Source organism: Ostrea edulis, chromosome 4, assembly GCF_947568905.1.
Source record: "Ostrea edulis chromosome 4, xbOstEdul1.1, whole genome shotgun sequence".
In the NCBI taxonomy this organism is placed as follows: Eukaryota; Metazoa; Mollusca; class Bivalvia; order Ostreida; family Ostreidae; genus Ostrea; species Ostrea edulis.
The window spans coordinates 35,432,100-35,553,995 of NC_079167.1; the positions used below are offsets into that span (position 1 = coordinate 35,432,100).

The following is a 121,896-nucleotide window of genomic DNA, read 5'->3' on the forward strand; positions in this document are numbered from 1 at the left end:
TGTCTCCATGACTTAATGAATGATGACTCCTACTATATCTATAATAAAGTGCACAGCTAGAGCACATAATGCATCCGTCTGGAACTACATGTACAAGATGCTCATCTATATTTGATACAGCCATAAAATTTCAAAATGAGGCCAAATTGACCTACTTTTGGGTTACACCTAACCCCCCCCCCCCCCCACCCCCCCATGCACTAACTGACCAATTTTGATGGTCCTAGACCTCACAATGCTGAAGATATGATTCAGAAATGACTTGTATATGTACCTATAAAATTCTTAAATGAATCCACACTGAACTACTTTTGGGTCATGACACATTTCCCCCTCCCCCAAAAGATGTATCAAAGTATGTACAGCCATAAAATTCATGAATGAGACCAAAGTCATCTACTTTGGGTAACAACACACCTTTCCCCCAAGATGCATCAGCTGACCAAGTTTGATAGTCCTATGCCTCACAGTGTGAAAGATAAGACTTGGACACAAATAGCTAACATACGGATGGAAAAACCAATATCACACAGCCCATCAAAAGAAGGACATGCAATAATAGTAAGGAATATTTTCTACACGATATCTCTATTACTATTTGAGCTTAAGCAATTACACTTCACATGAAACGTCTCTAACACAAACAAAAGTACCTCACACAGTACAGAATACGGCCGTTAGACCTGTAAGCACATCATGTACTCTAGATTGATACCATACACATTCCGAATGTAGAACCCTTAAAGTAGGTCATGGTGTACCTGTCTATCTGACATGTGAACTGATTATGTTTCTCTGAGAGGGAGGTTGTGACAAATGGTCAGTACAATATCTGTATCCATGATGAGAAAGCCCGGGAAAATATTTGACCTATTGTTAACTTGTATTCCTCCAAAAGGAAGCTTGTGACTAAATTTCAGGGCAATATTTGTATCCGTATTAAAAACAATGTTTTTCTACTAAATGTTATTACGACCTCGACCTTGAGAAACAATAGACCTCATCCACTTGGCTTGTGTACCAAGTTCGATGGTCCTCGCCCCAACGGTTCAGTCTGTGTCGTGCCTACAATGTTTTCCTACTAAGTGATACAACTTTGACCTTGAAGTACAAAAGATGTCCTCTACTTGGCATGAGAAATACAATGTATGTGTACCAAGTTTGACAGTCCTAGTCCCAATAGTTTGGTCTGTAGTCTGCCAACGTTTTCCCATTAACTGATACTACGACCTTGACCTTGAAAAACAAGACATCTCAGTTGTAAGATCCTGGAGCTTACGGTTCATTTTGCATTTTGCCTACAAAGTCTGAACAGACGGATGAATGCCATACCATAATACGTCCCATCTTTGACAGGCGTATAAAAATGGCATATATCATTTGGTACTCACTAATTTAAACTCACTTTCACAAAATGTACTAAATATGAATTCTTTGAAATACCATACCCAATATCTTTCAGATTGTCCTCTTGAATTGATTTCAGTATAGCTTTATGGCTCATAGGAGTTTGTTTATACTTCTCTAACACCTGAAAATACATAGTTTGCATACTTGTAATACCTACAAATAAGTCTCACAAACTTATTTTACATACAAATCAAAAACTTCTTTCCAATCTTCAATGTAAAAACCCACATGTATTTTTCAAGTTTACTCCAGATAAATTCATCTTAGTGATCCGCCCCGATTCACAGTTTAAGATTTTTTAAATTTATTTAAAGAAATACCCAGTGAATATAATAAGCATTGGTAGTCAAGAGGTATATTCAACCAGAGATCAGCTTGTAGTTTGTTAGAGTGGGTGTAAATTCTGTTGGAGATTTTTACACTTCTTTTTATCTTTTACTAAGCAAAATTTTAGTTTTCTAAGTTTTTCTTCTAGAAAACCAGCATGGAAACCCATTAGTTTGGTTGTATCATTTTATCATTACTTGAGTGACAAGCCAGGAATGAGTTTCTTGCCAAAAAACCAACCAAACCTTGATTGAGTTTAATTTGTATCAGGCCTCCTTAATCAGCGATACACACGACTGAAAAATCTAAAAATTTTAAAAACATGGTATAAAAATATTTTAGATGAAGTCCTTGTATAATGAGACCCAACAACATATTCAGAGACTGTGGTTAGGAACACTTTAGAAGTACTTCAATATAACTGCAGTGAAAACAACTCATTAACTGCTAACTATAATTACTTCAGTATAATCCAATAAAAGGGATTTCAATATACCTGGTAAGTGGAATAAGCTGTATTTTATTTTCCTATTTCCCCAGATATATAGACAAAATTAGATGCTATTTCTATCATTATATGAAAAACAAGATGTGTTTTTGAAACACAAATGTCCCCGATAATGGCCAATTCCAAAGATGACCAAGGTCACAAGGATAAATATCTTGGTACCAGTAAAAAGATCTTGTCACAAGAAATGCTCATGTGCGATATGAAAGCTGCAATATTTACCATTTAGAAGTTATGAACCAATGTCAAATTTTTTAAAAGTACGTCAAATATCAAGGTCAAAAGGTTTAGTACCAACAGGAAGGTCTTGTTACATGTATGATACAACTCTTTATGAAAATAATATCCCTCTCATTATTATATATACTGATTTCTCTACAAAACTACCATGTTCAATAGCAATTCCAATCAAATTTTGAAAGGAAGTTTCATTTAATGCATTTATTGGATTGTTTCTACTTTTTATCATCATTGGACATCTCTCAAAATATTTACTTTTAGGTACTAACGTTAGAAACCACTCTCCATAATGTAGTAAATGACCATCAGATAAACTACTGACAGACATGAATCTAATATCAACAAACAGTTATCGTTTGCTTTACTGCTCAATAGACTTTCCTTAATTCCTGCCAATTACGTCCTTAAAAGTGAAAAATCGCACTAATAAAAAAATAATATAAATACTTGCATGTATTTTGTAATTTTTTAAGATTGTTTGTTTTATTTTGTTGTTTACAGGTATACATTTGAACATGTAGTTTTTATCAGGGATGAAATAGTCTTAGTCTGGACTACAATTTTTTAATTTCAATACATAAACATGTAGCATATATTCTAAATATCACACAGTAAATTTGGATCTGATAACTATACTGTATTTATAAAAACAAATTTGCTACTCCGTCATCGTGAGATGTACAGTTTGCCTAGTTTCAATGTAGTTCAACATCAAATCTGGGTCACTGTCTCTGCAAAAAATATGTGGGGGAAATCTGAACCGTAACACTACTTACTATCAACTGTTTCAAGGCAGATATCTAATATCCGCGATTTCAGTTGGATTGTAGGAATGCGATAAATTGAGTACTGCTGACTAATCAGACTTCAATCAGACTCACTCACTACAGAAAAATTATTGCGTGATTAATAGATTTGATATATATCTTCATTGATATGTTCCTTTTGCAATCAATGAGCTTGAATTTGAAATCAATGTAGTGATTTCTTTTTCATATAATCAGCGACAGTCCCGTGATGACATCTACTCAGAAGTCCTACTTTTACCATCTTTTCATGGAACACGATCCCAATGAATATAAAAATGTAAAATATAAACATTAATTTAACATCTGTCCATCAAATGCTACGAAATTCTAACTTTATCTGTAGTTTGCCACTCTGAAACTACACAGCTGAAAGTTTCAAATGAATCCTTGCAAGTATATCAGAAACAAATATGGAGACAGACATAGGGATGGACGGACAGAGATGAAAGCAATAGTCTCTGTTGGTTTTACTAACCAGTAGGCGACTGATAAATGGGATAAGCAACTATCCGCTTAAAATATGTGATGCCTCTGAATTCTTATTCATTGGTTTGATAAATTGATGTTGATTTTATTTAATTCACTCCTATCATAAATTGGAATCAAACATAACAAGTTTTAAAATAAGTTGATGATTAACAAATATACTATTAACTATAAAGTATGCAAATTGTAACCATTTCATGAAATCTCATCGTTTTTCAGTCATGTATTGCCTTTTGAAACTTCACTTTCATTTTACTTTGAAGTGAAACATCTGAAAATATTGCATCTTGAATGTTTCAGTGATACAATTTATTAGGTTTGAACTTGATATCTTTCATTCTCAAGATGGTATACATAATTTAAATTGCATTTTTACCAAAAATAGGAGACCTTGAAGTAATACTTGAGGAAGTTGCTAATCTCTGTTATATATGTGTCTGGAACAATGATTATTTTCAATTCTTTAATATCAATATCTAAAATTTATAAACACAATGCATTATCATACATCCTGTGCAACCTTTGACATTTTTTATACTGCACTGGCACTAAAACCTAATGTATACCATAGTACATGCGTGATAAATAAACCCTTTTTTATCATGCATATACACTTAGGTTTACATTAACGAACTCAGAAAAGTAAATCCTTTCTTCGCCTGGTGTTGCACTGCTGTGCTCACTCTATGAATAGCACCATCAACACATTGTGCATTGCATGCATTACATCTATAGGCTACATGAATTTTGTAATAAAACACCCCATCTTAAAAGATTCAACAGCATTATACTGAGCATTGCTGCACTAGGTAATTGATACAGTTTATCAAACTTAACACCTCAAGTGACATGTTAAGTCATCAAGTCAGATATCTAAATTAATAATCGATATATCAGAACTTTACATAGAATTCCTTTCAAAATCATCGCATCAATACAACAACATGATATATCAAAAACTTTGGGCCTGGCATACGCCTCGTCTATTAATGGGATTTTCATCTTACAAGTTTAGCTGCTTCAGCCCATGATCTCGCTTTCTTCTTTTTCACTTGCTTATCTGTCTGCATTATTTGAGGGATTTCATTTTAACAATTCTGTACTCAAGCTTTCAATACAAAAGACTTTTTTTATCAACATCAAGCGCCATTTTGGAAATTAATCTACCGAATCCACATACAAGTGTATTCGGATAAAAACGGAATTATTGAATTATTAAAACCCAGTCTTTTGTATTAATCATGAGAACGATAATTTCAATACTTTCCAAATTTTCGGTAATTAAAGTTAAATGTAAATATATAATAATATGTCAAATCGTTTATTGGATAATTTACGATTTCAGCACTATTTTCCTACATTCAGCAATTCACTTATTTTTCTCTTTGGAATTGTACTGAAATTTTGTTAGTAATCCAATGAAATTCTACGACACAAAGACTGCTTGGAAACTGAAACATGGAGGACGAAATGACATAAACAATCAAATTTTTTAACGAAAAAATGGAAGTACGTGGTATAAAAGAATTATTTTTAAAAGGTTAATTGTAATATAGATCTAAGTTTTAAGTATCTAGTGAATGCTAACTTGCAAGAGCATTACTAGGGGTTATTTAAATATTCATACGACATACATGTACAAGTGGCTAAGAGGTGAAGCTATTAACAGGTTGGGAACACATCCCCTATTCGCTAAATCGTGATTATCCCCCTCTAGCGAGAGTAAATTTATTTACAACCGAGAAAAACACCCGTGGAATATATATCTTCGTGAAAAGAGGAAAAAGTGCTGAAATGTCTGGTACTAAATCAAAACAAAAACACTCACGATGTGCACTGGATTTCAGCCTCCTTCACTATTACGCAGCAACGTTGATATGAAATTTCTTGATTGTGTTCTCAATTTTATAGAGACGATTCGCTCCATGTTGAGTGTGTGTCTTACTTATTCAGCATTGCATGGAATTTGCCATAAAACCACCAAAACCCCTGTTATGGTAATGTTTACTCTCTCGCTAAAGAGGGATAATTGCGTTTTAGTGAGATGATCTTGCTATAGGGGAAGTGTTCCCAACCTGAATAAGGTTCACACTGGATTTAGGTGTGATAAGATGCAGTTCCTTATTGAGGAATGTGTAGTATCTAAATAAAAGAGTGTGACTGTATAGGGCTGAAACGATATGCCCCTTCACGATACATATTGCAATACTTATGCCACGATTCAATATTTTTTATACAATTCAGTTTACAGAAGAAACCAATAATATGTCTTACGGTGTGACCGTGTTTGAGGGCGAAGCAAAAAGTATTGGCAAATTAGTATCTATATCCAAAAACAGGACCAAAAACAACCCGATGTTAGCACAAGAACAGAGCTTTATCAAAGCATTCTTTGGACATATGATCCGCCTATATATATTGAATGTGGGAAATACAACGCAATTGATGTAAATAGCCATTGTGACGTCATATTCAGCGTCGCTATTTAGTAAATTTACAAACATAGGAGACAACTCAGACATGACACAATCGTGTTAATCGACGAGTGATTATATATGATTAAGAAAATTAAATTTACATGCTTTTACAGATTTTATGTAACATCTCAGAATGACATGAACTAGGGTAGATGAGATTCAAAATGGAGAAATACATGTCCACACGCTAATATTCGAATCATTGGAACCAAAATTTTCAAGTTCCATAGGTATGGTTTAATTTTTCATTAGTTTTCTATAGTTTCCTTTTAAACATGTATATACGTGTTACCTAGAGGGAGAGCTCCACTCTCACTGCCCTTTGGGCTGTGAGAGGGCTTCGTCCTCTATAAATAACTTTAAAGAAAATTTTAATTACGAAGGTTTTCAGTCACAATTTTACAAGCAAAATATTTCCAAACTGCTGAATGGTAAGATGCTTGTTGGCTCTGCAGTTTAAACTGATTTTAAAGTTCATTATTGTTTATGTCAGACTTGAGGGTAACAACAGGCTGATTGTTATCGGACACCATTTTGTCCTTCCAGCATGCAATAATAATAAGTACTGTTAAAAACCCGATGTGTTTTACCAAACCCAATTTTGAAATTACGTATCGAACCGAGGATCTAGGCAATGAATTGCACATTGAATTGAGCGTTTACATCGATCGAACAGTATTGATATTTCTGTGAATCGTTTCAGCTCTACGACCGTAGGAGTAGCATTTGACTTTTCACATCTTTCAAAAAATAAAGGGCCCATAGTTAATTTTGGGAGACTGAAAACGATTGAAGGAAACAGAATTAAAATGTTTGGGAGACATCAGCATATTCATTAATAGTAATTCCACCCCTCTAGAATTATAGGTTCAATCTTATATTTGATTGTTGATTCTTCAAATGATATATCTTAGTAATAAATAAAAATGATAAAATAAGTATTTTGCAGTATTAATAAAAAAAAAATTATCAATTAACACACCTGTAATAAACATCAGAAAATTGCAATTTTCCTTAAACAGCATTATCAAAATTTCACAAAAACTGGTTATAAGGATATAATAGTATTCATAACAATTTCATGAAATTGTTTCTCTAAATAGTATACAATTGTTTGTAAAAAATAAAGGAAATATATCTGATAATGGACTTGATAAATAATTTAATGAAAACTGAGTCATTGCAGCTTGGATTCAATATTTTGAGACATATAATTGATTATTCATATATAACTTAGACTTTTGAAATATTTTATAAGTAACAAGATTTTTTACAACAATAACTATTGAAAAAGATTTCAACAAAAGTTATGTTCCTGTCATGCATAAATCTTAATCATTGACTTTGCAAAATCTTATGATGTCACAAGAGGGTGGAACTAACTTAATGAATGAAGTTCTTGTCTATTATACAGAAATTACCCCAAGTTCCTATTGTTATATCGACTACCATTCTAATACAAATAAATCAGATAAATTTGTATTTTGAAAATGTAGGATTTTATGTCAAGTTGAAAGTGATAGAACCCAGGAGATTTTTAGTTATTACAAATGTGTAGAACCCTGGAGATTTTTAGTTATTACAAGTGATAGAACCCTGGAGATTTTTAGTTATTACAAGTGTGTAGAGCCCTGGATATTTTTAGTTATTACAAGTGTGTAGAATACTGTAGTGATAGAACCCTGGAGATTTTTAGTTATTACAAGTGTGTAGAATACTGTAGTGATAGAACCCTGGAGATTTTTAGTTATTACAAGTGTGTAGAATACTGTAGATTCCTTATTTTACGTGAGTAATTATTATCGCGAAGTCACTCATTGACATCAAATCGCGAGAAAATAAATTCATGAGTGCTCTTTTGATCAAGAGTTTTTGCATGTAATTTGGCAATATGAAATTAAAAGGGAGTAATTTATTTCGCGAGTGATGTTTCTTGCGAATTATGCGATAATAAATTCCTCGTGTATATTTAGGAATTTACAGTATTTGACTACTTTAAATAAATTATTGATGATCATAATCAAACTATAAAATTTCCATTCATCTATAGCCCATTTTATTCATTTTATTAAAGATATACACTTTTGATTCACTATGCTCTTTAATATATCTGTAATCTTCTGTATTCATAGCTGCTATAGGTAACACATATACATGTTTTAAAGGAAAATTTAGAAAACTGATGAGAAATAAAACCATACCTATTGAACTTGAAAATTTTTGTCAAAATGGTATAGATTCAAATACAAATGCGAGGACATGTATTTCTCCATTTTGAATCTCGTTCACCCAAGTAAACTTGCTTTGTTCTGAGATTACATAAAACCTGTAAAAGCATGTAAACCATATTTTCTTAATCACTCCTCGATTCACGTGATTGTACCATGGATGCCGGATGTCTCCTATATTTGTAAATTTGCTAAACACTAATGCTGAATATGACATCACAGTGCAAGTTGTTTGCATTGCATTCAATATATAGGTAGATCAAATGTCTAAAGTCGTGTAACAAGATGTTTGAATGTTTTGATAGCGCTCTGTCCTCACACGTTAGATCTAGGTACTAATTTCGGGATACTTTTTGTCCTGATATATACATGTATATAGATACTAATGCCAATACTTTTTGCTTTGCCCTCATGATCTCTTGAACATTGCAATTTGTTAAGAAGCTAAATTTTCATATGTCCAAAATAAACAAATTTGTACACTAATTCAGGTAAATATTAATTATTACAGAACTTTGAGTTCTCTATATTAATATTATATTGAAATCGAGATAACAGAAATTAATGACCGGGGAAGGGAGAGCATTTTCCTCCAATGAAATGAATTTAGATTTGTATTTTGGGATATCTATCATGCTATTACAGCAGACAAATTGAACAATGTGCAGTAGCTTGGAAATCAGTGTTAGAAAAAAATCTTTTATTTATACTCTTGAAGAAGTGAAGAAACAAGTCAAAAGTACCCAGTTGGCTTTGTGATATTTTTATTACACTACTGCTTGTGTAGATTTTCTATACTTACCTCTGGATTATACACACACACACATGATTTTTTCTATGGAAGTATACTGTATTTATGTGTATCCTTGTAATTTCGTATTTCCTTAAAGAGCTAAATATAAGAATTTTTTCATCATGCAATACTCTTATCTTTATTGACTCAACTTGTGTAAAATCCTAATCAATCCACAATGTGCACATTCTAATTAAAATCTTACTCGAAACTCTGTGTACTGGTGTCTGCTTTGAACCAGATACAAAAGTTGATTTTGATTGTTTGATATAGTGTTAAAGTTAAAAATATACATATGTAAGTGATATAATCATGTGATTGAATTAAACCTTAATTAATTGAACAATCGGAAGTATTTGAGTGGCACCACCATGTGACTGAGTAGCCCCAATCGACTTTTACATTTTTAAATTAGGGTTTTTTCTTAATATACATTTGTCACTTTCTGCCCTCTGTCTTTGTATTACAGAAGGTAGTATACATATGTAAGTGATATAATCATGTGATTGAATCAAACCTTAATTACTGTATCCTTAACAAAGGAAGCAAATTTTTAATTGCCCGCATAATTGCTTTGACTGCATGTTTTGAAATATGTGATATCATTATTTTAAAATTGTAAGCTAATTCAATACTTATGGCTTATTATATTACTAATCAGATTATCTCTAGAGTTTAGTCTATTATTAACAACATTTTTCTGAGGAAGTTCTCATGGGATGATTTTTCCCTAATCTAGTCATATTAATCAATTAGTTTTAAAAAATGATTCCAATCTTTTTATTTCTTCAGGTGCCTTGTTTGATAGAAGATAAAATACTTTGGACTGTGTAATGACAGTGCACTTCCTGTCGATATGTCGACTGTGAAAGTAGTAAAGGTTGAGGATATTGATGCGGAGAATTTCCCTAAAAGTAGTCTGCAAGAGCATATCTCACAAAGTAAGTCAAACAAACCATTTTCAAACGTTTTGTAATAATCATAAAAAAGAACATTTTAATACAGTGTATGTAATCCAAATGTTGTGCAATATATGAAATGTTGTGTACCAGTTAACCGTATACAAAGGACATTAATTGTGTACATATAGTTTGGCATCTGTATTCCAGATGTTGTTTAATATTAAGAATTTTTCTGGTGTTAAGCATTATTGCATTCAGTTTTTAAAAGTAGACAAAACAATTATTTCTTTTTAAGATGCAGAATACATAAGCACAACTGAACTGGATGAGGCTCTAGCAGATGAGGAAGTGGAAGAAAGTCACGGTATTTATAATTTATGAATGAATTTGTCAATTATAATATTAGATGATGACTTACTTTAAAAGTGAGGGTTTAGACAAAAGCTCTGCAAAGTAGAGCATCCCCTCACAATGTAGGCATGCAATTGGTAAATGCAAGTCCTGTAGTGACCTTGACTTTTAACCCCAAAATCAATAATGTTCTTGATAGCAAAACTACAAGTGAGGTATCAAATTGATTGAGCCAAAAATGTGGCCTTTAAAGTGTCTACAAGGTCATTGATACATACTCACCCACACATACATACTCACCCACACACACTCACCCACACATACATACTCACCCACACATACATACACACTCACACATACATACACACTCACACATACATACACACTCACACATACCTACTCACCCACACATACATACTCACACATACCTACTCACCCCCACACACATACATACATACTCACCCACACATACATACACACTCACACATACATACTCACACACACATACATACTCACCACACATACATACTCACACATACCTAGTCACCCCCACACACATACATACATACTCACCCACACATACATACACACTCACACACATACTCACCCCCACACACATACATACATACACACTCACACATACATACTCACCCACACATACATACTCACCCACACATACATACTCACCCACACACACATACTCACCCACACATACATACTCACCCACACACACATACACACATACATACTCACCCACACATACATACTCACCCACACATACATACATACTCACCCACACACACTCACCCACACATACATACTCACCCACACATACATACACACTCACACATACCTACTCACCCACACATACATACTCACCCACACATACATACACACTCACACATACATACTCACCCACACATACATACTCACCCACACATACATACTCACCCACACACACATACACACTCACCCACACACACTCACCCACACATACATACTCACCCACACATACATACACACTCACACATACATACTCACCCACACATACATACACACTCACACATACATACTCACCCACACATACATACACACACACACATACATACTCACACATACATACTCACTCACACATACATACTCACCCACACATACATACACACTCACACATACCTACTCACCCACACATACATACTCACCACACATACATACACACTCACACATACATACTCACCCACACATACATACACACTCACACATACATACTCACCCACACATACATACACACACACACATACATACATACTCACACATACATACTCACCCACACATACATACTCACCCACACATACATACACACACATACATACTCACTCACACATACATACTCACTCACACATACATACTCACCCACACATACATACACACTCACACATACCTACTCACCCACACATACATACTCACACATACCTACTCACCCCCACACACATACATACACACACACACATACATACTCACACATACATACACACACACACACATACATACACACACACACATACATACTCACACATACATACTCACCCACACATACATACACACTCACACATACCTACTCACCCACACATACATACTCACCCACACATACATACTCACCCACACATCCATACTCACCCACACACTCACACATACACACTCACCCACACATATACATACTCACCCACACATACATACTCACCCACACACATACATACTCACCCACACATACATACTCACCCACACACATACATACTCACCCACACATACATACACACTCACACATACATACTCACCCACACACATACATACTCACCCACACATACATACACACTCACACATACATACTCACCCACACATACATACACACTCACACATACATACTCACCCCCACACACATACATACATACTCACCCACACACATACATACACACTCACACATACATACTCACCCACACACATACATACTCACCCACACATACATACACACTCACACATACATACTCACCCACACACATACATACTCACCCACACATACATACACACTCACTCATACATACTCATCCACACATACATACACACCCACACATACATACTCACCCACACATACATACTCACCCACACACATACATACTCACCCACACATACATACTCACCCACACACATACATACTCATCCACACATACATACTCACCCACACATACATACTCACCCACTAATACATACACACTCACATACATACATACCCACACACACACGAATGGTCCCATTACTCTATCCCCTCTCACAATGAACTGTGAGGGGACAATTAAGACACTACTTTGTTTCACCTTTGTAATTGGTATTAAATTTTGATCTACAGGTAGGTAGGAAAATTATTCATTTTTAGGCAAAAAGTAAGTAAGTAAATTTTATTCAAAGTTGGTACTATATAATTTAACAAGTCAAAAAATACCTGGGGGAAAATTGTTTTTTCATTGATTGATGATATCACTTATGATAGAGTGTACAATTAGATTCTAGTTGAGTAAAAATTATATAAAAAGCTTTGTACCTTGAAAAAAAAATCTTTAAGAACAATAGCAATAAAAAGAATTTTAGATTTGTTTTTTTGGATCAGTCAAAAAGGCGAGAGAAAAAAATCCAATACTATTTTAATTTAGGTTTAATACATATACACATTATGAAGATTTTAAAGGTGCATAATCTATCAAAACCAATCATTATTACCAGTGATTTTCTATCTAATCAAATCTATGGAGTAGTAGACATGATTTTTGATCATTCGTATTCAGATAAGGTGTACCCACTGCCAGAAAACTGGCCCAAAATTCCACAGATTTTCCGGAGGAAAAGTTGTGAATTAACAAAAAACACATCACCATGTGTAAATAAGGCAGTCTCTCATCTGGAGCTGATACAGGGCATCATCGAGGAGTGGTTCAAAGAAAAAGAGGAGGAAAGCAAAGAGCAAACAATACCTTTAAGGCCAGGTACTGTATGTGGACTTATTGTAGAGTATTTAAGATTTGGCGCGGAGATTATGCACTATTTGACATAATCATGATTTAGTGTCTCCTTTGCGTTTGATAATGGAAAGATGTTTTCATGATTTAGTGCAGCTATGAATTAGTGCTCTTATTTCACTGCCAAAGGCACTAAACTATGAATACATGTATAATGAAACTTAGCAAAGAGATCTAACTGTTTGAATTAGTTCTTTTCACTTACTTAAAAGTATCCTGTACATGTATTCAAAATATGGAGGAGAATAAGATGAGGAACTTTTAGATAGATTTAAAGTGCCCACGTCTTAGAATTTATTTAATAAAAATGTTGAGTACTTGATATTGTAAATAAAATGTATTTGTTTTTTATGTCCCCACCACAAAGTGGTCGGGGCATATAGTTTTGCCCTTATCCATCCCTCTGTACTTCTGTGACATCCAGTTTTCCAGACTTTTTATTTAAACACCTTGAGATATTGAATCGATTTATTGTTTGCAGGTGTATATTAATGAGTTACAAATCGAATTTGAATTTTGTTTTGGTTTGTTGATTTTTGATGGAGTTGTGCCCCTTTTATAAAGTATATATTTATTTTATGGCTGTTAAAACATATATAAAGGGTTGTTGTTGAGTTCTTCATTGTACTAATTGTGTGCAACTTACAATATGAATACCACACTCAATGCTATACTTTAATGGATTTCCTACATTTGACTTTCCTGCAGGTGGGGGCATTTGTGTCATGCTGACACATCTAGTTTATTTATATATTTCTTCAGCACACAGGTTTATGAGATGCAAATGCTTTTTTTAAGCCTTGGCAGTTATGATGAAGAAATACCATATTTACTTTTAGTTGCCAGTAAAAAACAGCTGAGATTTTCCAAGTCCACAGATGATGGAGAGAGGAAGGGAAGTGGAGAAAAACGAGACTCCAGTGCATTATCTCGGAAATCCGGATCATCTGGATCCAGTCATCCTTCTACTCCTCTGTCCATTCAGGGAGTGGGTACTGTCAAAGGTAAGGCAATCCAATTGAAATAAGATTGTTGGTCTGCTCCTGATGTTTTTGTGATCCCGGTGCTGGAGTGGATCTTGGATTTTATTGGAGTAAGGATAATATAAGCATTAATAATGAATTATGCCTGTATTCATACTCTGCATGTTGATGAGGGCTTAATCAATTACAAACAGGGAGATCCGTGTGAAACATACAAGTATATCTTTTATGTGTTGTATATCTTACATCATAAGGGGCGAGATCAAAAGATTGGTGGTGGATAAAAATCTAAATTCAAATAGTTAGGGGGAGGGGGAATAAAATCTCCTGTAAGTTTCTGTCATCTGACATCGATTAAACTTTAGTGGGAAAAGAAAAAAGACAAACGACTTAAAAACACATAATATTACATGTTACTGAACATTCAATAGTTTTAATGTGTACTTTCATTTATGAATAAACAATAGGAAAGGTTACATACAGATCGAGTGCTATCTATAATTGTATGTCTTTAGTTTTAACATTCATCATATCTAGTTTTAAATTGGGGGGGGGGGGGGGGGGTGTCTTGGTGAAAACTATGTGAATTTAGTTTTTTGTCGGACATTGAACTTTGATCTCACCCCTATTAGTTGCAAAACTAAATAGAGTAAATTATGTTTCTTGTATGGGAGTCTATTTTAGTGATTTTGTCTGCTTTGATTTATCAGCGAGACATAATTTACACAAATGTTAAACTTGTTCATTACTGTTTATTTACATTTTCTTTACTGATTGTAATGATAGCCGAATGTGCTGCAGTCATGAGCAATGTGCATTTGAATCTTGATGAATATAGTAGTTTATATTGTATCGGGTATATATTTCAGAAATGATTTTCATTCTGAGGTCATGAACTATAACGCTTCATTCCAGCTTCCTTTATACAGCATTCTAGCACTGAAAATATAACACACGTCATGAAAAGTATTCCGACAGGAAGTGTTGCAGTTCATGACCTCATATATATTTCTGAAATATATACCCGATACACGAAATGAAACAGGGCTTTATTTATTTGTCAAAACAACTTTGTAACAAATAAAATATTCACAGGAAACAACATTTATGGACATTAAAAGACTGAGTGTCTCCAAATGATGTTTTGTATGCTATATATGCATGTTAAATAGAATTGATATTGTTAATAGCTTGTTTTTCATTATCTTTGGCTCTATATCAACATAGTGATCTCAATAAAGGAATGATAAAAAAGTGATATACAGTGGTATATGTAATTAGCTAAATGTGCATTTTGAATTATGCCTAGTGCAGCTTTCAACAGCCATGAGCATTAGTTACGCATAGACACACACACACACATATAATATATATAAACTCTTAACACTTTCTTGAAATATTTTGACCGTGTTACCGGTCTTCTTCAGTCGTGCTTATCTCAGTATGATATGATCAAGAGATAAAGACGACTGAAGAAGACCGATAACGTGGTCGAAATATTTCAAGATAGTGCTTAGAGGTTGTTTTTTGGGTTTTTTTTTAGAGTTTTACTCCGAAAAAAAGAGACTTATATATTTATATATATATATATAAGCAATGAATTTTTATTGTTGAGTGAGCTATTAAATGTTTTTGTTAGTGACAGACAAAGAGCCTGCAGGAGGACTTGATATTCCATACCTTGGTGCTGAAGATGTGATTGAGGAAGTTATAACACTGCTTGCTCGACTTGAAAACGACAGAATAGAAACAGAAAAGACACTGAAAAATGAGCAGGAACGAGTTGTGCGCCTCAACAACAAAATTGACAACCTCTGTCTGCGTAGAATGACTGAGCTTCCTTCCATTGTTCAAAGGGGTAACTTAAACAAATATATTTGAATTTCAATTCAACTGCAATTTCATTTCTTCAAAGATACTTATTTCATTGAATAAGTAAAGGTTCCCAAATATGTATGTAATGAATTAAATGGTTGTATTCAATCAACATAGCCTAAAAAATAAATACAGTATTTCAACTCATTGGATAGAGGAAATATAAAATGACAGTATATGGATATCCTTTATATATAGTGTCCGGATTAATGGCGTCCGTATTACAGAGGTTCCTCTGTATATGGATACCCTTTATATTATGAGTTCTTGTCTCCTAGTAATGTATTTTTTCATTGACAGTTAATCTCTAGTGGAAGTAAATCAGATTTTGATCAAACATTTACTATAGAATTTTAAACGTGTTTTTCAGAGCATGAAGCTTGTATTATGGATTTGAATGAGCTTTCCTGGCATTGTAACTATGGAGGTAGAAATGAGCAGAGGGTTAAAAACAAAACAAATGCTGCAGAAGTACTTAACAAGCGTCTGAAAGATGACATTGCATTTGTGAAAAAGCATATGTAAGTGAATACTTTTATCACTCAACACTGTAAAACATTTCAGAAAACTAAAGCTGTTTTTTTACCCCTTCTTTTTTAATTTCTTCAGACCACTGGTGGAAGAAAAATTAGAATTGGAAAAACTTGCCATGGAGAAAATAAAAAATGCACAAACATCAGTAAGTATTGTTTCGCATGCAAAAGTAGATTTGTCACAAGATTTAACACTGATTATCAGTTACTGTGTAAAAATTAATGCGTTAGATGGGTCCATTTTAGATCAAGAAAACAAGAGGCAAAAGAATACCAAGAAATTTGTAGATAGACACCATAATAATGTTCCCTTTCCTTGTAAAAAATGTACTCAAAATCATCATCATCTTTTAACAGACCACAACAGAGCTTGACAATACCAAGGAGAGACAGGAGAAAACAAAGGCCAAATCATCAGAGGCGGAAAAGAAGGCCCAGACAGAGCGAGGTCATATCAGGAAGGAGCTAGACACAGTCAGGGACGCTCTTACTGCTATCAGGTATTACATACACACACAAATATTCGAAAGTCCACAGAGTTGCTTTTTCTTTTCAGTCCATAGGTATATAAAACTGTAGCGGTCAGCCGGGTTTGATCGCCGGTGGCCAGATAGCTCAGTTGGTAGAGCACCTGACTAGAGATTCAGGGGGCCCGGGTTTGAATCCCAATTTAGTCCGTTGCATTTTCTCCCTTCCTGTTACAAAACTATGAAGATACATGTATGTTTACAAATGTGTCATATTTATTTAGATTATCATCAGTTTACCAGAGTAAAATTTTGCAGATTTATTATGAGTGCAGAGTGGGAATGAGTTATCAATCAGAAAAACATCCAATATTGCTACACCAAAATAGAATCTAAACCGTACAAAGGAAATATGATTTCACCAAACTCTGTCTTCCTCTTAATTTTGTATGGTGTTCTTTGTAAGAACTCACACACTGAAGAGATATCTGTTTCTAGTGAGGAGTACTCCCAGGCCAAGATGACCTTCAATGCCTACATTCATCAGGTGAATGACATGCAACAACAGCTGAGAGATAATGACGAGGAACTTAAGGTTCTAGATGTCAAGAATGAAAATGCGAAAGTGGCTGAGGAGATGCAAGCTGCAAAAGTAAGTGTTTTATTTCTTATGCATTGTATTTCTTTGTTTACAATAACCTATTTAAAATCACACTTGAGGGTATATAGTGAGACTTTCATGTTTCTGTAAAGTCCTCTTCAGTAATATGATAATGTTCTTACTGTCCCCTCTGTTATTTATAATCAATGAAGAAGTATTAAGTATCCATACACCTAATTATTTTATAGGTAAGAGATATCCAGTCAAAAATTGCAGAGGCTGAATTTGAACATGACAGACTAGAAAATGAAAATATTCAGTTGCAACAGGAGCTTGTGTCAAAGGTAAAAATCATTGGATGTCAGTACACATATGTAGAGATTGCCTTAGTTGGTTCTCTTTTTCATATTTCAGTGTGTTGCTTTATATTTTGTATGCTCACAAACTTCTATATCTTTATCGTGAACAGAAACAGAAGAATGATAGTCGAATCCGTGATCTTGAAAACAAAGTGAAAGCAAAAGACGGGAAACTGAGATCAGTCTTGCTGAAGAACCAAGAGGCCGAGATGGAAGTTCAAGACTTCTATGACAAAATCTCTGATTGGTAAAAATGTTTATGAGCTTGCAAATAAGTTTTGGATGCGATACGAATCCATATGATGCTCTTATATTGTTTTAAAAAATTGCTGATGATGTAAGGGAGAGTAAATCAATGTTAGTGATGAGAATAAAAGCAGGCATCATTATATTTCACCCATGCAATATTGTTGTTGATAAATTTCGACCTCTAATTCTTTCAGTCAAAGACAGAAGGTTGCTGATGAAAAGAATATCACTCGTATCAAGAAGGAAATGGTAAAGCTAGGGCAACAGATGGCAGTGACTATGGAGGAATATAACAAGGTGCTGGCTATCAACCAGACCATCCGGGAACAGCTACAGGGCGAGCAAGAGAAGGCATTCAAAATGGAGGAGAGTCTCAAGGTAGTGTAGTGAAAAATATCTCTTTTAAAAAAAAAAAGTTAGACCTCTCTCTCGTAAAAACTCCTATACAATGTTCAGGAAGTATGTATCTATTTGCACCGTGCTTTTGACCTCCGATTCCAGGGTACAGCCGACACACTGAGGAGGCAGGTGAAGGATGAGGTGCACACCAGAACAGTGCTGGTTGCTAGGATTTCTAATGACACGACTGATCTATCTAAGTACAAGGCGGACACCCAAGTCAAAAATCAGAAGGTATGTGCTGTATCAGCGAAACAGTTTGTTGAACCGGAGCCTCTCTTAGTGTGAACACATACAGTTATAGTAAATCCATCATAACAACCAAGCAATGGCTCGTCTCCTATAGTTAGGATTGAAATGGAATTCTTTTTAAAGAGGATGTAATTAGATCAATCTTAATGGTTTCATGGAGTTTGAACTGTTTTTGTTCAACAATAAGATATACTGCTCATCCGACATTCCAAATAATGATCATAATACTATAGATTAATGGCTATTTTTCTGAACTTCCATAGGCAAAGAAAGTTGCTGATGATGTGGTCAATGTGGTAAATGAAGTCAAGTCTAAAGTGGACAAGTTAAGATCTGCCAAGCGTGAAAGATACAAGGTGCGTGATTTCGTTGGTCTATTTACCCATTAGTGTGAGAACTGGATATAAGTACATCTAATATGATAAGAAATATGTGAGTGATAAAAAAATAGATCAGTCCATCTTTGTTAACAGAAAAAATCAACGCTACAAGAACAGTTAAAGGAAACGGAGAAACAGGAGGAGGAGTCAAAACAGAGATTCAAGGAGAAATTGGACGGCATAGAACCTCATCACAAGCACCTCAAGGTCTGCCATTAATCTTTTTACATTTGACATTGTTCTGTACTATGGGTACTATACATTGTTCATTATTTTTATTTGACTGGGTATTCTGTTGTGCTCTCACTTTGGTAAATGGATACTATATATACATAAATGGTAAGGCCAAAAATACCCTGCCTCTATCTATTAAAGATGCTGTTTCTAAAGGGTGAGATCAAAAGTTCAATGTCAGACAAAAAACTAAATTCACATAGTTTTCACCAAGACCACCCCCCCCCCACCCCCCCTCCTTAAAACTAAATACATGTATGTTGAAAGTAATCATCAAGTAAAAACATACGATTATGAATAACACTCTGTATACTTTATCTACACTGTCGGATGACAGAAACTTATAGGAGATTTTATCGTCCCTCCCCCTGTTTAAATTTAGATTTTTATCCGACATTGATCTTTTGATCTCGTCCCTAATGCATGTGTTTTATCAGAATTTCATCGATAATTCTTTGTGTTATGTCTCTGTTCAGGACAATGTCCTGGCCCTCGACAAGCGCCTGGATCACATGACATGGAAGACTTCTCAGATGGAGAAACAGATGGATGACTGGGACCGTGAAAAGGGAACTATGGACAGACTGACCAATAACACCCAGAGAGCCATTAATGAACTAACGTTAGTGTCACTGGTGTTTTAGGGGTCACCCGAGTCTGTTGCTATGTGTGACCATCTGTTGTCATGAAACAGACACCCTTTGTTGATTTTTTAAAAACATTTTCAACATCTTCCCAATGCTACTTTACTATTTATCACCAAAAATAATGTATAGCATCTTTAAGGATTGGGTAACAAAAACTGTAAATTTCATGGGAGCCCTGTAAATGGGAGTCAAAACTGATGTAATCTTTAAAAGTCATTTTCTTTTCTACCGATAGCAGACAAATTGAATGAATAATTATTGAGAACATGAAGGTCTGTACCAAATTCATTATCCCAGGGTTAAATGGTCAGACCCAAAGGCAGAAGTTACTAAGGAAAATATTAAACATGTACATCATATCTTTCAAAGTCTTTGTCTTTACTTTGTAGTAGAAAAACTGAGTGCATAGTTATAATGAGTATGCAAAATTAGAAATATATTTCCCAGAATGTAACTATAAAATGGAGAAACATTTGAAGCTCATATTTGATATTGCTTACAAGAGAGAGTGAGTCATTTGACCAAGATGATCAATGCTAAGAAAAATTGTCCCAACAATACACTGATAACTTAGATTACATAGATTTAATTATACATTGTTGCATCATCAACTATCAATATTTTGTCGTGTGATACTCAGGTGACTGTTATGACCCATGGGCCTCTTGTTTAGATATACATAACCAGAGGAAAGATAAAAATGGAATATAGTGTTCTGTTAAAATTCAGTGTCTTTCAATTTGTTCTTTGTATATATAAATAACTTTGTAGAAGTCATTTTATCATCACATGCTCTAATTTTGATTTACATTCTGGAATTCAGAGAAGTGCTGGAGGAGCTGACACTTCAGTTAGAGGCTGCGCGGAAGATTGAGGAGGGGCTGAAGAGCACGTACAATCAGTCGATAGGTAGGGGCCTATATACTAGTACTTTGTTCTGGTTACGTATACAATCAGTCGCTAGGTAGGGGCCTGTATACTACATGTAGTACTATACAATCAGTTGCTAGGTAGGGGCCTATATACTACGTGTAGTACTATACAATCAGTCGCTAAGTAGGGGCCTGTATACGAGTACTATACAATCAGTCGCTAGGTAGGGCCCTATGTACTAGTACTATACAATCAGTTGCTAGGTAGGGGCCTATATACTACATGTAGTACTATACAATCAGTCGCTAAGTAGGGGCCTGTATACTAGTACTATACAATCAGTCGATAGGTAGGGGCCTATATACTAGTACTTTGTTTTGGTTACATACCCATCAGTTTTGCAATTTAATTTTCTCCCAGTATCAACTTTGTTTCATCACTACAAACTAACATGTTATGAAACACCTGGGATGGTTGTTATTAATTTTTCATTCTTTGAACTTTTCCCTTTTATATTTCATTTCCACAGATCATCCAAAGCACTTTTGTCTATTGCATGTAAATGTATATTTCAATAGAGTTGACATCAGCTAAAGGAAAAAATACACTTTATAAATGTATCATGGGAGAGAAAGGTCTCATAAAATGTGCTTGTTAGTAATGGTTTTCTCAAACTCATTGCAAACTCGCAGTTTTATCTGATACAAGTTTAAAAAGTGTATTTATTTCCATGTATTAGAGTTACAACTAACAAATTATCAAATAAAATATATAGGTCTTCACACTTTTTAAGATGCGAGACATACATAAACAGAATCATATATCACGTCAGAAAATTGCAATTTTCCTTCAACAGCGTTATCAAAATCTCATACAAACTGGTTATGACGATATAATATAATAATTCCTAACAATTTCATGAAACTGCTCTTTCACAAAAATATACAAAATGTCTGTAAAGATAAAGAAAATCTATCGCATAATAGACATGATAAAGATATCAATGAGAACAGAGTTACTGCCCTTGGATTGTATATTTTGAAACATATCTTAGATTATTCATCTATAACTTAGGCTTTTTGAATAGTTTATTTTTAACAAGATTTTTTACAATAACTATTGGAATAGACTCCAACAAAATTTATGTTCCTATCATGTTAGGCATGAAGAAATCATTGATTTTGCAAACTCTGATGACATCATAGGAGGGTGGAATTACTTTGAATTTTTTTTTTTTTTAAATACGAAAACTCGAGTTTAAGGAAAAACTTGTTACTAACTTCCACTGGTTATGGAACCTATACTTAACAGTCTTCTAACATGAAATTCACATACCATGATATGTTTAACAGCAGTATAATCTTATAATTACGGACATTATATTCTTACAATTACAGACAGATACAAAATCAATGATCAAAATCACAGAAAATTCAAGGATGACAGGACCAAATTTCTTAGAACAACAGAGGTAAGCTTTCTGAATAAAAAGTATATCGTAAAACAATTTTTGTAAACCAAATATTTCTTTAAAAATATAGAATATAGCAATGCCAATTCATTATTATGCCAAATAAGTACACATGCATGCAGGTTTTCTTTTGGTGTATATGTACTTGTGTTTTATATGTGAATTTTTCTGCATGTAAGCTGTGATGTAAACATTTCTCTCCATAGGCTGAAATGGAAAACAAATTAGCTGCTAATAAAGAATTAGCCTCCAGATACAGACAGGCTCAAAATGACTATCTTCACCTCAAGGACAAGCTTCTCAATAACTTTGATGATCGGGTCAAGTTGGAAGCTGCTATTAAGGACTGCAGACAAGTAATTTTTACTGTCTTAATCATGTGCTTCGAAAATTCATAAAAATTCAAGACAGTTTTGTTTGAAAGAATTCCAGATTTAATAAGTGATGAAGGTACAAACTATATTGTATAGATATCTACTATAATACCTGTCTTATAACAATTTGTAACCCTATTCTTCCAGTTACAATCCTTGCAAAAGAGAATGCATGCCGCCATGATGGAATATTTTAAATATCGAGGGCTGTATAACCAATCAGAGCTTGGACGAATGGAAACCGAATCCATGTCAAACACAGACAAAGTGGTAGGCTTGCAGGATGAAATGAACGTGGCATTAAAGAAAATTACCGAGTTTCTGGAGAACCAGATGGATGGGAATACTGCTCGTAAAATTGCCTGGGACACCATTAAGAAACAACATCAAAAACAACAGCAGCAGAGACAGACGGGGACACTTCCTGTCATCCCCCCCATCAGACAGGAATCAATGGTCCAGGCATAGAGAACAGGGTGCCAAATTTAAAGAGTATTTTCCCCTTGCTATGTAATGCGCTATGACTGTGATGTGACAATTAGAGTTATCTTATTCTTGGTTTCTCATTCAGTGTCATGTCTTTAATTTATGTTTGTTTGTACAACTGTGTGTTTTAGTATCTAAGAAGTAAAAATATTCATATTTTCTTATCTTTCTTATTTTAATAAAAGTAGGTATGTATGAATCTATATTAAAAAATTTTTATGTGAAGCTTCATCTATGGTCAAGACATGTCAGAAAATGAGAGTAAATACACATGTGTATCACATTTATCAGTATCAAGGACACATTTTTACATCAATGCATGAGAAAAGATACAAAGATTATAAGCCTATACAAATACTGTCTCATTTAAACCTTTAAAGGGATTGAAACTAAAAAGTCTTTGAATTGTCTCAATTTTTGTGAAATATGATTGGCACACCTGATCAGCAGTAAATCTCGTAGAAAGAAGATGGGTGAACTTGGCAAACAATAAGCCTATTCATGATTGGGCTCCGGGCGCGAACGGGAGTTTAAAATCCGCATTTTACAATAGATACAATACCGTACTAAAACGCTGTCCAAAATATTTAGAATTAAAAACAAATGTATAGACCATACTTCAAAGAAGGATATTTAATCAAAATCGTCATCAGAATTAGTTTCACAGGCATCATCATGTATATCAGACATCAAACGGTTTTTAACACACATATAATTACACTAATGCCTGGAGTACCTAAGGTACCAAATGACACTGCATATATGCTTGCAACATCCAACAGTACGTGCTCCGCATTTCCATTGACATATTAACTGATGTGAATGAGAAACCTCACGTTTTGTGGTGTAAATCAAATGTGGAATAGCATTTTCTGTATGGTGCAGTATTAATGCTTTTATTTGGATTCATTTTTTTCCCAACAAATTTTACAACCTACCGGTACTGGTACTAATATACCCAATATAATAAAGGCATCAGTTCTCGCCTCTTTTGGTACAATTCTGAGACCGGTTTTACAGTTACAGAACGCACATTTGCTGTTAGATTTCCCAGTAAATACAAATGGGACAGAAACAGAGACTTGATTTGCTTTTGTTTTTGTACTGAACTGTAGTTCACTGTACCTTTTAGACAGTCTGCACCAGTTGGTTGCATATTTGGCTTTTGTCATGATCTCTTCAAGTAACATCTTTTGCATTGTTTCCTTAAAGTTGTCTTTTACATAAACAACATCCATACTTCACAGGAGGCCCCATACTTGTTTACATTTATTCACTAGCTGCATTTGGAATCAATTACTTGTGATCGTCAATAAGACTGCATAAACTTAGCATAAAATGCCAGTCTCGGAGACCAATAATTATGGGAAGTCTAATAATTCATATAAAGAAAAAAATAGGTAGGAAATACATGTATTGGTACTCGAACCACAGATTAAGGCCCAGATTTGTAATCTGGGCCTTTCCAAAACTTCAGTGAGACTGCCGCTATACCACCTCGGCTATCCATCCCATGAAGAATATCCGAATTTCAAGCTATCTAAAGTCACCTGACATGGACATAGAAATTTTCTTGATAATACGACAAAAGTTATACACAAGAAGTAAGTTTTTTTCATAGAGTGGGTTAAGTCTCCATACTTTTATTTATAAAACATATTACACCTGAACATGTACTAACATATTTCACTCAGTTCACAATGGAAACTTTGCCCACACCATATGAAAATCTGCTTGGGAAAAGTCGAATTTACTGTTATTTTGTGCACTTTTCACGTGTACGTGATTTTAAATAGGATTTTTTCAATGTTCCTTTGAAATGCACACTTCGAAAAAACATTTAACTGGAATTCAAATTTTTCTTTTTCTGGAGAGTTTCAATTTTAACTTTGATATTTGTCCTACTGTGGGTTCTCAGCTCAATAAAGTCACCCATCTTCTTTGAAACATCTGAAATGAGGCTCATCTCTTGTTTACTTTCTAAACAATATACATTTAGTCTTCATTTAGAATGAAATAATGTTTGAGATTAAACTAATATTTACAGGACTATGCCTTCACCTTCACCTCTCCCGTAGTCTGGGTGGCCGTGGGGGCGCCACCGAAGACTTCCTAACTAAATCTCTCCACTCCCGTCTGTTGTCTGCTATTCAGAGGGTGTTGCTCAGTTTTAGGCCTGTCCACTCTGGGATGTTGTCCTCTCATCTCTTCCTTCCTCGCCTTTTTCCTCTCTGTATCGTGCCTTGCAGCATCGTCTTGGCAAGTCCTGATGATCGTTAGACGTGCCCGTACCACTTTAGTTTGCATTTTTCTTTACTGTGGTCAAGAGGTCTTCAAAGGGTCCACAGAGAAGTCTGTGAAAGCATCTCATCTCAAAGGCCTGTATCCTTCTTTCAGTTTCCATTGTTAGGGTATATGATTCACGGCGTACAAGAATATGGATATGACCAAGGAGTGCATCAATCTGATCTTTGAGCTGAGCCTAATGTTCCTGTCCTTCCAGATAGTCTTGAGTTTAGTGAGTGCTGTGGTGGTTTGGGGTATTCTGTCAAGTATCTCAGACTGTAGATGTTTTATCCAAGATTTCTACAAGGTTTGCAAATTCTCCTCCCACAAGGCCGTCTATGTCATCGGCAAAACGCAAGTTGGTGATTGTTCTGCCACCAATGCTGACTGTTCTACTGTGATTTTCTAGTGTGTCAGCCATGATCCTCTCCAAAAAGATGTTGAATAAGGTAGGGGAAAACAGGCATCCTAGCCTCACCCCTACAGTGGTACTGAACCATGCCCCAATGCTGTTGTTGAAGTAGACTGCGCTGGTTGTCATGTCATAGAGGTGTTCGATGACTGGTCAGGTTAGCATTGATGTTGTACAGTCTCATGGTAGCCCATAATGCTGCATGCCATACTCTATCGAATGCCTTCTTAAAGTCAACAAAGACGTGGTAGGGGTCTTGTTGGTGTTGGAGGTACCTTTTGCACAGTACCCTGAGATTGAAGATTTGCTGTGTTGTGCTGCGCCCTGTTCTAACGCCTGCTTGTTCTTCAACAATGATCTTCTCTGCTTGTGGCTTCAATCTATTTAGAGATATCTTCAGCATGACCTTGCTTGGGTGGCTAATAGGGCTGATGGTGCAGTAATTCTGGAACTGTTGTAGGTTGCCTTTTCTGGGAGTGTAATCAGGGATTGTGTCCATGGTGTAGGTCGCTCTCCTGTCTGCCAGATCTTGTTCCAGATGATCAGTAAGGCACTGTTCGTTGCTTCTCCTCCTGCCTGGACTAGTTCTGGTGGTATATTGTCCACTCCTGCTGATTTCCCTTCTTCAGCGATCTCACTTCTGCTTCCACTTCTTTTCAAAGGATGGAGTGGTTGTCGTTGGTTGCAGGAGGTACCTGTAATACAGTTGGGTCTCCTGTGGCTCTGTTACTGTTCAGTTTGGAGCGATATTCAGTCCAAAGCTGTAAAATGTCCTGATCTTCTGTCAGACACCTTCCAGCTTTATATTGGATGGTGGTACTCCATCCCTGTTTTGGACTGGTCAGATCTTTCACCAGTAGGTATGCTTTCTTGTTGTTCTTTTTCGGGTTTCCTTCTATATCCTGGCATTGTTCTTCACCCTTTTCATGCTTTTCTTAACTTGTTGGTTAACAGCCTAGTACTGCTTTGCTTCTTCTAGATCACTCTTCTTCCTCATTCCTCTCTGTTTATCGCAAAGATCAAGGATGTCAGCTGTAACCCATGACTTCCTTATTGCGCAATGTTTGCAAAGAATCTCACTGGAGTTGTCAGTTACTGCTGCATTGAAGGTGTTATAATCAATGAGTCCATATCTGTGTCTCCGGAATTGAGGATGGTCAGTGGCGCAAACTTCTCTCTGACCATGGCTTGAAAGGTTTGTAGAACTTTTGGTCCTTCTGCTTCAGTTTCTCGAGCTCAATCTTGAGTCTGGTCTGTCTGATGTCTATCTGATTGTGGATATCTCTATTTGGGCTAGTCCAGGTCCATCTTCTGGGTAGTTTGTGTGGGCCGAATGTATTGAGGTTACAGCTGGCGAATTCGTTTGTCTCGGTGTTGCATAACTACCCACATGTGCCTTTGTAGTTCATGCATGCATGCATTTTCTCCTATCTTCGCATTTCAGTCACCCTGCACTACTAGGATGTCCTTGTTTGGGGTCTGGTCTATGACTGCAGCTGTTTGTAGAAGTCTTCTACATCGTTGTCATCATAGCCTGTTGTTGGGGCATACACCTGTATGATGGTAATATTGAAGGGACTAGCTCGCTAGCGGATGGTAATGAGTCTGTTGTTGACTGGCCGACAGTCCATAACGGTGTTCTTGGGAACAAGAAAGCCGACACCGTGCTGATGTTTGTCCTCTCTCCCACTGAAGTGCATTTTATGGCCTTCCTTGGTAGATGTTTCTCCGATGGTCTACAGGACTATGCACCGATATCAAATAAAATTGATAAACACATCCAATGATCTAAACCATATTTCTCTTTAATGTGATCATAAACATATACATGTTGTATGGATAAATAGATTTTTTATTTCCAAACAGGGTCTTTTCAGGTACCACAAATAAGATGTGATTGGTTTATTTACAAAGGGCAGGCAGAGCCCCATTGTAACCGAATACAAAGAAAAAAATTGTAGAACAACAGCAAAAGTATAAGATTTGCCATTATACATACAAACAAGTACATAAACATAAACAAACCACTATACATACATTCAAGTACATAAACATAAACAAACCATTTCTCTTTTTATCTTTTCCTTAAGTCATTCGACCTTGTTTCAGACAAGAAATCAAGTGGTTTCACATATAGTCAGAATGATACACGATATATAGTCAGAATGATACACGATATATAGTCAGAATGATACACGATATATAGTCAGAATGATACATGATATAATATATAGTCAGAATGATACACGACATATAGTCAGAATGATACACGATATATAGTCAGAATGATACACGATATATAGTCAGAATGATACATGATATAATATATAGTCAGAATGATACACGATATATAGTCAGAATGATACACGATATATAGTCAGAATGATACATGATATATAGTCAGAATGATACACGATATATAGTCAGAATGATACACGATATATAGTCAGAATGATACACGATATAAAGTCAGAATGATACATGATATAATATATAGTCAGAATGGTACACGATATATAGTCAGAATGATACATGATATATAGTCAGAATGATACACGATATATAGTCAGAATGATACATGATATAATATATAGTCAGAATGGTACACGATATATAGTCAGAATGATACATGATATAATATATAGTCAGAATGATACACGATATATAGTCAGAATGATACATGATATATAGTCAGAATGATACATGATATTTCGTCAGAATGATACACGATCTGTTCTTTACCAGTGTGTATAGTGCCCAAAACAAAACTGAACTAAATTGGTGATGTAGCAAACAGGCCGCAGTCAACACCGTTGGTTTAATTGTTCCTGGATGACTGGTACACGAACGGTCAGTGTCTGAAATACCCTCCATACCAACTTGTTCATCAGACCAACTTGTTCATCATACCAACTTGTTCATCATATCAACTTCTTCATCATACCAACTTCTTCATTTGATTTGGAGTGATAGTGAAAATGATCCATGAATCAATTTGTCAGACACATAAATTTGCCTGTCGTCTTCGGCAGATGCAACCCAGTGGTACTTTTCATTGCGGTGTATTTTACGAAGGATTAGATATTATTCATTTTTTTCTAATATAAATATGTTGTGTGCACAACTGTCATAAAAAGTTTATTGTCTATACCTACATGCATTTCCAAATAATGAAGAAAAACCTCTGATTCTGCGAAACAGCACGTCAAATCAGCGCATACAAAACACTTTGAAAGTAAAACCTAGTAATTAATTTCTGTATACACAGTCTGCTAAAACCCATGCAAATTATTGGTTTTAATTTCTGCAGTCTTTCATGCAAAGACATTCCTTGAAATATGCCCACAGGCACCTGAAGTGTGGATAGCTTGCCATGGAGCGCCGAATTAACATAAACTCAAATAATTGAAGATATCTTCAATTATTTGAAGATATCATCAATTCAATTATTGCTCTCATCAAATAATTCAATGCGCGCTTCATATTAATTACTGCTCTCATCAATTGAATTAATGAGAGCAATAATTGATTTGATGCGCGCATTGATTCAATTATTGCTCTCTTCAATTCAATTGATGCGCGCATCAATTGAACGAATGAGAGCAATAATAGATCATCAATTTCGTAGAAATATTGCTCGCAATAATTAATTTAGAGCTCGGTATAGATAATTTGATGATCTCTTTAATTCAATTGAAGATATCTTTAATTATTTATAATGCTTTTGTACAAGGAAACAAACGGTTCTCTCCAGTATAACTTGGAGTTATCTCTCTTTGCCCATTTATTTGTATTTCATCGAAATATGTCGGGATCGGCCTACGGGTTGTTTTACGAAAAATATGTTTACATCGAACACGTGTGACTGGAAAAGGTAATTTCTAGATGAAATAATTCATTTAATTTGCCCAGAAAGCTAGATGCACAAGTATAAAACGTAGGATATAGCCCACATGGACTTGTCACACACATTTTATATTATAAATATATAAAATAAGACAAGTCACTGTTAAGATTTTAAGATTAAATAGTTTATACAGTATACATCTATCATATGTTGAGCAATACGCAAAAGCATGTATGAACGTTATAAGATATGATTATTGTTGTAATATAAAAAAAAAATACCATTATATTAATGAACCTCTTACTTAAAATATTTTTTTTTAACAATGTAGATACCTTTACAAAGTAAAAACACTCGGCTGACTCCGCAGCAACTTTACAGCAGATGAAAATGAAAAAGATGAAAAGAACAGCAGAACTTGATTCAATTTCTGATCAAAACTCGCACATCAGTAACTCTAATGATGTTGATATGAAATCATTGAAGCCCAAAAAGAGGAAGAAGAGCAAAGACACAAAATCACAAGTTCCGACAGGAGATTCTGTAGAAAGTGGGAGTGAACAGTTAGTTTCAAGTGGTGATACAGCCCAGAAATCAAAGAGTAGAAAAATAAAAGATAAGGCATCTGTTGTAAATCAAAACATGAATTGTGAAAGTGAAAATCAGACGTTATCTGGTGAAACAAAAGGAAAACCGTCCAAAAAGAAAAGGAAAGGAGAAGTCAGAAAGGATGGGCCAGACACAGAGACTGTAGAAGGTTTGGAAAGTATATCATCTGACGTGTCACAAAAACTAGACCGAGATGTTTCCAGTACAGAGACCAGGAGTAAAGAGAAGAAACGAAGATCGGTGGTTACTGATGAGAGACAGAGTGGAGATGAAGCAACAGAAATGGAGTCCAGAGAAATTGTTATGGAGGAAAAGATGGACATTACTGAAACAAATAATCTGAAGACAAAGAAAAGCAAAAAGAAAAGAAAATCAATGGATGCTGCAGAGGATGAAGCACAGGATGTTACTGGGGGAGCTAAGGAACCCAGCTCATGTGAGGAAAAAAGAAAGAAAAAGAAAAAACACAGACTTCAACATGTGGAGGAAGGGACAGATGGTGAAAATAATGAAACTCTGTCAAGTGAAAAAGCGGAGAGCAATGAGATGGAGGAGGAGAAGAAGAGTCACAAAAAGAAGAAGGAAAAGAAGAAGAAAAGTAACAGTGTTCAGGATACCCCAGAACCGGAGCTCGTTAAGGCGGACAAGCAGGCATCAGAATACCTACATCAGTGGGCATCCAACAAGGAAAGCTGGAAATTCCAAAAGGTCAGACAAGTCTGGCTGCTGAAGAATATGTACAGTGAAGATAAGGTAAGACTTGCTACTAGGATTTACAGTGAAGATAAGGTAAGACTTGCTAGGATTATTTACAGTGAAGATAAGGTAAGACTTGCTAGGATTATTTACAGTGAAGATAAGGTAAGACTTGCTAGGATTATTTACAGTGAAGATAAGGTAAGATTTGCTAGGATTATTTACAGTGAAGATAAGGTAAGACTTGCTAGGTTTATTTACAATTTTTGATGGATCTAAAGGAAAAGAAGCAATTCAGCAATTTTGTACTCTGCCATCCTTGTTACAAAACAGTGTTTCACATTATCAACCCGACAACCATCATTCTGAAATCTTGTCTCTACGTACATGCTAATCAGAAAGTAAACAAATAACTTGTGTAACAAATTCCATGGACATTAAATTTTGAGCCTTCAGTTTCATTGATATGTTATTTCATGGAAAGCTGCTAAATTTTCCTCAGTTAATGAACAAAAGTTTTATATTCTGTAGTTCTTGATTTTGTGGTCAGGTTTATCTGTGAAAATAACAAAAATTGATGTTCAATGAAAAATGTTGAAACCACAACTTACTTCATCATGTCCACTGAGTAAACTGTGTAATGGTAAATGTAATTCATCCACAGGTGACCAATGATGACTTTACCATACTGTTGCGGTACCTAGATGGGATGAAAGGAAGGTCAAGAGAGGTCACAGCGGAACAAGCAGAAAAAATCATAGAAGAAGATGAAGATAAAGAAGGTGATGGTTGTATGTTTATTTATTGTTTATGAGGTCACTATTGTTTATGAGGTCACTATTGTTTGTGAAAACCCTGGTCCATGAGGTGACATGACAGTAGTCAGGTTACTTCATATGACATGAAGAGGCCTCATTTTTTTTATTAAGGGAATCGCATGCCCATCTTTAGACAGGACGTATTATGGTAAAGTGATGTCTGAAACTCCGTCTGTCCATACATTTGGGGTTTTCTGTTTTTATTTTCATTTCTCTGTCACAAATCCAACTGAAACATGTAATTTGTGGGTCACTCTAGATCATGTTGCAATTCTGATTCATTTCAACCTCTCTTGCAGGAGTTATGCCCCTTTATTTAAAAGTTAATGTTATGTAGGATACTTGATATATCCATCTAATGCCTCCCACAATTTTCAAGTGAGGACCATCTTGTTTTACAGAGTGTTTGTATGGGTATTGAAGATGTGCATGTGGCAAGAATTTCGTTTTCTTCAAGTTTTGAGAAAATTACAGGATGTTGGAACTTAGTCCGTTTTGAGGAAATGTTACAAAGGGAGTACATGATTTGCTCATCTAACTCCTCCCACAGTATTCAAGTTAGGACCCTCTTATTTTACAGAGTGTTTGTTGCATCCTCTGCACATTTATTTTCTCTGGGAGCAGTCACCAGATAAAATTTGTTTTGCTATTCTTACCTTTGTACGTTTCTTTCTGTTTGGTCATTTTATGTTCATGGTGATGAAATGAAATATGCACCAACATTGGTGAAATATTGTGGAATTCAATAAGCTGTCATTTCCTGTTATGTGGCGGTCGGACAGGTTCCATTGCTGGTGGTCAGATTGCTCAGTTGGTAAAACACCTGACTAGAGATTCAGGGGGCCCAGGTTCGAATCCCGGTCTGGTCCGTTGCACTTTCTTCCTTCCTGTTACATTTGGTGCTGTAGACCAGCCCCTGGAACTGACAGGTAAAAATGCCTGCCAGGATCCTGGGTTGATGTCTTCAAGGTGTGGAGACATTAAAGGAGGACAGAATGTGGCGGTCAGATGGGTTTGATTGATGGTGGTCAGATAGCTCATTAGGTAGAGAACACCTGATTAGAAATTCTGGGGGCACAGGTTTGAATCCTGGTCTGGTCTGTTGCATTTTCTTTCTCTTACATTTGTGTACTTCACAGATGACAACTTCGAACAAGTTATGATGATATATATAGTTAGACACTTATAATATCTTCTTATCAGCATTTCTAAGGTTTGTAAGATACTGAACTTGTGCCCCTTGCTTATGCACTTCCAACTTTCAATGAAAGAGTGTATTGATAAGGTAACTATTGCCAATCACCCGAGCACATACTAGTATCTATTTCAATACTTCAAAGACAATAATGAGATCATGAATAACACTTGTTAATCTTCATAGAAATCCACTCATTGAAGAGTTGCTGTGACATGGTATGTGTTTTGTTAGACAAATGGATGGAACAAAGTAAACCCATGTGCCACCATGCATTACAGCAGCCATTAAAATGTTCCATACAGCCATGCATTACAGCAGCCATTAAAATGTTCCATACAGCCATGCATTACAGCAGCCATTAAAATGTTCCATACAGCCATGTTTAACCTTATTGCGGTTCACCATTGATCACCATTATTTACTATTTTATGATATTGGTTTTGTTAATGTTTGCAGGTTAATATGATAATAGTTCTATTTAATACTCTTATTTCTTTATTTCGTTATAGAGGCGGACCAGATGAAGATTAATAGAGCAAGACAGATCGTACAATTGTTAACTTAAAGTATCATTAAATGTTGTAAATATCTGCTGCAATAATTTTTAGGACAGTTTTGATGCTTTTTTTGTTGAAACTTTATTTGATAGTAATTGTATACTCGAGATTTCTGAGTGAGACATATTCATTTGACATCTTTTATGGAGATATTGACTGTAGCATTTTGTTTTATATTATAGTCAAAATGATAATGAGACCTATCTATATTTTGAAGAAAAAATTGTTCTTCTCAAAAGCATGATGACTGCAAATTTTGATTTCATAAAACACCTGAAAGAGAAAATTGCAACATATCCATAAAATTGTTAGCCTTCAGTCTGATGTGGTGGTACCTGAGAAAGTAAAATCTATTGATATTTTTTTGCCTTGCAAGGATGCTATTTTTAGCTCTTCTGAGCCAAAGGCTCAAAGAGCTAATGCTATGGCCATTTGTGCGGTGTGCGGTGTGCGTAAACTTTTTAGAAAAAGGGCTATAACTCAAGAACCCCTTGGCCAATTTTTTTCAAATTTGTTACAGGGTATCATTGGCCCAAGGGCTTTCATACATACTAAATATAGGGATGTGACCCTTTAACAAGGGGAGTTAATCAGGAAAATACAAAAAAAAATAGTGGTTGCTAAAAAATCTTCTTCTCAAGAACCACAGGGCAGATTATCACCAAACTTACACATAAGGATGAGGATATGTTGTAGATTAAAAATTGTTCAAGGCATTACCCTGGGGCAAAGGGCGTGGTCTCAAGGTCACTTCAAAGTTGACCTAAATTTAAATTTTTTGTAAATTCCTTAAATCTTAGATATTTTAGTCATTATAAGGACTAGGATCATCAAATTTTGACAGTTGATGCATCTTAGGACCTTGTGTCAAGTTGTCTCAAAAGTAGGTCACGGTGACCTACTTTTTGAATTTTGCAGGTATTTATTTTAAAATTAATTTTGATGCATATCTTGGACACTTTGAAGCCTATGATCATCAAAACTTGTCAGTTGGTGGATCATGGGACCTTGAAATGCGTCAACTGAAAAATAGGTCACCGTGACCTACTTTCTGAATTTTATGGCTTATCATTTATAGATATATTTTAAGTTGTTATTTCAAATACCGAGAGGTTTAGAATCATCAAATCTTGTAAGTTGATGCATCTTGAGGCCTTGAAACATATTTATGAAAAAGTAGGTCACAGTGACCTACTTTTTGAATTTTGCAGATATTCAAATTTCACATTTTCAATTTTAGATGCATATTTTGGGCACTGTAAAACCTAGGATCATCAAACTTTGTCAGTTGATGCGTCTTCAGTCTTCGGTTTGTGTCGACCAAAAAGTAGGTCACCGTGACCTACTTTTGGTATTTGACGGCTAAATTACTATATTTCAGACACTATTTGACCTACAATCATCAAACGTTGTCAGTTGATGCATCTTGAGTCTTCGGAGTGTATTGACCAAAAAGTAGGTCACTGTGACCTACTTTTGGCATTTGACAGTTATATTTATATATTTCAGTCACTAATTGACCTACAATCATCAAACTTTGACAGTTGATGCATCTTGAGTCAACGGAGTGTGTCGACCAAAAAGTAGGTCACCTTGACTTACTTTTGGAATTTGACGGCTATATTTATATATTTCAAATACGATTTGACCTACAGTCATCAAACTTTGTCAGTTGATGGGTCTTGCATGTTCGAAGGGTTTCGACCAAAAAGTAGGTCAACTTGACCTACTTTTGGAATTGGACAGCTATATATATATAATCAGATACTATTTGACCTACAGTCATCAAACTTTGTCAGTTGTTGGGTCTTGCATGTTTGAAGGGTGTTGACGAAAAAATAGGTCACCTTGACCTACTTTTGGAATTTGACGGCTATATTTATATATTTCAGATACTATTTGACCTACAGTCATCAAACTTTGTCAGTTGATGGGTCTTGCATGTTCGGAGTTCGCTGACCAAAAATTAGGTCACCATGACCTACGATTGGAATCTGACAGCTATATTTCAATATTCAGATACTAATTGGCTTAAAATCATCAAACTTTGTCAGTTGATATTTCTTGGGTTCTCAAAATGTGTAGACCAAAAAGTAGGTCACATTGACCTACTTTTTTTGAATTCTTAGGATTTAACTAAAGATTTAGAATACTAAGAGGCTAAGAATAGAAATGGTGGGGTTGTACAATTTATCAGAAGAGCGATTCTAGGCCCTTGGGCCTCTTGTTTAAGATATCTTGGTTCATGGTATTCAAGTTTAAATATAACAAGAGATGTTTGTAAAACACATATGCCCCCCATGGTGCAAAATTGAAAAGGGTTATACACACACATCATTTAATTGAGAGTAGTATCATCAATTCAAAATATTGAGCAGACAATATCTTCCTATGTCAAGAGTGAATTGACCATGTGACCTAAAAATCAATAGGGGTCATCAACTCCTGAAGATGTACCAGTGTACCAAGTTTGATGTCTGTCAAGCAATGGGTTCTCAAGATATTGAGCGGACTGTATATTCCTATGTCCAGTTTGACCCTTGATCACATGACCTCAAAATCAATAGGCGTCATCTTCTCCTGATGATGTACCAATGTACCAAGTTTAATGTCTGTCAAGCAAAGGGTTCTCAAGATATTGAGCAGACAGTATATTCCTATGTCCAGAGTAGATTGACCCTTGACCTTTAACCTGAAAAACAATAGAGGTCCTCTTCTTTTCATAACCAACACACATATGAAATATCATTATGATCAAGTGAATGGTTCTCAAGATATTGAGCGGACAACATATGGTCTACCGACTGACCGGTGCAAATCAATATGCCCCTCTTTGAAGGGGGGCATAAAAAGTCCAGGTCACTAGAATAGAAATTCTCCAATTCCTTGTATTTCCTCCCCCAGGTGCAAAATTGAAAAGGGTTATTTAATTGCCAAACCAATTCAAGATATTAAGCAGACAATATCTTCCTATGTCCAGAGTGGATTGACCATGTGACCTAAAAATCAATAGGGATCCTCTACTCCTTATGCTGTACCAGTGTAACAAGTTTGATGTCTGTCAAGCAAAGGGTTCTCAAGATATTGAACGGACAATACGTGTATATTCCTATGTCCAGTTTGACCATGTGACCTCAAAATCAATAGGGGTCATCTATTCCTCACAATGTATCAGTGTACCAAGTTTAATGTCTGTCAAGAAAAGGTTTCTCAAGATAATGATCAGACAGTATATTCCTATGTCCAGACTGGATTGACCTGGAAATCAATAGGGGTCCTCTTCTACTCATAACCAATCCACATATGAAATATCATTACGACAAAGTGAATGGTTCTCAAAGTATTGAGTGGACAACATGTGATCTACTGACCAACAGGTGCAAAGCAATATGGCCTCTTCTTTGAAGGGGGCATAACAAGTTTAAAAGTGCACTGAGTAATATCCTCTGTAAAGAAAGTCTATGTGGTTATAGGAATCAACATGTCTCTGTATCATACAAAAAGTTCTGTATTTACTACATATACAATTTAAGTTATTGCTCAGCATTTCTTCAGTGAAGAAACTCAATACCTTGTTTCTGACCATCATGTACATTGTATTATCCCAAATTCAAACCAAACATTGTTTAAAAATAATATCCAGGTTCTTGTTGTTACATGTAATTATTTAGTGATTAAAGTAAGGAAATTCATGTCGGATATTGTATGTATTTTACAACCCAGTGTAAATAATGTGATGTCACAATTCATTGAAATGTGACAAATATCAAATATATTACAAGGAACCAATGTTATTTTTTGGTAGCAGGTCGTTCGGTCCCACAGTCGGTCCGTCCCTAGTCGATTCGGCCCATTTTGCTTAGTCAATTCGGCCCCTCCATTGTTTTTTAATCAAAGATATAATAAATGATTATTACTTAAGAAAAAGGGAAGGTTTTGCATATATATTGCAGTTATAGTTATCAAAATTAGATAACTGCCGACGTTAGACATGTAAATAAAATTGTTTATACAACCCTTAACTAGGATTTATAATTTTTGTTTGAAGTGGGATGGTTATGAAAATGTGTGCTCATTAATTATTGTAAAAACATCATTATTCAACTATGTATAGCAATCAATGTAAATGTGTGTCCCATGTCCACTGATCATTGTGAAAAAACCTTAGTGAAAACAGTTTTTATAACTGCATTGTTGTGCAACCTTTGATCATTAATTACGAGCTTACAGTAACCTAACTATTAGAAGTGGGTTTTTTTTTAAACTCCAGAAGTTCAAAGAATTGCTCATGATTTGGAAATAGAATGTGGCAGGTATATAAATATTCCAAGAAATGACAGACTTTCAAATATCAAAACATCTCTTCTTTTTAGGAAATACTGAAAGCTTATTTCAATATGAAGGAACAAATACCTTAAATGCTTTGGCAAAGTGTGTTTTTCTTGCTTTTAAAAGAGACATTTGTTATGATAAACAGTCTAAAGAAGATTAATATACATTACGGTTAATTAGTCTGCAATCAAGCCATAAATACCATAGAGCATATTAAAGGATGACTACCTGATGACTGAAGATATAAGCAGCACACACACCATGAAGATGAAATACGCAGATGAATTAAATCAATTCAGTACTGTAAATAGCACTTGGAAAAATATTACTTTTTCTGGGCCGGATCGACAAGGGGATGGATAGTCTAGAGATGGATCGGTAAAGGGACGAATCGACTAAGGGACAGATTGATTATGGGACGGAATGTCTAGAAATCTTATTTTTTTCTTGTGGATACACATTGCATTGAGACATCACTTTATTTACCTCCAGCTTCAGCAGGGTGTATGGAAATTTACATCCAGCTTGTTAACCAATCAGAATTTGTCTTACAAACTACGTAGGAAGTAATTAACCTAATTTATTCTTAAAAAATTATTTCCAACAAAACTACCTCTGCCATGCATACATGATTCTGTAGGATTGCACAGGATTTATTGTAACTGAAAATACTAGCAAATTATGCAATGGAATACTCCAAAAATCAACCACAACCCAAAATAGACATTCTTGTGTATATTTTTTATTTCCACAATTAACATGGCATCAACGATTGATATACATGATAAATTGCAAAAACCTACCTCATCATTCCAAGTTTACAGCATTTTATTTTGATTTTAAATCATTATAGCAAGAAAAATAAACATGTAAATAAACTTATATTGAATGCCAGCTACACAAAAGTAAATTATACATATAGGACTATACCCCACTTCTAAAACACTTTAGTTTTATAGATAATCTATGGTTTCCCAGGATTTCTTCACAAAAGCAATGATTACAACAAAAAGAAAGTAAACTGGACACAAATGAATACAGTACCCATACAAATTGATCATTACAGCCTGTAACTTCTAAAAAATTCCTATCTCTTAAAAACGACCTACAGAACCCTTTATTTCAGAATTGTTTGGAACGCCTAATGGGGGAGTAATAAACCAAATCATGAAAGGTAATAAATCTAGTTGTGAGCAGACTTAATACATCTGATTGTGAGAAGAAATAAATATGATTGTGAGGAGTAATAAATCTTATAAAATCCGATTGTGAGGAGTAATATTTGCCAGCCTACACATTATGCATTATCAAAGTGACTGATTCACTTGAATGGTTTAATGATTTTTAATTTGACAGGTGTGCAATAATAATTCTTTGGAATAACACCCTTTTGAATATCACAGATATTTCACACATTCGAATAAAAGACGATTTCCGGTACATCTCCAAAAAATACTGGCATACCTACACAGTAAGTTTCAATGCATTTCACTCTTGTAGAATGATATGACTGCAAGTACCATAACGGGTTTTATAACAACAACAAAAAAGAAAAAGCACACTGAGTGATTAAACAATCAAAACAAAAAATTACATCATTACTGAAGATAGACATAAGTATTTGGAAACAAATTTGCCTAATTGTATTAAAGAACCAATGTGTCAAAACCGGGCTGAACAAGTAGAGTGGAGGGTGTCTTTGAATACTAATCTTAAAGATTGGACCCTTGAAAAAAAAATCTCTACAGTTAACAATGGGAGTACCTAGTATATTGTATTGACTCTTTGGTTGCAAAAATGCATAAAAATCACCACAGGGAATTAAAATTTTACCAATGAATGGAATCTGAGCTCTCACGATAAAACACAGCGAGTTACCTGTGAAGTAAATGTTTTATTCACATATTCTTCAGCATATATCAAACATAAAGATACATGTTGAAGACCCTATAAAATAACATAATGGCACTAAAGAAAGATCACCATGCCAATGTATGATGGAACATACCAAAGTTTAATGTACATGCTAAAGTCTGATGGTTCAACGCTATAGATGTTGGAAACAGAACAGCTTTATGATGTCATGGGCAACAGGTTCACAACAATCATCTCACAAACAAAGTCAATGTCACAAAATCAAAAACTGTACAATGTAAAAGGATGCTCCATGTAAGTTACAACTTATAGCAAAAGCACCTCCTACAAGCAAAACTTTTGCAAATGACCCAAAAGCCTGTAGGTTCATAAAGCTGTTCCAGTTCCCTGCTAACCCTAATCACTCATATTCAGAATCACAAAATGACATTCTAAATGCACGTGTAGCAACAATAATGACATCTCTGGGGACTAGAATTTTTTTTTTACCCAAATATTTTACGCTTTTCACACATTTTAACAGCCAGGTACTAAATTCAAACTTCACTTGCACGTTTTGTTCTTTTATCATATTTTGGCTTCCTTCTGTAAACTATTACACTTTAGCAATCTATACCATCACATTTGAGCATTGAACATAGCTCTTTAGCATGACCATTGCACTCAATGGTACAATCATTTAGTGTCCTATACATGTATATTCCTTTCATCTGGTAAAAAGAAACTGCTGTATATAGCTAAAAAATACAAAACAGAAATCAAGAAAATGCTTTGGATTCATTGGGAGATTTCTCTTCAAATTAATTTTATGCATGTATCATTGTAAAAATTAAATTCTTTGTATGACAATAAACCTAAACGAATCAAAAATCTAATAAATAATTTAAATCAGTCCTACAAAGCAATACATGACAAGACGGTCATTAAAAACATTAAAACGAATAAAAAGATTGAATTTGTGTCATATAAAATTCCTGAGGCAGCCATGGCAGAAAATCAACAGCAAAGCTTTGTTACCGAGCTATAATGCTGCTAAGGTCAATTCAAATCAGCCAGGGCCTTCTTAACATCCTCAAAAACCTGTAAAGAAATAATGCAAGCAAACTTGGAAATACTTTTCCACTATGTAGAAGGTACATGTATTGTACACTGAATACAGTATATACTTTTCTAAAATTTACATGCATACACTAGATACCTGAAAGTGTTGAAGAATTATACAAGAGGCCCATGGGCCACACTGCTCACCTGAGCAGCAGCTCCTAGCAATAAACAAACTTGAGCAAAACTATCATTATACAAGCAGCTTGGTTCAGAAAAACCTTTTCAAAGGTAAGAACTAAAAATTCACCAATTTTCAAAACTTTATTATTAAACTTGACTACAAATTCATCAATTATCATATGCCCTTGTAGATGGATATGGCCTTTTATATTAAGAAATTTCATCTAGGGATGCTTTGTGCCATGTTTGGTTCCATATACATTTGCATGTAAAACTTTAATCCATTATTGTGACCCCTTCCTAACTCCAGGGGTCATGATTTTTACTAACTTGAATCTCAACTTTGTCAGAAAGTTTTCCTGTAAATCTCAGCTCTTCTGGCACAGTGGTTCTTGAGAAGATTTTTAAATGACCCCACCCTATTTTTGCATTTTTGTGATTATCTCCCATATGAAGATGGCATGGCCCTTCATTTGAACAAACTTGAATCCCCTTCACCTAAGGATGATTTGTTATAAGATTGATTGAAATTGGCTCAGTGGTTCTGGAGAAGAAGATGAAAATGTAAAGTTTATGCCGACGACGCAACAGACAAATTTTGATCAGAACAGCTCACTTCAGCCTTCGGCTCTGGTGAGCTAATAAAGGACTGAAATCATCAACAATAGAACAATTATATTGTCAAATTTTCGGGATGACTTGTCCCAATGTTTTATCCGGACAAACAAAAGTTTTACATAAGTGAAATATGTACAAACAAGAGGCCCATGGGCCACATCACTCACTCGAGTCACCTGAGAGTCCTACTTGAATACTGTAGTTACAAAGTTATCTAACCAGTTACATTTTCTTACAAGTAGGTTAAACTATAAGGTCATAGTACAAAATGAAAGGTCTTACCATAATAAATCTATGTACAAAATATGAAGATTTACCTTAAATAGTTCAGGAGATATTTTTAAAAAGTGGGTCAAACTCCAAGGTTAAGAGATCTTTTTATATATTAATAAGATTAAGTGTGACCTTGCTACTCTCCAACAAATTTTTTATAATGTCCTTACATATATACTTTGAATCCCTGATTTAGCTCCACCCTAGCCCCAGAGGCCATGATTTGATCAAATATGAACCTGTATTACATTAGAATGCTTGCACATTCATATGACTAATCATGACCAGTGGTCAGATATATATTTTCTTATAAAATTTTGATACCCTTTTGTTACCCCACATTAATCCTAGCAGCCACAAATTGAACAAACTTGAATCTATATTTCCTGAGAATATGATTAATCATGGCCAAAATGCTCTAAAGAAAAAGATTGAAAAAACGTTTTTCTCTAGGGTATATGCCGGTAATTTGGGGTGGCCAGGAAATTCAGACAAAATATTTCTAAGCCTTGAATAAGTATATTATACATTTAATGCATGACAGTGAGGGAGATATGAAGATTTATTCACCCAAGAAAAATCATATTCCCCGAGGGCATTGCCCTCGGGGAATATGATTTTTCTTGGGTGAATAAATCTTCAAATCTCCCTCACTGTCATGCAATAAATTGTTTATTATACCGAAACAAAACAAGACTACATAAGTGCATGTGAAATTGGAGTCCGCTCATCTATACATTGTATGTAGCTGAGATCGTCCTAACGGTAACACCGCGCCGTCAACGTATTACGGTAGAGGGTACAAACAACGAAATACAGTGATATGATAACCAGTTTTTGTATTTCCATTCTCCTTAAATGTTAATTTACTTGCTTGTTTTTGTATCAACCAAAACCATGCGATTCAACTGTCCATCATTCAGAGACCCGCATATTTTCTGCCTTACGAACTATGAAAGTAGAATGGCTTATTGTGACGTCACAATACACTTCGTCTACCTTGACGTTAAATTTATGGAAATTGCACGAGGCTGCCCAAGGGGTAAATATGATGGGAAGATATGATGTTTGAGAGGGAGATATAAAGTTTTGTCAACCCCGGCACGTGAACGTCTAGACCAATCAGATTACGCGTTGCATAGAATTCTCATACTGAGGTATAATAATAGTCCTTCTATCACTTACGTTGTTTTCTTAATTTTGTTCCTTTGTTTAGGAAGAATACAGAGAAGTCTAAAAAATGACACATTCAGATACCTATAAATAATTATTTTCCGTAATGGACACCATATCGGTCTTTTCCGCCAAAAGCTACGAGCCTTGGAAAATTTGACTACCTATCAAATTGTATTTGTAGTAAATAAAATTTATTAGACATTTAAAAAAATGTTTTATTATAAATTAGGATGTACAAGAATGCATTTCTTCAAATATACAAACAATAAGTTCACACAAAATGATGAATAAAATGCGCTTTAAATAGTACCACACAGATTTTCCAATGGGAATTAAATACGGACACCCATAAAGGTGTGAAACAAATCATTCCTTAAGACATGTATATGCAAATTGTTAGATATCTGATTACGTTTAAGAATTTCCAAATCATAAATATTGGTTTGTGTGTGTTGGGAAGGGGGTGTTTTGAGTATAGAAGTTTAAAATAAGTATTCATTGAAATCATGACCAAGATCAATGTAGGCCTCTTTACTTAATATTAATATATAAAATAAAAGATCCCCATGTAAAATTTCGCTCCCCTACTGAGGCCCAACTCTACCCCTGGGGGGCATGGTTTGAATAAACTTGAATCTACACATTAAGGAACATTTTGTACACGAGTTGTCTTTTGTGGTCCAGCGGTTCTTGAGAAGATTTTTGAAAGATGTCACCATATTTTCACTATTTCTTAATTATCTCCCATTTGAAAAGAGTGTGACCCTTTTGTTTGAAAAAAAAATTAATTCCCTTTAGCCATGGATGCTTTATGCAAGTATGGTTGAAATTTGCCCAGAAGTTCTGGAAAAGAAGTAAAAAATGTGTAAAGTTTACAGATGAATGGACAGACAGACAGACAACTGGTGATCAGAAAATCTCACTTGAGCTTATAGCTAAAAATTTGTATCTTTCCCTGAATAACATCACTGGATATAAGGACAAAAAAAAAAACCCCAAAACATTTAAATGTCTGATTTTTAATTTGTATTTCTTGTCAAACACTTACCACAGCTGGTTCATTTTCTCCATGAATTTCACTAACTAAGTTCAATGTTCGATAATGTGCTATGATAGGCATAGTAGATTCATTGTAAGTCTTTATCCTGGAAAGGCACCAAAAAAATAAAATAGAACATGTTCACATTCATAGCATAAGATTGTGTAGAACAGTTTACAAGCTGCTTTTGACAATTAAATCAACACAAGAATCCCCCCCCCCCACTTACCCCAATCTCCCAAAGGGTGTTGTTAATAGGTATAAATTACCTCTTTCCCCGAGTGTAAAAATATGGTATGGCTTTGTAGAAGGAAATGGAAGATATAGTCTGAACACAAATCCATGGTATAAACCTATAATTTTGACCTTGAGATCAAAGGTCAAGATCATAAAGAGGTCATGAATGTACACGACACATAGTCTGATGGTGATACACCCATGTCTTATGGTATGACTATGTCAAAACCCACCCTATAATCAATTTTGACCTTGAGGTCAAAGTTCAAGGTCATATAGAGGTCATGAAGGTACCCGACACATTGTCTAATGGGGATACACTCATGTGTCAAATATGGTATGCCTATGTCAAAGAACAAAGAAGTCATGGCCCTGACACGAATCCATTGTAAAAATCTTTAATTTTGACCTTGAGGTCAAGGTTATATGGAGGTCATGAAGGTACCCGACACATCGTCTCATGGTGATACACTCATGTGTCAAATGTGGTATGCCTATGTCAAAGAACAAAGAAGTTATGACCTGGACACAAATCCATTGTAAAAAACCTTTAAATTTGACCTTGAGGTCAAGGTCATATAGAGGTCATGAAGGTACTCGACACATCGTCTCATGGTGATCCACCTGTGTGCCAAATATGGTATGCCTATGTCAAAGAACAAAGAAGTTATGACCCGGACATGAATCTGCAGACAGATGGACAGACAGAGTGATTCCTATATACCCCCCTGAACTTCGTTCGGGGGGGGGGGGGGGTATAACAATATGTGAATGCACAACAAACATCACAAGGGTCTGAATAAAATTTATTTGTGAGGAAACATACTTATTCAGTATCAAGAATGATGATTATGTAAAATATGGGCGCGCGCATGTGATATAAAGAACCTCCCTTGGTTTGTGGTTTGATATGGTTTATATCCAACTTGTGTGTTTTCTACCTCATCAAGACTTGGGGATAGAAGAGAAACACACAACTCGTTGGATACAAATCATATCAAACCACAAACCATGGGAGATCCTGTATGTATGTTTTATGTTTAAATCAATCTAATTAAAAGTAGACATGTAATATTCTACTCCTCTTCTCTAGTACTTTGTAGACTTGTACTTTGTACTGTTAATCACTAATTAACATGGTTAATTGTAGTACACTCACCTCTTCTTGAGACTCTCTTCATTGTCATCTGCTCTTCCACTTGTTCTTCCTCGAGACAAACATCGCTCGACACAGACCTATATCAACACAGAAAACCCCCCAGAATTATCCATCTATCAGTAGTCTGAGCCAGTACATAATTGTATACCCATTCTTGCATGATACAAGTAGATGTCGTAAGTAGATGTCATATGACATATATTTCACAATTAATGAGGTTCGCACCTGAGCTTTAGAGTAATGTCAATTTTTTGGGAGGCTGAACTGTGCTATGGAAATTTCCAGATAGATATTTTAAATTTGAGACATCACATTTCACACCTGTTCTGAACAATTAAAAAACAGCACTCTGATGACAGTTGCCACATCAATCATCGCTTTATTCCAGCCCTCTAGATTGTCTTGGTTTCTTGGAAATCCATCAATTAGAAATCTGTCTTTGCTACTATTTTCCATGGCCTGTGAAATTAAAGTAAGTATGTGTTAAATAACAAAATCACTACATTAACTTCATAATTTCCCCCAACCACATCATACCCGTTTCAATTTATACTGTATAACAAAAAAGTTATCTGACTTGCAACTACTAGTTTTACATTGAAGGTACAAATATAACAAGAAGAGGCCAATAAATCTTTGAAAGACATTTTCCAAACTGCAGTAAATTATACACACTCTGTTTAAAAGGGAACAAGTAATTTCGACAGGGACTATGGTGCCGTTCTTTATATGGGTCTCTATCTCTTCTCCAAACTCGGATCCTGGACGCTGTCTCTCCTCTCTCAGAAGGTCCCCAGCAGACAAGTGTACAAAACCAAAATCCTGAAAACACATGAACACCTAGTTTAGTGTTGAATTTTGAAAGTATTCAAAATATGTATCAAAGTCTACAAGATGTGTTTGTCCTTCAGCGTGGCTAAGTCCAATACGAGACTTTCGGGATACGGATCCACTCTGACTTTTATCGCTTGTTGAACGTAATTTGTAGGGGATGTCACTTCCAAATTACGATAACAACTAAGTAAACAAGCATGGAATACTTCAATTGCTATCAAATTCCTGCATTAAAATGCTATTTTTCAAAGAAAGGATTCCCTACAACCATTTATAGAAAAATACATTTGATTAAACTAAGCGAGTTTTCGATGGAAATAAATCTTGGGAATATCTTGCGGACGTCAGTAAAACTTCATGCCTTGCATATATAAAAGTTGGGCTCATCAGACCATTATGCAATCCACTATAAATAAAACATCCAATGAAATCACTGCATCTTGTTATAGTGTCATTCATTTGTTCTCTTCGCTCCTTGTGGAGCATAGGGCTGCTACAGTCCTTCCCCACCTCACTCTGTTTTGGGCTGTTCTTTTTGCCTCATTCCAGGTCTTTCCAATATTCTCCAGTTCTTTCATTATTGTTCTTTACCAACTGTGCAGTGGTCGTCCTTGTTTCCTGTGTCCCTGTGGATTCCAATCCAGTGCCTCTCTGGTGATGCTATTTTGGGGTTTTCTCCATGTGTGGCCTATCCATTGCCATGCTCTTCTCTTTTTTTGAATTGCTGTTACTTCCTGGCCAGTGCTCTCTAATAGTTGTTCGTTTGTAATTTTCATTGGCCACCAAACTTTGCATATCTGTCTTAAGCATTTGTTGTTAAATACCTGGATTTTTTGTTGTAGTCCCCATGTTAGTCTCCAGGTTTCACATCTGTAAAATAGCACTGATTTCACACTAGTGTTGAAAATTCTTATCTTTGTGTTCTCACTGAGCGCATTAGATATCCATACAGGCTTAAGCAATGCGAAGGCTTGACGGGCTTTACTTATTCGGACTTTGATGTCCTCGTCTGTGCCACCGGTCTTACTTATGACACTCCCTAAGTATGTGAATTGGTCCACTTATTCCAGTTCTTCCTCTCCAATTGCGATAGGACCTCCTTTTTTTGTTTTGACCTTCATAATTTTTGCTATTTTGTTGTTGATTTTAAGCCCTATTTTCTTTCCAATTTCATTGTTATGGTGTATATGGATACAAATGACGCTATCTCATACTGCTGTATTGATAAACATGCGCAACTGTAAAATTTACACCACTAATTACGTTTATTGACAGTAGATCAAGTTTGGAAACCTTTTTGCTTAAGACAATATTGCATACATATTGAAATAGCCATAACTGTAGGTATCAATACACATGTTTTTGAATCTCTCGCTTCGCATTATTATAAATTGAACCGCATTTTCATTGGTTCCCAATCTTTTGTGGAAACATTCAGTACAAGCCAAATGTTTTGATAGTCACTGATGTCAAGGGTTAGTGCGAGGTAATGAATCAATAGCCCTTGACTTGTGAAGATGCCCTCAAATCTCCTCCACCCCGATGTCTAAAGCATAAAAACATAAGATGAACAAATCACACACGTATTTTCATATTTATCTGAAACTGAATAGTTTTATTAGTATTATTATTGTAAGTTCTAATTAATCAAGACATGCACATATCTTACAGCTACTGGTTCTTATACAATAACAGAGAAGATACCAGGATTGACACAGATGACAGTGATTTACCCTGACAATGTTTTCACACTGTGTTCCTTTCCCGGCTCCAGGTCCTCCTAATACAAATATAACCCTGTACTTTGCCATGCTGTGCAGAATACTGGCTGCCGTAGAGAAGAATCGCCTCTGGTATAGCGTTTTTAACATACACAGGAAAGGAATTCCCAATTTCACCCTCGGGAGTCCAATTTCGAAGACTTGATTGTATAAAATCTACAATAGATATAATTACAAATAATTCTCAAAATAAAGACATTCCGAATAAAGACATTGGTTGAAAAGCACATGATTAGATAAATATAGAAGTTGATGGTTAGTATCTAACATACATATATATATGACAAAACAAATACTTCTACTTTGACTAGATAGTCTTGGTTGTCTAATATTCTTCGCCTGACATCTTTAGTTAATAGTAAGCATACATGATTGCGTTCTTGTTTATTGAAGAGCATCTTTAACGGAATTTTTTTTTATTTTTGTGAAGATCATTTCAATGTACATGAAGGGTGAAAACGTAAAACATGCAGTCAGGCTTAGTTTATCTGGGTGCTTCGGGTTCCAGACAATGTCCCTTAGAATCTGGGTTTTTTTGCTTGTTATTTTGTATGAATTCATTTGGAATTCCACACTCCATATTTGATCATTTTGTTTTCAACAAAACATCATACCAGTATGTCATTAAAAACTGATCCCTAAATCTGGAAAAAGACTTGTAATGGACTATTCATACCAATTTCAACAAGAAAAAGCAGCACTAAAAAATAACAAGAGTGTATTAAATTATCCAATTTAAGCTATATCATTATATGTGTTAGTAAAATACAGACATAATTCAGTTCTTTGAAATCTAAAAGGTCAGATTTTTAAACATTCTCTTTCTATTCATACAAAATTTGTCTGCATTTTGCTGCATTTGCATTTAGCATCATAATCTGAGATTCGCTTCAAAACTTTGAAAACCTCTAATTAAATTATTGTAAATTATACTCTTAAAATGTTACCCAATGACTTGATCTATATGTAACTTTAAAATATCTAGAACACATTGCCAACATCCCTTTTCTAATTTAAATGATCTGCCCACATTTATCTATAAAATACCATAGTTGTCTGATAATTTTGCTGTAGTGAGTTTGAATCCCAATGGAACCTTCTCATTCACCCTACTCAGGGTTCTACTTTGATTAAGCAGGTTTTTGCAGTTTTATCAAATTAGTCCTTTCTTGCCATATCTATACCACCATATCCAAGATTTTTTGTATACACGTCAGACATTGGCTTACTGCCAAGAAATACATTCTGCTAGCGTATCATACATCCTTAATTTTCAATTCATAAAACAACACTTTACAAGTGCCATAGACTACGCAAGTACAAATACACATGATACAGTCTGATATCAAATTTAACATTAGGCTAGATCTACTGTTTCTCAGAATGGAACCTATAATAGCTGTTTGACAATAAATTAAAACACCTAATTAATTATTAGTCGAAAATTGTTTGAATTGCCAGTATTATGTTAATGTCATACCAAAAAAAGTCTATTTTTACGATGTGCAAAGTTCTTTTCGCGACGCGTCGAACGTCGCGTTGTACACTGTAACAACAACTTCCTGTGTGAATTTAAGGCAACTCGTTCGTGACATGATTTGATTTTTCGTGGTCCGAGTTCAACTCAGTATGAAACTAGAAACAGGCTTTCAAGTGACATATTGCAAAAAATAAGGGCCATTTTTAGGGCAAAATTATAAAAAAAATAAATAAAAAAATAAGGGCCTTTTTTAAGGATTTTTAAGGGCTTTTTAGACAGAAATAAGGGTTAATTTACAAATCAATGGAAAAGAAAAAATGTTTTACTCACCATTTGCAAGAGCAATAATACACGAACTAATTACCCACTCAGAAGATCATACCAGTGGTCATCAACAGCCATATTCGGCATTCAGCACAAACCATGATATGATTCAGGTGGACTCCCATGGCTCACAATCAATGCTGAATATAACTAGTAACCATCAAGATGTCTTCTAAGATGTACATTTTTAAAATCAACATATTCATTTTCTTAAAGTATACTAAGACTAAATTTAATAAATTCCAACACTTACTTTATGTCAAATTCATTTAAACTTTAAAAATTTGAAAATGTAGGAATTTCAACAAAAAATTAGGGCTTTTTTAGGATTCTAAAGCTCAAATAAGGAAAATAAGGGCTGTTGTAGAAAAATAAGAAAAATAATGGCCCACTTGAAAGCCTGTCGAAAATCTAAAGGGAAACTTAGATTGCGATAATGATTAGCAGATTTCCATCATAGCAATTTTTATTTGAAAAGAAAAGAAGGCCTAAAATGTAAGTTTTCGGATTTTCAACCTACCGATGAAATTAGGAAGGAGATGGGGGATGGAAAGTTTGTATATTTATATCTTATAAGCTTGATTGATTATATCTTGTTTAAGGTAGCTATTGATAGCTAACCCCCAAAAAACCGCTCATTGAATTTTTTTCAATTTTATTTATTATAACATTTTGACTTTATCCTAAAACATATAAAAAAATCAACAAAAGTAATCAGGTTAATTTTCGAGGAAAGCGAGATTGAAATCCCCTCTTTTGCAGCCCCAAAAGGCAAAAAATGCCAAAATTGAACAAATTAACACAGAAGCCAATAAAAAATTTATTGACACCAGAAATATTGTTTGTCATATAAAGTTATGTAAATTAAACACAAACAGATAAAAAAAAAAATCAACGTCTTCACTCATATGGAGATATCACCAAGACCGGTGAAGGGCTTTTGCTCGGCGCTTACGACCTACTGTGACACGGGACATCCGTTTTTGAGGTCATCTTCGAGGACTCGTGACATTCACACCTGATGCCTCGCGTTCGGCGATGGAACTGTCGATCACTACTTTAGGTTTGTGGGGCGAATGCTCTGACCTCTAGACCACCGCGGCGGTCGATATATTATGTATATAAAGTTACAATTCGGGTATTGTATGAAAACGACAGGTCTATAAGATGCCATTCTAGTTAGCTAATCGGGGATGGGGTTCAGCTGTGTTCCACTAGACCAGGGCAAAATTTCAGTGATTTTCTATGTAAATTTGTTTTATTTCCGAAAATAACTGCGATGATTTTTTTTTTAAATATAAATTCTTGATGGAAAATAATCTGCTGAAAACATATGGAGCGTCAAATTAACATAAACTCAAATAATTGAAGATATTTTCAATTATTTGAAGATATCATCAATTCATTTGATGCGCGCAACAATTGAATTAAAGATCTCTTCAAATAATTAATAATATTTTCAATTCTGAATTATTGCGCGCATTAATTGAATTGATGAGAGCATTAATTCTTCAGCTGATTTGATGCGCGCTTTAATTGAATTAATGATCTCTTCAAATGAATTAATGATATCAACAATTGAATTGATGCGCGCTACAATTCAATTGAAGAGAGCAATAATTGATATAATGCGCGCATTAAATCAATTGATGAGAGCAATAATTGAATTGATGCGCGCATTAATTCATTTGATGAGAGCAATAATTGATTTAATGCGCGCATTAATTCAATTATTGCTCTCTTCAATTGAATTAATGATATCTTTAATTCATTTGAAGAGAGCAATAATTCTTTTAGAGAGAGCAACTATATAGTTAAAGATATCTTCAATTCAACATATCCACAATTGAATTAATGATATCTTTAATTGAATTGTTGCTCTCTTTAAAAGAATTGATGCGCGCATCAATTCCTTATACAAAAGCATTGTAAATGATTTAAAGATATCTTCAATTGAATTAAAGAGATCATCAAATTATTTAAACCGAGCTCTAAATTAATTATTGCGAGCAATATTTCTACTAAATTGATGCTCTCATCAAATGAATTAAAGAGAGCAATAATTGAATTAATGCGCGCATCAAATCTATTATTGCTCTCATTAATTGAATTAATGCGCGCATCAATTGAATTGAAGAGAGCAATAATTGAATTAATGCGCGCATTAAATCAATTATTGCTCTCATTAATTCAATTGATGCGCGCATTAATTCAATTGATGAGAGCAATAATTGAATTGTAGCGCGCATTAATTCATTTGATGAGAGCAATAATTGATTTAATGCGCGCATTAATTCAATTAAAGAGAGCAGTAATTGAATTGATGATATCTTCAAATAATTGAAGATATCTTCAATTATTTGAGTTTATGTTAATTTGGCGCTCCATATGTGACAGCCGGGTTTTATCTTTCCAAATTGTTTTTGAATGTAAGGAATCCTTATGGTCGGTCTGGTGACCGGAAATGCACTTTTTGGGCCTTATAGCGAATATTGTGATTAGATATAATACATGAAATCGGGTCCAGTTGTTGTGATACATGTAAATGATTTTAGAATTTTTTTCAAAGCTTTCGTTCTGAATTCAAGCCAGGAAACAATGAAACAAATAAAGGATCGCCCTGATAACCTTAACCCCTAACGCTAACCCAAACAAATGAAGAATCGCCCAGATTACCATAACCTCTAACGCTAAACACAACAAAATCGCCCAGATAACCCGAACCTCTAACCCAAACAAATAAATAATCGCCTAGATTACCCTAACCCCTAACCCGAGCAAATAAAGAATCGCCCAGATAACCCTAACGCTAACCCAAACAAATAAGGAATCGCCCAGATTACCTTAACTCAAACAAATAAAGAATGGCCCAGATTACAAGTTTTGTACATGTAGTAGTCCGCAAGTGCATAAAAAAGTAGATCAATGAAGTTGAAGTATTCGTTGAATTTTGTTCTGTTCATCCTTCAAAAGAGGAACGCCAAAACGGAGGATTAAATATATATTGACGTATTGTCATATTTGTGTCTCGTGGTATTGCACTAAACAAGAGTATTTTGAAATCTTGGAAATGTACGAATAATTAAAAAATCTTACATGTCTAAATCCATTGCTATAAATGTAGAGTGTGCATGTTCTTTTCTCGTTTATATTGGAAATATTCTTACGAGAAACAAGGTAATCTTGGAACAATTATATAGCAGAGGCTTGATCAGTTTAAATCTTGTTAGAGGTGTTCTTGGTTTTCTCATTTAGAGCTAGCAGTGGGGTAATACTTTCCAGTTGTAAATTAACCAAGCGTTTGACTTGCAAGTTTCGAAAAGTATTTATTAAAAAAAAAAACCAATTTCCATCAAATGAAGAAACTAGCTTGTAGTCCGCATGTACCTTTGTTTGGCATAGTGCGCGCCAGTGTTTAGTACTGTATTATAATTATGTCTCCCCTCTTTCAGGGGAAGACATATTGTTTTTGTACTTTCCGTCCGTCCGTCTGTCCGTCCGCCCGTATGTCTGTCACAAAATCTTGTGAACGTTTCTCCTCCTACAATATGTATATGGCTTATCGGATAAAATTGAAACTTTATACAATGCTTCATTGCCATATGTAGATGTGCATATTGTCGGAATAGGAGGATCCAATTATTTTCCTAAAGTTGTAGTGAATCTAAGAGGGGTGACGGATGTAAATAGCTTGTGAACACTTCTCCTCCTATATAGCTTATCGGATAGATATGAAACTTTTTACAACGCACCATTGCCATTTGTAGATGTGCATATTGTCGGGACAAGAGGATCCAATTATTTTCCTAAAAGTTATAGTGGATCAGAGGATTCGAGGGTGTTAAAATAGTTTGTGAACACTTCTCTAATGTGGCTTATCAGTGTTCATATTGTCTATGTTTCTGCTCATGCTTTCTCCTCTATACCATGCAGCACAATCTATATTTACATTGATGGATTCAATTAACGGTGTATAGTTACATCCATGGAGGGTGAAGATAACGAACAGTCATCAATCTCATAAATCCCATAGGCAATACAAGATAGGGAGTTGGGCAAACACGGACCCCTGAACACACTAAAGGTGGGATCAGGTGCCTAGGAGAAGTAAGCATCCCCTGTCGACCGGTCACACCCGCCGTGAGCCCTATATATTGATTTGATGCGCGCTTTAATTGAATTAAATTATCTCTTCAAATGAATTAATGATATCAACAATTGAATTGATGAGCGCTACAATTCAATTGAAGAGAGCAATAATTGATATAATGCGCGCATTAAATCAATTGATGAGAGCAATAATTGAATTGATGCGCGCATTAATTCATTTGATGAGAGCAATAATTGATTTAATGCGCGCATTAATTCAATTATTGCTCTCTTCAATTGAATTAATGATATCTTTAATTGATTTGAAGAGAGCAATAATTCTTTTAGAGAGAGCAACTATATAATTAATGATATCTTTAATTGAATTGCTGCTCTCTTTAAAAGAATTGATGCGCGCATGAATTCCTTATACAAAAACATTGTAAATGATTTAAAGATATCTTCAATTGAATTAAAGAGATCATCAAATTATTTAAACCGAGCTCTAAATTAATTATTGCGAGCAATATTTCTACTAAATTGATGCTCTCATCAAATGAATTGAAGAGAGCAATAATTGAATTAATGCGCGCATCAAATCTATTATTGTTCTCATTAATTGAATTAATGCGGGCATCAATTGAATTGAAGAGAGCAATAATTGAATTAATGCGCGCATTCAATCAATTATTGCTCTCATTAATTCAATTGATGCGCGCATTAACTCAATTGATGAGAGCAATAATTGAATTGTAGCGCGCATTAATTCATTTGATGAGAGCAATAATTGATTGAATGCGCGCATTAATTCAATTAAAGAGAGCAATAATTGAATTGATGATATCTTCAATTATCTGAGTTAATTTGGCGCTCCATAAAAACACGTCATTTAAGAAGTAAAGTACTTATGACTATTCTTTAAAAAATAATTTTCCTACTGTAATTAAGATACCAGGTGCGCGGCAAGGTTCCAAATAACTAACTAACTATATTTATTTCCAATCAAGGGCCCTCATGAAAATAGCAGCATGAAAATACATACAAATAATGTACATATACAAGTAAAGAAAGAAGTGATTACATAACACATAGTTATATACAAATACAGTGTCATATATTGTTCAAAATAAATTTTCCAGTTATATTTAGAATAGATGGCTCTTCAGAACATAGTATGTAAATGGATTTTTTTGATTATATGATATGTGTTGACAGAAGAAGTGAACGAAAATCAACCGGTGAAACCTCTAGAAACTCCCAGATTCTGAATAACTGATCAAAATGGTTCATGCTATTTTACGAATACCATGCACGAGTTGAAAAAACAAAACTGCGTGTATGTTCATTATTATTAATGCACACTTCACTTGTAATACATAAATTTCCTTTGTAAGGTACTCGATTATGATAAATGATTTTTGAAAAACTCTGCCACATTCTTCATACGATTTTATGAGAGAAAAAATGGTTAATATTAACTCGGTTAATATAGGAATTCTCGGTTATAAGGACATAATCTTCCTGTCTCCACATCAATGTCACTTCCCTGTCTATACTGAGGTCTAGATTCATACCCGGAAACTCAGATAAAATGTCAATCAGCGTTGCCTCATGCATGAATTTAAATATCCAATGGCAATGCACAAACGAAAATGTTAAAATATGATTTTTTTTCATCAATATTGCTGATATTAAACAAGTTTGTGTTTGAAGCTTGTGCCTGCCTGTTGCGATATAAGGAACTGTTCTGTATAGATAAGGAACTTCGGTTATAACACGTTAAATATAGATGTTCTCCCTTACTAATGAGTATCGCTTGACTTCTAGGTTAGAACTGCCATATGAATGACTATCTATTAGTATGTTTATTCACAACCATGATATATAATAGTATATGAAACATCTTAAGCAGCACAATATCCTCGCAGACCAACAGCATAGTTCAGGAAGCGGATATCTTGCAAGAGTCAGTTGTTACTTACAATGCAAGACCTTGCTGCAGGCCTGAACTTGGAGACCACTACTAGATTTCAGCAATACTTTTGACAAAGTCCCTCACCAACGACTATGTCAGAAGATGCCCCACTATGACTTTGAGGAACGTTGGTTTGGTTGAATTAACAGTGTCCTAAGTGACAGCAGGCCTAATACACAAACATTCACCAGAGACATCCGGAATACCCCAGGACACCGTACTAATACACAAACACTCATCAGAGACATCCGGAATACCCCCAGGACACCGTACTAATACACAAACACTCATCAGAGACATCCGGAATACCCCAGGACACCGTACACAAACACTCATCAGAGACATCCGGAATACCCCAGGACACCGTACTAATACACAAACACTCATCAGAGACATCCGGAATACCCCAGGACACCGTACTAATACACAAACACTCATCAGAGACATCCGGAATACCCCAGGACACCGTACTTGGTCCACTAGTCGTTCTCACATACATAAATTACTTACTAGAAAGAATAATATCAACCACCACTCTTCGCAGACAATAGCTTGCCCTACCGCAGGATCATATCAGTTTAATCAGATGCAGACTTGGCCATCAGGTCTGCATATAAAATTAGAGGAATGGAAACAACATTGACAGGTGTCCTTCGACTATCTATAAATGTGGGGTGTTACGGAAAATTCGGAAGCAGAATCAATTCCAACTACACCCTACGCGGAGTTCAGCTGACTGTTGTAAAAAAAAAAAAAAAAAAAGGGGAGATACCTTGCTGTAATTTTGTCAGACAAGTTCACGCGGAATGACCATGTGGCTGCAACTACAAAGAAGGGTAACAACAGTCTAAGCTTCCTTCCGACCTAGACCAAAGGTAAATTCTACGGAGAAATCTAGCTAGCCTACCGACCTAGACCAAAAACCAGACCTGTACAACACTCGCCAGACGGATTTTAAAGTATGGCTCGACTATCTGGGATTCCTAGTTGACAAGCCAGAAGGTGTCCAACACACACCGACAACAAAGGCGACTACACGATACAAAGATTGCCAGCCAAATGATTTGTGACCGAGATGGCCTATACAACAACTCAGAGAAGACTGCAAGAAAGTTATGATGTATCGAGTCATGTATGGGCTTGTGGACATACCAGCGACAACACACATAGTAGGGGCGGATCCAGGATTTGCGGTTACAGGGGGCGCCACTTTATGAGGCAGGGGGTCTGGGGGGCGCCTTGAGGCCCCCAGTGGGTCCAGGGCGAAGCCCTCGTGGGGGTCCAGGGGGCGAAGCCCCCGTGAGCTCCTGGACTTTACAGATTTTATAGGGCTTGAAATATGTCTCCTACTTAGTCATTTGTACAATTTTCTATCATTTTTTATGAGGTGAAATTAATAAAATGACGCAAATATTAAGGTTTTTGGAAAAAATTAAGTTATCCCATCAAAGTTATTCAAGAAATCAAAAGATTTTATCATTTATTTCTCCGGGAATGGAAGAAATTATTGCTTCTTTTATCGTTTAGTACATTTTCCCAAACAAGATACCGTCATTTACCTGCGCCCCCCTTAAATCCGCCATTAGTCTTCTTGTTACAATAGCTCGCCTGTTCGTCTACCCATACCGTTCGGCACAACAGACCTTCACATATTCTCCTTCCTTCCCTCCGGTATATAAGACTGCGAAACTAAATACCTGAAAACCTTGTCACTGCCAAATCCACAGAGACCTTCAAGGCAGGACTTGCAGGCTACCATCAATAATGTGCATTATCGTCGTTTTTATCCTGTTTTTAACCTTCACCCTCCTTTGATGCACGCTGTATTTGAAAAAAGCTCGCCTCGTAAGCTGGATTGATTGATTGAATACTGTTTAACGTCCCTCTCGAGAATATTTCACTCATATGGAGACTGTCGGTGAAGGGCTGCAAAATTTCGGCCTATGCTCGGTGCTTATGGCCTTTGAGCAGGGAGGGATCTTTATTGTACCACACCTGCTGTGACACGGGGCCTCGGTATTTGCGGCCTCATCCGAAGGACCACCCCATTTAGTCGCCTTCTACGACAAGCAAGGGGTACCGAGGACCTGTTCTAACCCGGATCCCCACGGGATTCGTAAGCTGGAAGTTCGCTTGCGTTTTTAAGTCAGACCGTTTAAACTAGAAATATGGTCCTGTCCAACATATCTTAACCTTTTAACACTACCCATCATAATTTTTGTAAGCAAGTGTATGAATGTCGATAAATAACCGCCAATGTTACGAACGAGGTCGAGTGATAAGTAGGCCTAATGATTTATTTACTAGATTGTGGTCCTCCGAGCTCATAGTCCCCCCCCCCCCCCCCCTCCCGACTCTGCAGGGGAACTTATTTAAATCCTGTTAAACACAGTTCAATCCAATGCATTCTATCCATTTTGATGGTGACAATTCTCATTTGCTCGTTATATACATGTAAATGATTTTAGGAATTCATCTACTCTCAAAATACTCATATTTCATTCTGGCTTTGATTATGGATTATGACAACATCTAGATCGACTGTGAAATATATTGTAAACGCACTCTATCGTCAGAAATCTACTAATAATCTCGATTGACCATTGATGTGACTACCCGGTGATATATCTATAGTTACTTGATTAAAAATACTTCCTACTGCGAAGTCACGAATGGATTCCCATAACACAATGTGCAAGGATTACAGAGTTACTTCGACTCTGTAAAATAAAACGAAAATAGAAAACGTGGACATGGCCTCCAAACCTCTAAGCGCAGAATATGCTAAATCGGGCAAAGCAGGTTGCAAGGGTTGCGGGAAGTCCATCAACAAAGGTGAACTTCGCATAGGATTTGTTGGCAAAGCGAACTTTGGTGCCACTGCGTGGTACCATTACGATTGCATCTGGACAGACGTGAACAATTTGAAATTGATCGACGCCTCTAAGTCTGCGAAGGATTTGATCCTTAATTACAGTGAGTTAAAGGATGAAGACAAGAAGAGAGTGGACAAGGATTTGCCAAAATTCTGCAAAGAGGCTGCAGAGAAGGCAAGCAAGGCCGAACCGAAGCCGAAGACTGATATGGCAGCAGAATACGCCCCGTCAGCAAAATCATCCTGTAAAGGCTGCTCAGAGGCCATTGGCAAAGGCACGCTACGTCTCGGATTCCCCGGAAAAGCCAACTTCGGTGCCACCGCGTGGTATCATTACGACTGCATATGGAAAGACGGCAGTCCAAGTTTGGCGCCAATTGATACGTCTAAAAGTTTGGAAAAAATTGTGTACGGATTTAAAGACCTGAAAAAAGAACATCAAACGCTTTTAGAAAAAGACCTCAAGAAAAACTGTAAATTAGCAGAGGAGAAGGAATCAAAGCCTAAACCGCCTCCGCTGAAAATGACCGCGGAGTATGCTAAATCGGACAAATCGGAATGCAAAGGTTGCGCAGACAAAATCGTTAAAAATGCTTTGCGTGTAGGATTTACCGGAAAGGCAAACTTTGGCGCCGTGGCATGGTACCACGTGGATTGTCTAAAGAAATCTCCTAAGGAGTATGCAGAGGGCATCAGGGCTGATGAGTCTGTAAAACAAATTGTTGATGGTTTTGACAAACTGAAAGAAGACGATAAAAAGAAAGTGGAAAGTGAAGTGAAGACATTGTTACCAGGAGCATCGAAACGAAAGTCAGAAGGTAAATTTAAATGTTCGTGGTTATCAGTTGAGTCAATTTAAAGTCTTGAATTTGAAATAATAGATGATGGTTAGTTTATACTGAAACAAGATATATTCATTTCTATAGGTGATGAAAAATCCTCTCCCGCAAAAAAGACCAAGAAACAGAGAAACTGACCACTGGCCTGTCATTGGACTTGCTGAAACATAGGGATGGACCTGTCATTTGGATTTTGACTGAAATGCTGTTCATTGAAGACTTGCATAATAGCAAAAATTATCGATTTGTTTTTTATCATTTTAACCAATGTACGTATGTTCATTTGTTTACACGTGTGCAATGAAACACTTCTTTAAATAAATTTCACCCCACATAAAAGATTAGCATTTTTTAATGAAGAAAATGGATTGATTCGCAAAAATTCATATTTTCACACACACACACAGACGCGCGTGCGCGCGCCTCTTTGTCGAAGAATGGACATGTTGCTTTACACATGTTGATCGGTGTGTCGGATTCGTTGGGTCTTGCACATCAGTGATAAAGCACCTCGCAGACGTCATGCTTGGTTACAGGTAGGCTAATTATACACATCAATGTGCACAAAATCACTATTGTTTAGATAACTGGAGAACGCTCTTATCTAGCATATACTTTGTAGACAAATACACATTAAGATGCAGATAACCCCCACTTGCTCCAAAGGTAGTATATGTCCGTTCAGGTCAATTTAGTTTATTGCGGAAACGTATAGACATCAACGTTTCAGTCTCTCAAAGTATAATGACGGATGTGGGTATACATGTAGTACAGGTAACTATGTTGTCCATGGTTCTATAGTACAGGTAACTATGTTGTCCATGGTTCTATAGTACAGGTAACTATGTTTTTCATGGTTCTATAGTACAGGTAACTATGTTTTGCATGGTTCTATAGTACAAGTAACAATGTTTTTCATGGTCCTATAGTACAGGTAACTAAGTTTTGCATGGTGTTATAGTACAGGTAACTATGTTTTTCATGGTTCTATAGTACAGGTAACAATGTTTTCCATGGTTCCGTAGTACAGGTAACTATGTTTTCTATGGTTCTGTAGTACAGGTAACTATGTTTTCCATGGTTCTGTAGTACAGGTAACTATGTTTTTCATGGTTCTATAGTACAGGTAACAATGTTTTCCATGGTTCCGTAGTACATGTAACTATGTTTTTCATGGTTCTATAGTACAGGTAACTATGTTTTGCATGGTTCTATAGTACAGGTAACAATGTTTTTCATGGTCCTATAGTACAGGTAACTATGTTTTGCATGGTGTTATAGTACAGGTAACTATGTTTTTCATGGTCCTATAGTACAGGTAACTAAGTTTTCCATGGTGTTATAGTACAGGTAACTATGTTTTCCATGGTGTTATAGTACAGGTAACTATGTTTTGCATGGTGTTATAGTACAGGTAACTATGTTTTGCATGGTGCTATCGTACAGGTAACTATGTTTTTCATGGTTCTATAGTACAGGTAACAATGTGTTCCATGGTTCCGTAGTATAGGTAACTATGCTTTCCATGTTTCTGTAGTATCCGTGTCATACATGTAGAAAAAAAGTAGACAGTGTAAAAATGGATGGACAGAGAGTGTACAGAAATTTCTGCATTTACATGACAAGATATTTACCCAGATTTCTAAGTTTAACAGCCTTGGGTCCATAAAACCGTGTGGATTTATCATGCTCTCCCAAGGTTAAGGCTACTACCAGGCTAAATATGCTTCATCTTAGTGCAGCATGTTACTTGATGCGTGGGGAGCGCAATACCTCGCATACTTATACTTTGTACCGGTAGGCTATACCTCGCATACTTATACTTTGTACCGGTAGGCTATACCTCGCATACTTATACTTTGTACCGGTAGGCTATACCTCGCATACTTATACTTTGTACCGGTAGATTATGTAGATGACTCCTCTTGCTCATCAGGTTGGTATGGTCAAGGTCACTACCAGACCAAACAGGTCAAATCTTGTGCAATGGATAACTGGAGACTGCATGAATTTGCCTCGTAGACTTAATTATACTTCCATATATATATATATATATATACACATGTATATATATATATACATATATACATGTATATATATATATATGGAAGTATAATTAAGTCTACGAGGCAAATTCATATATACTTACTGATATATATATATATATATATATATATATATATATATATATATATATCAGTGAGTATATAGATTTACATTAGATTAATATAATAGAAAGGAAAGGAACAAACCTTATCAAAGCGATTTGATTGGCTTAGATAGACATAATTCTGATTTTCTTTGGATTCCCCCTTTCTATCGATTAAGAATGAAATCCCGACACAAATTGCAATTTCTATCTCATGAAAATTATTTTTTCTTTATTTCTTATAGCACAAAACTAATTGGGGGGGGGGGGGGGGGGGGGGGGGGTCCTTGTGAATTACATACTTTTCGGGCTTTTAACGTTTACTACGTGTTTTTAGATCAAGATCAAAAGTAGATGACTTTCACCCTAAATGACAGAGTATATAGGCGCGGGGGGGGGGGGGGGGGTCACCCCACCCTCATTTGATGCCCAAAAAATTTCCTCCAAGATAAATTTTCACCGCAGTATTTACATCGCAAAGTAGAAGAATTACCATATAAATTTGTAGATCCTTTGATCCGTTCACCTATATCGCTACACAAGCGATATCCCTTTTTTTTTTTAGAATGTAGTAATGTAGGCAGGTAAATCTTCCAATCTGGATTCAGAAAATGCACGCATAAAATCGTTAATTTATTAGATATGAATTTTACTAGCAATATTTGTATTGTAATACTGAATTTTTAACTTCTTTGAACACCCCCCCCCCCCGGATATGGGGAGATTGGCCCCCTAGTGTCCTCGCTCCATAACTTGGATATCTGCCGCAACTAGTTGGAAACTCCTGGAACCTTTCCTTTTAAGAATTTTTTAGATCCACCTCTGTGCAGCAGTTTGGAAGACGTCTACAATCAAGAAGAAGTTATGGTAGATGTCATAATGAAACTTTAATCGCTCAGAAACTAACTAGCCTTTTTACAGAATTCTGTGGATAGGTATGTAGGCTATACAAGTTGAGTTTGCCTAATAGCTAATCGAATTATCAATACTAGAATTCGGATTGCCCCGAAAAGTAATAACACTTCTGCTGAACCACTTGAGGAAATTTTGAAAAAGAAAACAAAATTAAAATCCAAATTTCGCTTTGCTTTGATGCATGATATAAATATCTAATGAAATCTGTCAAGCTGTCCTAATATTTCAAATAGAATAATATTTATGAAAATATAATATTTGCCCGATATATGCCTCTTGAAATTGAAAATTTTGTTTGATATTCTAGTCGTGGATTTAGAAAACATTAAGAAATAACTTTTTCAATTTTATAAATATTTTTTTTATTTGAAAACTAGAACGTCCGAGTCTTTTAAGCATGTTTTATTAAATATTCATATCATGCATCAAGTCACAGCAATATTTGGACTCTGAAATCTCTTATTTACAAACAAAACACCTTTTTAATCACCCCGGGGAAAAATACAAAAATGCATATAAAATAAGTGAAAGTTTGTATCGTACTTTCGATGGTGAAATCATACTTCACATGAGATGCTTTAACGAGCCATGAAATAAAAATTTGGCATAGTGAACAACCTTAATGGGATTGTGAGTGCAAATTTCCGAATTAATCTGGAGAATTTGCTTGCATATATCCTTAGAAATCCACATGGCATTGTTGTTACCTGCATTCATGAGATGATCGGGAGGGACCACCCTCCTCCCTTTAGTCACTGACCGCATATATACCTAATCACCTCGACTATCCTCTTCGTGCTCGCTGGCACATTTATAATGCCCCAAATATAATCTTGAAGGAAATATTCCTATTGCATGAATATGTTGTTGCTTTTCGGTGAGATCCAAGCATGTTCGTCGTGGCTGTTCATCACTGACCGAACGATTCAAAACGAGTCGGCCTCTTTGTGTTCTTGTAAGTCTTTAATTGGCTTTTTTTTTAAAAATTAGCAGACAGTCGAATAAAGAGGCCACCGCGTGATTTGGGGGGGGGGGTGTTTGTTTTGGTTTAGTTTTTTTTTTTTTTTAGACCAACCTGCGTTGCCATTTTCAGAATAGCTACAGAGCTTTTATCTCTGGAGATCGTCCTTCTCTACTTTGATATACTTGTTTACATACAGTATTTCATAGGGCGATGATACACAATTCCCACTTTTTATCATATATGAAATGGACATCAGCTAACACCAAAAGATTTAAGTTATCAATGCTTCCAATGAGCCACATCTACTGGTATTTCTATGGGATTCAGAAATAGCTCTTAATGAGTATTGAGTACTTTGTGTATAGTATAATGATTATTGAGTACTTTGTGTATAGTATAATGAGTATTGAGTACTTTGTGTATAGTATAAAGTATAGGAGTGGATCAAATAATACAATTCTGCATTAGATCGGAGAGGTCGGAAACACATTTTAAACAAAGTACAATGAAACTTAATAAAGCACAGGCGCTTGTTTTATAAACTTCGGAAAGCTCTGCTGTATAATAACACTGTGTTGTATAGTATAGCTTGCGAAGTTTATGAAACAAGCGCCTGTGTATTAAAGTACTAAGTAGAGAACTGTTGAGACTTTTAAGTACTCTTGAGTACATGTACTCTGTTTAGTAGGACCTGAGTACAACATGGTATGGAATTCTTATACATGTAGATGCCTAATTTTGATTGGATGCCTGTATTTGTATGGTTTAACATTGTAAACTGTGTTTTCCACAGGCACCTGAAGTATGGGTATTACTACTAAAAAGAGATATCTCTTTAAAATAAGAGATATCTCTTGGATTTAAGGTAGTGATTGCATGGACATTGAAAATTAATGAATCTATGAATTTTTCTGATTTTTTACATATTTTGTAGTTGACAGTATCTGTAACTCATTATGAAAGTATCATATATGGTTTTCACGGAAATTGTGACGCTACGGTTGTCATAGTATCCCCCCTTGTCGACTTTCCGTAATAAATGGTACAGGTATTTCAGGTGATGTTTAAAAATGATACAAAAGGGGTAAGTGATACAAATTTTATATCAAACTGAAGTTAAAGCCTTAAATAATATATAATTTGTATTAATATGTCCATTTATTTTCATATGAAGTAGAAGCAGGGCTGCTTATGAGGAATTTCGAAATTTTTAGAAGGCGATTATTCACCAGAGTAGACATATTTTCACCCCCTGAGAAATAAATGACCAATGGATTTTTTTAAATTTTCAAATATGTTTTAACATATGTTAGTAGGAATTTTTCCTGAAAGTATCAATATTGGTTTTCAGGTTTACTATGGCGCTATGAGCACTAAAGTTACCCCCCCCCCTCCTTACATAAATGCTGCAGATGATAATTACAATAGATATGCATTTTACATGCATTTATTTTGATTCAAATTAAAACTATAAAAATGTTTGATGTTTATTATTGAATTTATTCCACATAGAATCATAGTACTGTTGCTTTGGAGATGTTTTTATTACTTTTTGTTTGAAATTACTTGCATATTCATGCTCTGGAAGTGTATGTTAAAAACGCGGGAAATATAACCCATCCGATGTAAACTGTGCATTGTGACGTCGATTCCTGTTGCAGGTTGTCTTTATTTTTTTTTCTTTCTCATTTCAAACCAAGCGATTATCAAACAACAAAAAAACTTTCTTATTCTTTATATTTTTATAAGAAACAACTAAACTAATTGAGTAAAGATACTAACAGCAAGTGCTACTTTTCAGAATACGTGTACACACTTTTTGATTTCTCTCAACATCCACGTTATGTAGTAGCATTTTAGATTTATGTGCACTAACACTATATATATATACATGTCATGAAATTCATAGTATTATATATTATGATTTTAATAGGCCTAGTGGTTTGTGAATTAAATTTACGTGCTGTAAGACTGAAAATTAACAGGGGGGGGGGGGTATACATGTATATATGTATCATTGAGACTTTTAGGGCCTAATGACTATTATTTAAAAGATAATTAAAGCATAAGGGAGTTTTCATTTGTATTGTATTTTATTTGTATATTTCTAAACATATTTTCACTTTACCCTATGTCTGGTTATAGCTGACAAGTCTTTGTTTCCATCGTCTCTCGTTATTACTGTCAGATTACTTGACGTATTCCGGAATCGGAAACAATAATTTTGACATGCGAGCTCGTGGGTATTTGCCAGTTGGAAAATGATTTACGCCCACCACTGTAAGTTCGTGATCACATTCAAAGTGAGAGTCATTCGTTTCATCTGTCATAAGAAAATACACTGCGGAAAGATTTTTCGATACTTTAGAATGTAATGAAAATCCTGAAAGAATTGAGGCATTTTTTTTCGGACCGGTCGAAAATGGGAATAGATTTTAAATCTTGTGAAAGTTTAATTTCCGCATGTGTCGGAATCACAGGCACGTGTTTCAGTAAATAACTTACGACCTCTGTATGCTAATAATAACACGTGTTATTATTAGTATACAGAGGTCGTAAGTTATTTACAGAAACATGTGCCTGTGGTCGGAATAATATGCTATATATATATATATATATATATATATATATATATATATATATATATATGAAAATTACACTATTTCTAATATGTTTGGGCGATTCAGTACTATTTTATGTGTTTCTATTAGGAGCAATGTTTTAAGACCCCCCCCCCTTTTTTTGTCTCTATTAGAATGTTATTTTGAAAATGAAGAATGTATGTTATACCAAGATATCATGACAATAAAATATTGATTTACTCTGTGTTTACCTCTGGTGTACCTTTGTATATAGTGTAACGTAATGCACGATTGTGTAACGTAATTCACAAACTTATAACTACTCTGTTTTAATGTCAGATAATGACTAAAATAAGTAATGCTGAGCTAATGCTCTGCGCGCATCAATTCATTTGATGAGAGAAATAATCGATTTGATGCGCACATCAATTCAATTAATGCGCACAATAATATTGAATTGATGATGTCTTTTAATAATTAAAGATATCTTCAATTATTTGAGTTTATGTCATTTTGGTGCACCATATTATCCCACGGGGGGGAGATGGAATAGCTGTTTGGGATGCATCATGTTTTTGTGACGTTTGTTTTGTAGACAGGAAAGTGGTACAGTTTTGTGACATGTTTGAGGGATGGATAAGTCATATGATTGATTAATCGATAGTATTATGTTGTAACTGCCTGCTCCAGATACTCTCACCCATATGGAGAAGGCATGATTGTCGGTGAAGGGCTGCAAAATTTAGGCCTTTGCTCGTTGCTTAGGGTCTTCGAGCAGGGAGGGATCTTTATCGAGCCGCACCTGCTGTGACACACGACCTCGATTTTTGCGGTCTCATCCGAAGGACCGCCCCATTTAGTTCCCCCTAACGACAAGTAAGGGATACTGAGGACCTATTCTAACCCGGATCCCCACAGGATGATTATAATACGAGTTCTAACTGAGAGTGGCATTTCTACCAACAGCAACAGTACTACAGACAAGCCAGCAGTAGCAGTGGCGTAGCTTCCATTGAGGCAACCGAGGCAGCTGCCTCGGTAAAAAAAACAAACCCACCTTTTACGTTGTTAAAATGTCGATAGACCCCCTGCCTCGGTAATATTCGAACCCAAGCTACGCCTATGAATAGAACATACTGTTGATAAATCCGTGAATGCAAGTGAGCTCTATCAAGTAGATGCGTATGTTGCTGCCATGTACAAAAATAAATGGTATATGGGAAACAGTGGCGGATTTAAGGGGGGCGCAGCCGGCGCACCCCCCCCCCCCATAAAATTTTCAAATTGAAGGTAAATCGTGGTATCTTGTTTAGAAAAATGTATTAAACGATATAAGAAGCAATAATTTCTTCCACTCCCGGAGAAATAAATGACAAAATCTTTTGATTTCTTGAATTCCTTTGATGGGATAATTTAATTTTTTCAAAAAAACCCTAAATTAATTTGCGTCATATTATTAATTTCACCTTATAAAAAATGATAGAAAATAGTACAAATGACTAAATAGGAGATATATTTCAAGCCCTGTAAAATCCAGGAGCTTCTGAGGGCTTCGCCTCCTGGACCCACACCAGGGCTTCGCCCTGGACCTACGGGGGGCCTAGAAAGGTGGCCCTCAGACCCCCTGCCTCATAAAGTGGTGCCCCCTGTAACCGCAATTCCTGGATCCGCCCCTGGGAAAATCTTTGAATATGACGAAGATATCAAGAATATCATATCACAAGCCAGTAAAGAGGGACAAGACACGTAATGTGTTTAAATTCTCAGAAAAGGGCCTAGAAAGGTTCAGAATCTTTTTGAAGAACTGTAATAAATCTTCTTTTGATAAGAAAAATGTACGTATTCAAAATGTTTACTTCCATATTAACACCTACAAGTTCATATGTGAATTACGTTACACCGTCTGTTTTATAACTTATGATTCTGTTTTTTCAGACTATACAACTGGTGATTTCGCTTAATATTTAACAAGGTGTGCGAAACGTAATTTAATTTGATGTTTAACGATCATAAAAATTTAGAGATATATCTATGTTATCATTTGCAAAGATAGTGTAATAAGAATTTTCATTTTCCGTATTCCAATTTGTGGAATTGTCACTGTTAAATCATTAGAAAACATGAGTATGTATTTTATGAATGAATGTGAATTACGCTACAAAGACGACCATTATCTCAAGTCTGAAAATAAATATTTCCTTTGAATGTTAACGTACAAAAACCTTTGAATATCTCTTTTTAAAAAAGATGTACAAACGAAAACATATATCAACTTCTTTGTTAATTTTAGTATGCAAGTCTATCCAAAGAAGAAATAAAGTATAATTTCCCCATAAACAATTCCCCCCCCCCCTTTTTTCAATGATAAAGTGTATCAAATATGGACTATTTTAGTATATATGTAGTAAATTTTGAATTACATTTTGGTTTTTAATTTCATAACTATTATATATCTATAAAATAATAATATTTGAAACATCATTTTGAATACTACAATAACAAATGTTTTACATTTTGAACAGTATCTAAAGCAATAACGTAATTCACTGCCAAAATTACACTGGATTTCTTTCAAATGTGTGTAGAATATAAATCCTACTTTCAAGAGCTACCGTATGTGTTTTCTAATTCTACAAATATTGCTCTATCGAAATCAAAACATTTCCTTCATTTTCAGAGTTGAAATTTTTCAGCCGTTTTTTGAAACTATTTGGGGCACTTTAATTGACGTTGGATGATATGCTATATAGACGCAATATTGTTGATTCTCCGTTATGTTCTTGTGGTGTGAAAGAAGACGCTTATCATTTCATCTTTATTTGCAGTAAATATTCAAATGCTAGATATAAGTTAATGGATAGCTTGCTGAGGTTAAATGATCTAGTTATTATCGATGTCCACCTTCTACTTTGGGGTAATAATGCTTTGTCTTCTGAGTTAAACAAGTGTATTTTTTCTTATGTTCAGTCGTTTATTCATGAAACTAAAATATTCAATTGATGCTCAATTTATATTTTTTGTACATTAATTTTCTACAATAATATATTGTTATATTTTTAAGGAGAAGAACTCGTAAGTTATTTGAACTTGTTTCTGATCCTTTTGTATATCATGTATGTACAATAAAATATGTTCAAATCAGATGATATGCTTTACATGGAAATTAATGTTTGTCAAAAAAAAAAAATATCAAGAGAAATGTTAGGCCTATTTAGAATCCAAAATAGTTTCACAAAGAAATTGAACCTGAAGTATATATTCAATTTATTTAAAAAAAATTGAAGCTATAATTCAATGTTCAAGATAGACTTGTCAGAAGCGCAAATAATTCGACCCCATCCACCCTTTTAAAGCCGGGATCGATGTTATAGAAATACTTTATCTTTGAGCATGCGCAAATAACTTGAAAGAGCGCGAAGTGAAATTTGAAAATTGTGTAAGTTACATGTAGTTTTTTGCGAAAATCCACTGAAAAATGGATTGAAGTGTATAGGAGACGCCAAAGACATACGAATTATTTAAAATTCACATCGTACAAGCTGAAAGACAGTTGACAATTGTTTGTTTAATGCTTTAGATCCACTTCGACAATTGTTTGTTTAATGCTTTAGATCCACTTCCGGTTGTAAACAAAACATTGAAAAAGTAAACACAGTTTTATATTTAACGAAATCGAAAAATGAACTATATTGCATTATCAGAATCAAACTTGATCATCGATAAAAAGAAACCCCCATCTGCTTAATATTAGGAATTTTTGTACTGTTTAGATACTCCCTTTCCAAATGGTAATGTATTGGCGGAGATCTCGGGACATGTTCTAACTTGACAACATTTCTCATGTGTTTATGCATCGGCGTCAGGTGTAAAGATCTTGTGTTGCACATAGAGTATGGCTTTGAATTTAGTGATTGGATTGTTTGTAGAAGAAAAAGGTAATAAATAAGCGAAAGAAAAGTCTGTACTCTATAACTTAAGTTATGAATCGCCTTATATATATATATAGAGGGGGGAAATAATTAATTATTATGTATATATATGGGTGAATTCTCAATGTTGCTAAACAGTGCCTATTTTACATGAAGAAGTTGTGGATTGGAATGATTATATTGTGTTCTGTATATTTCAAAGTATTTTTCTAATACTATGCAGTGCTTGCAACTATTGCAGTGTGAAAATGTCTGAGAAAATGATACCACACCACAAAAATGAATTGAAAAATTACAAGGCTAAGTCATCAAAATGTATGTCCTGAAAAAGTGTTGAGGATAATTTACACCAAAACCCTAGTTGACAAAACAAGATTTACACGTGTAACAGAGGGAGATGTGATAGGAGATGTTGATTTTAAAACTTTCATTTCTGGTGTATTGTAATGATATGGACATTTTAAAGTAACTTTCATGCATTGAAGTGATTTCTTTAAATCATCTTTTTGTCTGCTGCATTTTTTAAAACTAAAAGATTGGACTTACAAATCTAATTTGAATATGTGGGAACATGCTTATAATGCTACAAGTGATTTTGCACAAGAATTGGAATTTAAAATACATTATAAATCTGTTGAAGTCTCTTTAAAGTTCTACAAAGAATATAAACTGAATCCATTTAAATAAAATTAAAATATTTTAACTCCACCCAAGGATATTTTAGCTTAACTTTTCCATTCACCTGTCAATTGCACAAGTCTTAGAGAAGATTATGAATATATGCACTCCCTGTATTATCTCTGATAGTTGTAGGTGGTAACAACATTTACTCTGGCTAAAAATAAAACAAAGAATTCCAATCCTTTAAATTGTACTAGTATAAAATTTTATAATTCAAAGATCTGGCATATGTTGCTTTGGGGAATTTAAAATGCATGCAGAGTTCATAACAGGGTATTGAAAGCTAATTGAAACATGGATTTTTTTTATTCCTTGAAGAGAAATGGAACCTATAGTATGTATGATTTGAATTGTCAAGTGATAGGTAAGGCTTTAAATAGAATGGAACATTACAACACCTAACATCAATATTTTTCTTAACTGTGTTCCGATTTTGATGAGGTGTACCCTATGACAAACATGTCTAAACAGTGCAATGCTGTTCAAGTTATTCTGTAGTTTGTGTAATGAATGAATAGTTAACACTTATCACAAGTTCTTTGCAAAGATAAGAAATATGTTGACAAATTAGCAAACATGTCTTGAAATACCTAGCCAGAAGTGGACAGTATTTGATAAAAGAAAAGATAGTACTGTGTATTTATTTGCAAACACTCCCTAGACATGTATTATAAGGTTCGTTTCATTCCCGAGGAGGAAAAAGATGTGTGAAAACTCATTATAAAATGGCTCAGTAGTGCAGTTTAAAAAAGGAGTAGATCGAATTTTCAATTCCCTAATGGTGATTTTCAAAATATTATTTTTATAGCTTCCCACGTGAATCTAAGCTATGCCTGGGCAACATCATGTGCACTTCATTGATTCAGCCTCAGAGGAAAAGGACAGTTCTCAACCACGCAAATTTGCAGGGCAAGTTTTCCCCAAATTTTAACATCAATATGATAATGAATTACTAAAAGAAGGGCAAAAAGGTAGTGGTTTTGTCCAAAAAATTAAGAGGCAATGTCACGAATCAGCAAGCTTTTTATTGAAACTGAAAAAGTTAATAAATTATCCCATAAATCTATTGAGTATCTACCATGTTGAAATATGAAATGTAAAATTTTTTTATTTTAATGAGCATATCTCAGCTTATTATTAAATGTCTTTTGACTTCATATCATCATGATCATAATAAAAATTTAGAATCCATCTTCAGATATGGAAAACTGTAAACTTCAGAACAGCGTGAACATCAGATATTTTTTTATACTACTAAAGAATATGATGTTATGAATAGTGATGAAATGATTGTCGCCGACAATCGATTGTTGATTGTTTTTTGGCTCTTCGATTCCGATTATCGATTCTATTTTTCATAATCGATTGTCGCCTGTACACTAATTTATATCTAATCCGAGATTCATCTGACTGTTAATCCCGTTTTTATATCGAGACGTGTGTAGGGGAGAGTCGGAGTGGACTCCACATTGAAAAGTGGGAATTCAGTGATACCAGCTAGTGTGTATGCTGCACATATCCATAAAACTAAACAGAAATAGCCCCCAAAATAATAAACATTTATTATCAACATGTAAACACCGATTATATTGTCAGGAACACTTGTGCAAGCAATATTCTTTGGTAATGAATTAACATAAAATTGTGGATAAATATTGAGGAAAACTAGGGCCCTAGTGCCCTTAACTCTTTTACTGAAATGATTTATAAACTGTAAGTGGTCCATGTGTTCAATCTCATTTACTTGCTGTTCAAATGTTGGAAAAGTGTGCAACTACAGATTTCCACTGCAGTTCCCTAGTTTGTTTGGTTTTTTTTTCTAGAAAGGGGTGCTACAATAATGAAACTGTAGAAGTATGTAAATGACTAAATGTCTAATATTTTTTAAAATCACAATACTGGTACTTTTGTCTGTGTCACCTGTCAAAATTAGTGAATACAGTAAAACATGCTTATAATGAATTCATGCAAAGTGATTTTCATTCCCTGTAGTTTTAAAATATATCACAGTGTGTGAAACTAACTTTTAAATCCTGTAGACAGTTGGTCCACAATCATTTTATTTTCTATAGACCACACCAAATTCCTATAGACTGAAATTAAAACACTAAAATTGGCACATTAAAACTAATTGATGAAGATGCAAGATATGCCAAGGAAAACCTTGCAAATATTACGAACATTGATTCGTCAGCTGTTTTCAGCATTCTAAAAAAAACCAGTTGAAGTTTTGGAAAGTTTGCACTTGGTGGATGCCCCATCTGCTTACAGAAGAGGTTCCGTGGGCATCCAGGTTAGAATAGGTCCTTAGTACCCCTTGCTTGTCGTAATAGGTGATTAAATGGGATGGTCCCTTAGGATGAGACCGGAAAATGCCCCTTGTCACAGCAGGTGTGGCACGATAAAGATCCCTCTCTTCTCTAAGGCCGTAAGCATCAATGTTAGCATAGGCCTTAATTTTGCGCCCTTTCACCAGCAATGGTGACGTCTCCATGAGTGAAAGATTCCCAAGCAGGATGTTCAACAGTATACAGCAAGCCAACCTTACAGAAAGCAAAAACCCGTCTGTATAGAAATGGGCATCCAGTTCCTTAGCAGTTATGAAACTGTTATTAGCGGCGATTAAATGAGATCACTACTGGTAACGAAACTTGGATTTATATTTTTTAACTCGATACTACACACAATAATGAGGTTTGGATTGGCAAAACTGACTAAGGGCACACAAAGATGAAAGCGAAAGTACATTATATAGAGTTGATTCTGTTCCAGTCCCCCCTCATGTTTAAAATGGAATACTCTTGATTTGAATGATTCGTCATTAGATTGTGGAACGTTGTACAGTCTATGCGAAAGACGTCGGACCTGACCGATGTGCAGTGCCTCAGGTCCGACGCATCATTTTTTACACCGGACCGGAATGTCCGATGTCTCAGTGTCCGGTTTTGAGCTTTACTATTTTGATGCGGAGTCATTTAAATGTTTGTTATAAGTAAAAAATAGCACACAAATCCAAATACGTAAATGAATGTGATTAAAACCGCATGGACTGTCTAAAGTATTATACGGGAGGGATCCCTGGTATAGTATTACTAGTATAATAAATAAGATTCCCTTGGTTTTGCATTTTCACATGTTTCACTTTTTACATTAGGTTTTTCGGTCTGACAAAATTTGGTTCGGTCCGGTGTGTTCATTGATTACACAGGACCGAATGTCCTGTGTGGTCCAAAAAACTTTCGCATAGACTGGTTGTATTATAAAAAGGGTTGGGCAGAACTAAATCATAGCATAGACTTTATATGACTTGTTTAGATTTCATATAGACAAGTCGGTCTATCACCGTTTCAGGGCTTGAAGTTAACTTTTTATGTCACCAGTCCAGCCGGACTGATGGGGTAAAATTTCAACCAATCCGCAGAAAAATTTACCAGTCCAACAGAGTTTTCCAGAAATAATTAAACATATTTTGTTAATGTTATTAAAATGAAATTTAACTCAATATGCCTTAGACAATATTGTAACACTTATGTGGGATTTTTATTTACGAATCCAATTTGTCTTGATATCTACAGAAGCATGCCAAATGTTTGTATAAGATTTCATAAATTTGTATATTTTCCAAAATGATGCTTTAGAAAATTAGAAATTATATTAGAAAACAGATGGGCATATGTTAATTTCTAGCCCTACGTTTTGATTGATATTGATCAACAAGATTTTCTATAGACATTGTCTATTGGTCCACTGTTAATTTCGCACACTTTATCATGAACTTGTCTGATCTAACAAATTAAGTTTATGATGAATCGAATTTATTCATCCCCAGGATTTCATATAAACATGTTTTGCTTTATGTAGTACTAATTAGAGTACATGTAGTTAAAGAAACGATTTTATTCATTTAGATTGTCAGAAGACATGGCCATGTTAAAGTTTCCTAAAGTTAAAAACATTTTATGGGACCATGACAGTATAGGAGATGATGTGCACCTTGGACTGACGTACTACAGGTGAGTAGACAAATACTTTATAGGTAGAAGCAGCTGCAGGACTGTGGCCCTACCAAAATTTGATGCAGTGACATTTATGATGGAGGCAGGGTTGTGGTTAACATTTGAAACCTTAGGGGCTATGTGGGCCCATGGCCTTTGGAAATTTACGGGCCCACGATTTGATCCCTGGGCCCACATTGAATACCAATTACCAGTAAAGACGAAACAACAGAAAATTTTTGTTTTAGTGACAAAACATTTCGCGTGCAGTGTCCGGCAGTCATTGCCGATTAACAATCCATTTCTACAAAATCAATCTCGATTGTTCTCATATTCATGGAAGTAATGATCTCTGTTAGTGTTTCTTCTCTGGGGTTTCGAAAAAAAAAAGAGGATAACTTGCATCTTGAAACTATATTTCAAACTCTAAAATCTAGGAAATGGCTTCTGATGTCTCGTTGAAACATTGCATGCTCAAATCATTATAAACTACAGAGTTGTCCTGTTTTCTTTCCTTCATTTTTATACGCCCGTCTTTAGACGGGACTTATTATGGTACAGCGATGTCTATCCATCTGTCCATCCGTTCGTTCGGGGTTTTCTCTTTATAATTTCATTTCCCTTTCACATATCAAGCTGAAACTTGCTGTGTAGCTTCTTTGTGGGTCACTCTAGATCATACTGCAATTTTGATCCATTTCGACCTTTTTTCCAGGAGTTTTGCCCCTTTATTTGGAAATAATTATTATATGGAGGGTACATAATTTGTCCGCTCTACTCCTCCCACAGTTTTCAAGTGAGAGCCTTCTTATTTTGTGGAGTGTTTGTATGGGTATTGAAGATGTGCATGTGGGATGGATTTTGATTTTCTTCCATTTTTGAAAAAATTACAGGTTGTTGAACTTGGTCCATTTTGAGGAAATCTAGATTTTTAAGCTAAGACCCTTTGTTCATATGAAAGTTTGTCACAGCCTCATGATGGCTGATACTACCTGAAGCAAAGTTATACAAATTATAGCACAAGAAAAACACCCTATGTAAGCATTTCACGGGCGTATTATGTACCGTTTGCGGTACTCTTGTTGAATCTTTTTATACTCTCACTTTTGTGGAGAACACTATATCCCATCGATTTTCAACTGGAAGTCTTAACAAATCATGTTTGATATTTCTTGGCTGCAAATATTGATAAAGTTTGTCAGTATACATATATGTCAAGATTTCACCTTATTTTGATATGATTTGGATGATCTTTTGTTTCAAAACAGTCACCTGTTATGAATAAAACAAAATAAAACTTTGGTATCTCGAACACCGATATGTCGAATACCACGGATGTCTCGAAGTGAGTAGACGGTCCCAGCCAGTTTGACTATATTCATGATTTTAAAAAAATTGTATCTCAAAAACGGAAGTCTCGAATACTTATCCTATCTCAAAGTAGATTTGCTGTCCCATGTGCTAAAAACACATGCATTATCTCGAAATCCAAGAAGTTTCTTGCTCCATTGAATTCACATCTGAAGTCCACAACCATCCCGTTATGCTAATTTTACAGTCTAATGGTCGTTTCTGTTAGGTCTAGCACAGGCTTCATGGGATCTTTGCTGATAATCATGCCTTATTAGCCTCAAGTTGTTGATTTGGTAGCTTTATCTAATTATACAGACTATATAGGTGTTTGGAGGCGAGAATGAAATGCACACTTATACGTAAGATGACACGATAATTAAACAAGCAGTTTGGGACATGCTATTACAAGTCAAAGTAAACACTGAACACATCTAAATGATATGGAAATCAAGGAATTAAACAATTAAAGACCATATTTTTCAGTGTAAATATCAGCACCAAAATCCAAATTCTTTAGTACACATCAAGTCTGATCAGCAATCTACTTGTAACGAAGGACCCGGTGTCCAACACGGGGGTATAGTTGGATTATCTCACAGTGGTGTAAAAAGTAAACTTCATACAATCGAAACAAAGTTCCAAGCTATAACAGAAGTTAAAAAAAAAAAAGGCACATAATCCAAGGCAGTGTTATTTCCGGTTTCTGTCCTCGTCATTACTACAGTGATCGGTTTATCATTTACAAAGCGTAGCACAAATCCGGGTATTAGAAATATGGAACTGAACGTGGTAACTGATTATCGCTATGAAAACGGCAGAAAATCATAAAATGTAAGCTTTGCAGTATCAAATAAAGTAATAATGTACAATATATGCAAATGCAAACGTATTTTAAAAATCGCTAACTTCGAACTAGAACGTTTACCGCTTAAGGTGTGTTTATTTACCTGTCGAATAGAACATGCAATATAAAGCGTTACACAGTATTGGTGTCAAATACATTAACTTCCATTTCTCAAACCTGATATCTCGAAGTTTTTCTTTGGTCCTAACAAATTTGAGATATTGAAGTTTACTTGTATATTTGTATAAATTATCGTCCTTCTTGATAAATGTTAAAAACCTACAAAGGCTGAATTATTGCTGCTAAAATGAAATATATGTTTTACTAAATTAGGAAATACATATACAATAATTGTCCGATGCCAAGGACAAGCAATTTGTAATTTCAAAATACATACATATGCTTATGAAGTTTTGAAAATTTTCAATGTTATATGTTTCATCAAAATTTCAGAAAACCACAGCTGTATGTGACAGAGAAGGTGCTGCGATTTGCCCAGAGGCACTTAGAGAGTTCCAGAGAGGCATCCTGTAGCTGTGCTCTCCAGGGTGCCATTGCAGTTGATCAGGGTAATATAGGGCTTACCAATAGATTGTTCTTGCAGTTGACATTTTCGATACCTCTAGTCAATTACTTATTAATTGCATAAATTTGCAAGGTTGCCTTGACTTGATGATAAAGTAAGGTTCTCGTAAATATTTTTGTATGTGTACATTGTGATTAACATATTGAATGATGTCGCTAATAATCTAAGGGCTATTCCAGAAATAAATACATGGGGGGGTCGGGAGGCACCTTTTGTATATACCAAGCACCCATAAAAAAAAAAAAAATTACCCGATGACCCATCAAATTAATAAACTCATTTTACAATGACCCATCTAATAAAAAAAAACAACTAACCAGACCCACCACAAAAATATTTTTAAAAATGAAAACGGTACAAATCTCGCGAGGTTTTCGGGACAAACAGACGCGGTAATGCCTGTGCGACATTGTATCACAGTAGTTCTGAAGAAACGATGTCACATCAACAATCAAAGGCATCTATGGCGGGAATGTTGGAAAGATTGGGAGTCCAAACAATGCTATTATCATGAAATGGGTATGGATATGTTTTTCCACGAATCGTTCGTCTTCTAATGGAGCCCGCGCCTGGAGGCCTCTATATCACCACCACACCGACTGATAAATATAACGCATCGGTACCCTCGTATAAATCAACTAAGGTTTGCCTATTTTTATTAGAAAACGGAATATCTATTGGTTTCAAAATATTCCCAAAATCGATGCACTGTAAACTGTAATAATCTACAGAACAGAGTTCGCCGCCATCTAATTTGAAAGTGCCGTAATGGAAAGTTATGCGCTGCAAAGAGCGACAACTCGAATAGTTCTATGTTACTTCCGATTTCCGATTTCGAAAGCAGCATTTCGAAAGCACGTTTTCAATTTTCCCTCCGACGTTTTGTAACCAACACGACAAGAGCGACAATAAAAATATTCTGAAAACTCAACACCCACGTGGCACAAAATAAAACAATAGAAACTACGCACTACCCATAATAAATATTTTTTTAACAGTCCAACCACGGACCAATTAAAATATGAAAAAATACGACCACCCATACAAAAAAATATCGTTTGCCGCCCGACCCCCACATCTGATCATTTCTGGAACAGCCCTAATGTGAAATGATTGCAGAAATAACCTATCACGAAATATGAGTAATTTACAGAACTACAGAATCTGTCTGAACCTGATTTAAGAAAATGCTGTTATGCCAGGGTTTTTTTTCCTTGCAGATGGAGAAGGTGTGACCTTTGTTTTGGATAGGTTTGACCCTGGAGGGGGAGGCACTGTTAGCTGCAATGGCCTGGCCCCAGGAGATATTTCAGTTCCATTTGAGGTAAGACAAATTTGTTACTCATCATGTTATTGTGGGAAAAGGTTATGTATTGTGGAATACAAATATGTGAGTTTTTACTGTTTGATGTCAATTATAAGCAAGAAAAATAGTGTCATTGATGTTTTTTACTATATTACAGATGTATGGAAACACAAAAGAAAACCGCAAAGGATCACAAAGTGACTATTTTAATGCTCTCAAGGTAAGTATCACAAAGTGACTATTTTAATGCTCTCAAGGTAAGGATCACAAAGTGACTATTTTAATGCTCTCAAGGTAAGGAGGTGCTAAGAAAAGAACTGTAGTATTGCTTAGGTTGATCTGCTGCAATCTACTTGTCCGTTTCGAAAAAATCTGAATGTTTTAGCTCATCTGAGCCAAAGACTGAAGGTTAATTTCTGATCAAGTTTTTCCTGATGTTAGTCTGCAGTAAGGAGTCATTTTCAACCAAACTTCACATTGACATCCCTGGATAAATGAGTGGCTTTGGCCCATTCCAAGGGAACAGATATATTATGAAGTGTTTGAAAAATCTTCCGATGAAGAAGTTCTGAACTACAGGACCAGAAAACCAAAATTTGCATTGAAGTTTTCTTATATTAGTGAAGATACACATCTCTTGAAGCCAGGACCCCTTGGGACCAGGATGGGGCCATATTAGGGGTATAATGTTACGAGTATGTAGAGGAAATCTATAAAAATGTTCCCAAGAACAACAAAGGGCATGATTTGTCAAGTTACTACTGTGCCACAGGGATTGCTCTGAGCTACACCATCATGATTTTGGGGCATGTTTATTCAAATGATGAAAGAAAATAAATGCATTGGCTGAATAAGTGCAGTTAAATGAAATTTGATGCTCAATTTACCCTATCGTTGGGTCATAGCCATTTAATGCTTAACTAGAGATCTTTAACTTTCACTGTTCAGTTAGAAATGAATTTGCAAAACACACACTGACAAGCTAAAAGTAGTTCTTAATCAACAGGTTAAACTAAGAACCTGATTGGACAAAAATGTCCAGTATTTTTGACACAACACTATCGCTTAGGATGAATCCACGATTGCATAAAAGCATGTAAATTTCAAGGCTAGTTAATCTTACATGTATCTCCAATGCAAGACAGGAAAGAACATTATGCCTAAAGACATACAGTGACCAGGTACAGGGACAGTTTGATTTTATCATCAGGTGAAGTGTTTGTTCAAGCCTGTAATTAGTTCATACATGGGTGTTTTATAAGACACTATGAATTTACTGAAAATTATATTATGATCAATATTCAATGGTCATGACTTCAACCTAAATGTCAGGAAAAATTCAAAAGGAAGAAATTGTTTTCAGTTCTACAGAAAGTTATGGATATCAGGATGTTTGAATTCCACTAGATAAAATAAATTAGTTTGTAGCTTTTTTCACACTTTAGACCCAGGGCTAGGATAGAGCCACAATAGAGTATAAAGTTTTTCATAGTAGTGCAATGGAAAATTCTTTTAAAATCTTCTCAAGAGTCACAACGATATAATTTTTAAAATGATTTATAAGCATCATCATGTAATGTACAATCAAGTTTATTAAAGCTATGGCCTCTGGAATTAAAGAGGGTTAAAGTCTAACATTGGAGTATTCAGGAAAGTCCTCAAAATCTCTTCAACAAGAACCACTGGGGTACCCATAGTCAGAATGCAATCATCCCGGTTCAAACTTGATGATGCCTCCTATGGTAATACTCGAAAGTAATATACAGGAACATTCTTTAATAGTTTGTTCAAACCATGACCCATGGGACTGAAGGTTCTAGATTGGAAAAACATTTGAAAAATTTAAAAGATGAAACCACAAAGCTACAAAGATTTGCAAACATACTAATTATGTGTTGATTTAGTGCAAATGGTTTTAAATGTAGAAGAAAATTTCAATGCTTAAATGAGCAATGTGGCCCATGGGGTTCTTGTTCTGTTGTATGTTTGGACGTAGAGAAACAGAAACGTTTTTCTGCATGCTTCTCAGGTGACTGCTAGGCAACTTATTTGTTTTAATGAATGACAGAAACTGAAAGAACTTGATTTGATTTCTTTCAGCTACTGCAGGAGAGAACTAGCAGTAAAGATCCAGTGGAACTCAGCAATTTTCTACTCACGAAAGGATGGTGCAATTTTTACACCCATGGTGAAAAAAGTGTTCATCACATAGACTTTGATGTTGTAACCTTGGCAACAGAATTCAGAGTCACCCCAATTTCAGGTGTTCCTATAGTGCCAACAGCATTGTCTAAAAATTTGTCTGGGCCTATGAGCCTTAGTCATCTACAAGGGGAACCAAAAAGTGGGTGAGTTTAATGGATAAAAACTTGTTATCAGTTACTTTTAAAAACTGAGGGTTTGCTGGTAGGGGATTAAGAAATATATATATATATATATATATAATCCCTACCAGCAAAGCTCAAGTTTAAAGTATAAAATTCCAACCAAAAAAAAACCCAAACCAAACCCATTTCTGTTGTAGCTACCTCACCATGGACCATACAAGAAAAGTTTTATTAGTGCTAGAGTCTGATCCCAAGGTCTTCAACCTCCCATTGGTGGGGATGTAAGTATTGCACTCTCCCTTAAATTACCATAAATAAGAATTAAAAAGTATGGACAAGTACAGACCATTTTAAAACATGAACAGAGTTAATATTGATGGTATTTTCTAGATGGATCAGTGGTGTGTCCTTTGTTTATAGTCCTCTAGTGTGGGTCAGCTGTATTCGATACCTCTTTAATGCCAGCATCAATGACAGGTATTTCAAAAAGAAAATTTCATTTGGATGTTTTTTCTTGTGTTTGCTAATTTCCCCTTTGTACATGATTTATGATACATTTCTTTGGAATGGCACTTTGCAAAAAGAACAGGCTTCCTGTGGGTTGTCAAATTCAATGTAAAGGTCAATGTCAGACATAAGGAAGTGAAATTCCTCTTTGTACATTCAACTTACATTTCATATTTTTATCAGATTATCATATAAGATCTGGGCTCATGTTGGTTTTCAGTGTTAAATGTAATAGGTCAAGGTCTTTGAAAGACACAATTCTGAAACTGTTTTTGTTTTTTGCTTGAAGTTAATTTATTTGGTACCCATTGTAATTATACATTTAGGAGAAGAAAAGAGGAAGACAGGTCTTAGAAAATATTTAAAAATATGTGATAAGTTGTGAGATGATGCCAAGCTTTACAGATCCCTTCTTCAGAAGTTTTGATTTCAATAGATTTTAAGTTTTTTCAAATAAGGAAAAAATTTGTGAGTTAATGGTTGACATGTTCATTTGCAGAGTTTGTGCTGGATTAGAACCCTTCCTTTTGGTGCTATACAGTCCTTTACACTCCAAACCCGAATTTTATGACGTCAGAATGCAGAACACGGATGGAAAACTCCAGTTTGACCTCCATTCAGGCTATGAAGTCATTAGTTTACCAAAGGTCAGTATCAGTTGAACAATGTGACTCAGATTTAAGATGTTCCTTTATTTGAATGGTGAAAGATTGATAGGTGCATATATAAGAACATGATTTACCCCTAACAAATGTGAAAAGTCATGTGAAATCTTCAAGATTTGAATTACATGTATATATATATTTTTAAAACTACAATGCATGGGTAACTAAACCATGATATTTTTTATAAACACAATTACCCCATTTCTTGTAATTTGAGGTAAGAAATTAAGCACTTTATCAACTGTTTGGCAGCTATTATCAACTAACTCTCTCTCTCTCCTCTCTCTCTCTCTCTCTCTCTCTCTCTCTCTCTCTCTCTCCCCCCCCCCCCCAACTTTGGTGCAAATTCTCCACTGTTAGAGGTAGTTTTATTTTCAACAACTTCATATGCAATACAATAATTATATTTTCCCGCGTTTCGTTAGTAATAGCGGGAAAATGTTGTATTGACGGTACAGTATATTGTACAGGTAGAATGGAATGATCCATTTTTAGCCAATAGAATGTGAGTTAGAAAAACAGGTTTTCGAGCTGCAATTCAGGTATTCACTTCTAGCCGCCGTTCGTCACGAGATAGACGAAACTTAATGGATAATTAAATCTTATGTTTTCATCCATGCCATGCAAAAGTTAAACATTTACAAATAAGTTGTGAGGTCCGTTCACAAACCCCTGCATCCAGCGGCACTTGGCAACGGACACAGGTTTTCTAGAGTTTTTTGCGATTTTCATCGTTTTATTTCTAGTTTTTTCCTGGCCGGCCCTGATGCTATATAGAGGGGATTTGAGGTATATTTAAAAGTATTGATATTTATGTATTGCTCATATTTTGTATATGAAGTTGGAAGGTTATCTTAATTTTTGTACGTGGAAACGCCTTGTTTTTCTGCGAATTGTGTATTTAGAATACAATAAATTACGGGCGTCCAGCAGTCACGGCTGGCTGTCAGGCAATGTATGTTAGTGTTATGTTTTTGGTGTTAAAATGTAGTATAGTTAATACTTATATTTTAGAGCAGTCACGGCTGGCTGTCAGGCAATGTATGTTAGTGTTATGTTTTTGGTGTTAAAATGTAGTATAGTTAATACTATGAATTATCTTCATTAGGTCAGTCAAAGGTCAATCTGTTAATAACCATGTTTTTCCTCTTTTCTCTACCGAATATAAGATATTACAAAGCAATCATTAAATTTTTATATAAGTTTTTGGGTTGTTCCACCCTTGGGCATTATAATAACAAATTTATTGATTTACAAATATCAAAGCTACAGATCAGAAAATTACGAAGGCCAATGTAGGGTAACAATATTTCTCCATCGCAAGATGGCAGACAAAGGACATAGCTAAATGCGAAGTGTTGATACATGTACATGTATGGAGAACAATGAATTTTTCAGCTAACAACTTTTGAAAAGTAGGTATGAGTCATGTTTACAAAACAACACAATATTTGCAGAAACAAAAATGGTACAAAAGAACTATGTTCATATAAGGCCTAATTTTAAGGAACCAAATGAGGTCCATGTTGTGTATATATGTATAAATGCTAGTCCTATGAGAAAGATTCAGTTGTGCTGTATGAAATATTCCATAAATACAGAGAGGGTTTTATACATGAATGTTTTCTGTGTATTGTAGACAATTACAAACAGTTCTCAGAACAGTGTAGAACTTGAACTTAGTGCAGCGAAAACAGGAAAGAAAAGGGAGATATTTGATGCTGCATTACATGAATTTAACTGTCTCAGGTGAGTTACAAAGTATAATCACAAACATTTGTGTTATAAAGGCTTATATTTACATTTGCAACTGTTTTCTCCTACATAACACTATTACGAGCAAACGTATTTATCCCTGCATAAATCCATTACGGGGTCAACAGAGGTCACAGCTGTGCATATGAACATTTGTTAAAAGTAGGTAACAGGTACTACTTTTACTAAGGGCTATTCCAGAAATAAATACATGGGGGGGTCGGGAGGCACCTTTTGTATATACCAAGCACCCATAAAAAAAAAATAAAGAATTACCCCATGACCCATCAAATTAATAAACTCATTTTACAATGACCCATCTAATAAAAAAAAAAAACTAACCAGACCCACCACAAAAATATTTTTAAAAATGAAAACGGTACAAATCTCGCGAGGTTTTCGGGACAAACATTCTAGTCAATGACGCGGTAATGCCTGTGCGACATTGTATCACAGTAGTTCTGAAGAAACGATGTCACATCAACAATCAAAGGCATCTATGGCGGGAATGTTGGAAAGATTGGGAGTCCAAACAATGCTATTATCATGAAATGGGTATGGATATGTTTTTCCACGAATCGTTCGTCTTCTAATGGAGCCCGCGCCCGGAGGCCTCTATATCACCATCACACCGACTGATAAATATAACGCATCGGTACCCTCGTATAAATCAACTAAGGTTTGCCTATTTTTATTAGAAAACGGAATACCTATTGGTTTCAAAATATTCCCAAAATCAATGCACTGTAAACTGTAATAATCTACAGAACAGAGTTCGCCGCCATCACGTCCAAAGGGACCCTACTAAATGCGCCTCTAATTTGAAGAGTGCCGTAATGGAAAGTTATGCGCTACAAAGAGCGACAACTCGAATAGTTCTATGTTATTTCCGATTTCGAAAGCACGTTTTCAATTTTCCCTCCGACGTTTTGTAACCAACACGACAAGAGCGACAATAAAAATATTCTGAAAACTCAACACCCACGTGGCACAAAATAAAACAATGGAAACTACCCACTACCCATAATAAATATTTTTTTAACAGTCCAACCACGGACCAATTAAAATATGAAAAAATACAACCACCCACACAAAAAAATATCATTTGCCGCCCGACCCCCCCATTTGATCATTTCTGGAACAGCCCTAAGGCAATACACATCTAGCAATCGCTCTCACTTACTACAGAAATCTATCAATAGATGAAATCAACATCACAAAATGTATTTACGGTTTTATTTATATTCCAAGCAGTGGACTTTCATCCATAATTGATGTAATTTCTGTAAACAATATTTTACTATTGTATGTCTAAAATTTCTTCTGCTACAACTTCACCCTGGTCATCGGTGATGCGGAATTGTACCTACTGCTAGACATTAGGCTTTAGCAAAAAGGTCATTCACAGGATGTATGGCCGATAAGTCGTCAAAGTGTATTAAGACCTACACACCACACTGCTTCCGTGCCACAGCAGCCATAGGTGATTAATGTCGGTTTCTAAGTTTATGTCGGGACATCGAAGCGAGGCGTCTTTAAAAACCTATTACAGAAATTTATCGAGTCAAAAGAAGCGTTCAGTAAGCTCATGTTTGTCAACAATTACATATCCAAATCCAAACCGTCCCTTACCTATGTGCAGTTCCACATTCTCTGCGATGTTAAGTTCTTTCCGGAGATTCATCTGAGAGCTGCGTCCTCTGTCCTATCTATAAATGATTTGCCTACACCTGTCGACTGCCACCCTGTTCTTCATGTTCCTCCATCTCAGTCTTCTGTTAACTCCGTAATATCCACAGAATATCTTTCAAAGTCAGTCTTCAACGTCTTTCACTTTTCAAAAGTGAAAGCGCATCACAACTGTAAGTGTAACATTGCGCACCCCCGTTTAAATTATAATTCCCCCACCCCCTAAAATTAGACATATGGAAGAATTTCCCATTATATACTCCCGAGTTAATGTATAAGTATATGTTGATATACTTGCTTTCTAGCGTCTTATTAATCAAGACAGTTCTTCATTTTATGGAACTTTGTTTTGTGTTGTCGTCATTTTGAACATCTATGACGCTTCGTTGTGGACGTCAACAATTTGAAATGTATGGAAACATGTTAACACAATTCAGCAATGTTACCGACCAAAAAATGTAAATATAAGTAATAAGGTATCATTTTAAAATATTTATCGGGATCTAAATATGGGTTGGTACATGATCAAATTCTCCATAAAGCCCTTTGGGCTTTATGGAATTTGATCACATGATCACCTTATTTCTTAAATAGTATACAGTCTATGCGAAAGTGTTTTGGACCACACTGGACATTCAGTTTTGTGTAATCAACACACAGGACCGAACCAAATTTTGTCAGTCCAAAAAACTAATGTAAAAAGGTGAAACACGTGAAAATGCCATGGTCGGCCATTTTTCCAAACCGTACGTATTGAATCTTCTCGCAGGCTGTTAAAAAAATCAACTCATAGTCCATATTCTTCTCTTTAGTAGGCCTAACAGCTTTTCTTTTACTGGGGATCGCTCCCGCATAATACTTTAGACAGTCTATGCGGTTTTAATCAAATTCATTCACGTATTTGGATTTGTGAGATATTTTTTACTTATAACAAACATTTAAATGACTCAACGTCAAAATAGTAAAGTTCAAAACTGGACACTGAGACATCGGACATTCCGGTCTGGTGTAAAAAATGACGCATCAGACCTGAGGCACTTCTCATCGGTCAGGTCTGACGGTCCGATGTCTTTCGCGTAGACTGAGTATACTGCAATCACTTATGATTCGCAAGACTTTATTATCTCAAGATTATGCCATTGCTTTCTTTTACCATGACCTTTTCATTTTGCATATATTAATGTGACATGTATTTTAGCAACATAAAATTAAAAGCAAGTAATTTTGTTTTGTGCGTGATGTCTCACGAAATTACACGATAATAAATTCCTCACAAGTATGTAGGAATCTGCAGTATATAACATTATTATTGCAGGTCCTCATCAAAGAAAGAGAATATTAACATGCCAGCATCTGCTGCCGAGCTGGAGGAAATGACCCCCAGAAGTCGGCCTACTCCATGCGCTTCCCAGGTACTCCTCATGTGATTAGTGGCATCAAAATCATGATGCATTGAGGTCTTGATCTTCAGAACTTTTCATGTATGATAGAGATGTAGCTTATACTGGTTTGATGATTCCTTGCCCTGTATTTTTATTGTACTTACGACTATTTTCTGTTGTCAGGTTCCCAAAGCTGTTCCTATGGTTCCAGAGGTTTCACTGATATTTGGTGATGATAACTCAGGGATTTTGACCAATATGGGGCCAAGACAACCACCCATCATGCGTAGCAAACCAGCTGGATTTCATCATATTCAGGACTTTTTATCCAGTGCTCATCAACCTTTACAACAACCACAATCTAGTCAAAATCCAGTACCTAAAAGCATACCAACCAGTCTGTCTCAGGCTGCTCCAAATTCACAGCAGATGAAATCAGCACATCAGCAACAACAACAGTGTACATTGTCTTGCTGTGCCAATAACAAAGTGATGCAGAATGGCAGGCTTGCTCAAAATTATTTATTTAATGGAGTGTCTCAACCAAACAGACTCCAGAATGGTGAGACTTTTCCTCAGCCCTCTAATGCTAGACACCACAGTAGATCCATGACAACCGGGTCACAAGGTCATTACAGTAGGAATGAATTTCCAGTACAACAGCCGTATCCTCATCCAATGTCTAGTAGCACTCAATACAGGCCAGAACACCCTCCTCATAGTGCACCAATCAACACAAGGCCCTCATACCCACCTCATGTTAGAGGTCCGTCACACGACCTGAGGCGATCTTGTTCTTGTCCAGACTGTATGTATGGTCTTTCATTACCAAATGAACAGGTTCTTCCATCAATACAGCCACAGAATTATGGTATACCTTCTACCATGATGTATCACCCTAGTCATCCGATAAATCCAAGAACCCCTTTCCCCAGACCAGTGGCTGCTGGTCCTCAAAGTGCCCCCATGCCACAATATTCTCAGGCTTTCCCTGTGATGTCTCAGTCAAATTTACCACAAAATACTCAACAACAGAGTTATCCACCTCACTTACATCCTGCAGGAAATTCTCCAGCTCTGCAGACTGTGTCTAGAGAAACTACCCATTCAGCTCCAACTACTGCAAATTTTAGGTCACATGAAGTAATGCCCCCTTCCCCTCCTCAAGAATCTGCTTTATCACCTCGCAGTGCTGCTGAGGTCAGAAACAGTCAAGCAGATAGCAGTGGAAGATCCAGTGATGACAGTGGGTTTAGTGTCACTCCAGAGAAAAAGGATTCAGAAGAAAAGAATGCAGACTTCCAGACATCAGCTTTTGGGAAGGGAATCAACTGGAACCAGGTACCTCCAGAGGTTTACCAGCTTCTCATGCAACAGGATGCTCAACTGAAACAGTTACAATCCCAAATACAGACTCTTATACACAATCAAAGTGTGTCCACTCAACACACAACCATGACAGAACTGAACTCAACAGCAGGGAAGTCGTCTGTTGAAAATCACAAAGGGACTGAACAGACAGTTCACAAATGTGAAATGGGAACCAACACCTCTATTTTCCATCCATCAGACAGTAACTCCATAGCTATGCAGACAAGTCCTGTTAAACATATGTCCAAATCTCAAGAACCCATGGAACCTCTTTGGACAAGAAGATCCCAAGAATATCCAGATAGTGCCAGGTCCCAGGAAAATCCAGACAGTGTCAGGTCCCAAGAATATCCAGACAGTGCCCGGTCCCAAGAATATCCAGACAGTGCCCGGTCCCAAGAATATCCAGACAGTGCCAGATCAAGGGAACCTCCAGATAGTGCCAGATCTAATAGGAGTTCATCCTCACAGCCTGCCAATGGTCAGATGACAGATAGATCTAGTCACAGCTCTCACTGCAGCCATGCCTCCCAGGAGGGCAGTAATTATGAGGCCTACACCCCTGCAGAGATTAGACATAGAGGAGTTCTGCCCATGAATAGCACAGAGAGGGAGGAGTTTGACCTGAACATGTCCCAGGGAGAACTCACCAATGTGGTGAACAATGTAGCACTCCACAACAAGACAATGGACAGTATACACTCAGACATGATTGTGGACATGCCCAGCTACCACTCATCTCCATCAAGGTAGGTATCTGTTCATTTAGGGTTGTGCAGTTAGAACAGAAAGTCATTAACCCAAGATTAAATGCCAGTAACAAATTTACAAGCCCATGATGATTAAGTGGTATCCCAAATCTGAAAGACAGTAAGAAAACTACTAGCTCATGTTGATAATGTTTTATTTTACAGTTTTGTTTACTATATTGAACCATGTGAAAGTGTTCTCTTTGTGCCACATGCTATGTAAATTAAGGCAGCATTAAGATCTACATCAGATGTTGGGATTAAGTTGGATATACAGTCGGTTACCTTAAAGTGAACTTGTATAATAATGTGATGACTTTCAATGTTAATTACTACCCAGCAGGCTTTTGCATGGTAGAGGAATGCTAGTCGTATATCCAAAAATAATAGCCCTGGGCGTCAGGTGATAGTACATGTAATTGCTGAGTCCTGCCATTATTGGCAATATTTGGCTCCGTCATTTTTATCTTCAGTAAAATTTTCTATCTCTGGCACTTCCATTGTTAGCATGGTTTATTTTACGCTTACAAGTGGCAGCCTCGGTTAACTTCCCTATGCTCCTTATATGTGGTAATAGAAATAAGACGAAAATAAAATTAATGGAAATAGAAACAAAGAAATACATATATACATAATAACATAAAATGAAAGCATCACTGCTGAACCTCCAGCTGGCTGGAGTAGTTTTATTTGTCACTTATTCTTAATTGAAAGATTTTCTTTAAAAATAAGATTTGATGCATGAAATCTGGTGAAAGGTCTTCATAATTTGATGTATAATTTGTAGGTCTCAAGTATCCCCTAATTCAGGGTCTGGGGAGATTTCCCAGAGCCCTATTAGCGCCAGTATGTGTGGGGACCAGCAACAGTACAGTGAGGAGTGGGAGGAAGAGGAGGAGGGGCCTGGTGAGCTCAGTGCCGACAACAAGGAGTATTACGACAAGCTCATGGTAAGTAGGAGCATGTTCAAAATATGACTTGAAAGAATAATTACTTTAAGTAACTTAAAGGGTTTCACATTCGGTGAACTGAAAGGTCATTGTTTTGTGGTTGATAAAGATGAAGGTCAAGGTGATATTTCCACAATTTGACTTAAGTGCTAATTGGGGCCTGTTATTTCACATTTTGTTTACGGGGCATTCATACTTCTAGCTACAGAAAGTAATGAATGTTTTTCTCTAACCAAGAATGACATGGCTGTGATGTATATTGTAGGAGAATATTCACAAACTTCTGGAGCAGCAGGATAGTGGACTGACAGGAGAGAATGTGACAGCGGACACGCTACAGAACGACACACTTCAGCAGAGCATCATGCTAGGACAGTATCTTAACTCCATGAGGTGAGAAACAGCAGGCTTTATTTGTAGTAAACTGCTAGATTTGAGACTGATTAAAATTTAACAAGTTGTACATCAAAAAACAGATTACATGTACCTGCTGCATGTAGAACATGAATATGAAATTGTACGGGGTTGTTTTCAGAGTACTGCCAACCAACTACCATATAAGCAAAATTTTTAGTTAGGATTTAATTTTAGCATTATTAGCAATATTGATGAAATCTCTAAAATTAAATATTGTTGACAATTTATTCCATATCAGAGGTAATGATTATCTTTCCCGGAATTATAAAGTCGCTAAAATTAGCTCTCGCTAAATATATACATTGTATATATCCATTTTTCATGGAAATATCACTTAAATTTATGTCTCACTAAAAACTCCACTGATACGGTATTACAGTATATGCATTATTTTTTATTAGCAAATGGCCAATGGAAAACTAGTCCTTGACGATTAATGTCTATGATCAAGTAGTTGTATTTTATTTATTCCACAAATGTGTTTTATAACTGTTTCAAATTTAAGATCTGCTCCCAAATTTCATGTACTGCCACACGAATGGAAGGCATTATTTATTTTAATCTAAATTCCTTTGTGTCACTGGCAGTCTACTTATAAAAGGTGCCAATGCTTGGAATGTTTCAAATGTACTTACTTACTGTAGTTTTCAAAAAGTGTAAAAAAAAAAAAAAAAAAAAAAAAAAATTGTCTGAAGTAAGACTAATGTAACCTATATATATGTCACATTGTTCAAGGAATTCAAAGCAAAAGTCGAAATAGAAGAAATCAGGATCAGTATTCTTGAAGCAGGGACAGGTCTCTCGGATTTTCATTAAGATGGTTTGCTAGATTGGGATGCCAGTATTGAACATCTTAATAAAGTTCTGAAAAAAGAATTTGGAAAATTATTTCAGACATTTATTTGAAGCTGAGGTTTATTTTGAACTGAATATCATACCAATCTAAATGACCACATTTGTGTAATTCATCCTGTTACATTTTAATATACTATTTTGTTTAAGAAAAATAAAATGTGAGTCCGCAATGATCAATATTTGCGACTCAAAATTGCTTGTGTATAAAAAATTAGTTTACAGTACTGCTAAATGCCCACTACTGTGATTTTAGTGGAATAAATTGTCTAAAATTATGGTAAACGTGAAATTTTCTGCTTCTTGTTAATTATACAAATTCATAGGATAACCTTTAAGCATGAATGTGACTTCCCCGACACCAGTATACAATATTTTACTATAAAATAACATATACAGAAGAAAGCAAGTCTCTGTGTATTTAGTGTTGCATGTACTCCTTTTCTTCCTACCTGTGTATAAAATTTCAACATTTACTGTTGTTAATATTTCTTTTGTATCTTGCATTTAAAACCGTGAAAATTGATAACATTGTAGAATTGGTGGAGGACAGAATCCGGTGGAAACAACTTTCATTCCCAAAATAAACTACATGTCCATGATGTTTGAATCAGACTCGGACTGCTCAATGGAGATCAATGCCATGGCCATGAAATATTTGAGAGATGAGCAACTCACTCAATTGACCAAACTCCAAACTCAGTCTCGTCTGAAAGGAAACAAGGAGAGCCACAAAGCCAATCTGCTGCGGCATGTTTTGGATGAGGGCAAGGATTCTACTCTGGATGTGACTACAATGGGCATGTCACCAAATGACATTACTTTCGCTACCAGAAAATACCTTGAGAAGTATGGCCTTGTTAATGATGGTGAGAGCACGAAGTCTGGGAATACCTCGGAGTCAACAGTGAATGACACTTACGAACTCAAAGTCAATTTCTCCACAGTTAACTCACCAGTAAATTCTCCTCAAAGGACAGTGCCAGACTCGTATCATACACCTGTATCTCGCGCAGTACCAGACTCCTATCATACACCTGTATCTCGCGCAGTGCCAGACTCATATCATACACCTGTATCTCGCACAGTGCCAGACTCATATCACACACCTGTATCTCGTAAGTCTCGTAGCCCATTTCTGGACTCACTAAAAAGCCAGAACAGTACTGGAAGTCCGTTTCACAATACCTCGGGAAGTCCATATGTAAATAGTGTAAGGACTATGGAGAAATCTTCTAGTCCATATGTACAAAATGGTACTTTGTCTGACAGAACAGGCGGCCCTTACACTCCTAACAGTTATAATGTGTCCTCCGCAACTCCAGACACTAGGAGGGAACATATGTATAATTCCTCCCAAGGCCGAGTCCAAAATGGATCCTACAGTTATGGAAAAGAAGACTCCACCCTTAGGACTCCTGTCAGAACGAGGAGTGATTCTTATGACAGTGAAAATCATAACAATACCCCAAAATCAACTCCAAACCAAAGAATACAACCAGTACTGAGACCTTCTTTCACGCCAAATTCAACTCCTGGAGAAAGACCACGTATGCTCAGTCCCATTGCACAAGAGGAACCAGCAGAATCAAGTGACCAGGCCAGTAACAACATCCAACAATCTGAACAGGACGATAAAGTCTTAGATATAACCAGGCTCAAAATGATGCCAAAACTTTTATGATATTCTGTAGTTGTACACAAGTAATATTATTTATTATGCCTAGATTATTTTATTGAATTGTAGATGTTTAACAGTAGAATTAATTGCTTTAGTTCCAAATACACTATTTGTTATCTAAATCTTCACTTTTACATTTAGTATTCATACTGTGTTTTTGTGGAATTGTAGTTAAAGTGATATGTATTAGCACTGTATAAATTCTGTGATGTACATAGGCACTTGTTGCAGCTCAGCACTTGGTTACCCCAGGTATTTCTTGGTGGCATTTTATTTAATTTTTATTTTTCCTATTTGTTTTAAAGCCCAAGGCTGTGATATTTTTGTTCTTTTTAATATGTTGTAACAGTCATTAAATGACTGCATTTTTAAAAAAAAAAATATTTCTGAGGTTTTTATCAGTCCAGATTTACTCTATATTACAAATTGATAATTTGAACAAAATACTTTTGCAAGATTGAAATGTTAACTCAAATCTTGAAATGAAATTGAAATTCAAGTGTACAATCCATAAAATCATAGATTAGAATTCGTAGATAAGAAGTCAATAATTACATGTAGTTCAGGTATGTATGAGGTGATTTCTTGAGTTCCTGTGTTATTGTGAATGCAAAGTTTGTTTGAAATTTGGGTTAAATTCATAGTTAAATTATTGCACAAGATGCTAGTCAAAAAAGATGTGAAAAAGTAGTAACTACGTCATTGTTATAATGGAGCAGACATGTTGATATTTAATTGTGATGGGATTACATGTGGGAATGTAATACATGTGTAGTCAGTTCAGTTGCGGAGGTCAATTTAGATTAGTTTGAATGGATGTCATATTTAATATATCTATCTATAATGCTGACCTTTAGAAACGTCATTTGTTCCTCTGGAGAACGGAAAACAATTCTAAAGAATAAACAAGATACTCGTACTACAGCAAAATCAAACAGTTGCATCACACAGGATAAAGTTTAAATAGACACACTTGTACGTCGAGTATTGTAGACTTTGGTGAAACAGTTGCTACTTTCTCAACTAAGAAAGTTTGCCGGGACTCGTTTAATGTACCTCTCTGGAAATTTTATAGGTAGGTAATTGCCATTGTATCAGTACTCATTAATTTTATCAATAAAACTGAGAATAATGTGGTTTTGCCTTTGTTAATTGGCAGAGGTATAGCTATATATATAGAGCTATAGCCGTAATTTGATTTATTAGGAGGTCCATTGGTCTTAATGGTCACCAAAGTAGCATACAGACAGGCCTTCAAGCAGCCCCATATTTCCCAAAAAATCCCTTTATATTGGACAACCCTCTATAATATTATTTTTGCCAGAATATGCATTTTCCTATAAATTCCAATGAATTCGCATTTAACAATGCTTCCATCGTCTTCACATGTTCAACCCCCCCCCCCCATGTTTTTTATGTCACTGGAGTAAACTGGTGACCTATTGCAAATGGTCTGTTGTCATCCATCATGCATTAACAATACAATTGAACATTTTTAACTTCTTGACAACTACCATTCCAATTCTTTCAAATTTGGTTTGCAGCATTTCTGGTAAACAGGATTTCTGGGGCAAAAAGAGAACAATTTTCAAAAATCTTCTCTAGAACCACACATGTACAAGAAAACCTAAATGCATAGTGATGTAAAACAGGAAAGCCTCTACCAAAATTGTAAATTACATGATCCTGGGTTAGAGGTACTTGTATATAGTATTAATGTGTAAAAAATTTACAAGATGTTTTCTTTAATACTATTGATACTAAATGGATATTTAGAAAGAGCAGGTTCTAATTACCAAATTCATAGATTTGATGATCCTAGGGGTAAGAGTTTTGGAATCTGGGTGGGGCCAAAATGGTTAATTATTAAATGTGTAAACAATAGAACATTTTAACTTCGTGGTTCTGGAGATTTTTCTGTAAGTATCAGCAAGTAAAACTTTGATCCCCTAATTTGGTTCTACCCTTTGTGGCTCCATGATTTTATCATACTTGATATCTCTACTGTCAGGAAGCTTTCTTTTCCAGCCCAGTGGTTTATGAGATTTTTAAATGACCCCACCCTATTTTTGTGATTATCTCCCCATTGAAGGGGGCATGGCCCTTCATTCGAACGATCTTGAATCCCCTTCACCTTTGTGCAGTTTGGTTGAAATTGGCTACACTGACGGAGAAAAGACCTGGTCTATCCATTTTAGTTTCAATAGCTCTAGAGTAGATGTTATTTAAGTGCTTTACACATAAACACTATATATACCAATTTTGGCCCCACCCTGGGGTCAGAACCTCTCTACCCAGGGATCATGAAATTTACAATTTTGGTAGCTTTCCTGCTCTACATCTCTTAAGCATTCAGTTTTTCTTACATGTGTGTGGTTCTTGAAAAGATTTTTGAAAAAATTGGTCTATTTTGCCCCTCCCTCAAGAACCATCCTGAAAATGAACATTTCCAGATGGGAAGATCTATGTACCTTGCATGCAGTGACCAACAAAATGCACACTTTGTGACCTTCAACAAATGACCCATTGTCAGTATCATAATGCACATGCAGCTGTATGTCAATTATGCAGCTCTGCCCAGACACAAAGTATATATTCTTCCCAAACTTCATGGGAGGGTATGCGAAATGTTATATCGCTTTCCTCCATTGCTAGTAAAAACCTAATCCGAGATTCCTCTGACTCTAACCCCCGCTTTTATATTGTGACATGTGCGGGGGAGAGTCAGAGCGGATGCCAAATTGAAAAGTGGGAATTCAGCGACACCAGCTGGTGTCGCGACTCTGCCTACCTTTCGCAACTTTATTTCGCGATTCTAACTTCCGAGACGCGAGCAATCAGTAAAGAAATGATTCTTCTACAACTTAATCAAAATTAATACGATGCTTTCGCCGTTTTAACGGCCCTATCGCCGACAAATGAAGCATCACTTTGAATTAGGTCGCCTCCTCGCCATTCGATTTCTTTGCGCATGACGTCAGCACACAAACTTCCAATTTAAACGGCGAAAGCGTCGTATTAATTGTGATTAAGTTGTAGAAGAATCATTTCTTTACAGATTGCTCGCGTCTCGGAAGTTAGAACCGCGAAATAAAGTTGCGAAAGGTAGGCAGAGTCGCAACACCAGCTGGTGTCGCTGAATTCCCACTTTTCAATATGGCATCCGCTCTGACTCTCCCCCGCACATGTCACAATATAAAAGCGGGGGTTAGAGTCAGAGGAATCTCGGATTAGTAAAAACCTAGGCTATTGGAATTGAAGATTTATTGCTCAGTAGTTTATTTGTATAAAAACTGCAATAGAATAAAATGAAGAATTAATTATAAATCCTTTATTTGTTTTACTTCCCTCGAAAGTTTTACAAATACAAGAACAAATACAAACACATAATTAAAGATCTTTTAAATATCAACAAATATTACATAGATCTGCATAAATTTTGAAAGCACTGATCTGATCTATTTGCACTAACTCGTAATAAAATAAAAGTAATGGAGAAAATTAATTGTAAACACGGATTTCTTCTGCACTAGTCGTCCGTGAGAACATATGGCAGAATATGAAGAGGTTCATCATTGTAAGATGCCACTGTAATTGTTTGTGTCCAGTCTTTCCAAGCACCATTGATATCATACAACCCATTCACCTCACCCCACTCAGAATTGTGCAAACGCTCCAAAACCCCATCACTTACGCCTTCTTCTTGTGGAGGTTCACTCTCTTCTTCAGTTTCCATACAGTCAAAGTCTACACTACTGTAGTCAATAGGCCGTAACTGATCATAAATCTCTTCGAGAGTAAGCATTTTACTTTCCCCACTCTCCTCTCTTTTCACAATGTCTGTATTAATGCTGTCACCGAGATCATGTTCCTTTGATTGGACTTCCAGTGGTCGATAATTTGTATCAATCTCTGAACTGTCGGTAATGTCCATGCCTGATTCCTCTTTGCCAAGAGATTCTGATTGAGAAAGCTCATATTTGAAGGGACTCATGTCCACAGCACTGCTAGGTGTAATAGAGCTCTCAAGATAATTTTCGACAAGTTCCCGTTTTGTCTGACTTAGATTAACTGGTGGCCGAATTGGCGTGGATGAATTCTGCAGATCTTCGTGTTTACGCCTCCGTTTGGGTCGAGCACCTGGTGGTAGAACAGGAGGTGGTTCATCACTTTCCTTTCGAATTTGATTCGTTTCAATTTGATGAATCACACGATTTCCAACCGCAGATCCTCCACTTTTAGCTTGCAGATCTGCAATTAATTGTGCAGTTGTTTTCACTTTTGGTGTCTTTAATGCCTTATCAAAGGACTTTTGAGTATCGGTGCTGACCACAAGATTAGCATTTCGACGACTTGGCAAGGTATGCTGTTTCCCACCTCCATCAGAGGAAATGGATGAGGACGGTGATATTCGACTCGAGTTGTGCATACTTCTGTCACTGAACATGACGGGGGAAGGTGCCACGGACCCATTGGCAACTGTCTTGTAGGACACATTCTCACTTTTAGAGGGAGCTCGAACAGCATTTTGGTTCTCATTTCGTGTCTTCTTTTTATTTGCAACATTTGTTTTAGAGTTTATACTTTGATCATCATGTGCTGACCCTGAATATGAAGACAAAGAACGTCCATTTTCTCTCATGGAATGTGAGTGCTGTGGAATATCCTTGACACTACCACTCAAACTTGAAAGACTCTCATGAGACAAATTTTTTAACAGCCTTCCATGGGATTCTACTTCATCAGAAGGACTGCCATTATTGCTTAAACGATCAGTTTGTGAATTCAACACATTGGGTGATAGTTCGGGGGAAGAATGCACAGAATTTAGCCTTGGAACTTTGCTAGGGAAGGTTTTACTATAACCCTTAAGATCACTCGTGCTCAGATTGGGAGAGAGTCCCGATTTCAAATACTGGGACATATTAGGAGTGTTCGGTTTACTCCTTGGAGGTTGCGGAAGTTTGGGAGTATTTGGATTCACAATTTGGTTAAAAGTCTGGGTGGGTGTGTTCGGTTTGTATCCTGGATACTGTTTTGAAAGACTAGGACGCACAACATTCTGACTACTGACCACTGGAGATAATGACTTTTGAGATAGTGCTGGACTACTGGGCTTGGAACCATTCCCACTTAAAGCTGCTACACTGGGGTGACTGGGTGCAATCCCTCCATGATCTCCATTTACTTCAGGGTTGATAAGTTTCTGCCAGTTTCTCACTAGCTTCTTTGCTCTCTTGGCTAATTGTTCATTGTTTGTTTTCTTCCTGAGTTCATTAACGTACTTCCCAATTCTTGTTTGCTGAAAAGAAAAGTAATCTTTACAGTTACTTAACAGTGAAGGCTAGTGTTAAGGCAATACCTTCATAATTACTGAAATCCACTTCATATTTCACGAGACTTAATTTCCATGATTTTGCCATACACAATGAAGTATACTTTTTATATACAATGAATTTGTTTGTTTTTTCTTCTTCGTGAGAACATTATTTTCCAATGAGACAAACTTACAAATTCATGTAAAAATATGAAGTTATCATGAATAGTGTGATTTACAGGATATGAATATATTTTTGCTCAACTTCTATTTAAAATGTTCAGAGCAAATGTCCTGGGCTTTGTTGCATGTTGTTTTTTTTTTTTTACACCTGTTGCTAGCTATGATCTGCACTGTATTGATCGACAAGAACAGTATATCCCATCATTAACTAATTGTCAGCATTTAGGAAAACACATGGAAAACCATTTCTATATTTCAGCTCAACATGATCATGGTTTCTCACAATTGTTAACCTCAAGGTATTAAATTCAACTATTCTTCCTGGAATTCCAAGACAACCATATTTTCCATGTCTTTTTACTCAAAAAAAAAACTAACACTTTAAAATCATCAATATTCACTGAGAAGTGGTGTACCCCTACTAATTTTGACCCATGATGAAAATTGAATAATCTGTGTAAACTACTGCCTTGAATTTCATACATGAGCGTAAAGCATGATGATGAGATATGAATCTCATGCTTTTTTGACCAAAAAACAAGTAATAACCTAGTTTGACAATTGAACATTACATTGTAATGAGGGTGTGTGTGTGTGAATATTGTAGCTACCTGTTCATTGGTCATTCTAGATAAGGAGATTTTAAGACTATGGTTGTCTACTATAAGCCCACACCTCGCATTCTATACCTGAACAAGATGTACTGTGAACAATGCTCACTAAGAATACCCCCCACTTACCCCAATCTCCCAAAGGGTGTTGGTAATAGGTATAAATAAACTTCAGTATTATGATCCAAAAGGTATCTAGGAACACAGCATCTCCATGCGATGAAAAAAGCTGTTAAAGAATTTAAATGGAAACAATATTGCTACTTCGATGTCCAGTGCGCGTGACCTTTGACCTTTTGACCCCAAAATCGATAGGGAACATCTTCATCCCATGGGTAGTCCATATGTATGATATGGTGACTGTAGGTGGAAAGGATAACGCTTTAGAGCCCGGAAACCATATTGCTACTTCAATGTCCAGTGCACTTGACCTTTGACCCCAAAATCAATAGGGAATATCTTCATCCCATGGGTAGTCCATATGTATGATATGGTGACTGTAGGTGGAAAAGATAACGCTTTAGAGCCCGGAAACCATATTGCTACTTCAATGTCCAGTGTGCTTGACCTTTGACCCCAAAATCGATAGGGAACATCTTCATCCCATGGGTAGTCCATATATATGATATGGTTACGGTAGGTGGAAAGGATAATGCTTTAGAGCCCGGAAACCATTGCGTCTACAGATGGACGGACAGACAGACGGACAACTTGATTCCAGTATACCCCCCCACAACTTGTTGCGGGGGGTATAATTAATTGATGCTTGAATATGATTGAAAAAATTGTGGCCTTGTTCCTGTTTTCTTTTTTTAAAACATTACTTTTTCCTATATATTCAATATAAAGACACTTTCACCCCATTTGTGGCCAAAAGACTATGGTTGGAATAACATTTAAAAACTTAATCAATGTGCAGTAATGTAGCAATATAACAAATTCAACATTAATTGCAACATACCAATAATTATAAATTGTGACATTTGCAGTATTAACACTCTTCAACCCATCAAATGTCAGTACATTGATCGCTACAGGGAGTAAACAAGATGTATCTGTGAAATTCAATTACTCCAACAATAACTTTGCCTGAAGTAGCAATGTCCTACTCTGGTATGTAATACTTTGTGCATTTCAATGAATTACACTGACCTTCCATTTTCTTGGAAATGTGCCTGAATACAGGTTACATGTAGCAGTACATACAATTCCTCTGAACACAATAGACATGGGACAAGTGGTTTTAAATCTGAATTGTATATTGTTCTCATCATAAAAATGTACTATTGGATATCCATCTTCATAATTACATCAGGGCATGCAATTACAATGTATATGTGTGTATAATGAAGCACCAGGTCACTTCTCAGCGGACACTTTTATGATTACCATTCTGTCTGCTCAACAAAGTCTGATGGTGCATACTTACACACACACATACCTTGCAATTAGTTATCCAATATGGTTATTATAGAGAAAGTTTTGTCACTTGTCCTCATGTCAAGGACTCAGATTCTTGTGCTAGTGTAACCCTGAATTTGCAATACCCATATTCATGTATTTCACCACTTCTACACACAAGAGGCATAACTTTGATTCAAAATTCAATATCACCTGCCATAGTTTTACCTGACCACGAAAAAATCAATGAAATCTGCAGACAGATTCTGGTCCTCTGTTGACAATCATTGATTAGCACACACAAGCTGAACTGCATTAAATCCATTGAGAATTTTGTGTAATACTTTATTACCTAAGTGCATTCCTGTACTAAGCAATTTCTATTTATCACTCTGAACAATTGAATGTAGTCATATTAAAATAGACTAAACCAAAACAATGAGCCAAAATCTGAACTTGCTAACATTTTCTTCTTCTATCAAAAGGCTTACTAAAACATCTTACTCTTCCAACAGATCTACTCACCATTATAATTTTTGTTACTTATTAATATAATAATTAGTAAGATTTCTGTCACTATAAATTGAGTTGTCTTTCAGCTGTTGTGTATTAATATGAAGAGTACAACTTAAAAAATCAATATTGCTGTCAATTATCAAGAAGTTTACATGATATGAATAGAAAGTATTATTTGAATGTGTTTCAATTAAGTTGCATTAAGGATGTTCATTACCTCCAGCACATCTCTTGTGATCGGGTACGTTTCCAATATCGTGATGACGGCCAACACTCCGTCCATGTCGATAACCTATAAAAACAATATCAGTTATTCTCAGTCATAAACACAAAGTGTTAATCAAGTTAACATTCACAGAATCCTTGTTAGAAGATATAAAACCAACATTCTGTGACTTTAATCATTCACTCATGTCACTGGGAAGCAAGTTTGTTGAATTCAGAATTTTTGCGAAAATAAAAAATTGGGGTGGGCCCTTTTTTGAGGGGCGGACGGGGATGATAATCTATCGATTAATTTTAATTGGCCTTAATGACAAACGAGTTTTTGTCAACAGAAATGCTTCATTTAATGTCAAATAAATAATTCTGGTTAAGCTTAATTTCAAACACAGAAAGATACCAAACTTCTTCAAAATTTACGACCGCAAGATAGCGAGAAATTCAGAAAACGATACATCTAATTTCCGTACGTGGCTTTTCACATTGCTACACCGGAAATGTAAACAAGAAGGGTAAATACCGGAGTCGGGGCATGAAAATGTTCATAAAATCGCAAGTTTCGCAAAATAAAGAAATTCAGGACGGGCTGATTTTTGAGGGGCACATACATATCATGATTTACTCGCACAAGAATAAGGGTTTAAACTCAGCACTCACTAATTGTGAGTAAAATTTTGTGTGGGTGCCTAAATTTGCTGTCTCGCTCGTCCATATGGGGAGTGATTTATGTGAACAGGAATCGGTCATAATTGTATAAGGTTCGGTAATCAGTAAATCTTTAGCAATAAGACCCTTTTCTGAGTTATTTATAAGCTTAATTTAAAGCGTTTTGGAGACCTCTTAAGACTACAACAAAGTATACCATGTGTGATTTTTATCCAAGTCAATTGGCAAGATCACTGATGTCAAAACAGCTGGAAGTTTTAGAGCTTGACAAAAAAATATCACGATTGCAGCCTTCCTGATTATTATGACATAGGGATGTGAACAAATAGAAAGCTACTGCTAGTACAAAGAAAACAGCGTTGTCGTCAGAACAAATTGAAAGTTGGAACACAAATAATTTAATAATGAATGTTTTTTGTGGTGGAGTATATTTACACATATCAAATACAATAAAAAAAAAAAAAAAAAGTATGGAAACCTATTCTCAACCACTTTAAATATTACTTAATGCATTCAAACAGTATAATGAAGCAAACACACACAAAATATATGATCCATTCACATATCTCATGGATTTCTTGCATTATATTTCATCAGATGTGGGCTAGCGTGTTTTGTTGTGGGCTCCCAGAAATAACATTTCATCAGATGTGGGCTAGCATGTTTTGTTGTGGGCTCCCAGAAATCACATTTCATCAAATGTGGGCTAGCATGTTTTGTTGTGGGCTCCCAGAAATCACATTTCATCAGATGTGGGCTAGCATGTTTTGTTGTGGGCTCCCAGAAATAACATTTCATCAGATGTGGGCAAGCATATTTTGTTGTGGGCTCCCAGAAATAACATTTCATCAGATGTGGGCTAACATGTTTTGTTGTGGGCTCCCAGTAATAACATTTCATCAGATGTGGGCTAACATGTTTTGTTGTGGGCTCCCAGTAATAACATTTCATCAGATGTGGGCTAGCATGTTTTGTTGTGGGCTCCCAGATATAACATTTCATCAGATGTGGGCAAGCATATTTTGTTGTGGGCTCCCAGAATAAATATTTTATCAAATGTGGGCTAGCATGTTTTGTTGTGGGCTCCCAGATATAGCTTTTCAGAAGCCCACATGACTCCTGGAAATTTAGTTAAGTTTCAACCCTGCAGATTGGAATTTTGAAAAAAGAAAATTACAAATCTTTATCAAAGACTTTCCATGAATTTCATAATTTTAAGGAGGCAAAAAACGTAATTTAATATCACAAATCGATCTTCTGCTGGTTTATCAGTACATATGACTGACCATCTTAAAGACCGAGAAAATAAGCACTGCCTTCAAATTTACCTGGTCTGTGAACCCTTGTCAATCAGGAAAAATTCAGCTTCAGATTGGATGCTAGAAATTGATGGACATTTAAATACTAGTCTTTGTGTATACCTTATCTATCTTAACTGGTGATCCAGGCGTCCATGCAATTGTTTGATGCTTACCGCTCGCTCGATAGGGAAACGGTATTGGTTTTTTCATGTAGAGAGTCACACAATAATAGTAGTAAATTTTGAAAACAATTACATAAATTATAATAGAATATAGCAGGTTATGCTTAGGAATGGGTATGATTGATAATAATAATTATGGATTGCTGAGTATAATTTACAATAAACAGATTAATTATGAGTAAATACATTGTACGTTAATGAAATCTTGTTTACACCCAGTTGAAAATTTATAAGCGTAATTTTCCCCTCGAAACATGGCCGTGAATTTTTTTTTGTTTTTCAAACTACCATTAAATGTTTAATTGACAGGTAGCTTACAATTTGGGGGTGTCAACTTAAAATTGGGTTTTTAAGGACAAGTCACACAGACAACTTTGGTAGCCAGAGAATTCTGGTGTGCAGTCCAGAAAAACTAATTCCAACAGCAAAACTTTCTAAGCTGTTTTGGAATATATAGCCATCATGGGACGTGGGACGATGATCGGTACATCAGCTGTACATAGCCAGAAAATCTACCACAGTACGCAGGAACTCCCGTCGAAAACTATGTTTGGCAGTCATATGCATACAAAAAAACTTTTGAATAAAGAATATTCTGTCTAAGTTTTCAATGGCTAACATTCTCATTTATATGTAATGCAGGTAACAAAGATAACATCCTGTGTATTTGGGACAGTATATACAAGCTAGCAGGGTTTCCTCTGGCTTGGGCTTCACACCTGCCTTAAATTAGCTCCGCCCCTCACTTAACTTACCTGAGGGAAACTGACAGGTTGAAAACCTTGGCTTTTAAGTATTCTGCTTAAATCTGTTTCTGCTAATAAAGTGTTGAAAACTAGCTATAAAGTAGGTCTATCATTCCTCTACGCCACAATTGAAAGTAAATGCACTACGTTTTCCCAAATGTGACATTTCCCCCCCTTTTCGACGTTAATATAGCAATATAAATATCCGATATTGATTCTTTTCTAGTCTCTCATCAGCTATGGCCAAAGGGGAGATTTTGTAAACGGAAAGTTAGAAAATTCTGGCTTTAGAAAAGGAGAGAATTTGTGGGAAAACAAAGATTACATAAACGATGTTTCGGAAGACGAAAGTATGCCAATTGTATTGTACATGAATGTGAGACAATGTAGATTATTCATGCATGTATAAGTTTTACAATGATTTAAGTTAATGTACATGGATTAAGTGATACCACGGGGCATCGTAAAGTATTTTATCATTGGGAAGACAAACTGGATCAGGAAGAGAGGGTGTGTGCATGTCGGACCATATTCGGTTTTCCACCATAGTCAGTCTTGAAAATACAGTCACTATTTCTTTGTCATTAACCTGATGACACAGTATGAAATTTAACAAAACTTTTGACTCAATGCATCTCTTTAGGCCAATTCACCTTAATTAGTAGATTATCATCCGGGGTCACAAAAAATATGGGGTGGGTGGGAGGATTTTATTTTTATTTCCCCCGAAAAAAAAATTAATGACAAAAGGCATCACACAGTGTTAATCAAGTTAACATTCAAAGAATCCTTGGTAGAAGATAAAGAACCAACATTCTGTGAATTTAATCATTCACTCATGTCACTTGGAATCAAGTTTGTTTGAAATCGTAATTTTTGCGAAAATCAAAAAAATCAGGGTGGGCCTTTTTTGAGGGGCGGGCGGGGATGATTATCAATTAATTTTAATTGTCCTTATTTACATTACATGCAATTACAGAAAAAGCAAAATGACACTGATCATTATGTGGAGAATTGCTCAATTGATGTACAAAACTGATACATATTGATAAGACTGTTGAAATATGGATGCACGAGGATATTACCCATGCTGTGTATTTCAGCCAATTTGTTTAAAGAAAAATAATTATTAAGAAAAAGAAGGGCATGTACATTTTCATTAATGTTGATGAAGGGAGTGCATACTTCTGGGTGGCAATAACAATAAAAATGTTCACATTTATTTTTTTATGTATCTATTGTTAGAATATACATTATCTTTTAAAGACAATTTTTTCATGATCGAGTCCATTTTAGGCCGAGGTCAGACCTACCTAGAGGAGGAAGATCACACCAGAGTAATTTGATATGGTTGAAAAGTGGAGGATAGGTACATTAATATTTTGAAATTGAAAACTATTCGTCTTATTTAACATGCTAACCAACAGAGCTACCCAGCTAGGCAATCAAATTTAAACAGAATATACCGATATTTATATTTCAAAAGGAAGTTGGCTATTAAGATGAATTATTATACATCCTTAGTATAAATTCTCCATGAAAGAGTTAAAAGAAAGTGTATGCTGCTATAAATGAATGCAGCATATTGATTTTTATGATCCTGCCAGTACTAGGGCAACATGGCCATGCTCCCTTGATTTGTTGGACTTTTACCCGTTTTCAATTCTTCCTCATAAGAGAAAAAAAATAATATAAGCATGCTCAACCATCAAGTTGCAAACTATTCCAAACGATAACCTATCTTTTTTTTTTTCTCCAGTTACCTAACTTGCCATGCCTCTAAAAATGAACGTAATTCATACCATCACCATTTCTTCCATACGATACTTTTTACAATGCATCAAACCCGTTTCATATAGATATTTCTAAAATTCAACAATAATAAAATAACATAGACAATGTCTTGAAAAAAGAAATAAAGCTGTAACCTATCTCAAGTTCGTCTTACACTTTTGTCCCATAACAAACACCTATATACAGTCATGAACAAAATGGAGATTTCCCCAAATTTATACGTTTGTGTCGATTTCCTTACATTGTTATCATCATCAAGAGCCTCCAGCAGCTTTTCTTTTAGATCTTGGGGAGTGTGCTGCATTGGGATGCCCTAAAGCTCCCCAAATTTCGGATTTCAGCCAGCTCTCTGACCGATGTTGTCCCACCGCAATGGCGGACTTCCATACATTGTGCAAATGCTCAGAGCGCACTGGCATCTGGGAAGCCTCTCTGTACTTTGCGTGACGTACAATGACGAACTACTGCCTTGGATAAAACCGTGCGCAAGGTGCTTGTCACGTGACCGATTGTTTATCACCGTGACGTAAATAAAGAAGAAATTCTAATTATCAACCAAATAACTTGTACAATTTACCAACACTAACTTCTTTATCATCTGAATTATCATTTTTTTATGTATTGACAATTTTTACTATGTAGAGCGCAATTATAAAATTAGGATCTATTTTTTTACGTGATTACTTCCCTTTCACATAGAGGCCATAGATGGCTCTTAATGAACGAGAAAGCGGATTTTTCATTGGTTTACTGGTTATTGGGCAAATATGTTCGGAATACTTCCAGATTTATCAACCAATATATAAATAATAACGTCACATCCGTTTAGTTAATACCATGTGGAAGTTTTACAAACATCTCTGAAATATATATATCTATAACGATGGTAAGTATGTTCGTCTATTCACCAGCATTTTGTAATGGAAGATACTTTATTTTGCAATAAGCTGCCAGAGACACGTCTCTCATTCTAACAGAGAAATGTTGGGGGAGGTGGCTAGAGTTAAATGTGTCATGCAATGTCTAATAACACTAGATAATACATGCTTCAGTACACGACTTTATCGAAACAGCGTAATCTACGATTGGGACGCTACGTGTACGTGGTTTTTCTTTGATATGAAGTTCCACTGTCAAACTGGCTGTGACAGTTTGGAAAGGAACGAATAGAATAACATATAAACAGGTCCAGTCCAAAGACTATTTCTACCTACGTAGCTACTTATAGCTACTTAGGTATTTAAACCTACTCCAGGTAGCTATTTTTACCTACTTTTTCCTTTACTAGCATTTCGTGGCCAAACGCAGGAATGGTGCAATATGATGTGTTCCAAATTTCTTGATTTACTTACACTCATGACTGACGATGAATACCTAAAAAGTATTGGACAAAAAATTATTACTTTCCAACCTTTCAAATTTACATCAATGACTATACCCAGTTCCATTTTCTAGGAACTTAGGATCAAAGTTACGTGATAAGAAGTCTAGAATGTCTTACAAATCTGTATTAATTTTAAAGTCTACCTTCATGCATTTTTACATTAAAAATTTTGGAGGCGATTTTTCATGCATTTCCTCTACATTCTCCACCCATGTAAAGTATTCAAATTTACACTCCGAATTTTGTCATGCACATGCACAACATGATACATAAAACGACTAACCTGTTTAAAAGATGCACCTTTATTATTATTTATTCATATTTTAAAAAACAGGTAGAAGTAGCAGTAGAAGTAGGTTAAAATACCTAGGTAGCTATTAATAGCTACATAGGTAGAAATAGACTTTGGACTGGACCTGTTAAATATGTATTAAACAGATAAAGATACATATAGCATGTCTATTTGAATGGCTGGGAATTCCAACAGGAATATAAATATAAAAGATAATCTTCAGTTTTGGAAATACATGAGGGTATGAACGGCAACACTTCACATATTTTTGCTAACACGCTTCATGAATTATGCTGGCGCAAAATGTCACAGTTCATACTCTTTTGTATTTTTCAAAATGAAATTCATTTTTTTTTTGTGTACATATTCATGGGGCTAGGTAATTCGAATGGGTTCAGTTATTTTGACAGTGTATACTTGTCACAATGTAGTTATACAGTGTATATAAGGATAGAGTTAATCCATATTAGTGTATGTATAGGTGTAGCTAATGTAACTGCATATTTATGATTGTAATTTATATGATGTGAAGGGTAATACAATTGGATGCTTGTTTTTGTGTGTGTGTGCTATTTGAACATTGTTCCGAGAAGTTCTTTTTACAGTCTTTTGTTGTGAACATTGTTCCGAGAAGTTCTTTTTACAGTCTTTTGTTGTGAACATTGTTCCGAGAAGTTCTTTTTACAGTCTTTTGTTGTGAACTTTTTACAAACTTAATCAGTTGGCACAGGGAATTTATTAATGTTTTTGACAACATTAGAATCACATCCTTAGGTGCTTGGCAAAGGAACAGTGTTTAACATATACCTTTGCCAAACGCTCAGCATTAGAAGTGAAAGTAACAGATGGAGGGCCCATAGATGTCACTGTAGGCAGTGGCATGATAAAGAACCCTCCTTGTCTCAGCTTTATTCATGTATGGGTCAAAATTCTTATAGACATAGAGTTATATGTTGGATTAATGTTTATTGTACTTTTATATTCAATCATTATTTGTGAATTATGATGTTGCAATATATTCATTATTTCAAATTTCACAGCCAGCCAAAAAGAAAAAGTTCATTGATAAGAAAAATGCAGTGACTTTCCACCTAGTACACCGAAGTCAGAGAGATCCACTGCAGGCTAAAGAGGAATCATCAAAACATGTTCTACTTCCTGTAGAGAAGAAAAAGGTGATAGTATATTCATACATTGATGTTTTAATATATACGTACTTTGCCAATCAGAATGCATATAGATTTTGAAGAGAGTGAAATGAAGATGCTTGAAATACTGAACCTGTTTTCTGCATATATTTAAAGGAATTAAGCAAAGAAGAGAAACTCGAAGAGCTGCATAAATACGGCATTTTTTACGATGATGAATATGACTATTTGCAACATTTGAAAGATTTGAATGAAGTATACGAGCTAGAAGAACATGTGCCCAGGGAAGAGAAGGTATGACATATTTCGACAACAGCACAGCATGTTATAGTGAACCAGTGGAATGTATTACAGAACATTTTACTTACAACAGGAGCAATATGTGTACATATGTATAGAAAAACTCACATAAGAGTCACAGTCAGTCTGTTGTAATAACAGTAAATAATAGTATTATTTTCAGTCATAGAAAGTACATTTATAAAGCATTGAATTGGACACAGTCATTCAAAGTTGTTAAAGAAGTAATGTGATAGTCAAAAGGAGTTGATTATAATGAATTTTATTGTAGAGGTTTGATTCTATCTGTGTAACTATAGAAGTTTGTTATTGCTTATATAATGTACATACATGTAGGTTCAAATATTTCAGAACACAAAGATAAACCTCCCATCCTCAGTGTTTGCATCTGACCTTGAGAAAGGTGTAGGTCTTTTGAATGAAGCAGTGCCCATTAGAGGTAGGTGTCTCAATAAGATTTTAAAGATACTCAATACTTATGCAAGGTCAAATTGATAGATTATCATCCCCGCCCCTCAAAAAAGGGCCCATCCTGATTTTTTTATTTTTGCAAAAATTACGATTTCAAACAAACTTGCTTCCCAGTGACATGAGTGATTGATTAAAGTCACAGAATGTTGGATTTATATCTTCTAGCAAGGATTCTTTGAATGTTAACTTGATTAACACTTTGTGTGATGCCTTTTGTCATTAATTTTTATGCCCCCGAGATCAAAGATTGGGGAGCATATCGTTTTTGTCCTGTCTGTCATTCTGTAATTCTGTCTGAAACTTTAACCTTGCTAATAACTTTTGAACAGTAAGTGATAGAGCTTTGATATTTCACATGAGTATTCCTTGTGACAAGACCTTTCCGTGGGTACTAACATTTTTTAATCCCTTGACCTTGGAGTTTGACCTACTTTTTGAAAACTTTAACCTTGCTAATAACTTTTGAACAGTAAGTGATAGAGCTTTGATATTTCACATGAGTATTCCTTGTGACAAGACCTTTCCCTTGGTACTAAACCATTTGACCTTGACATTTGACCTACTTTAATTTTTTTTTTTACATTGGTCATAACTTCTAAATGGTAAATATTAGAGCTTTCATATTGTACATGAGCATTTCTTGTGACAAGATCTTTCTACTGGTATCAAGATATTCGTCCTTGTGACCTTGGCCATCTTCGGAATTTGCCATTATCAGGGGCATTTGTGTTTCACAAACTCATCTTGTTTTTTCTCGGGGAAATAAAAAATATAATCCTCCCACCCGCCCCATATTTTATGTAACCCCGGATGATAATCTACTAATTAAGTTGAATTGGGCCTAATGCGGGTCTTCCATTCCAGTACAAAGATGTATAGTAATATCAAGATATCGAGTTCTCTGAAGTATTCCGAAGTTGTTATGAAACATTCATGCATTAAATTCTTCCATACTTTTTAACTATTATTTTAGGTATTTGGAATACAAAATAACATACATATAAGGAAATGATTGCCTACCAAATTCAACTGAGCACAAAATATTACATGTAATCTACAAGAATTAACATTTACATCTTGTTTCTTTAAATATACCCAAAACAGATAGAGGCTTCCTAGACAAATGAGCGATATCATTTAGATATCTGTGCTTTTTTAAACAACAAGTTAAAATCTGACATTTGATGTTGTGCACAAATGATAAACATCCTTACAAACCAGCTTAACCACTTCCATACTTGGAAACAACACCAATTTATTCCAAAAACCAATTTATTCCAAATATATGGAAACTTATTCCAAGAAAAATCACCTGCAGACAATTATATTGATTGACTGAACCAGTACTGAATGTATATTGATTGAATGAATCAGTACTGATAGTGTATTTATTGACTGAACCAATACTTAATCTCTCCTGCAGGACCGAGGCCAGATTGGGACCCAGATATAGTTGCAGCACTTGATGAGGATTTTGACTATAATGATCCTCAAAATCAACTTGAAGATGACTTCATAGTCAAGGCAAATGCTGGGGAAGGTGTCAAATGTGATGAGGATGAGTATGTGTGAATTCATGATAGAACCTCTAATTGAGAAACAGTTTTAGGAATTTCTGCGATAGAAGGAGAAAAAATTATCATGAAATAAAAGACTTGGAGGCTGAAAATCTTTAATTTTTGAACCAAATATTTTGGTTTTTCAGCCATAGATATCCTTTTCTTCTAAAAAGTAATCAAGTTCTGACACTTTTAGTTTTAATCCAAAGTAAAATGAATTAGATTATGTAGATGTGTTTGTAATAACTCTGAACTTCATTTTTCTTCCAGAGAAATTGGATCTGATGTGGACTTTGATTCTGATGACTGTGAAATGTCAGATGATGACTTCGGAAGTGATGACAGAGGGAAACTATTCATGGAGGAAGAAACAAAGTCTCGCTTCACTAATTATTCCATGTCTTCCTCAGTAATCAAGAGAAATGAAGGGTTAACTTTACTGGATGATAGATTTGAAAAGGTGAATAATGATGTTATGTCAGACATTTATGATATACAAAGAAATAAGCGAAGTTTTAGTGTAAGATGCAAAAATGCACTTTTTTTCAAAAAGGACAACTGAACACTTAAGTAACATCCTGTAGTTCTGGGGTGTATCCATGTGATACAGATATGACTTTGTTTCATACATATGATATCTCATGCTTTGTGTGTGAGTCTCATGTTTTTTTTAGCAATTCTCACTTTCCTAAAATTTCAATAATAAAGAGACTATTACAGTGTGTCTTAAAATTGTTGCATCTCAGATGAAGAAGACATGACTGTCATCCACGGTTAATCTGCTTATATGTGGGTATTATATATCCGATATTGTTAATTCTCATATTTGCTAGATTATATTTAACATTTCATGTCATATTTGATAAATAGTTGTCTTATTATTGAAAGCAGCAACACACATTGTGAGCAGAGGAAACACGGAATACATCATTATGCCCTACCTAGAAAATCATCATTTACAAAAGATACTGTAGCTACCTTAATTCACACCAGTATTTAATGTGGCAAAATTGCTCGTATACATTATTATTGTGTTAACCTAAATTCGCATGCCGTCTGAAAATCAAGAGTTCTTTCATGTATCTATTTTAGCAACAGAAAATTAAAATCGACTAATTTTATTTCACGAGTGATGCCTCTCCCAAAATTATGTGATGATAAATTCCTCGCATATAATTAGGAATCTACAGTGAAATGACTGATGCAATGAATTATCTGTTTCTAAAGTTATTGAAATAATCAGCTATTGAAATTGATATTTGTAAATGCCAAAACTTGTATGATATAATTAACATTATCAAAGTAATTATCTAAGGCTGAATGGACACAGGTTGCTGAAATATAAAGATTAATTATGGATGGAAAATATTGTTTTTAATGAGCTTGGGTTTATTCAAATACTAGGCTTGGTAAGCTGTCAGTAATTATTTATCAATTGGCTCAGGGTCAGTGCAATAAAAAGGCCAACCTGCCATGGCTGATCACAAGTATCGAAACCATTCAAAATATAGTTTGTTATCTTTCTTATATATCTTTGTAAATTGATCCCACATGATAGTGAATTCATGTTTTACATTATAACTTGTCCCATGCAAATGTTGTGTAAACTGTACATAAGATAAGTTTATTCCAATTTTGGGCTAAGAGGGCATAACAACAAGGCAGCTTATAAAGAAGGAAATTTCCAAAAAGAAAGAAAGTTTACAACATTAACTACAGGTTACATGGACTGCATACTACATGTGGATGCAGCATGTTGGGGAAACGAGTACATACATATATGAATTGCTAATCAGGTGTATACACAAGTAAATGGACAATATCAGTATCATACCAACATATGAATAATAAAATATAGGAATTTTTGCAGTTTTAAAGCATCACTTCTTTTTCTGAAAGTTTTAATTAAATATTCACTCAATTTGACAATTACTGGTTTGTCTTCATTAATCATCAACCAAGTAAATTTTCCTTATTTGTTAAATAGATTAAAAAAAAATTGTTGAGCACCAAACTTTGAATTCTATCAAATGAAATATTTTCCATATTCTTGATGTAGTGTGATTGAAAGTTCTTTTTCTTGTACCATACTTGCCCAAATTTCAAAGCATATGCATTTAAATAATTTTGTATATCATTCAATACAAAGTTTTCTGTATTCTTATTCAAGATAATAGGTTTGCCATACACGTTTGCGGATGCACACACTTTTTTTCTGTGCAATATGTGTTAAATCCCCAACAAAGAGTTGAAAATGATGTACAATGTATGCTAGGCTGTCGTTACTGTACCCATGTTCAGATTGAGTGGTAACTGATGTATTTTTACTTCAGTTATATGAACAATATGAGGACACAGAAATTGGTGCCTTGGACAATGAAGATGTTGATGGATTTGTTGGACAAGGCAGTCATATGCTGGACACGATATTGGAAGATTTTGAAAAACAGCAAGAAGAAAAGTGAGGAATTTTATTTTTAGTTAGTGTCAGATAGGAATTTGTAGATAGTGCCTAAAATAAGGGAAATGTTAAATACCAATATATTAGTTTAAATATTACTTTAATTAATTATGGAGAGAAATGTCTAGAGAAATGATCTGATATATTTGCAGCCGTAGAAACTTGCATTCTGTGATGGATGATGAGCGACCTGATGACCTTGGGATAGAGGTCGTAAGTGGAGATGAATCTGACAATGAGGCTGACCTTGTACAAATGGTGATAGAGAAACCCAAGGAAAAATGGGACTGCGAATCCATTATAAGTAGGTCAATTCTGCAACTATAACAATGTATATTCATGAGAATTTTACACATCAATTTGTGAAAAAGTAAATATATTTTGTTTATGAGTGTTAATGTCATCAATTTTGCACTGTTCGTATATTCCAAATTTTGCTTTTAGGTACCTATTCAAATTTATACAACCATCCTAAGTTAATAGAGGAACCTCGAAAGGTATTGTCTAACAAATTAAAAATTGTCTTTATTGTGTAAAAATTCTAGTAAATTTAGAAACAGAAATGGAGGAATTTGCAAAAAATATTTCCCCAAAACTTTGTTGTGAATAAAATGAATGATAAGCTGTAAACATTGTAATGGTTGTTAGCCCCCTACTGGTTTGTAAAACCGAAGGAGACTATAGTTTTCTTATCCATCTGTCCATCCATCCCTCTGTCTGACTGCCCCATTGGTTTTCCAGACTTTTTTTCCATTTTGTTTGCAAGGATTCATTTGAAACTGACAGTGTAGTTTCAGAGTGGCAAACTGCAGATCAAGTTCGAACTTCATAATGTTTGATGGACAGGTGTCAAAGAAATTAATTTTTATATTGTTACATCTTTATATTCATCAGGATCGTATTCTGATGGAAATGCTGTTAAAGTAGGAGATCTGAATCGAGGCAGTTGACAAAACTCGGTCACTGATTGTGTAAATAGTCTCTTCATTAATTTAACATTTCAAGCTCATTAATGGTAAAAGGAACATATCAATGAAAATATATCAAATCTGTTAATCACGAGAGTATTTTTTCTGGAGTCGGTGAGCGAAGTCGGACTAGTAGGCAGTACTCTATTTACCGCATTCCTGCAATGGCCTATTCAAAATTGACCTTTAAACAGTTGATAGTAAATAATAATATGAAGTCCTTTGTAAGTAATTAAAATGCGAATATGATATATCAGTGTCTTCTTGTGTGTTCCATTTGCACGATTATTTCCCCCAAGTAATTTTGTTGTTGCAAAAATGGTGATCCAGATATGATGTGAACTGTGTCAAAAGTTGGCAAACAGTACATCGCAGAATGATGTGAGTCATCCCTGATAAAAACTACATGTGTCAACTGTATGAAAAACGAAACATTAAACTAATTCGATTTTGGTAAACATGGTGACTTGGTACCAATGTTTTAAGCCACAGTTCAAGGTCAGAAAACATTAAATGTACATTCTCTCGAAAATTACATCTGTCAGTTAATGGGGGCGCCAGTAGGGGACATTGCTTATGTAATACTGTAAAAGTGGTTATTTATGCATGGGGGAAATTTACCCTAAATATGCGGTTACGAAATAAGCTAAGCGCGTAAATTTCCCTCACGCATATAGTTATAAATATTTGATATAATATATATTATATTCAGTTTTTTCCCCCCACGCGTATTGTTAAACGTGAAAAAACGTGTGCTTAACCTCCAGCATAAATAACTACTTTTACAGTACTCTCAGAATGCTTGTTTTACAATATTTGATGAATATGCACACATTAAGTATTAAGTGCATATACTACCTAGTGGAATTTATTTCAGTCTTCAAAAGGAGTCTTTATGTTTTAGGTCACCTGAGTCATTCAGGTGACCTATTGCTATTGGCCTGTGTCCATTGTTGTCCATCATGCGTTAACATTTGAACGAACACTTTTAACTTCTTCTTGATAAATACCATTCCAATTCTTTTCTTTGGTATGAAGCATCTTAGGCACAGGGGGCGGGGACATAGATAGTAAGTTCCACATGTTCTACATCCCCAGGACCTTAAGGGTGGAGGAAAATCTGGCAAAAATTAACCATATTTCAAAAGTCTTCTTTACAACCACACATCTGTAAGAAAAACTAAATGCATACTCTTAGTCATATAGAGCAGGAAGGTTTGTACCAAAATTTTTAATTTCACCATCCCTAGGGGTAGAGGTTCTGACTCTAGAGCAGGACCAAACTTAGCATATAGTGTTTACGTGTAAAACATTTAAATAACATCTTCTTTAATGCCATCAATACTAAATTGAAACTAAATGTATACATGTATTTAGAATGAGCAGCCCTTTATCAAAATTGTAAATTTGGTAATTCAAGGTGTAGGGGTTTAGGTACCAGGGTGAGGCTGAATTGATCACAGTGATTAAATGTGTTTATCATTTGAAAGACTTCTTTGATTTTGCTGTTACTGTATAAATACTAAATGCATATCTAGGAAAAGCAGAAAGGATTGTACCAAAGTCTTGCATAAGTATGGGCTTTTTCAGGGGCTAATGTCACATCTTATGATATAATCCTCTGAATATTAAATGTAGAACAGGAAAATTATTATTGATTCCGCAGCCCTTGAGGCTAGTGATACTTTCAACTAATACTCAGGTGACTGATAAGACCTGGGTCTTTTGTATGTTATTTATGTTGGAGGTAAAAATTGTCGTAGAGTAATTTGAAGTGTAACTTTACAGGATAAGAAAATCAATTTGACATCTCGATTGGGGATCCCAGAGGGGGTGTTGGAACAGCCGGGTTTAACTCGTAAACAAATTGAGAAGGAAATAAGGGAGAATAGGCTAGCTGACAAAGCAAGTACATACCGACCCAAGAATGAGACCACGGAGGAACGCAAACAGAGGAAGCAGGCAACTAAGCATGAGAAAAAGGTAGAGGTTTACAGATGTCAGAATCATACAGAAAAACGTTTTATGTACTAGTTTCATTCCCATATATATATATATATATATTTATTTATGGTATCACACTAGTTTTTGAGCCAATTTAGAACCCAAACCTTATTTTACTGTGTTGGAATAAATAAATTCTTTAAAACTTCAAAATAGCATGAAAAGGACAGGAGTTATGGAAAAAATTTATCCTTGTGTCTCTTGACAAGATTTTTAAAAAGAAATTTTCTAAATATCCCCTTGCAAAATTGCAAACCCATAATCTGACCCCGTCGTTGTTTGAATCAACATGAATCTTGGACCCTGTAAAGATGGTTGCATACTATGGTGTTTGAATTTGTCATTGTATCTTCATGAGATGAAGATGTTTCAATGGTTATAGTGTAATGGAAGTAGTGTAATGAAAGACTTAATGAGTTCCTAGTTATCATTCTTTTTCTCTGGCACGTTTTTTGTGTGGGAGTGTTCTCACAAACTATATAAGGCAGTTTAGGATCTGTAGAGGTCCAGAATGAATGTCATTTTGTCTGAACATGCATGCATTACTTGACTTACTTGACTTATTCCTGTTGACTCTCGGTGGAGCATAGGGCTGCAACAACACCACGCCAACGGACTCTGTTATGGGCTGCTCTCTTCAGCTGAGTCCACGTCATTCCGGCTTCCTTCATTTCGCTCTTGACGGATCTTCTCCAGGACTGTTTGGGCCATCCTACTTTCTTTTTTCCCTGTGGGTTCCACTCTAGTGCTTGTCTTGTGACGTTGTCAGTTGGTTTGCGGAGCGTATGTCCTATCCAGCCCCATTTTTATACCCCCCGCAACAAGTTGTGGGGGGTATACTGGAATCAGGTTGTCCGTCTGTAGACGCAATGGTTTCCGGGCTCTAAAGCATTATCCTTTCCACCTACCGTCACCATATCATATATATGGACTACCCGTGGGATGAAGATGTTCCCTATCGATTTTGGGGTCCAAAGGTCAAGCGCACTGGACATCGAAGTAGCAATATGGTTTCCGGGCTCTAAAGCGTTATCCTTTCCACCTACAGTCACCATATCATACATATGGACTACCCATGGGATGAAGATATTCCCTATTGATTTTGGGGTCAAAGGTCAAGTGCACTGGACATTGAAGTAGCAATATGGTTTCCGGGCTCTAAAGCGTTATCCTTTCCACCTACAGTCACCATATCATACATATGGACTACCCATGGGATGAAGATGTTCCCTATCGATTTTGGGGTCAAAAGGTCAAAGGTCACGCGCACTGGACATCGAAGTAGCAATATGGTTTCCGGGCTCTAAAGCGTTATCCTTTCCACCTATAGTCACCATATCATACATATGGACTACCCATGGGATGAAGATGTTCCCTATCGATTTTGGGGTCAAAAGGTCAAAGGTCACGCGCACTGGACATCGAAGTAGCAATATGGTTCGGTTTGTCATGCCATTTGTTTTCTACACTCAGAAAAGAGGTAGTTTATACCTATTACCAACACCCTTTGGGAGATTGGGGTAAGCGGGGGGTATTCTTAGTGAGCATTGCTCACAGTACCTCTTGTCTTTTCTTGATGTCCTAACCTATTGGATTTTGGCTGGTTCTTTTCGTCTACGTTCGAGATCTTCTCCGGCCACCTGATGTTGAGGATGTGGTGCAAGCACTTGTTGACGAATATCTGTATCTTGTTGGTGATGGTGTTGGTTACTCGCCATGTCTCGGATCCGTAGAGGAGGACTACTTTGACATTGGCGTTAAAGATGCAGACCTTGCTGTGCTGGGATAGGGCTCTGGAGTTCCAGATGGGTCGTAGGGTGTTGAACGCTACCCTTGCTTTGCTGATCCGGCTCTTAACGTCCTCGTCTGCGCCGCCATCAATGTTAACCACGCTTCCTAGATAGACGAAGCGGTTGGTTTCTACGAGGTCCTTTCTGTGCAGTGGTTGGTTGAGTCGGTTGTTCATTCGCATCACCTCTGTTTTCTTGGTGTTGATTTTCAAGCCGGTCTTTTCTGCCTCCTCTGCTAGTCGGGTAAGCTTGGACTGGGCGTGTTGTTGCTTGTGAGACAGAAGGCTGATGCAATCGGAACTCCTCGAATGTCTCGCGCACTCGACATAGATCTCGGATGTAATACGATGGCATCCATGAGGGAATTTGATGCATTGTCAATTGTGACGTCACAGCAATGCATCAAATTCGCTCATGGATGCCATCGTATTACATCCGAGATCTATGTCGAGTTCGCGAGACATTCGAGGAGTTCCGATTGAAGGCTGATGTCATCTGCAAAATCCAGGTCCTCTAGATGTTTGGTGAGGGTCCACTGGATGCCGGTGTTGCTGCCCTCAGTGGTTCTTCTCATGATCCAGTCTATGACGATCAGGAAAATTGTCGGTGACAGTATACAGCCTTGTCTCACTCCTGTCTTCACTGGGAAGGGGTTGGTCAGCTTCCCGTTGTGGATGATCTGGCAGGTTGAGTCCTCGTACAGCTTCTTGGTGATGTTGACGAGCTTCTGTGGAATTCCATAGTGCTGCATCAGCTTCCAGATAGTCTCCCTGTCAATGCTGTCGAATGCTTTTTTGAAGTTGACAAAGGTCGTGTAGAAGGGAGACTGCCACTCTATGCATTGCTCAATAATGATACGCAGAGTGGCGATATGGTCCATGCATGATTGCTCCTGCCTGAAACCTGCCTGTTCTGCTCTCAGCTCCTTGTCTAATGCTGCATGCATTACAGCCTTGGTTAATGTTCCTTGGAGTGGCGCCAAGTCAAAAGTATCTCACTGTTAACCTCTAGCATGCTGGAGTTATTCATGCATGTGCAGTGGAGTTTTAGTCAACCAACTTTGGAATCAGTCCAACGTTTTTGTTTTTAAATGAAATTGTTTGAAAATTATGTCATACGTTTATATGGAGGCTCTTAATTGATTGGTATGGTAAAAATCACCAAATTGCATGCATGTGTGCTTCATTTTGATTGGATAATACTGAAACATCAAAAACTCTTGTTATGAGTGAAGAAAATATTGAAAATACATTGATAAATTTTAATCTACTCCAGAACCAGTGGGTTCACAAAAATGGGGTGGGGTCATTTAAAAATCTTCTCAAGAATTATTAAGCAAAAAAAGTTCAAATTTACATGAAACTTCTTGACATAGTGCAGATTCAAGTTTGAAAAAAATCATGGCCCCCTGTCAGTAGGATGGGGTCACAATAGGGAATCAAAGTTTTACATGCTAATATATTGGAAAAATCTTCCTTCTTAAGAATAGAGAAGGGAAATCCTTAGATATGGGCCAAGGTGACTCAGTTGAGCGATGAGGCCCATTGAAAGATTCAGTGAAAATTAATTAAACAAATAATACCACTTTTTAAATGGGGGGGGGGGGGGGGTGTTGGCTGCTTTGGGAATATCCAGAATGGTCCCAGTTACAATTATCACTAGTTTCATTTCATTTATTTAATGGAATTTTTAATACCACAAATAGAAGTATATAAGGAACGTAGGTATATTAACCAAGGCTCTTAGTTGAAGAAGTATTTAAAACTGACACAGATGTTAAATGGAGTTCCCTGTTTTGTAGGAAAGAAGGATGGAGAAGAAATCAAACAAGGAAGCATTTAGTGCTGAGAAAGTACGTCAAACAAAAGAACAGATGAACCTACAGAAAAACCTACAGGGTCTCAGGTTATCATGATGCTGGGATGGAATTCGCCTTCAGCTCTCAATGGCAGCCTTTGCTTTGGTGTTGTACACAAGCTGATCATTTTATTCTTTCTGTAATTAGGCCTGTAAGAATAGGTGCAATTTTTGAAGTTTTAAAAAAGATTCACTGAAAATCAATTGTAAAGTGTGATTTAATCCCCCCTAACACACACAAATAGCACTTTAAATTTGCTTCCTATGGGCCTTTGTTGTGTACAATTCATGATGTTAGCTGGAATATGATGTTTAGACCATCAAAATGTATTCTGAGGAATTTCAGTATTTATTGTATGGTAAATACCATAATACATTGTACATTGAACTCTATGGATGTGCCAGACTTCACATCAGACTTTACATGTGTTTTTAAAGCGAGAGATAGTGTCATCAATTTTTACTGATAAAAAATTGATGAGAGTGATGAATTTCAAAAACTCATTTTGGTTTGTTTTTTATGATGAATAAATTGTTACAGATTGGTTGTTCCTAATATTTTAAGTGTCAAAAACTGACTGAGTTGAGGTAACTGTTTAGGAGGTATGATATATTACATGTACCACTATGATAATGATATGTAAGGAATAGGTTGTTTGTATTATGGGGTGTTAAAACAATGGATCTCTGGGGTAAATTAGGCAAAACTTATCCCATGCTTGCCTTGTTGCGTATCCCTGAAAAT

At 35.6% G+C, this 121,896-nt stretch overlaps 8 protein-coding genes across 16 annotated transcripts in view; 5 read left to right on the forward strand and 3 right to left on the reverse strand.

Moving 5' to 3' along the window:
- Positions 1-4,968, reverse strand: part of LOC125669963 (polycomb protein Asx-like) — a 23,131-nt gene extending 18,163 nt beyond the window's left edge. The window contains exons 1-2 of one of the 2 annotated variants that reach the window (XM_048904843.2): positions 4,788-4,968; positions 1,449-1,531 (exon numbers count right to left, since the gene is read on the reverse strand). In XM_048904843.2, the coding sequence (XP_048760800.2) occupies positions 1,449-1,531; positions 4,788-4,850 (146 nt within the window). In that variant the 5' untranslated portion in view covers positions 4,851-4,968. Of the gene's footprint in view, positions 1-1,448; positions 1,532-4,787 lie in introns of those variants that run through there. The other variant, XM_048904844.2, reaches the window with a different exon arrangement.
- A 245-nt stretch (positions 4,969-5,213) lies between these two features.
- On the forward strand, positions 5,214-23,935 carry LOC125671751 (coiled-coil domain-containing protein 178-like). 2 transcript variants are annotated; one of them, XM_048907629.2, is made up of 21 exons: positions 5,214-5,296; positions 10,071-10,219; positions 10,476-10,544; positions 13,363-13,560; positions 14,433-14,597; positions 16,216-16,434; positions 16,822-16,972; positions 17,061-17,130; positions 17,342-17,484; positions 17,950-18,103; positions 18,301-18,396; positions 18,522-18,658; positions 18,855-19,038; positions 19,162-19,293; positions 19,575-19,667; positions 19,785-19,898; positions 20,402-20,547; positions 21,396-21,481; positions 22,843-22,916; positions 23,123-23,272; positions 23,438-23,935. In XM_048907629.2, exons 2-21 carry the CDS (start codon positions 10,135-10,137, stop codon positions 23,756-23,758), a joined length of 2,787 nt encoding a protein of 928 aa, XP_048763586.1. In that variant the 5' UTR covers positions 5,214-5,296; positions 10,071-10,134; the 3' UTR covers positions 23,759-23,935. The 2 variants fall into 2 exon arrangements, with proteins under 2 accessions (XP_048763586.1, XP_048763585.1); XM_048907628.2 differs by having other exon boundaries at positions 5,214-5,289.
- A 3,588-nt stretch (positions 23,936-27,523) lies between these two features.
- On the forward strand, positions 27,524-34,232 carry LOC125670802 (uncharacterized). 4 transcript variants are annotated; one of them, XM_048906189.2, is made up of 4 exons: positions 27,524-27,669; positions 30,653-31,683; positions 32,291-32,414; positions 34,152-34,232. In XM_048906189.2, the coding sequence occupies exons 2-4, from the start codon at positions 30,706-30,708 to the stop codon at positions 34,205-34,207; spliced, it is 1,158 nt and encodes a 385-aa protein (XP_048762146.1). In that variant the 5' UTR covers positions 27,524-27,669; positions 30,653-30,705; the 3' UTR covers positions 34,208-34,232. The 4 variants fall into 4 exon arrangements, with proteins under 4 accessions (XP_048762146.1, XP_048762147.1, XP_056018477.1 ...); XM_048906190.2 differs by lacking the exon at positions 27,524-27,669 and adding an exon at positions 30,257-30,348; XM_056162502.1 differs by lacking the exon at positions 27,524-27,669 and adding an exon at positions 30,258-30,348 and having other exon boundaries at positions 32,291-32,408.
- A 5,021-nt stretch (positions 34,233-39,253) lies between these two features.
- LOC125670834 (UMP-CMP kinase-like) lies at positions 39,254-50,439 on the reverse strand. 2 transcript variants are annotated; one of them, XM_048906229.2, is made up of 7 exons: positions 50,228-50,439; positions 48,700-48,903; positions 46,808-46,954; positions 46,454-46,591; positions 46,133-46,209; positions 44,746-44,842; positions 39,254-41,486 (listed from the first exon to the last, which is right to left on the reverse strand). In XM_048906229.2, exons 2-7 carry the CDS (start codon positions 48,835-48,837, stop codon positions 41,445-41,447), a joined length of 639 nt encoding a protein of 212 aa, XP_048762186.1. In that variant the 5' UTR covers positions 48,838-48,903; positions 50,228-50,439; the 3' UTR covers positions 39,254-41,444. The 2 variants fall into 2 exon arrangements, with proteins under 2 accessions (XP_048762186.1, XP_048762185.1); XM_048906228.2 differs by lacking the exon at positions 50,228-50,439 and adding an exon at positions 49,795-50,083.
- Positions 50,440-59,280: 8,841 nt separating this feature from the next.
- On the forward strand, positions 59,281-60,668 carry LOC125671821 (uncharacterized). The gene is made up of 2 exons (XM_048907759.2): positions 59,281-60,308; positions 60,417-60,668. Exons 1-2 carry the CDS (start codon positions 59,369-59,371, stop codon positions 60,464-60,466), a joined length of 990 nt encoding a protein of 329 aa, XP_048763716.2. The 5' UTR covers positions 59,281-59,368; the 3' UTR covers positions 60,467-60,668.
- A 9,671-nt stretch (positions 60,669-70,339) lies between these two features.
- On the forward strand, positions 70,340-95,114 carry LOC125670272 (SCL-interrupting locus protein homolog). 3 transcript variants are annotated; one of them, XM_048905355.2, is made up of 16 exons: positions 70,340-70,375; positions 72,358-72,458; positions 75,458-75,562; positions 78,195-78,310; positions 79,548-79,651; positions 79,791-79,853; positions 81,734-81,981; positions 82,158-82,241; positions 82,351-82,437; positions 82,967-83,114; positions 84,772-84,881; positions 87,892-87,988; positions 88,142-90,078; positions 90,866-91,028; positions 91,294-91,421; positions 92,835-95,114. In XM_048905355.2, the coding sequence occupies exons 2-16, from the start codon at positions 72,379-72,381 to the stop codon at positions 93,979-93,981; spliced, it is 4,617 nt and encodes a 1,538-aa protein (XP_048761312.2). In that variant the 5' UTR covers positions 70,340-70,375; positions 72,358-72,378; the 3' UTR covers positions 93,982-95,114. The 3 variants fall into 3 exon arrangements, with proteins under 3 accessions (XP_048761312.2, XP_048761310.2, XP_048761311.2); XM_048905354.2 differs by lacking the exon at positions 70,340-70,375 and adding an exon at positions 70,603-70,874; XM_048905353.2 differs by lacking the exons at positions 70,340-70,375; positions 72,358-72,458 and adding an exon at positions 70,601-70,874.
- Positions 95,115-97,294: 2,180 nt separating this feature from the next.
- LOC125668754 (mediator of RNA polymerase II transcription subunit 26-like) lies at positions 97,295-107,403 on the reverse strand. Its single transcript, XM_048903141.2, has 3 exons — positions 107,159-107,403; positions 102,224-102,298; positions 97,295-99,280 (listed from the first exon to the last, which is right to left on the reverse strand). Exons 1-3 carry the CDS (start codon positions 107,219-107,221, stop codon positions 97,508-97,510), a joined length of 1,911 nt encoding a protein of 636 aa, XP_048759098.1. The 5' UTR covers positions 107,222-107,403; the 3' UTR covers positions 97,295-97,507.
- A 226-nt stretch (positions 107,404-107,629) lies between these two features.
- On the forward strand, positions 107,630-121,696 carry LOC125668755 (protein LTV1 homolog). The gene is made up of 11 exons (XM_048903142.2): positions 107,630-107,803; positions 109,634-109,768; positions 109,898-110,035; positions 110,393-110,480; positions 111,936-112,074; positions 112,342-112,531; positions 114,405-114,532; positions 114,685-114,836; positions 114,977-115,029; positions 117,289-117,483; positions 121,096-121,696. Exons 1-11 carry the CDS (start codon positions 107,801-107,803, stop codon positions 121,207-121,209), a joined length of 1,335 nt encoding a protein of 444 aa, XP_048759099.2. The 5' UTR covers positions 107,630-107,800; the 3' UTR covers positions 121,210-121,696.
- The last annotated feature ends 200 nt before the right edge of the window (positions 121,697-121,896 follow it).

Bases quoted from the DNA above. Each gene is read 5' to 3' on its own strand.
- LOC125668755 (XM_048903142.2), top strand. The intron at 112,532-114,404 runs GTGAATAATGAT...TTTTTACTTCAG, and splicing joins TGGATGATAGATTTGAAAAG to TTATATGAACAATATGAGGA. The intron at 115,030-117,288 runs GTATTGTCTAAC...GTAACTTTACAG, and splicing joins TAATAGAGGAACCTCGAAAG to GATAAGAAAATCAATTTGAC.
- LOC125670802 (XM_056162501.1), top strand. From the start codon at position 30,706: ATGAAAATGAAAAAGATGAAAAGAACAGCAGAACTTGATTCAATTTCT.
- LOC125671821 (XM_048907759.2), top strand. From the start codon at position 59,369: ATGGCCTCCAAACCTCTAAGCGCAGAATATGCTAAATCGGGCAAAGCA. The intron at 60,309-60,416 runs GTAAATTTAAAT...TCATTTCTATAG, and splicing joins ATCGAAACGAAAGTCAGAAG to GTGATGAAAAATCCTCTCCC.
- LOC125670834 (XM_048906228.2), bottom strand. From the start codon at position 49,851: ATGAGAAGGTTCCATTGGGATTCAAACTCACTACAGCAAAATTATCAG. The intron at 46,210-46,453 runs GTGTGAAATGTG...GTGTTGATATAG, and splicing joins TTTTTAATTGTTCAGAACAG to GTCTGTGTCGAGCGATGTTT. The intron at 44,843-46,132 runs GTGAGTGTACTA...GTGCCTTTCCAG, and splicing joins GAAGAGAGTCTCAAGAAGAG to GATAAAGACTTACAATGAAT.
- LOC125670272 (XM_048905353.2), top strand. From the start codon at position 70,780: ATGTGTTTATGCATCGGCGTCAGGTGTAAAGATCTTGTGTTGCACATA. The intron at 82,438-82,966 runs GTATTTCAAAAA...GTTCATTTGCAG, and splicing joins AATGCCAGCATCAATGACAG to AGTTTGTGCTGGATTAGAAC. The intron at 91,422-92,834 runs GTGAGAAACAGC...ATAACATTGTAG, and splicing joins CAGTATCTTAACTCCATGAG to AATTGGTGGAGGACAGAATC.
- LOC125668754 (XM_048903141.2), bottom strand. From the start codon at position 107,221: ATGCAGCACACTCCCCAAGATCTAAAAGAAAAGCTGCTGGAGGCTCTT. The intron at 102,299-107,158 runs GTAAGGAAATCG...TTGTTTTTATAG, and splicing joins CTCTTGATGATGATAACAAT to GTTATCGACATGGACGGAGT. The intron at 99,281-102,223 runs GTAATGAACATC...TTTTCTTTTCAG, and splicing joins TCACAAGAGATGTGCTGGAG to CAAACAAGAATTGGGAAGTA.
- LOC125671751 (XM_048907629.2), top strand. From the start codon at position 10,135: ATGTCGACTGTGAAAGTAGTAAAGGTTGAGGATATTGATGCGGAGAAT. The intron at 10,545-13,362 runs GTATTTATAATT...ATTCGTATTCAG, and splicing joins GGAAGTGGAAGAAAGTCACG to ATAAGGTGTACCCACTGCCA. The intron at 19,294-19,574 runs GTATGTGCTGTA...GAACTTCCATAG, and splicing joins CCCAAGTCAAAAATCAGAAG to GCAAAGAAAGTTGCTGATGA.